Here is a 121,896-nt window from a genome sequence, read left to right as displayed (position 1 = left end):
GTGGGAGTGGCTGAGAGCAGCCAGACAGAGAGGGATCTGGGGGTGCTGACTGATACCCACCTGAACATGAGCCAGCAGTGTGCCCAGGTGGCCAAGAGAGCCAGTGGCATCCTGGCCTGCATCAGCAATGGTGTGGTCAGCAGGAGCAGGGAGGTCATTCTGCCCCTGTACTCTGCACTGGTTAGACCACACCTTGAGTCCTGTGTTCAGTTCTGGGCCCCCCAGTTTAGGAGGGACATTGAGATGCTTGAGCGTGTCCAGAGAAGGGCAACGAGGCTGGGGAGAGGCCTGGAGCACAGCCCTACGAGGAGAGGCTGAGGGAGCTGGGATTGGTTAGCCTGGAGAAGAGGAGGCTCAGGGGAGACCTTATTGCTGTCTACAACTACCTGAGGGGTGGTTGTGGCCAGGAGGAGGTTGCTCTCTTCTCTCAGGTGGCCAGCACCAGAATGAGAGGACACAGCCTCAGGCTGCGCCAGGGGAGATTTAGGCTGGAGGTGAGGAGAAAGTTCTTCCCTGAGAGAGTCATTGGGCACTGGAATGGGCTGCCCGGGGAGGTGGTGGAGTCGCCGTCCCTGGAGCTGTTCAAGGCAAGGCTGGACGTGGCACTTGGTGCCATGGTCTGGCCTTGAGCTCTGTGGTAAAGGGTTGGACTTGATGATCTGTGAGGTCTCTTCCAACCTTGGTGATACTGTGAGACTGTGATACTGTGATACTGTGTGATACTGTGAACTGGCAGAGGAGAGATTGAAACTGGATGTTAGGAAAGGGTTCTTTGCAGGGAGGGTGGTGAGACACTGGCACAGGTTGCCCAGGGAGGCAACACCACCCTGGAGGTGTTGAGGACCAGGTTGGATGAGTCTTTGAGTGACCTGTTCTAGGGGGAGATGTCCCTGCCTATGTCAGAGGGTTGGAACTGGCTGAGCTTTGAGGTCCCTTCCAAGCTAAACCATTTTGTGATTCTATGAGTTGCTCAAAACTGGATGGTAAATGACTGATTTTAGCATCAGCAGCCCTATCACTCCACTGCTCCTCTGCAAGTCATGCAGTGGAGGTGGTTTGAGCACTGTAAGAAGGATTAAGGCACTGACAAAGCCTCAGCGATGACCAGCTGATACCACAGCTTAAAGAAACAGATGATCAAGTGAGCTACCCTCCATACAGCCATGTTTTAATTCTGGGTATTGGGCCCTGAAGAGATTGGACTTGGCTCATTCAGTTAAAAACAAATGAAAAGTGGGCAGAAGACACTCAGGCAGATTTTCCTTCCAGTACTGTGGCACTGTTCGCTGCTTTTCCCCTCTGGTGCAGCTACTCCTTCTGCTTCTCACAAAGGGCAGACATTCCTCAAGGGCTCACTGAATGTTGCACCTCCTAGGGATCTTCAGAGACATGGGAGAGGGTGCAGAAGCCTTCAGAGAGGATTGCACATGCAGACCCAGCCTGACAGTTGGCCTCTCATGCCCAGGAGGGGCAATGCCATGCTGGGGTGGATTAGAAGGGCTGTGGCTAGTAGGTTCAGAGAGATTCTTCTGCCCCTCTGCTCTGTCCTGCTGAAGCTGCATCTGGAGTACTGTGTCCAGTTCTGAGCCCCCCTAGTGCAAGGGGGACACAGCACTGCTTGGGACAGTCCAGCCCAGAGGCACAAAGATGGTTTAGGGAATGGAACATCTCTGTTAGGAGGAGAGCCTAAGGGAGCTGGGACTGTGCTGCTGGGAGAGAAGCTGAGAGGTGACCTCAGCAATGGTAATCAATGTGTGCAGGTGAGTGGCAGAGGCTGGAGCAGGCTCTGCTGGGTTGTGCCAGTGCCAGCACAAGGGACAATGGTGGAAGCTGAGGCAGAGGAGGTTTCATTTAAACATGAGGAGGATTTTTTCCCTGTGAGGGTGCCAGAGCCCTGGCACAGGCTGCCCAGGGGGGTTGTGGAGTCTCCCTCTCTGGAGATATTCAAGACCCACCTGTCTGTGTTCCTGTGTGATCTGCTCTAGGAAATGCTGCTCTGGCAGGGGTCAGACTGGATGAGTTTTGGAGGTCCCCTCCAGCCCCTGACATTCTGTGATTCTTGGCAGGCTTTGCCCATTCCCTTCTCTGCTCACTTTCCACCATGGCCAAGGTGCAATCCTGCTTCCTGGTCATGGTTCAGCCTATTTTGCTGCTGGAAGACAGTATTTATTGCAAAGCTTCACATATCCATTCCAGGACACACAGTCCTTAAGGTTCATTTATGTTAAGGGTGAAGCTGTTCTTCCTCCTGGGGTAAAAGAACAGGACCTCTCTCCAGTGAAAGTTTCCTTATATCATCTTCCACTACAGAGCCTTTTCACCTTGTGAGAGAGAATGAGAACAGAGGATCTCCTCAGCTTTCCCTTAAAAGCATTTAAGTTTTGCAGATATCTTTTAGGAGGAAAAATGGTCTGAGAAAACCAATCCATTTTCTTCCTTTTTAGGGAACGATATACATGAATCTTGCTGAAGACTCCCATCTCACAGCCCAAAGGAGTAGCCATCACTACACTTTTGTGTTTGGCAGCTCATAGAACCCCACTGACTTTGGCTTCAATCACTGTAGAGTGTGCCACAACAGATGCTACTGCATACCAAAAACCTCTAGAAGTCAGCTGGAACCTCCCACAGCCCTGACAGCCAGAGAAAAAAGCAGTTCTGGTGGAGTCTATCGTGTACCTTTTGAGGCTGAAATACTCTTCAGATACTGGAAGGTGTCCAGAAGAGGGCAGCAAGGCTGGGGAGGGGCCTGGAGCACAGCCCTATGAGGAGAGGCTGAGGGAGCTGGGGGTGTGCAGCCTGCAGCAGAGGAGGCTCAGGGCAGAGCTCATTGCTGTCTGCAGCTGCCTGCAGGGAGGCTGTAGCCAGGTGGGGTTGGGCTCTGCTGCCAGGCAGCCAGCAACAGAAGAAGGGGACACAGTCTCAAGCTGTGCCAGGGCAGGTCTAGGCTGGGTGTTGGGAGGAAGTTGTTGTCAGAGAGAGTGATTGGCATTGGAATGGGCTGCCCAGGGAGGTGGTGGAGTGGCTGTGCCTGGAGGTGTTGAAGCCAAGCCTGGCTGGGGCACTTAGTGCCATGGTCTGGTTGCTTGGGCAGGGCTGGGTGCTAGGTTGGACTGGCTGAGCCTGGAGCTCTCTTCCAAACTGTCTGATTCTGTGATTCTCTGAAAAGGTCCTGAGCTGCTTTTTGGCATCTGTATTCCCATTGATATGCTCAATTAATTCCCAGTGGCTTCTTTTACAGCAGAAATTCCAAGGATTTGGAAGCATGTCTATGGATCTGAGCAAACAACCACCAAGTGCCTTTAGACAGACACTGCTACAACATAGCCTCTGCCTTTATGTGAAGCACTTCTCTTCCATTCCAGAGGAAGGGAATGGAAGGAGGAAGGGGAAGGGAAAGAGAAAGGGAAAGGGAAAATGGAAAGGAAAGGGAATGGGAAAGGGAAAATGGAAGGGAAAGGGAATGGGAAAGGGAAAGGAAGGGAAGGGAAAGGTGAATGGGAAATGGAAAGGGGAAGGGGAAAGTGAAAAGGAAAGGGGAAAGGAAGAGGGGAAGGAGAAGGGGAAGGGGAAGAGGAAAGGGAAAGGGAAAGGGAAAGGGAAAGGGGAAGAAGGAAAGGGAAAGGGGAAAGGGGAAAGGAAAGAGAGAAGAGGAAGGGGAAAGGAAAGGGGAAAGGGAAGGGAAGGGGAGCAATGTATTGAGACTTGCACTGAGCTCAGCTACTTAATTGTGGATGCAGAATGATGCAATGGGAAATACTGATGGAGTCCGATTTGCTAAAATATGTGCACCAAAGAACTGAAGAGCTTTCCATGAAACAAGGACTGGTGTATTTTATTCCAGGTGAATAAAAAGGAATCTTATAATCATACAAGAATTATAAGAATCATAATCAGACCATTTCACAAGCCAGAAATAACCTACTGTGTTTTCAAAATAGTAATGGTCGAAATCCAAATAAGAGCATATTCTGAGGGGCTTTTCTCACCTTGCACTTACAGCTCTTGCCTGAGAAATCTTTTCAAGATGCCCACTGCTTTATGAGTTCCAGTGACCACCTGAGCTGGCCTAACACAACGACTGCTCTAAGAAGCATGAAATGGCATAGGCTGCATTAGCAGACTCTGACACAGGCCCTCCCTTTGTGGGCTCACCGGTGAATGGGAACAGTTCTTCAGTGGCTGCCTTATTTCCTGTCAATGTACTTTCCCCATGGCAGGCAGGAGCTCTGCCCATCTCCATAAAATGACTGGTGAGAATCTCTGCATGCTCTGTGCTGTGCAGGACACATTTGGCACTTGATGCAGCACTTCTCAGCACATGTTACACACTGCTGCAGGTGCCTGACACACCTTGGACTGTGAGACTGCTTTTCCCTTCATAGCAGCAGGGCAGGCACTTCTGAGACATCCATAGGAGTCCTGCTGCCTGAATGAGCTGTCCACATAGAATCACAGAATAGAATCAAGCAGGTTGGAAGAGAGCTCCAAGCTCACCCAGCCCAACCTAGCACCCAGCCCAACCTAGCACCCAGCCCTGGCCAACCAACCAGACCATGGCACTAAGTGCCCCAGCCAGGCTTGGCTTCAACACCTCCAGCCACGGCCACTCCACCACCTCCCTGGGCAGCCCATTCCAATGCCAATCACTCCCACTGACAACAACTTCCTCCCAACATCCAGCCTAGACCTGCCCTGGCACAACTTGAGACTGTGTCCCCTTGTTCTGTTGCTGCTTGCCTGGCAGCAGAGCCCAACCCCACCTGGCTACAGCCTCCCTGCAGGTAGTGAAGTTTGCAGTTTGCAGGTGGAAACTTTCCAAGCAAAGAGAGACTACAGGACTTACTGGGGGTCTGGGCTCGATGATCTTCTGAGGTCCCATCCAGCCCCTCACATTCTATGATTCTGTGATTTTCAATGGCTACAGAATCACAGGAACATGCAGGCTGGCAAAGCCCCTCAGGAGCACCAAGCCCAGCCTAGAACCTTGCTCTACAGGATCCACCTTAAACCACATCCCCAAGCACCACATCCAAACCACCCCTAAGCACATCCAGGCTGGGTGACCCCATCACCTCCCTGGGCAGCTCATTCCAGTTCCTGAGTACTCCCTGCATAAAAAACTATTTCCTAATGTCACTTTTGTTCTGCCCTCTATTCAGATTCCCAGTAGGGGAAAGCAACTGTTTTGTTAGTAAAACAAAATTAAGAATTAAAAAAATACATGCACTAAAGCTAAACCTGCCAAGAAGGTGTCAAGAACAGCTTAGACTTAAATCGCTCAACAACCTCAACATGGAATCATAAAAGGGTTTAGGTTCGAAGAGACCTCAAAGCTCAGACGCTTCCAACCCCCACCATAGACAAGGGACATCTCCCACTAGAACAGGTCACTCAAGGCCTCATCCAAGCTGGCCTTGAACACCTCCAGGGAGGTTGTGGAGCACAGAATCACCCAATGTGACCAAAGATCAAAGATGAAAGATCAAAGATCACATTGGGTGGTTCTGTGCTCCACAACCTCCCTGGGCAACCTGTGCCAGTGTCTCACCACCCTCACTGCAAACAACTTCTTCCTAACGCCCAGTTTCAGTCTCTCCTCTGCCACTTCAAACCCATTCCTCCTCATGCTGTCTTTACAAGACCTTGTCAATAATCCCAGCCCTCCCAGCAGAGCCTGTGTCCCCCCTCCTGACCCCCATCCCTCAGGATAGGGTACAGTAGTTGCAGAATTCTGCAGGAAAACAGGCTCTGCTCACTGCTCCCTGGGGACAGGACAAGCAGCAGTGGATGGAAGCTGCAGCACAGGAGGTTCCAGCTCAACGCAAGGGGGAACTTCCTAGCTGTAAGGGTCCCAGAGCCCTGGCACAGGCTGCCCAGAGAGGTTGTTGAGTCTCCTTCTGTGGAGCCTTTCCAGGCCTGTCTGGATGTGCTCCTGTGTGCCCTAAGCTAGATTGTGTGGTCCTGCTCTGGCAGGGGGGTTGGACTGGATGATCTCCTTGGGTCCCTTCCAACCCCTGACATCCTGTGTGCCTGTGATCCTGTGTCTATTAAGAGACTGTGTTTCTCTATGCTGTGGATTTTGTTGTTTAGTCTCTTTGCTAGTATCCATCAATTATTGTTCCTCCTTGTCCCTGAGCTGCTCTTGTGTTCCTACACTCAGCAGAGATGGGCAGAGAAGCTACCAGAGCTGCCCTCCTAGTGACAACTTTCCTACTATTTACTGGATTAAATTGGTACCGAAGTGAACTTTTCTGCACCTTGATGCATGTCTGCAGAGTTTCTGTGAAGCCACAAAGAGGAAACCAAGGTAATGCCTTGAGAAGGACATGAGTCACTTCTGTAATGATTGACCGAGGGCTCCAGTGCTCAGGAGTGGCAGTGCCCTGGGAAATGCGTGCAAGCGGCGAGTGTGTGTGCAAGGTACGGGCATGAGTGACGTGGCTGTGCCCTGGAAGAGCAAACACATGACAGAAATCAATGTGACCCACGGGGGGACGAGTTCCTGCTGCACTTCCATCAGTCCTTGCAGTGTCTCCTGGCAGAGCTTGCTGAATGACCAAAGAAATGCCTGTTGGACAGAGTCACAGAATCACAGAATCATAGAATCATGGAATCAGGCAGGTTGGAAGAGAGCTCCAAGCTAAGCCAGCCCAACCTAGCACCCAGCCCTGCCCAACCAACCAGACCATGGCACTAAGTGCCCCAGCCAGGCTTGGCTGCAACACCTCCAGGCACGGCCACTCCACCACCTCCCTGGGCAGCCCATTCCACTGCCAATCACTCTCTCTGCCAACAACTTCCTAACAACATCCAGCTTGAGATTGTGTCGCTTTGTTCTGTTGCTGGTTGACTGGCAAGAGTCTCTGCTGGAGAGAGTCTCTGCTGGAGAGTCCAAGGGAGGGCTATGAAGATGATGAAGAGGCTGGAGCACTGCCTTGTGAAGAGAGGCTGAGTGACCTGGGGCTGTTTGGTCTGGTGAAAAGAAGACCTAGAGAGGATCTAATCAATGTTTATAAATATCTGAGGGCTAGTGGTAAAGAGGGAGGTGGCAAACTCTTATCAATTGTGCCCTATGATGGGATAAGGGGTAATGGGTAAGAACTACACCACAGGGAGTTCCGCCTCAAGTCACCATCCCTGGAGGTGTTGAAGCCAAGCCTGGCTGGGGCACTTAGTGCCATGGTCTGGTTGGTTGGCCAGGGCTGGGTGCTAGGTTGGACTGGCTGAGCTTGGAGCTCTCTTCCAGCCTGATTGATTCCATGAGGAAGAACTTCTTGGCTGTAAGGGTGACAGTACACAGGAACAGGCTGCCCAGAGAGGCTGTGGACTCTTTCTTTGGACACTTTCAGAGCTGTCTAGGTGTGCTCCTGTGCACCCTGAGCTCAATTCTATGGTGTTGCTCTGTCAGGAGGGTTGGGCTCGATGGTCTCTAGATGTCCCTTCCAACCCCTGACATGCTGTGATCCTGTGAATATAGAACACACCCCATGTGAAAGGGCAGCACAACAGATTTGTATATATACCAGAACTCTGGGTTGGAGAAAAGGAACCTTTCTCCAATGCTCTGCACACAGCACACTCAGAGCCCGCAGGGCTATCAGGGCTGAAAGCTGTGCAGCAGGCAGGTATATTGCACTTTGTGTTTTGTTCTGATTTCTTGGCAAGTTGAAATCCTGATCTCCCTGTTTTTACTGGCTTCGATTCACCCTGTCTCCTTGGATACTGGCCTGGCACCTAAGCCAGTGCAGGCAGTTCTCAGCACAGGCCAGCCAGCCAGCCATCTTCACCATCACTGCCAGCTCCCAATCAGTTGTGTGGCAAGGCTCCGGATCCTGCTGAGCTCTCGCATGGCTGAAGGCATATCCTGCAGGAATTCCATCTGAAAGATAAGACACAGACTCAGTGGCAATAAATGTGCCATTTAGAATCATAGAATCAACCAGGATGGAAGAGACCTCCAAGGTCACCCAGCCCCACCTATCCCCCAGCCCTATCCAGTCAACCAGACCATGGCACTAAGTGCCTCATCCAGGCTTTTCTTGAAGACCTCCAGGCACGGTGCCTCCACCACCTCCCTGGGCAGCCCATTCCAATGCCAATCACTCTCTCTGTGAAGAACTTCCTCCTAACATCCAGCCTAGACTTTCCCCGGCAGAGTTTGAGAGTGTGTCCCCTTGTTCATTTAGCACTTGGGGAAGGCAGTTACTCTATGACTACTAAATAAATCCACGTTTGACCAGGGTCCTACAGTTTTCTGACTTCAAATCTCAGAGAGCAGCATCCCTGCCACATCTCATCTCTGTTCTACACTTCGGCCACAACAACCCCAAGCAGCACTACAGGCTGGGGCCAGAGTGGCTGAGAGCAGCCAGGCAGAGAGGGACCTGGGGGTGCTGGCAGAGAGGAGCTGAGGCAGCAGTGCCCAGGAGGGCAGCAGAGCCAATGGCATCCTGGGCTGGCTCAGGAGCAGTGTGGGCAGCAGGACAAGGGAGGTTCTTCTGCCCCTGTGCTCAGCACTGCTCAGGACACCCCTGCAGTGCTGTGTCCAGTTCTGGGCTCCTCCATTGCAGAGAGATGTTGAGGTGCTGGAAGGTGTTGAGAGAAGGGCAGCAAGGCTGGGGAGGGGCCTGGAGCAGAGCCCTGTGAGGAGAGGCTGAGGGAGCTGGGGGGGTGCAGCCTGCAGCAGAGGAGGCTCAGGGCAGAGCTCATTGCTGCCTGCAGCTGCCTGCAGGGAGGCTGTAGCCAGGCAGGGTTGGTCTCTGCTGCCAGGCAGCCAGCATCAGAACAAGGGGACACAGCCTGAAGCTGTGCCAGGGCAGGTCTAGGCTGGATGTTGTTAGGAAGTTCCTGGCAGAGAGAGTGATTGGCATTGGAATGGGCTGCCCAGGGAGGTGGTGGAGTGGCTGTGGCTGGAGGTGTTGAAGCCAAGGCTGGCTGGGGCACTTAGTGCCATGGTCTGGTTGGCTGGGCAGGGCTGGGTGCTAGGTTGGGCTGGCTGAGCTTGGAGCTCTCTTCCAGCCTGGTTGATCCTACGAGTGTGCGCAGCGCTGAGCCCCTGCGCAGAGCCGGTTTCAGCGCAGCCCGAGTAGCCGGGGCGAGCGCCGGTGCCGCCTCTCGGGATTGAGACCGGAGGGGCAGCCGAGGAACACAGCCCGAGCCCGCAGGGACCGCCGCCTCTCCGCCAGCTCCACCGCCAGCGCGGAGCGTGGAAGGGGCGGGCGCTTCCTGCGGCCCCCTCGCAGCCGCGGCGCGCAGGGGGCGTGGAGGAGCAGCGGAGGCGGAGGAGAGGTATTTCGGGGCGGCGCGGCGCAGGTGGCGCTCAGTGCCGCGCTGGGGAGCGGCCAGCTCCGGAGTCCTGTCGGCCTGGCCCCCGCACCGCGCCATGGGCTCTGGCGGCGCCGCGCTGCTGCCGCTGCTCCTCGCTCTGGGTACGTCTGGGGGCTCCTCGCTGCCTCTGGGAGGGAAGCTCTGAGGTCTCCTCGCTGCCTCTGGGAGGGAAGCTCTGAGGTCTCCTCGCTGCCTCTGGGAGGGAAGGTCTGCCAGCCGCGGGAGGGCAGGGCTGCCCCCTCGCTCCGGGAAGAGGGCGGCTGCGGCCGGTGCGGAGTTGGGGGTCGGTCGGCGGCTGCGGCCGGTGCGGAGTTGGGGGTCGGTCTGCGGCTGCGGCCGGTGCGGAGTTGGGGGTCGGTCTGCGGCTGCGGCCGGTGCGGAGCTGGGGGTCGGTCTGCGGCTGCGGCCGGTGCGGAGCTGGGGGTCGGTCTGCGGCTGCGGCCGGTGCGGAGCTGGGGGTCGGTCTGCGGCTGCGGCCGGTGCGGAGCTGGGGGTCGGTCTGCGGCTGCGGCCGGTGCGGAGCTGGGGGTCGGTCTGCGGCTGCGGCCGGTGCGGAGCTGGGGGTCGGTCTGCGGCTGCGGCCGGTGCGGAGCTGGGGGTCGGTCTGCGGCTGCGGCCGGTGCGGAGCTGGGGGTCGGTCTGCGGCTGCGGCCGGTGCGGAGCTGGGGGTCGGTCTGCGGCTGCGGCCGGTGCGGAGCTGGGGGTCGGTCTGCGGCTGCGGCCGGTGCGGAGCTGGGGGTCGGTCTGCGGCTGCGGCCGGTGCGGAGCTGGGGGTCGGTCTGCGGCTGCGGCCGGTGCGGAGCTGGGGGTCGGTCTGCGGCTGCGGCCGGTGCGGAGCTGGGGGTCGGTCTGCGGCTGCGGCCGGTGCGGAGCTGGGGGTCGGTCTGCGGCTGCGGCCGGCGCCGGGCACGGGGATGGGGCAGAGGCGGGCCGGGCGGCGGGTGCCCGGCTGGGAATGCCTCTCTCCCTGGGCCAGAAGCCTGCGGCTCCGTGCTGTGCATCGGCGACGTATTAACGCGGGTTAACCCCCCAGGCACCTCGGCTGCCGCGGGGTTAGCAGTTCACCCTGCCGTGGGATGGAGTGCAGTGCACGGCGGGGGGCGGGTGGTGTGAGCCGTGGGTTTTCGGCTCCATGGCCATCGTGCCTTTGCAGGGGGAAGAGGGTAGCTCTTGGAGAATGCTGTTCCTATTGCAGGAGTCCTTCAGGTCTGTTCTCACCCTCTTGGGCAGTTGTTGCTTCTTGGAAAAGGACAGGGAAACTTGAACCATCTCCTTCTCTTGGCTGACTGGATGACAATTACGTATATTTTCCTGGGAACTTTAAGCCCTGATACTCACTTGCCACGAGCAAATTCCCATGCACTTTAGGAGTTCCAGCCTTGCTGTGTGCTCTCACACCCCTCCCTAATTGCCAAGTCACTGAAGAAGCAGCATTAAAGTGAGTTTTTGCTATTGAGCTGTTCTGACTTGTTCTTTCAGTAACTACAGCGAATGCTGGCAGTGGAATGTGCGGTTGCAGGGTATGAAATCAGACACAAAAATACTAGAGCGTGATGAGATAGACAGTATACAAACAACTAGGTCTACGAGTTTGCTTTTTGAAGGCAAACAGCCACAAACACCGATGGACGGGACATTCGCCTTGCGCTTTTGTCCCGATCCTTCTCCTCCCCTGGCCACAGGCGCTGCGCACCAGAACCACGAGCATGGCTTTTAATTCTTGAGGTCTCAGGGCTTGCACAGGTTTGTGGAGGCGTGCCGACAGCCGGAGGTAAGGATTGATTGTGAGACCAGGATTCTCCTGGCGATGAGGCTAACAGGAGTGCGATAGCACTACTTTGTTCAGGCGTTATCCATCGTTTGTCTTCATTGATGCAGTTGAAAGCTGTCGTGGTTTTCATTTCAGATGTGTGGTGGCATTTGAGGTTAGTGGATGTAGCTGTGCAGTTAATACTCACTTTAGCATCTTCAGTCTTGTAGGAGTAGCAGGGAGAGAAAAGTTTGAGGACAGGAGCATTTTTCCTGAGTGATTTGGAGTCCTGTGCTTGTACTGCTGTAGCCCTCCCATAATGATTTTCAAACAGATTGAATTCTGATGAACTGTCTTGCTTTTCAAGGTGAGATTCTTAATTTAATTGGCCTATCTTAGCCAAATTAGTAGTTCCAGGATATACTCCAAATGCATTTTATACTTGATTTTATGTTAGCATATCGACTTCTTAAATATCAGCTCCATCAAGTGGACTACACAGAAGTTTTGCCATGTTGTCTCCACATTCAGTGACGTTAGTACAAGTGTGGGTTATTCACTGTTGGTGTGTACTGTTGTGTTTGGAAAGTCATTAAAGACTTTGTAAATGCTACAAAGAAGTAGTGCAGTGGAACTACCATTTTGATAGTGCCACTTTGCTACCAACCTTGTTACTTGCTGTCCAAAAAGTACACATCATAAGGAAGCTGATTATGTTAAGAGTAATAACAATAAGTGAAAGACTCATCAGGGCAATGTACACGGCAAAGCTTTCTGTTGTTCACTGCTTTGAGCTGTTTATAGGTTTGTTATATCTGGTTTTTGTTTCTCTTTTTTTTTTAATTCATATTTTAAATAGATATACTTTTTTCCCTTTAACCTGTTTTTAAAAGTCAGAGCCAAAACAACCCAGCTGTTTCTGAGAGTGAGACCAGTGGAAACTGCAGTAGCTCTCCTGGGCTCAGTTCTGGTAACGCTTTCAGTGGAAAGCTGTAGTGCCCTTGTGCCTCAGAGGAAATATCTGAAGTTTGGCAGGAAGGTGCTGTTTGCATTGTCTTGAAAATCTACCTACGTTTGTCCAAGTAACAAATATTTGAAAGGCTGCATTCTGCTGGGAAGAAATCCCTTCCAGCCTAAAGTCTGTCCTTGCTTTGTGTGGCGCTCAGCCTGCCTCTGCTACGCTGGAGGGTAGCTGTTTACCGTGAGGTCTAGGTCTGCACCTGCAAACACACAGAATCACAGAACCTGAGAGGTTGGAAGGGACCTCTGGAGATCATGGAGTCCAACCGCCCTGCCAAGGCAGGATCCCCTAGGGGAGTTCACACAGGAACACATTCAGGTGGGTTTTGAAAACTTCCAGAGATGGAGACTCCACAACCTTTCTGGGCAGCCTGCTCCAGTGCTCCATCACCCTCACTGTAAAGAAGTTTCTCCTGTTGAGGTGAAACCTTCTGTGTTCCAATTTGTAGCCATTGCTCCTTGGCTTACTGCTGCTGCCCACTGGCAAGAGAGTGGGCCCCATCCATGTGACACCTGCCCCTTGGGTATTTGTACACACTGACCAGACACACTCTCTCTCGTGTCCTTGTGATGCTGGTGTTTTTGCATCGGTCTCTGTTGTTTGAACCTCTCTGCTTTCCAGTTTGCTTTTGGGTCGTGGTCCACAGACTGCCCATGCTGCACACCGTTAGCTAATTCCTGGGCTCCACGTGGATCAGCAGCTTCTGCCTTTGGTGAGGCTAATGTGCATTAGAGTGAATTCTCAAGCAGTAGTGCTGAAGAACCGTACTGAGTGGAGGAATTAAACTCACCTATACTATCTCATCAGGGCTTCACCTTTAAGCCTACCATGTGCCTTCTGCCAGCAACCCAGGATGCAGAAGATGTAACTGGGATAAGCTCTTAAAATCCCCACTCTGTAATGCATGCATTGCACATGCTCTCTAAGTCTGGCATGAAAAAGCACAGCTAAGTAAGGATTGTGCCTTTTGGGGCCATAGGCTTGCAAACTGAGGACCACAAGTCCTCAGGCTTCTCTCTGGGATCCAGACAGCCCGGAGGAGAAAGCAGCCATATCTGAAATTAGAGAGGGTGTATCTCTGAAGCTTTGAGTACAGTCCAGGATTTCCAAGTGCAGCCCCTTTTCTGTCTGGTACGTATCTGACCCTTGGTGATGAAAAACATCCTGTTGTCCTGGGCACCTCGTGGGCAGAGGGCTGTGTGGCCGCATAGAGGGACAGGAGACCCAATTAACATAGCCTCCTTTTTCAGATCGCTTATGTTTAAACTGGGCTGAAAGCTGGGATAAAAGAACAGAGTTTAGCCTGCGAAAATTAGGAAGTGCCCAAAATAAACTGGTGACCTGGATTTGTCTCTTCTGTGTGTCAGTGCACTGTGCTGGTGACTGCTGCGGGCGGGAGGAAGGTCTGGTCAGAGAGGAGGCTGGGGCTCTTGCCTTGCTTAGTTTTGAAATTAGGAGGTGCTCTGTGAATGAGGAAGAGAGGTAGGATGAAGAGGGAGGGAAAAAAAAATCATTATTTTTTTTCCCTTGCAAAATTGGATTCGTTCCTTTTTTTGTCACAAAAGGAGAGTGTGGTTTCAGGCGAGTTATTTAAATCAAATCTTTGACACGTGGTTGGAGCTTTTGTGTGCTTCTCTTTCTCTTTGCTCAGCCAGGGGATCTCAAAACTGAAGCTGCGTTTTCACGATCTGGTTAAGCTGACCTTAATGTGGGGCTGGCACTGCGAGGGCATTTCATCCGCTCCCGACTGCGCCTTTCCAGCAGTGCTCCTGTGCTGCCAATGAGGCTTGGTCTGGGGGAGAAGTCAGGGACCCATTTGCCTGAATTATTTTTTTCTCTCCTTTGCTGGGTCAGGTTGGTTTTGGAGATGAGCTAAACTTCAGGAATTTATTTAAGTGTTAGTGCTGGCAAAGGGGACAGTCAGAACTTGTAGCCAGAGGAGGGAGGGGGAGCTGGAAAAGCCTCTTTCACTCAAGCGCAGCTGGCTTGAGCTGATCCTGGAAGTGCATCTTCACAGGGTAGCTACTGCGTTTCCACAGCTGTGAATGGAGTAAATGGAAATTGTACTTCAATGTGCTAAGTATTCTGAGTTTAAAAAAAAAAGGGGGTTAGATGTTGGCTATCATTAGATAACCAACAGTGGTAAGCACTTCTGACCATAGTTCAGTGGGTTGAGGTAGCATACATTAAAAAATACAAGACTCTGCACTGAGGAGCAACAACTAAACTGATGACTGAGCAGCAAATGAAAATTACACCTTTGGTGCAGTAAATGAGGCCGGAATTCCAGGTGAAAGTGTAGCATTTGATCAAAACACATCTGCAGACATACCAACTTAAAGCTGTACAAGCATAGGCTGTCTGTCAGGAGGAAGTTGTTTTCAGAGAGAGTGATTGGCATTGGAATGGGCTGCCCAGGGAGGTGGTGGAGTGGCTGTGCCTGGAGGTGTTGAAGCCAAGCCTGGCTGGGGTGTTTAGTGCCATGGTCTGGTTGACTGGATAGGGCTGGGTGCTAGGTTGGACTGGATGATCTTGGAGGTCTCTTCCAACCTGCTTGATTCTATGATCTTAATTTCTGCCTTTCCCCCTCTTTGTCATCACCTTTTGATACCTCATTGACTTTTTATTGTATCTATGAGTTAATGTTAAAAGTCACTTTAAAACCTGTGCAATGTTTGAAAGCAGGACCTAGATGTGAACTCTTTTTAAACTAAGACTAGCTGTCATTTTTTTCCTACTTTAAGAGAGTTTATGAGGTAGTGGGAGTGCTGTAAGGCACTTCTGAAGCTTTGCCTTTCATAATACTGCACATCAAGGTAAGGCTTTACTCGTGCCGTACTACAGAATCTGTGTTTTGTGCAAGCAATGTTTGTTTTAGAAGCAGAGAGGATATTTCCATCACGCTCCTGGACACATCGACAGTTAATATTTATTTGCTCATAAACTAGGCAAAGTCAACACGGGACCTTACTAACAAGTTTTTACTGTATGCCATCTGGCTCTGGAATAAGTTTTGAGTTTGTCTTTGCTGTTTTTTTTTTAATGCTGTGACACGGACCATTGCTGCAGAGTAAAGTAAAAGGAGCGATGCTCCTTGGTTTTATTGTTTCATAGCCACTACATAAATGTTATTCGTTGTGGCTTTTCTTCACTATTGTTGATTTTTAATGAAGAAAAGTGGGTTTTGCACGTAGTTTGTGTATTGTGTTTTCATGAAGGCTAATAAGTGGAGCTGCCACTGTAATGGCTTAGTGTCAAAATACCTAAATGTGAATAAAATACTTTCCTTTAGGATTAGTGAAGATGAAAGGCGGTTTCTGAGTCTTCAGATGAGTTAAAGCAAGCAGCTTTCCCCAGCAGAACTCTTGGGCAGTCTCTATCCAATGTTGTTATTTTCATCTAAAGGTTCCCTTTGTTAGGCTCTATGCAGTCTGATTCCCATTTCCATGGTGACCGTGCCGAAATGCAGACAGGACACAGGCTGGATTCTCATTGGCATAGCCATGCACTTGCATGCCAACACACGTTATCTGCTGGCTTAGGACATTTCCATTTGCAGTTTTAATGTTTAGGACTTTTTCACGCTGTGATCTCTGCCCCTGAGATACTGTGCTCTGTTAGGATTTCAGGCCCTGTACAGCAAGAAAAAGGCAAGTTGATAAGCTTGTGTTTTGTGTAAATAGAATCCGTGCTGTTCCCATTCAGATTAGTCAAGGACATCAGCAACTGTCTCAGCCGTGGCTTTCATTTCTGTTTAAAGAAGGGCTAACGAGGAAGGATTTCCACTTACAAATCTTTAAGTGTAAGACTGGTGTCTTTCTGTGCTGAAGAGTTGTATGGACGTGCCCCCTTTCCCAGAGCACTGTTACAGGGATAGTAAAGATAATGGGAATTACGTGGGATAAATGGTGCTTTCAGGCTCTGTGTTACAGCATCACAGGAACATGCTGGTTGGAACAGACCCCCCAGGATCATCAAGTCCAATCGTTACCCCTGCTCTGCTAAGTTCTCCCTTAAACCGTGTCCTCAAGGGCCACATCCCAACGACGTTTAAGCGTGTCCAGGGTGGGTGACTCGACCACCTCCCTGGGCAGCTCATTCCAACGCCTGACTGCTCTCTGTGTGAACAAACGTTTCCTAATGTCCAGTCTAAACCTATCCACATGCGCCTTGAGGCCATTCCCTCTTGTTCTGTCACTGTTGACCTGTGAGAAGAGCCCAGCAGCAGCCTCTCCACAACATCCTTTCAGGTAGCTGTAGACAGCAGTGACGTCTCCCCTCAGCCTCCTCTTCTCCAAACTAAGCAGCCCCAGCTCCCCCCATCTCTCTTCATAAGAGTCATTTTCAAGGCCCTTCACCAGCTTTGCTGCCCTGCTCTGCCCTTGCTCCAGCATGTCCACATCCTTCTTAGAATCACAGAATGGTTTAGGTTGGAAGGGACCTCAAAGCTCATCAGTTCCACCCCCCACCATAGGCGGGGACACCTCCCACTTAGAATAGGTGGCTCAAGGCTTCATCCAGCCTGGTCTTGAACACCTCCAGGGAGGGAGCAGCCACATCCTCCTTGGCCAGCCTGTAAAGCTGAAGGTGAGTGTGCATCCCTGTAAAGCAATATGTGATATCATTTGTCCTGCTCATGCCATGCTCAGTTTCTAGAGATAGAGAGTATTAAAAGCACCTAGTGGAGTCAGCATAAGCTGAGTGAGCATTTCTGTCATTTCTAAATCAGGCTGGGGGAGTCTGAAAATTACCAAAACCTCACTATTGTGAGTGCTAGTCGTTGTTATTTGAATTGGTCTCTGAGTAGCATTTCAGGATCTTCAGAGCAGCAAGTTTTGCTTTCTGCTGGAGATGCATAGTCTTTAAAAATCTAGGATAGCCTGCATATCATTCAGGAGTCCAGAGAGGAATTGTACAGGCAAAGAAGAGGCAAGATCATAGAATCAGTTAGGTTGGAAGAGACCTCCAAGATCATCCAGTCCAACCTATCCCCTAGCCAGTCAACTAGACCATGGCACTAAGTGCCTCATCCAGTGCCTCATCAGCCCAGACTCTTTGAACACAGGGCAAGCAAGGATGTTTTGTGTATAGCTGAGTGGTGCTTGCATGGCTCAGTGGCACACATGATGAATGCCACGGATTCTTTTGACCCATTCGAGTTACTGGTGGAAGGGGTGAACGGATTGCAAGTTACCCACAACCCTGGTGGAACTCTCCTTTTTCCTCGTTTACTTTGCTCTTTGAGTCCCACATCCAAGTTTACCATTACCCTTTATTTCATACAGGATGCTCCTTTTGATCACACAAATCTTCTTGCTTAATTATTTCTAAAACACGAGAAATCTTGAGGAAAATCTTGAGTGTGAACAGTGCACTTCTGTAAGGGAGAGTGTTATGCAATGGAAATAGCTATGGAGTTTGAGGATAGTGGGGAAAGACTGGATTAGGCTTCTGCTTTTTTCAGTCTACCAATCTGCCTGTATAGCTACAAGTCACTCTTAATGAGTGAATATCTGTCAAGATGTTTAAAATCTGTTTGAGCCTGAATTAACACGATTGAGTTAAATCTATTTGAGCTCCTCTTGTGCTGCATGAGCATCCATGGATAGGAAGCAGAGATATTGCTTTGAGTTCCCTTCCATGATGCTATTTAATGGAATTCAGGGTGGTGGTTTTTTAGTAGAACCACATAATCAGAGAATCATGACAACTGGAAAAGACCTCTAAGATCATCAAGTTCATCTGTCAACCCGACAGCACCATACTCACTAATCCATGTCCCCAAATGCTGTCTGCATGCACTCCATGGACAGTGACTCCACCGCTTCCCTGCACAGCCCATTCCAATGCCTCACCACTCTTTCACAGAATAGTAGGGGTTGGAATGGATCTTTGGAGATCATCTAGTCCAGCCCCTATGCCAGAGCAGAGCTAGCCAGAGCAAGTTGCACAGAAACATTTCCAGGCAGGTTTTGAAAGTCTGCATATGAGTGTCCACAGCTGACATGGGCAGCCTGTTGCAGTGCTGCAGCACCCTCACAGTAAAGCAGTTTTTCCTCGTGGATCTCTCTGTTCCAGTTTATATCCATTGCCCCTCATCCTATTGCTTACTGAATAAGTAACTACTTCAATAACCACAAGATCAGACTTCTTACTTGAGCAAGAGGTAGTTGGTCCATACTTGGTTCACGTGAGCTTAGTGCAGCGATGGATGCCATTGCAAGAAGCTGTGAAGCTGGCACATTGTTGGCATGTGCTAGTGTCATGCTCTGTGCAGGCTGGAATCAGGCAGCTGCTGGCAGGTAAACAAGCTGGGTTAGATAATGAGGTGTGTCTCTCTTCTGCTGACACAGGAGCTGCTTTTCATCACTACAGTGCTTGTGACTGTTGTGTTTTTGACTACCTTCAAATGCTTAACCATAGAATCAAGCAGGTTGGCAGAGAGCTCCAAGCTCATCCAGCCCACCCTAGCACCCAGTCCTGCCCAACCAACCAGACCATGGCACTAAGTGCCCCAGCCAGGCTTGGCTTCAACACCTCCAGGCACAGCGACTCCACCACCTCCCAGGGCAGCCCATTCCAATGCCAATCACTCTCTCTGCCAGGAACTTCCTCCTCACATCCAGCCTAGACCTGCGCTGGCACAATTTGAGGCTGTGTCCACTTGCTCTGTTGCTGGGTGCTTGGTAAGGTGTTCTACTTCACATAATGTGCTAGAACAGCAGGTCACTGTACTACTGGGCCTTGGGCATAAATTTCCTCTTCACTGGTATGATCCTTGTAGGTAAATGTCTACATGTGTGTCCAAATCAGGGCAACTTATGTCGAGAGATAGTGATGTGTGAACAGCAGCATGCCGAAATAAGGAAAACAAAACACGGGAGAATTGCCTTGGTAGATGCTTGTCTGAAGCACAGCAAGTGGAGTATCCTGTCCCTGGGCAACGACACGTGTCCTAGATGGATACCAAATACCACTGCAGTGGAGGGTGTGTGGCATGAAGGCTTTTGTGGCTTTAACCATATTTCCTTTTTTTTAATACTGGAGGGTAATGGTAGTTGCATAGTTGCAAAAAGACACTTAAATATAAATTCTAATAACGTCTGAGGTGATGAAAGCTCAACAGGAGCCTGCAGTGTGAGTGCAGCCCAGACACAACCCTGTGTTGGGCTGCAGCCAGAGCAGTGTGGGCAGCAGGGCAAGGGAGGGGACTCTGCCTCTTGGCTCTGCTCTCCTCACACTCCACCTGCAGTCCTGGGTGCAGCTCTGCAGCCCCCAGCACAAGCAGCACATGGAACTGTTTGAGCCAGTCCAGAAGAGGCCACCAAGATGCTGAGAGGGCTGCAGCAGCTCTGCTGTGAGCACAGGCTGAGAGAGTTGGGGCTCTGCAGCCTGGAGAAGGCTTGGAGGAGACCTTGGAGTGGCCTTGCAGTATGTAAAGGGGGCTCCAGGAGGGCTGGAGAGGGATTATTGACAAGGTCTAGGAATGATAGGAGGAGGAGGAATAGGTTTGAACTGGCAGAGGGGAGATTGAAGCTGGATGTTAGGAAGAAGTTATTTGCAGTGAGGGTGGTGAGACACTGGCACAGGTTGCCCAGGGAGGTTGTGGAGTACAGAAGCACCCAATGATCAAAGATCACATTGGGTGATTCTGTGGTCCACAACCTCCCTGGAGGTGTTCCAGACCAGGCTGGATGAGGCCTTAAGTGACCTGTTCTAGGGGGAGATGTCCCTGCGTGTGGAGGGAGTTGGAACTGGCTGAGCTTTGAGTTCCCTTCCAACCTAAACCATTCTGTGATTCTCTAACAGTGCTCTAGTAATGAACATGTAGTACTGGATTCAGTTATCTTTATCTGCAATACTTCAGATGCACATAGAACTGATTTGGTTAATAGATACTAAATTTAAGCTGAAGTGTCTCAAATAGTAGTTTAACTTTTCCTAAGTGGAAGAACTTGACTGGCCTAACACTTCATCTGACTATGCCCACCAAATAGAGTTCCCCTTTAAATGTGCCTGAAATACACATTGGTTAATTTGGGAGCAGGAGAAATGGCTCTGAATGAAGTGACTCTCCTGTTAAGATGGGCAAAACAAACAGCAGAAGTCCAGCAGCAGTCCTTGGGCAGTAGTCCTTCAGTCGTTCTGCTAATAAGAGTTAATAATAATGTGACTCCAGCTCATCACAGAATCCGAGATCTGCAGAGTTGGAAGGGACCTCCAGAGATCTAGTCCAGCCCCCTTGCTAAATATAGTTCCATTCACTGCCTGTCTTTTTCTTATTTCCAAACTGCCCAAAGCCAGTTCATCAGATTGAGCATTAAAATACTTCTGCAGTCTCTGGAGTTGCCTTCTGGAGAAGCTGACAGCTGCTGTAGAGTGTTTTTCTCTGAAGATGAAAGGCAACTGTTCCACTCCGGTGGAAGCAAGTGTTATCTCCAGAAAACCCTTCTGAAATGGGTCCTCCTCTCTGGCCCCAGGATGTGCAATGGCTGCTTTTGATAAAAAAGATAATTTCTGTCTTAACTCTGAGTCAAGGTAGCCTGTTGCCCACCTGGCCACAGCATCAGGGTATGCTGGAGTCTGCTGTGCGAGCTGAGGGCTGGAATCATAGAAGCGCAGAATGTCAGCGGCTGGGAAGGACCTGGAAATGTCATCTGGTCCAGTCCCCCTGCCAGAGCAGGGTCACCTAGAGCAGATCACACTGGAACACCCTGCAGCCCCACTTCACCTAAACCCCCCATCCCCTTGCCCTGGAGTGCAGTGTGAAGTGCCTTGAGCTCCAGAGACATGTAGGCAGCTCTGCAGTGGGCAGAAGGCTCCTGCAGTTAAGCAGCGGGTCAGGGGGAGTATTTGAACTCCCTGCTTCTCTGGCTCCCGTGTGAGCCCCCTCCTTCCCTGAGGTACAGGGTGGGGAAGAGCTCGGGGGTACAGGTGTCTAGTTCAGCTTTTTCTCAAGGAGTAGCTGCCTGAGAAATGTGGGCATAGTTCTCCCTGGAGACTCGTGGTGATGCAGGCTCACCTCGGGCTTCTCCAGAGGCACCTTTGCTACCAGGCAGTGAAGTAGCTGGAGAAACATGCTCTGAGTGTTTAAACCTGATCCCCACTCACCCCAGGATGCGTACCCATGCTTCCAGGCAGACAAGCAAAGACACATCTTGGCTGTAGTGTGGTGTCTGGGGTGCTTGGCTGGGGAGAGGTCTGAGCTGGCCCTTAGGACTGCTGATGCAGTTCACAGAATGCATCTGATTGGAAGAGACCTCGAAGATGATCCAGTCCAACCTTTGCCCAGCTCCGAAGGATCAGCACTGAGCCATGGCACTAAGCGCCAGGTCCATGCAGTGCTTGAACACCCCCAGGGCTGGTGACCACTGCCCTGGGCAGAGCATTCCAGTGTTTGATAGCCCTGCCAGGGAAGATGTACTCCCTAACGTCAGTGTAAACCCTCCCTGGCGCAGCTTGTAGCCGCTTCCTCCAGCCCTGTCGCTTGTCGTCAAGGAGAAGAGGCTGCCCCCTCCTCACTCCAGCCTCCCTTCAGGCAGCTGTAGAGAGCACTAAGGGCTCCCCTCCGCCTCCTCTGGGCTGAACACCCCAGCTGCCTCAGAGGCTCCCTTGGGCCATGTGCTGCAAGCCCTGCATGAGCCTCGCTGCCCTCCTCTGGACAGGCTCCAGCACCTCCGTGTCCCTCCTGTACTGAGGGGCCCAGCACAGTACTCCAGGTGTGGCCTCACCAGTGCTGAGTACAGGGGGGATGATCACCTGCTTGTTCCTGCTGGCCACGCTGTTTCCAGTACCAGCCAGGATGCCGTTGGCTTTCTTGGCCTCCTGGGCACACTGCTGACTTGTGCTTGGTTGGCCATCAACTAATATCCCCAGGCCTCTTTCCAAGTTGCAGCTTTCCAACCACAGTCTGAGAAGTCTATATCTTGCCTTGGTGTTGTTGTGACCCGAGTGCAGGACCGGGCACTTGGCCTTGTTAAACTTCATACAGTTAGCCCTGACCCACTGGTCTAACCTGTCCACATCCTGCTGTAAACCTTTCCTCTAGCATGTCAGAACTAGAGGAAATGGTTACAAGCTGTGCCAGAGGAGCTTTAGAATAGAATAGAACCAACCAGGTTGGAAGAGAGCTCCAAGCTCATCCAGTCCAACCTAGCACCCAGACCTATCCAGGCAACCAGACCATGGCACTAAGTGCCCCAGCCAGGCTTGGCTTCAACACCTCCAGCCACAGCCACTCCACCACCTCCCTGGGCAGCCCATTCCAATGCCAATCACTCTCTCTGACAACAACTTCCTCCTAACATCCAGCCTAGACCTGCCCTGGCACAGCTTGAGGCTGTGTCCCCTTGTTCTTTCCCTGGCTGCCTGGCAGCAGAGCCCAACCCCACCTGGCTACAGCCTCCCTGCTGGCAGCTGCAGACAGCAATGAGCTCTGCCCTGAGCCTCCTCTGCTGCAGGCTGCACCCCCCCCAGCTCCCTCAGCCTCTCCTCACAGGGCTGTGCTCCAGGCCCCTCCCCAGCCTTGCTGCCCTTCTCTCAACACCTTCCAGCACCTCAACATCTCTCTTGAATGGAGGACCCCAGAACTGGACACATCACTGCAGGTGTGTCCTGAGCAGTGCTGAGCACAGGGGCAGAAGAACCTCCCTTGTCCTGCTGCCCACACTGCTCCTGAGCCAGCCCAGGATGCCATTGGCTCTGCTGCCCACCTGGGCACTTCTGCTTCCTCTGCAGCTCCTCTCTGCCAGCACCCCCAGCTCCCTCTCTGCCTGGCTGCTCTCAGCCACTCTGGCCCCAGCCTGGAGTGCTGCTTGGGGTTGTTGTGACCAAAGTGCAGAACCCTGCCCTTGGCCTTGTTCAGTCTCATCCCATTGGCCTCTGCCCACCCATGCAGCCTGGCCAGGTCCTTCTGCAGGGCTAGGCATTAAGAAATACTTCTCCAGGGTTGTCAGACATTGGATTGGTCCCCTCAGGGCAGTGGTGGAGCCACCATCCTTGGCGGAATTCAAGTGGCATGTGCACCTGGCACTTAGGACGTGGTCTGGTGTTGACCCTTCAGTACCAGGCCAAGGGCTGGACTGGAGGATCTTCGAGGTCTCTTCCACCCAGATATGTTCAGTGATTCTGTGACACAGTTCCCTCAGCTTGGTGTCATCTGCAGAGTTGCTGAGGGTGCACTCAGTGCTCTCATCCAGATCATTAATGAAGATCTTACAAGGGGCAGGCCCCAGTACTGAGCCCTGGGGGGCACCAGCCAGGGTCAACTTGTTTCACATTTGATAAAGAGGAGAAGCACTACAAAGGTTATTTAGCTAAGCAGTTACTGTTTAGGGCAGAAATTGTTTAACAGGGACTGGCTAGGGCTGGGTGATAGGTTGGCCTGGGTGATCTTGGAGGTCTCTTCCAACCTGGTTGATTCCATGATTCATCCCCTCTGGCCATGTTATCAGTGGGTCTACAGCAGGACAGGACATACCTTGCTCTTAAGAGTGCTTCTGCACCATCATTCTGGATATTGATGTGATCTTGTGCTCTCTCAAGCTGAGGTGGCAGGTCAGATTGCCTTGGGTCAGGCAGATAATGAAGTCTGGGCTTCTTGGATATTTTACCAACACTAATGAGGCCAGATTCTGCCTAGGCTGTACCTGGTGCCAGACTTGGTCATTGCAGTGTTCATGGAGAAGGAGTTTGAGGTCAGTGTTTGATGCCATCCACCCAACATTCAGGCTGTGCAGCCGTAAGCTCCCATTACAGTCAGGAGAGAGAAGTGGTTCTTAAGTGTGCTATAGGAAAACAAAAGTTCTGATAATTATAGCTCTTCCAACTATTGTGTTATATATCCTGTGGTGCTTTGGAGATTTTCTTGCTGCAGGAAGCTGCTATAGCAAGCTTCTTACAGCTGAGGTGGTTCTGGTTTCTGGGGCTGTGTGCAGGGCAGAAAGCTGAGTTCCTAGCTGGCTCTGGAGGGGCTGTGAGTGAGGAACAAGGTCCTGAACTAAGAGTGTGTCCAGCAGATCGAGGGAGGTTCTCCTTCCCCTCTACTCTGCCCTGGTGAGACCCCATCTTGGGTGCTGCCTTCAGTTTTGGCCTCCCCGAATGAAGAGGGACAGGGATCTGATGGACAGGGTCCAGTGGAGGGTATGAGGATGAGAAGGGGACTGGAGCACTGCCTGATGAGAAGAGGCTGAGAGACCTGGGGCTGAGAGTCTGGAGAAAAGAAGACTGAGAGGGGATCTAATAAATGTTCATACATATCTGAGAGCTGGGGGTCAGGAGGGAGGCACAGGCTCTGCTCACTGCTCCCTGGCACAGGACAAGCAGCAATGGATGGAAGCTGCAGCACAGGAGGTTCCAGCTCAACACAAGGGGCAACTTCTTGCCTGGAAGGGTCCCAGAGCCCTGGCACAGGCTGCCCAGAGAGGTTGTGGAGTCTCCTTCTCTGGAGCCTTCCAGGCCTGCCTGGATGTGTTCCTGTGTGCCCTGAGCTAGACTGTGTGGTCCTGCTGTGGCAGGGGGGTTGGACTGGATGATCTCTTTGGGTCCCTTCCAACCCCTGACATCCTGTGAGCCTGTGATCCTGAAGGCATGGTTGCTCTCAGCGCGTTGCAGGCTGGAACACTGGAGTAGCAGAGAGACTGGTGGTGATGACAGCCTCTAATTCAGCCTCCTCAGCTCACATGTGACAGTGACATAATAATGCTAATGTTATATCTGTATATATAATGTTATGACCCACTGAAGTTTTATGCAGAATGGAGTGGAAGATGGGTAGGGAAACGCAGATACCTTTGGTTGCTTTCCCATCTTCTTGATACCTCTTGGCAAGCACACGTTGTTGTGTGTGTCCAAACATGTTTCCACAGCGGCTGAGACAAGTCAGTGTGGCACAGGCCAGGGAGCAGAGATAGCAGTGCCCTCGCTTTCTGTGTGATGACATGCATTTCCTCCGTTACATCTGTGACATGAATCATCCTTCTCTGGCCGTGTTTGGAAATAGAGCTGCTCTGAAAAAGGGTCAGCAGCTGATAAGGTGGAAACACAGGAAGAGAATTTGCTGGAGTGAACTGCTGCTTGAAGAGTCAAGTTTTTATCATAAGGAAGCAATGCTTAGGTTTTATTGTTTGTTTTGCTGTTAGTTTTATTGGTGTGAAGCGAGTGACCTAAAGCCATATGTAACATGTCTACAGCTTTTTAACCTTGTACTACCTGCAGTGTTGTTGAGGACAAATGGTGGGCCTTGGAAGAGTTAACAGGATCCTGTTTGTGGAAAGGAACTGCAGGTCCTATTAAAAAAGATGCAATTCATGTTAATTTTCTATTAAAAAAGAAGTGTTTCCCATGAACTTAGCGGTGGGAACCTGCCAGGCTAATAAACTGGAGCAGGCTCGAATGCTTCTCTTTATTAAACCCACATAGGAAGCTGTCAGTCTCGCAGGAGCTGCTCTTAAGCATGACGTAGGAATCAGTAAGTTGAATGGGATCTCTTGCTCCACATCAGTGCAGGAGCAGCAGAACAGACAGCACTAGCCATGTGTGCCCCAGTCCCTCTGCCTCTTCGCTCCCAATGCCTGCCTCCTGGCGTGGTCGGGTTACCCTGGCAGCAGCTTATTGCCAACATGGGGTGCAGCTTCTTGGGTGATAAACAGCTGTAACCCAAAGGCAATGACTCAGGTTTTCACACAGGCTTTCAGGCTGGAAGCTGACCTACTTCCAGGAAGAAGCAGCCAGCCAACAAAGCCAAGGGAGGGAGAGGAGGGGAGGAAGAGGGGCAGGGGGGTTTGTTACTAAATGAGGTGTTGTTTTTCCTTTCTTCTGGGTGGACTTTTCTTTTGGGGCCTATAGTTTGTATTTCTACTCTAGATGCTCCAGGCTCAACTATTGTTTGAGATATTGTGGCTGATATGAGGAAAACATCAGTCTCGATACAAGAGAAAGTAGAGCAAATGCATGAATCAGTAAAAAGAGGAGTTGTCTTTTCAGGCAACAAAATAGAAGTGAGGATTAGAAGATATTCCAGCTTTTAGTATTAAAAAATCCAGTGACATGTCAATCACTCTTTGCTCATTTTCATTTCTGTCAGAGCATTACAGTGCCTTTATTTAGAAGGTTCTTATCAATAAGAAGTCTGTTAAATTTACAATAAAAGCAGACTGTGATTATGAAATCACAGCATCTCTGCGGGTGCCATGGACAGAGGCACTGAGTGCACCCTCAGCAAGGCTGCTGCCCACACCAAGCTGTGTGCTGCAGCAGCCAGTCTGGAGGGCAGGGATCCATCCAGAGGGACCTGCACAAGCTGCAGAGGTGGGCACAAGCCAAGCTCAGGAGGTGCAACAAGAGCACCAAGTGCAAGTTCCTGCAGCTGGGTCAGGGCAACGCCAAACACCAATCCAGGCTGGGCAGTGAGTGGCTGGAGAGCAGCCCTGAGGAGAGGGACCTGGGGGTGCTGCTGGAGGAGAAGCTCAGCAGGAGCCAGCAGTGTGCACTTGCAGCCCAGAGAGCCAAGCAGAGCCTGGGCTGCAGCAGCAGCAGTGTGGCCAGCAGGGCCAGGGAGGGGATTCTGCCCCTCTGCTGAGCTCTGCTGAGACCCCACCTGGAGTCCTGCATCCAGTTCTGGAGCCCCTGGGACAAGAGGGCTGTGGAGATGCTGGAGAGTGTCCAGAGCAGGGCCAGGAGGATGCTCAGAGGCTGCAGCAGCTCTGCTGTGAGCACAGCCTGAAAGAGTTGGGTCTGTGCAGGCTGGAGCAGAGGAGGTTCCCAGGTGACCTTCTTGTGGCCTGCCAGCATCTGAAGGGGGCTACAAAAATGCTGGGGAGGGACTTTTGAGGGTGTGAGGGAGTGTCAGGAGTGGGGGGAATGGAGCAAAGGTGGAGGTGGGGAGAGTGAGGCTGGAGGTGAGGAGGAAGTTGTTGGTGATGAGAGTGGTGAGAGGCTGGACTGGGTTGCCCAGGGAGGTGGTTGAGGCCCCATGGCTGGAGGTGTTTGAGGCCAGGCTGGCTGAGGCTGTGTGCAGCCTGCTCTAGGGTAGGGTGTCCCTGGGCATGGCAGGGGGGTTGGAACTGGTCCCTTCCAGCCCTGACTGATTCTGTGTTTCTGTGAATTTGCTGTTTCAGTACATAAGCTGAAGGTACTCACTTGCCATTGTGAGCATATAGTGAGGATGCTTTGCATAATGGAGAAAAAATGCAGTGCACAGGGAAGTAAATACATAGGAGGGAAAAAAGACTTTTTCCTTTATTTATGCTGAACATATTGGGTAGAGGTTAATACACATTTCCAAACTGAATTATAAGTATTTTGCTGTTTTCCCTGCATTCCACATAGTCCTAACTGACTGTACTAAAGCTGCATCAAGAATGACCTGTCAGCCTGACCTCAGTGCCAGGCAAGGTCATGGAACAGGTCATCTTGGGTGCCATCACACAGCACCTACAGGATAGCCAAGGGATCAGGCCCAGCCAGCATGGGTTTAGGCAGGGCAGGTCCTGCCTCACCAACCTGAGCTCCTTTTATGATCAGGTTCCTGCCTGGTGAGTGTGGGGCAGGCTGTGGATGTAGTCTGCCTGGACTGCAGCAAAGCCTTTGACACTGTCTGCCACAAGAAGCTCCTGGCCAAGCTGGCAGCTCCTGGCTTGGACAGATTCACTCTGTGCTGGGTCAGGAACAGGCTGGATGGCAGAGCCCAGAGAGTGGTGGTGAATGGTGCCACATCCAGCTGGCACTGGTGGTTTTCCCCAAGGATCAGTGCTGGGCCCAGACCTGTTCAATATCTTTATTCATGATTTGGATGAGGGGATTGAGTCCAGCATCAGTGAGTTTGCAGATGACACCAAGCTAGGAGCATCTGTGGAGCTGTTGGAAGGTAGGAGAGCCCTGCAGAGGGACCTGGCCAGGCTGGATGGGTGGGCAGAGGCCAATGGGATGAGATTGGACAAGGCCAAGGGCAGGGTTCTGCACTTTGGCCACAACAACCCCAAGCAGCACTCCAGGCTGGGGCCACAGTGGCTGAGAGCAGCCAGGCAGAGAGGGAGCTGGGGGTGGTGGGAGAGAGGAGCTGAAGAGGAGGCAGCAGTGTGCCCAGGTGGGCAGCAGAGCCAATGGCATCCTGGGCTGGCTCAGGAGCAGTGTGGGCAGCAGGACAAGGGAGGTTCTTCTGCCCTGGGCTCAGCACTGCTCAGGCCACACCTTGAGTACTGTGTCCAGTTCTGGGCTCCTCCATTCCAGGGAGATGTTGAGGTGCTGGAAGGTGTCCAGAGAAAGGCAACAAGGCTGGGGAGGGGCCTGGAGCACAGCCCTGTGAGGAGAGGCTGAGGGAGCTGGGGGGGTGCAGCCTGCAGCAGAGGAGGCTCAGGGCAGAGCCGATTGCTGCCTGCAGCTGCCTGCAGGGAGGCTGTAGCCAGGTGGGGTTGGGCTCTGCTGACAGGCAGCCAGCAACAGAAGGGGACACAGCCTGAAGCTGTGCCAGAGGAGGTCTAGGCTGGATGTGAGGAGGAAGTTGTTGTCAGAGAGAGTGATTGGCACTGGAATGGGCTACCCAGGAGGCACCATCCCTGGGGGTGTTCAAGAAGAGACTGGATGAGGCACTTGGTGCCCTGGTCTGGTTGATTGGCCAGGGCTGGGTGCTAGGTTGGCCTGGATGATCTTGGAGGTCTCTTCCAACCTGGCTGATTCTATGATTCTAATGGTGGTTCATATTTAAGTTTGTTTACAGAGAAAGCCCAAACAGTGCAACCAGCATAGAATTACTTGTTGGAAAGGACTTCATTGGTGCATTAGCTCTGAATGCACAGAGAGCACGTAACCAGTACAGTAAAGAGGATCAGGTTGAAGACTATTTTAGGGGGGGGGGGGGGGGGGGGGGAAGGAGCAACTTTTTTTGGCAGATTTACTTCTTGAACAGGCTCGTTGCAGTGAGAACCTCTGGGTTACTTCTGAAAGCCACAATGCAGAGCATCTGCACTGCAAGTCAGTAGGATGAGTACATGCCCCTTCTTTTATTCTGTATGTGTTCATGGTCTGGTGAATGGAACCTCCAAAACACAATGCTTTCTGAAAGCTGTTCGAGTTATGGGATGTGCCTCTGCAAGAATAGGTGACTAAATCTGCTTAGATTATTGCTCTGGTAACACAGATCCTGACTAATACAATAACTGCACTCTCACACCAAAATGAGGCCTTTTAACAAAGCAGTAAACTAACACTAAATGTGTTTCTTGTGAAGCAAGTACTGTTTGAATGCCCTCTTTCATAGCTTTGCTGCCTTGCCTTCCTGCCTTCATTCCACCTGCTGCTTATTGCTTCAGGGACAGTAGGTGATTGTAGTGCAAATGTCGGTGGCTGTACTCCCTCCCTAACTCTGGAAACTGGACTGATTTCCTATGAGACAGATGGAAAAAAGAATAAGTTGGTTATCAGAATCATAGAATCAGCCAGGTTGGAACAGACCTCCAGGATCCTCCAGCCCAGCCTAGCACCCAGCCCTAGACAACCAACCAGACCATGGCACTAAGTGCCCCAGCCAGGCTTGGCTTCAACACCTCCAGCCTAAAAAGTACTATTACAAGTTCCTTGATAACTAAGAAGATCTGGTATGGCCTATATGAGGAGCAGTGTGGGCAGCAGGACAAGGGAGGTTCTTCTGCCCCGGTGCTCAGCACTGCTCAGGACACACCTGGAGTGCTGGGTCCAGTTCTGGGCTCCTCCATTGCAGAGAGATGTTGAGGTGCTGGAAGGTGTTGAGAGCAGGGCAGCAAGGCTGGGGAGGGGCCTGGAGCAGAGCCCTGTGAGGAGAGGCTGAGGGAGCTGGGGGTGTGCAGCCTGCAGCAGAGGAGGCTCAGGGCAGAGCTCATTGCTGCCTGCAGCTGCCTGCAGGGAGGCTGTGGCCAGGTGGGGTTGGGCTTGTCTCAGTTCTAGTTTAAATCTCCAGAGACTGAAATAAATTTGATAGAACCAATAACAATTTTTATAGAGTGCCCTTCCCTCTCCCCCCCTTCTTTCCCAAAAGAAAGGGATTAGATGGAGAGAGAGAGAAGTAAGCACACCCAAATGGATGAATCTCACTTGATTTGGAAGTTAAAAAGAGAAGTTTAACAATAACTTGAAAAGATATCTGAGGTAGAGAAAGTACAAAAGGTACAGGGAAGGGAAAGCAAATACAAAAGGTATAAATACAACCCAAGTGTGCTGGTGATGGCTTTGTCCTCCTCGTGGGTGATGGCCACATGGTGAAACAAAGAGAAGCAGGAACAGGATGGTGATGGTGGTAAGCACCAAGGCAGGGAGCGCAGAGAGAGAAACTGGAAGTCCCCCTGCTTTTATGGGACAGGAAGGGGCAGTGGGCTAACCATCACCTGGTGGTGTTCAGACCCACCACTGGGGAGAGGTCAAGACCACCTAGGCTCAGGTTCAGGGTTACTCCCCCTGGAGGGTTAACCCTGTACAGCTCTGCTGCCAGGCAGCCAGCACCAGAAGAAGGGGACACAGCCTCAAGCTGTGCCAGGGCAGGTCTAGGCTGGGTGTTAGGAGGAAGTTGTTGTCAGAGAGAGTGATTGGCATTGGAATGGGCTGCCCAGGGAGGTGGTGGAGTGGCTGTGCCTGGAGGTGTTGAAGCCAAGCCTGGCTGGGGCACTTAGTGCCATGGTCTGGTTGGTTGGCCAGGGCTGGGTGCTAGGTTGGGCTGGCTGAGCTTGGAGCTCTCTTCCAACCTGCTTGATTCTATGATTCTTTGATTCTATGACTTGCATGATTCAAAGCATTAGAAAATCCACTGCAAAGGGAGCCCTCAGAAGTCAGAGAGGAAGGAGGCTTGAACTGGAGTGTGCAATCTGCTGTGAGGTGCAGTGAGTGGAACGCAAAACTTCCGAGTTCTGTCGTCACTGCTGTCCTTTCTTTAACCTCTGCTCTCAGTGGAGTCTGACTTGTGCTTTGGAGAAAGAAATCTTGGAGACCACGGGGAAATTTTTCTTTGTGGAGTTGGTAGTGGGTCTTTTGGTACAGATTGGCATAAAGGGCAAAGCTGAGCTGTCTTCTGGAAAGAGCAGATGCTCTAGGGAATGCCATACTGAGCGAGTAGGGTAATTTAGGCTGTGCACATTTCACTGGCTGCCCATCTGTGAAACTGCTTCAGGAAGCAGACATCTGATGGGATTTTCTGGACAACTTTCCCAAAGCAATTCATGGACTCAAAAACCCATGCAAAAATGTATGTAATGTTGTATTGGTCTTGTCGTAATTCTGGGTCATGGCCTTGCTGTTCTTGAGTGCCTAGATGCTTACCCCTTCCATCCCTGAATTCCCAATGTGCTGGTGACTTGGGGCTTTGGGTTTGTTAGGGCTCCCTGCCCTGGTGGGTTTGGCACAACAGGGCAGTGGTGGTAGCTGTGGCTGTGCTGCTGAGCAGAGGGCAGCTACCAACAAGGGCTCTTTCTGTTCTCTCCCCTGGCATTGTTGCTGGCATAAATGCTCATTCACAAAGACAAATGGTTGCTTAGCTGGATTATGTAACAAGTTTTTTTTCTGGTTTACAGTTTTTCACTGATGTGAACACCACACTGTTAAGGTGAAAAGGTGATGAAGTTTCCTGCACTGAAAAGCTTCTTTCTTGCAAGATTAAACAAATCTGAAACTAATGTTTAGTGTGAGGTGGATACTTGCAGACTTGGTAGTCAAGCTCTCTCACATCTGTTTGCAAGGTGATTGCTGGATCTGTTTGATGCAAGCTGTGAATAACAGCAGCACAGAATGTCTGTGGATGTTTTAATGGGAAGTGTGTCTTGGCATAGCTCAGCCTGTATGATCATGGGATTCTGCCATGTTGCCATCTTGAACTGGAGCAGATGTTGAGGTGCTGGAAGGTGTTTGGAGAAGGGCAGCAAGGCTGGGGAGGGGCCTGGAGCAGAGCCCTGTGAGGAGAGGCTGAGGGAGCTGGGGGTGTGCAGCCTGCAGCAGAGGAGGCTCAGGGCAGAGCTCATTGCTGCCTGCAGCTGCCTGCAGGGAGGCTGTAGCCAGGTGGAGTTGGGCTCTGCTGCCAGGCAGCCAGGGAAAGAACAAGGGGACACAGCCTGAAGCTGTGCCAGGGCAGGTCTAGGCTGGATGTTAGGAGGAAGTTGTTGTCAGAGAGAGTGATTGGCATTGGAATGGGCTGCCCAGGGAGGTGGTGGAGTGGCCATGCCTGGAGGTGTTGAAGCCAAGCCTGGCTGGGGCACTTAGTGCCATGGTCTGGTTGGTTGGGCAGGGCTGGGTGCTAGGTTGGGCTGGCTGAGCTTGGAGCTCTCTTCCAACCTGGCTGATTCTACGATCAGCTTTGCAATGCAGCATAAAAGCATAGAAGTTCAGTTTTGCTATTTAGACTGAAAACCAAATTACATTGATTCTGACACCTACATGGCAAAATGCAGACTAATAGTGTTAATGATATACTTTATTTAACTTTTATAAGCTTATTTCACAACAAATACATGTGAATTTATTTTTAACTCTTTCAGCTGAACTGCTGAATAAGGGGTTACAGTTCGGATGACCTGGGGCTGCTTGGTCTGGAGAGGAGAAGGCAGGCTGAGAAGAGAGCTCATCAGCATCTATAAATATCTGAGGGGGGTGTGTGTCGTGGAGGGGATTTCTCCATTCCTCCTCTGTTAGGGGGAGGTGAGAAATTAATTTGAGGTGGTTTTGATTTTTATAAAATTATTTATTAAAATCAATATTTACAAATTTACACCACCCCCAACCACTACGAAATCCAGGTTCGTATTGCAAAGTTATGAAAATAGCTTTGGGATATATTTACAGGGATTGATTATTAAATGGGAATATCAAATTACTAACAATTATTGACAGAGAGAAAGATTTCTTAGGCTTAATGCCTTTTAACAACTCTAGTGTCTGCCCAGCAAGGGCTGAAACTGTGTGTGCTCCTCAGATAGAGGTAACTTATATTACAAAGGAATTAAAGCTTGCTTAGGTGTGATGCTCTTGAGTATTAATCATTAATCTCTCTCCCGGGAATCTGTCTCAGCGTGTGCCCAGTATTGGGGTCTTGGTGAGCTGGAGTCTGTCCTGGCTTGCAAGGGATGATAAAGGTTTTCCCAGTCTCTGGGGTAACAGTACTTCTCTAACCTTCTCTCCTGGGGTGAAGTGGGCTCTGCCTCGGTGCTGCAGCTTCTGGATGCTGTGTGTCCAGGGGTGATCAGCTGGCAGGAATTTCCCGATGCATGAGAAGGATTTATTGATGATCTGGACGAGGGCATTGAGTCCAGCATCAGTAAGTTTGCAGATGACACCAAGCTAGGAGCAGGTGTTGATATGTTGGAAGGTAGGAGAGCCCTGCAGAGGGACCTGGACAGGCTGGATGGGTGGGCAGAGGCCAATGGGATGAGATTTAACAAGGCCAAGTGCAGGGTTCTGCACTTTGGCCACAATAACCCCAAGCAGTGCTATAGGCTGGGGACTGAGTGGCTGGAGAGCAGCCAGGAGGAAAGGGACCTGGGGGTACTGATAGAGAGTAAGCTGAAGATGAGCCAGCAGTGTGCCCAGGTGGCCAAGAGAGCCAATGGCATCCTGGCCTGCATCAGGAGCAGTGTGGCCAGTAGGACAAGGGAGGTTATTCTGCCCCTGTACTCAGCACTGGTCAGGCCACACCTTGAGTACTGTGTCCAGTTCTGGGCCCCTCAATTCAAGAAAGATGTTGAGGTGCTGGAACATGTCCAGAGAAGGGCAACGAAGCTGGTGAGGGGCCTGGAACACAAATCCTATGAGGAGAGGTTGAGGGAGCTGGGCCTGTTTAGCCTGGAGAAGAGGAGGCTCAGGGGTGATCTTATTACTGTCTACAACTACCTGGAGGGGCATTGTAGCCAGGTGGGGGTTGGCCTCTTCTCCCAGGCAACCAGCAATAGAACAAGGGGACACAGTCTCAAGTTGTGCCAGGGTAGGTATAGGCTGGATGTTAGGAAGAAGTTCTTCACAGAGAGAGTGATTGGCATTGGAATGGGCTGCCCAGGGAGGTGGTGGAGACACCGTCCCTGGGGGTCTTCAAGAAAAGCCTGGATGAGGCACTCAGTGCCATGGTCTAGTTGACTGGCTAGGGCTGGGTGCTAGGTTGGACTGGATGATCTTGGAGGTCTCTTCCAACCTGGTTGATTCTATGATTCTATGATTTGTCCATGTAGCTTCTGACACGGTCTCACAGCTATCAAGCTGTGTTTGCAGGTTTGCAGACAGTCTGAGGGTCTGCTGGCTCTGGGTCTTTCCAGAGTTACAGGATTAACTGGCAAGCAGTATCTATGCCGGGCAAGCAGGGTCTATGCTGTGCTGCAGGGAGATTTAACTCTGTAGCTGAATCAAGACAGCTCTAGGCTTAGGCAGGGGGTCTCGGCTCCCCATATATGTATGGTGCAGGCATGAATGTGCTCTGCTTTTCAGAGGGCTGGCAGGTAGCTTGGCTGTGCCTTGACATCAATGCATGAGGTCTGGGCCTCTGTAATGCTTGCAAGTGAGCAAGGCCTGATCCTGTGTCTAGGCCATGCAAGCAGGTCAGGGCAGCAGGGTGCTGCTGTGGATCAGAGCTGAGTCTAAATGCTCTAAGCTTCTGAACTGGTAAACAGTCTGGATTGTCTGATTGGACTGAACAGGACTGACCACGTGGTGCTGCTGTGCACCCCTATTTATAGGCTCTGGGCTGAGATTCGTGGCTCGTTGGACCTCCAAAGTGACCAATCAGGCTGGCAGTAAGCCAAACCTTGCCCCAATAGGCAGTAGAGATATGCCTGGACCCTCCCAATAGGGATTACCTGCCCGGACCCCAGGGGCACACGGGCTGGGCGTGTGTGGGTTACACACTTTGCTTGCTGCCTCCTGGGTCCTGGCAGAAGAACATGTCTGGGCATGCAGAGGCATAGGAGAGCCTCAGTTTGGGGGCTGCTGCCCCTCCACCACAGGGTGTCAAGTGGAGGGGGCCAATCTCTTTTTGGTGGTCTGCAGCAATGAGACGAGGAGCAATGGGGACAAACTGGAACACAGGAGGAGAATCTCCCTTGCAGTGAGCGTGCTGGAGCCCTGGAGCAGGCTGCTCAGAGGGGCTGTGAAGTCTGCCTCTCCGGAGACTCCAAGCCCCCCTGGAGGCATTGCCGTGCAGGCTGCCCTGGGTGATGCTGCTTTGGCAGGGGGCCTGGACTGGATGATCTCTGGAGCTCGCTCCCAGCCTCTGAGACCTGTGGCTCTGAGATGGTTGGTTGCTCAGTGGGGGTTTTCCTGCTCGCTCTCTTTTGAGGTGTGAGCTTCCCTGAACGAATCGAAACGGTTACGGACTGGGTGTGCCTAGCGGGAGCTGTGCCTCCGGCGAGCTTGTTTGGGCTTGCCCCGAGCCCGCTGCCGGCGGCAGGCGCTCTGGCCGCCGTTAGGCACTCGTTCGTCGGTAGGGAGGCGTTCGCACACGTTCGGGCTGCGGAGGTGCCTGGCTCTGCTGCGCTGCCGGGAGCGGGGGCGGCGGCGCAGGAGCGCGGAGCCAGCTCTGCCCCTGCTGCCTGCGCCGGGCACAGCCAGCGTGCAGCTGCCGAGGCGGGGAGGGGTCCGGAGGGGAAAAAGCGAGCGGAGAGAGAGGCTGGGGCTCGTTGGAGGCGCTGGCTTCCCTTTATCCCATTAAGGATTGTTCTCTAACTTTAATTATCCAGAGCTTTATGTGGGAAGCTGCTTTGCTTGGCAGATCTGCCCTCTTTGAAGCGCCCGAGCCCCCTGCCCGGCTGGCCGAGAGGAGCTGTGCCCTTTAAAGTCCTCCGAGGGGCCGTCGGCAGCTTTAGGCTTGCATCTGGCGCCCTTTGTTCCGCACAGCCTGTTTATCTGACTGTAAATAAAGTGCCGTTTGCAGACAGAGGTTAGGAAGTGGATTCTTACTTGCCCGGCTAATCTCTCATCGGGATTGTTTGGTCACAAAGTAGACGTCTGTCACCAAAAGCTATTGAAATCCAGATAGTGAATTAGTTTGTTTTATTTCTAGATCCTTAAATTACCAAAGTTCATTGCCTGAAGGCAGAAGCTGGCAGCAGCAGAATCTGCATCTCTCCAGCCTGCAGTGTGCAGTACTTTGAACCTAGATGCTTCAATGATTGGCACCCTTTTAATGCATAAGGGACCCTCTTATTCTGGCACAGGCTTAAAATAGGTTTGGAGCAAATATAGCTTTTTCTCTTTATTTGGCTGCAAGTGCTTCTGTCTCTTGCTCTGACTGCTGTAGTTAGATAGATGTGCAGAATGGATAAAAGATAGGCTTTTACTGTAGTCACTGTGTGAGAGGGGGGAAAGTGCCCAGTGTGTTACTCCAACTCACTTGGCCTATGCCGCACAAATATTGCTTGGTTTGGATCTCATATGTATGTATGTGTATATATATATATATATATAAAAACTGGCTGTGATTGAAATATGCTGAAACTTGAGTTCACCTAATAGTGCTCATGGTGATGTGCAAGTGTGTGTGCCAGCTGTTCTGCTGCTGGGCTCCTCAATTGAAGGGAGATGCTGAGGTGCTGGAAGGTGTTTGGAAAAGAACAGCAAGGCTGGGGAGGGGCCTGGAGCACAGCCCTGTGAGGAGAAAGCAGCCAGGAGGAAAGAGCCCTGGGGGTACTGATAGATAGTAGGCTGAAGATGAGGCAGCAGTGCCCAGGTGGGCAGCAGAGCCAATGGCATCCTGGGCTGGCTCAGGAGCAGTGTGGGCAGCAGGACAAGGGAGGTTCTTCTGCCCCTGTGCTCAGCACTGCTCAGGACACACCTGGAGTGCTGGGTCCAGTTCTGGGCTCCTCCATTGCAGAGAGATGTTGAGATGCTGGAATGTGTTGAGAGCAGGGCAGCAAGTCTGGGGAGGGCCTGGAGCAGAGCCCTGTGAGGAGAGGCTGAGGGAGCTGGGGGTGTGCAGCCTGCAGCAGAGGAGGCTCAGGGCAGAGCTCGTTGCTGCCTGCAGCTGGCTGCAGGGAGGCTGTAGCCAGGTGGGGTTGGGCTCTTCTCCCAGACCACCAGCACCAGAAGAAGGGGACACAGTCTGAAGCTGTGCCAGGGCAGGAGGAAGTTGTTGTCAGAGAGAGTGATTGGCATTGGAATGGGCTGCCCAGGGAGGTGGTGGAGTCAGTGTCCCAAGCCTGACTGAGGCACTTAGTGCCATGGTCTGGTTGGTTGGCCAGGACTGGGTGCTAGGTTGGGCTGGCTGAGCTTGGAGCTCTCTTCCAACTTGGCTGATTCTATGATTCTACTCTATGAATACAACCAGTTTGTGCCTCAGCTCCTCTTTTCCCTCTGCCCAACCCTGAGATCTATGAACATATGTGCTTGTGCTTAGTGTCAGAGGTGTTGCAAAACACAGAGGGTCTGTACTCATTCTCTTCTCCAGTCTTAAATAGCATGACTCAAAATATATTATCCCTAAAAGGTGTTTCCCAAGGAGCTGTACTTTGGGAAGGGGTGATTGCTTGCTTTGCAGGGGCCAGCTGTAGGTCGTGGTTGTTTGAAATAACTAGTATATGATTTCCTGTTTTGAGTTCGTGGTGAAAAAGTAGTAGTTATATTTAGTCTTCTGCTAGTAATGTTTTTCTTTTCTGTGGGAAGAAGGTACAGCATTCACAGTTTACATGTCCTGAGCTTTGTTGGCAGACCTGCAGTTGTGACTCTAGTGTTCTCACTACTACTAGTAAAGAACTAGTAATGTTTGTTACTACTGTTAAAGCTAAGCTGCTGTGGTGGGCTGGTTTGTGCTGACATAACACCTGCTGGTTTTGGGACCCAGAGGACCCTGATACCAACAGTGAGCTCTCTGACCATCAAAAGGAGAGAAGCTGCTCTGGGTGATCCTGCTCTGGCAGGGGGGGTCAGACTGGATGATCTCTCGAGGTCCTTTCCAGCCCCTGACATTCTGTGAGTCTGCGAAGCGCTTAGGATTCAAGCTTGTGTATTTAAGGCGCCAAAGATCATCACATCTCTCCTTAAAGCAGCCCTGTTACAAGAGATTATCATAAAGACTTGCACTTCATGACAAAAGTAACTACAGTGAGGCATATTTTGTGTCTAGAACAGACAAAGGTCATTCTGGGCACACGGGAAGGGAGGCAAAACGTGAAGGATGTGTTTGAACCCATGAGCAGCCCCATGGACCTGCCTTGCCTGGGAACCCCAGGCAGTGCAGCCAGAGGTCCTGATTTCCTTCACTGCTGCCAGTTCTAGAGGGTTGTCAGGTGTCCTGTCCTGTTCCTTGGCTGGGCTATTCCTTGTTCCTGGGGTACTACTGCTGTCCCAGTCCTTCCACCTCCCAGCTGCAGGGTGAGTTATCTTCTCCTGCGAGGGGGACTCTGGCCCTTGTTCTGCAGTGTCTGTTGTGAGCGCCCTCCTAGATGTCAGCTTACAGGTCATGATCAGACAGGAGACTGAGCCTCCCATGCTCTGCAAACTGATGACACTTAGGGTTTGTCCCCAGCCCAATCTACCAGTTCTCCCTCAAATGGCATGAGGTGACACAGACTTCTTCTTAGGCACTCAAATGCCCAAGGACAAGCAGTTAATACCACAACCACAGCCAAGTGGCATGATTTATGAGTGTAGTTCTGTCTTGCATGTTTGTATGTCTAAGTTTTCCTGTTTGGACAACTGTTCAGACTGTTTGGACTGAAAACAAAGGCTTCTGAGATGATAATGAAATGACTCCAAAATGAAGTTTTTCTGATGCAGTAGATAGTCTGTGTTTTGCCGCCCTGCGTCAAGCGTTGGCTCGCAGAAAGAGTCAAGAACACAAACAGTATTAGAAGTTGCAGTCAGTGCATTTTCACTTTAACAGAAACTGGCTGGCTGGGCCCAAAGAGTTGTGGAGAGTGGAGTTAAATCCACTTGGAAACCAGTCACAAGTGGTATTCTGCAGGGCTCAGTACAGGGACCAGTTCTATTGAATATATTCTCGGTTGTCTGCATCAGGGCTTTGACTGCACCCTCCTGAGTTTGTAGATTGCACCAAGCAGGCTGGGAGCCTGTTGTCTCAGTCCTTCCACCTTCACAGACTCACAGGATGTCAGGAGTTGGAAGGGACCCAAAGAGACCATCCAGTCCAACCACACTGCCAGAGCAGGACCACACAATCTAGCTCAGGGCACATCCAGACAGGCCTGGAAAGGCTCCACAGAAGGAGACTCCACAGCCTCTCTGGGCAGCCTGTGCCAGGGCTCTGGGATCCTTCCAGGCAAGAAGTTGCCCCTTGTGCTGAGCTGGAGCCTCCTGTGCTGCAGCTCCCATCCATTGCTCCTTGTCCTGTGCCAGGGAGCAGTGAGCAGAGCCTGTGCTCCCCTCCTGACCCCCAGCCCTCAGAGAGTTACAGACATTGATTAGATCCCCCCTCAGTCTTCCCCTCTCCAGACTAAGCAGACCCAGGTCCCTCAGCCTCTCCTCATCAGGCAGTGCTGCAGTCCCCTCCTCATCCTCGTAGCCCTGTGATGGACCCTCTCCAGCAGATCCCTGTCCCTCTTCATCTGGGGAGGCCAAAACTAAAGGCAGCACTCAAGATAAGTGATAGGATAGGTAATGGCCTGAAGTTGAGACATGAGAAGTTTAGCTGAGACAATAGGAAAAATACCTTCACCAAAAGAGTTGTCCAGCATGGGAACAGGCAGCTCAGGGGAGTGGTGGGACCTAAAGGAAGGCTGGGGAGGGACTGTTGACAAGGTCTGGTAATGACAGCATGAGGAGGAATGGGTTGGAAGTGGCAGAGGGGAGATTGAAACTGGATGTTAGGAAAGAGTTCTTTTCAGTGAGAGTGGTGAGAGACTGGCACAGGTTGGGGGTGGTGAGACACTGGCACAGGTTGCCCAGGGAGGTTGTGTGCTCCACAACCTCCCTGAAAGTGTTCAGGACCAGGTAGGATGAGTGACCTCTTCTAGTGGAAGGTGTCCCTGCCTATGGCAGGGGGCTGGAACTGGATGAGCTTTGAGGTCCCTTCCAACCTAAACCCTTCTGTTGTGCTATTCAATGATTCTGCTGCATGTGCAGATGTGACAGTGACATGGTGTGGTGGTGAGCTTGACAGTGTTAGGTTAATGGTATGGCTCAATGATCTTGACAGCCTTTTCCAACCTAAATTCTGTGATCCTAGTGCAGAAGCAGAGTATTGGTGTGTTTGGAAGGTAGGAGGAAGTTCTTCACAGAGAGAGTGATTGGCACTGGAATGGGCTGCCCAGGGAGGTGGTGGAGTGGCTGTGCCTGGCAAGGCAAAACTAGATGGGACACCTGGTGCCATGGTCTGGTTAATAGGATAGGGCTGGGTGCTAGGTTGGGCTGGATGACCTTGGAGCTCTCTTCCAACCTACTTGATTCTATGATTCAATGCCTCCATCTCCCAGTGGAAGCAGTTACAAGTGGAGTCCCTCAGGGGTCGATCCTCGCACAAGCCTTGTTTAACATCTTTGTGGGCTCCATGGACAGTGGCACTGAGTGCAGCCACAGCTGGAGGGCAGGGGTCCATCCAGAGGGACCTGGGTAGGCTGTAGAGCTGGGCCCATGAGGTTCAACAAGAACAAGGGCAAGGTCCTGCAGCTGGGTCAAGGCAACGCCAAACACCAATCCAGGCTGGGCAGGAACTGGCTGGAGAGCAGCCCTGAGGAGAGGGACTTGGGGGTGCTGCTGGAGGAGAAGCTCAGCAGGAGCCAGCAGTGTGCACTTGCAGCCCAGAGAGCCAAGCAGAGCCTGGGCTGCAGCAGCAGCAGTGTGGCCAGCAGGGCCAGGGAGGGGATTCTGCCCCTCTGCTGTGCTCTGCTGAGACCCCACCTGGAGTCCTGCATCCAGCTCTGGAGCCCCTGGGACAAGAGGGCTGTGGAGATGCTGGAGAGTGTCCAGGGAAGGGCCACAATGATGAGCAAAGGGCTGGAGCTGCTCTGCAGTGAGGAGAGACTGAGGCAGTTGGGGCTGTGCAGTCTGGAGAGGAGAAGGCTCCCAGGTGACCTTCTTGTGGCCTGGCAGGGTCTTTAGTGGGCTACAGGAAAGCTGGGGAGGGACTTTTTAGAATGTCAGGTAGTGATAGGCCTGGGGAGAATGTAGCAAAGCTGGAAATGGGCAGGTTCAGTCGGGAGGTTAGGAAGAAGATCTTCAGTGTGAGGGTGGTTAAAGGCTGGCAGGGGCTGCCCAGGGAGGTGGTGGAAGCCTCATCCCTGGAGGTGTTTAGGGCCAGGCTGGATGAGGCTGTGCGCAGCCTCATGTAGTGTGAGGGGTCCCCGGGCATGGCAGGGGGTTGGCACTGGCTGCTCCTTGTGGTCCCTTCCAACCTTGACTGCTTCTTACTCTGTGTGCCTTGCCTCCCCTGCACTAACTCGTTTCCACTGGTAATGCTGTAACTATTGTTAAGGCAAGCAGTGAACGAGTCGTGGGTCTGCCCACAATGCTATACACAAGGAGAAAAAAATGGCTTTTGTTTTCCTCTCCTTGCACAAGTTGTGAGCTACATTTTATTTTCACTCAGAATCATAGCATGTTAGGAGTCAAGGTGGATTTCTGGGGATCATCTGTTGCAAACCCACTGCTAAAGCAGGTCCAGCTTATTCAGGTAGCACAGTAACCTTTACAGGGGAGTTTGGAAAGCCTCCAGAGAAGGAGACCCCACAAGCTCTCTGGGCAGCCTGTGCCAGTGCTCTGTTACCCCAAAACAAAAGAAGCTTTTCTGTACGTTTGGGTGGAACAGTTTTTCTGTCCCATCAGGTAAGCTGACACAGGTGAAGAGCCTTTATTGCTGGGATGAAAATTCGTCTTTACTTCTGTGATAACCATAATCTTTTTGTTAACAGGCTTTCGTCATGACTGCTGTGAAGCTTACAATGTTGGGCTCCTAGAAGCAAAGATATTTTCTGGCCCATCAAGAGAGCAGTTTGGATATGCAGTCCAGCAGTTTGTCAATGAACAAGGCAAATGGTAAGCACTTTGAATAGCCTCTTGAATGCCCATTTAAGAGGCTAAGGGGAAAATGGTTTTCTTTGCTACCACTGTATGTCATTTAAATGTGTTCCAGTTAATACCTTTCTTTATTTGAGTTATCTTCATAGAATCATAGAGTTACCCAGGTTGGAAGAGTGCTCCAAGCTCATCCAGCCCAACCTAGCACCCAGCCCTGGCCAAGCAACCAGACCATGGCACTAAGTGCCCCAGCCAGGCTTGGCTTCAACACCTCCAGCCACGGCCACTCCACCACCTGCCTGGGCAGCCCATTCCAGTGCCAATCACTCTCTCTGCCAGCAACTTCCAAACAACATCCAGCCTAGACTTCCCCTGGCACAGCTTGAGGCTGTGTCCCCTTGTTCTGTTGCTGGGTGCCTGGCAGCAGAGCCCAACCCCACCTGGCTACAGCCTCCCTGCAGGCAGCTGCAGACAGCAATGAGCTCTGCCCTGAGCCTCCTCTGCTGCAGGCATCTTTTTACAAATAGATCCTTGGGTTATAGAAATCAAAGCTTAAATTCTTTAAAGACACATGCATGTGCATGTTCAGGCTTTCTGCCTTTACCAGTGCAGTCTAACATCTTTCTTAACTTTTTGCTTTCCATGTTGTCAGTTTCCTCAGAGTCAAAATCTTGGTACAATTTTAACTTCACAGTATCACAGTATCACCAAGGTTGGAAGAGACCTCACAGATCATCCAGTCCAACCCTTTACCACAGAGCCCAAGGCTAGACCATGGCACCAAGTGCCACGTCCAACCTTGCCTTGAACTTGTTTCATTCCTTCCTGTACTAGCAGCAGTTTTGTGACACATTACATGTACCTGGGATACTTCTCCATCTTAGAATCACAGAATCAACCAGGTTGGAAGAGACCTCCAAGATCATCCAGTCCAACCTAGCACCCAGCCCTGCTTTACATTTTATCACTTGTGAGATTAAAACAGTGATTAGCATGGGAAGTTCCAGTTACCAGAAAGAAGTTAGCAGAATGATTAGTTCCAGTTAGTGAACTTAAGTTTATAGCATTTTGGTTCTGATAGGGTACGAAGTGTTTACTTCTCAGGGAGAGCATATTTAGATGGATATAATCACAGGGTCCCAGCAGGGGCCTTTTGTCCACTGCATCTCTTCAGCCATAAATGTTGATGTGATATCCTCTGTTGCCAGTACATTAGGCTTGATAACTAATTAAAACAATATTTTTTTTTTCCACTAATGTTGGTTTCAGAAAGAATGTTAAGATACTAGCCCAGAGTAAGCCCATTTAGTGGAAAGCACATTGTTTCCTCTTCTGCAGCCTCAGTATCCACGAAGTTCAGGGTGTCTTTCATGGCAGTGACTATATATCTATAAATCACAGAATCAGTCAGGGCTGGAAGGGAGCACAAGGAGCAGCCAGTTCCAACCCCCCTGCCATGCCCAGGGACATCCTACCCTAGAGCAGGCTGCACACAGCCTCAGCCAGCCTGGCCTCAAACACCTCCAGCCATGGGGCCTCAACCACCTCCCTGGGCAACCCATTCCAGCCTCTCACCACTCTCCTGCTCAACAACTTCCTCCTTACCTCCAGCCTCACTCTCCCCACCTCCAGCTTTGCTCCATTTCCCCCACTCCTGCCACTCCCTCACAGCCTCAAAAGTCCCTCCCCAGCTTTTTTGTAGCCCCTTTCAGATGCTGGCAGGCCACAAGAAAGTCCCCTGGCAGCCTCCTCTGCTCCAGCCTGCACAGCCCCAACTCTTTCAGGCTGTGCTCACAGCAGAGCTGCTGCAGCCTCTGAGCATCCTCCTGGCCCTGCTCTGGACACTCTCCAGCATCTCCACAGCCCTCTCGTCCCAGGGGCTCCAGAGCTGGATGCAGGACTCCAGGTGGGGTCTGAGCAGAGCAGAGGGGGAGAATCCCCTCCCTGGCCCTGCTGGCCACACTGCTCCTGCTGCATCCCAGACTCTGCTTGGCTCTCTGGGCTGCATCGAGCATTTTGTTGAATTAGCGCAGTCGAATGGTTCACTTTGTCTCCTTTAAGTGATTATTTGCATTGCATGGTTTCAAGTCTGCAGTGGGAAGCCAGAGAAGTTGCATACATTAGCACAGACTGAGGCAGTATTTTAGGTATGTCATTTCCCATCAGCCGAAGCAGCGTCAGAACCTCAATGTCCATGAAGTATTGCTGACTTAGCTGACGATGGACAGACCGTCAGTAACTGAACTTTGCACAGTGAAAGAAACTTGCCCAAACCTGCAGTCCATGGAGATGCATGTGAAAATGTATTTCACACTTAGTGTTTGTAGAAAGGAGGAGTTCAGCTGTTGAGCTAGCTGAGGCATTTATGCACAGCCCCACAAAGAGGCTGTGCAGTTGCAACCAGTTGCTAATGCAAATACGTGCGGGGCTTCCTGGATCTCACTGCGTCTTCAGCCTTACTGTTTACCCTTAGTGACCAGGAGGAAAAGTAGGAGAAAGTAAGGAGAGCAGAGCTGTGTCCTCCACACTGAGGGCTCAGTGTTTTCCCTCCCTCGGTCTGGTAAGCTCCCAGCTACCCCCATTGCTCCCCTGATGCAGTGGCTGCTGAGTGTGTTTCTGCCTGCTTTAATGATGTGTTTAGTCACACACAGATCAGAGCTCTCTTTTGAAAGCCTCTGTGTGAAGCCATTGAAGGAGAACAGGAATGTCTGCTGAAGGGAATTGAGTGCTTTGGGCTGTATGTGCAGATACTGTCTTGGGCTTTATCCTTCTTGCAGGTTTGTCTGCAGAGTGCCTTAGGAGCAGGTTCACCCAAGCTATTTATGTTTATTCTTTCCCTGCCTCACTTCCTGTAGAAAAGTTCCTTCACGTCCACTTCATTGGGTAATGTGTGGTGGAATTCAGGAAGGAAAGTAACTCTGGATTAACTTTTCCTGCCATCTCCTCTCAGCTGTGTGAATACTTTGAATCTGGGAAGCTGTTCCCTAGATAGGCACTTTATTATTTGCTCCTTGACTGTGAGATGTCTGACTCCAGAAGTCTGGGAAAATTTTCCAGCTGTGGTTTGTGTAACCAGGACTCTTTAGAGACTCTTCAGTGGACAAGCAGTAGAGACTCTTCTCTGTCTCCCTCTCAAGGAATCATTACACAAGCACAAATTAAAAAGCCAGCCATGTTTCGTCTCTCTCCCTCCCTTCCTTCCTTCCCTTCCTTCCTTCCCTCTCCTCTCACTCCTCGCATTTTCTCTCCTTTTCCCTCTTCCCACTCCCCTCTTCCCACTACCCTCTCTCAGCTGTGCTTCTAGGGGGTGCATCTGCGAGGCAATAAAGGCTGTAACAAAAGACAGAGAGAGGAGAACTTCTGTGCAATTAGTAAGGGCACCCCTTGGGTGCTGTGTCCAGTTCTGGGCTCCTCCATTGCAGAGAGATGTTGAGGTGCTGGAAGGTGTTGAGAGAAGGGCAGCAAGTCTGGGGAGGGGCCTGGAGCAGAGCCCTGTGAGGAGAGGCTGAAGGAGCTGGGGGTGTGCAGCCTGCAGCAGAGGAGGCTCAGGGCAGAGCTCATTGCTGTCTGCAGCTGCCTGAGCTTTGTTTTGGCATTTTGCTGTGGGTTTTTTAACAGATTTTTGTTTCATTCCATGCCATGCCAGCCATGGCACCTTGCTAGGCACCACCTTGCTGATGTGTCTCATACCTGCGCTGCTGGATGCCTTTGGGGATTATTGCCTGCTGTTACTGTTCACCAGAGCTCACCAGGCTTCCTCATGGGCTGACGTATTGCCTCTTCAGAGCAGCAGGGTGTTCTGCTGAAAAGACACTCTTCCACAGCAGCTTCTGTTGAGATCAATAAATTCTCAAGGCCCTTCTGATTTTAATGAGGAGGGTAATTTCTGCCAGCTTTTCTTTTTTGTTAACAAAATGCTGCCATTCTTACAGCTCCATTTTCTCAGGACAGCAGCACTGCTAACATCGAGTTCTTTGCTTCCCACAACTCTGTGCCCTGTGGTTTCCCTTTTTCACAGAATCATAGTTACCCAGGTTGGAAGAGAGCTCCAAGCTCAGCCAGCCCAACCTAGCACCCAGCCCTGGCCAAGCAACCAGACCATGGCACTAAGTGCCCCAGCCAGGCTTGGCTTCAACACCTCCAGGCACAGCCACTCCACCACCTCCCTGGGCAGCCCATTCCAATGCCAATCACTCTCTCTGACAACAACTTCCTCCTAACATCCAGCCTAGACCTGCCCTGGCACAGCTTGAGGCTGTGTCCCCTTGTTCTGTTGCTGGCTGCCTGGCAGCAGAGCCCAACCCCACCTGGCTACAGCCTCCCTGCAGGCAGCTGCAGACAGCAATGAGCTCTGCCCTGAGCCTCCTCTGCTGCAGGCTGCACACCCCCAGCTCCCTCAGCCTCTCCTCACAGGGCTGTGCTCCAGGCCCCTCCCCAGCCTTGCTGCCCTTCTCTCAACACCTTCCAGCACCTCAACGTCTCTCCTGAACTGAGGAGCCCAGAACTGGACACAGCACTCGAGCTGTGTCCTGAGCAGTGCTGAGCACAGGGGCAGAAGAACCTCCCTTGTCCTGCTGCCCACACTGCTCCTGAGCCAGCCCAGGATGCCATTGGCTCTGCTGCCCACCTGGGCACTGCTGCCTCCTCTTCAGCTCCTCTCTCCCAGCACCCCCAGCTCCCTCTCTGCCTGGCTGCTCTCCAGCTGCTCCTTCTCTGTCCTGTAGCACTGCTCAGAGTAGCAGCCCTACACAGCTGCTGTGTTCTAGGCATTTTAACTTTGTCAGTCAAACCCTCCTGCAACAGCTCCCTGTAATTGTTGGAGTTTTGAGTCTCTTCATCACAGAATTCAAAGTTTTAGATGGTAATAGGTGTTTTGTTTGCTCAGAGAAGCATCTATGAAAGTGAAGAGTTTTCTGGTCTTCATATCTATTGATCACTTCCTGTAGGTCTAGGCTGGATGTTAGGAGGAAGTTCTTCACAGAAAGTGATTGGCATTGGAATGGGCTGCCCAGGGAGGTGGTGGAGTTGCTGTACCTGGAAGTGTTCAAGAAAAGAGTGGATGGGGCACTTAGTGCCATGGTCTGGTTGACTGGCTAGGGCTGGGTGCTAGGTTGGACTGGATGATCTTGGAGGTCTCTTCCAACCTGGTTGATTCTATGATTCTAGGGAGAAGGGCCAGATGATTTGAGAGGTTGTCCTTATTTGAGTTAGAACAGAACTAACTCCCTTCAGTGACCTCACTTTTCAGCTCAGTCTCCTCTAAGTAACTGCACTATCTGAAGTTAACAGCATTGGTTTTTTGCATACACTGCCTGCTTCTAGTGGTAATAATGCTCAGTGTTTCTAGTTAGTACCAAGGAGTGATGTGCAGACCAAGGTCACTGCTAAATCTTGCCTACTGTGAGCAGAGCAAAAGGCTGCACCTGCAGACAGGAGCAGACAGCTCAAGTGACTCCAAAGTGACCAACAAGCTATGCCATTATATATACATCACTTTCAGTATAAAGCTAAGGGCTCACAAGGGTCAAGCTGCCTGTCTGGTTTTCAGTGCCCATTGTCTGAGGATGACTCTTCCCATTCTACCTTTAGTCACAATCCATGTCTTAGTGAGCCTGGTGTCAAAATCCATCTCCTGACTCTGCTTCCTGTCTGCCACTGTGTCTGGTGTGGGACTTCTGACACAGCATTAGTGCTGACAGTGACTAATTGCAGTTGGGGGTGGTTGGGCTCTGTATCACTTCTGTGTCCATTTGCATATATAGAATCATAGGATCAGCCAGGTTGGAAGAGAGCTCCAAGCTCATCCAGCCCAACCTAGCGCCCAGCCCTGGCCAAGCAAACAGATCATGGCACTAAGTGCCCCAGCCAGGCTTGGCTTCAACACCTCCAGCCACGGCCACTCCACCACCTCCCTGGGCAGCCCATTCCAATGCCAATCACTCTCTCTGACAAAAACTTCCTCCTAACATCCAGCCTAGACCTGCCCTGGCACAGCTTGAGACTGTGTCTCCTTGTTCTGTTGCTGCTTGCCTGGCAGCAGAGCCCAACCCCACCTGGCTACATTTTATTATTATTATTATTTTCATTAAAATCAGAGAATCACAGAATCAGGCAGGGCTGGAAGGGACCACAAGGAGCAGCCAGTTCCAACCCCCCTGCATGTCCAGTGATACCCTACCCTAGAGCAGGCTGGCCAGAGCTTCATCCAGCCTAGCCTTAAACACTTGCAAGGCCTCAACCATCTCCCTGGACAACCCCTTCCAGAGTCTCACCACTCTCATGATGAAGACTAAAATAGTTTTAGCTTTCCAATTCCAAAGTTTCTATTCCTTACTTGTTCCTCTTCTCTTTCGGGAGAGGAGAAGGGTTAATAGAATCACAGAATCAAGCAGGTTGGAAGAGACCTCCAAGCTCATCCAGTCCAACCTAGCACCCAGCCTTAACCAATCAACCAGACCATGGCACTAAGTGCCTCATCCAGGCTTCTCTTGAAGACCCCCAGGGACGGTGCCTCCACCACCTCCCTGGGCAGCCCATTCCAATGCCAATCACTCTCTCTGTGAAGAACTTCCTCCTAACATCCAGCCTAACCCTTGACAGATATCCTTATTAATTCTCTTTTCCTATTAGCCATATTTGTGTTTAAAAACAACAACAAGAAGCAAACAAATGGAAACCAAACCCATAAACCCAAACCAAACAAAAAGAAAACCCAATGAGACAAAAAACCCTTGAAACTCCACAGAAAACCAAAACCACACCAAAAATCAAAGCCCAACCAACCCCAAAATAACCCCCACAGCACACTGAAGAGCAAATGCCTGTCAAGAAAAAAGGAAACCAGAAACAAAAAAACACTCTCTGGGAACAGCTGGGAATTCATCCCTTCACCATGAATTCTGATGCTGTTTTCTGCTACATCACACTTTGCCAGTTACCAGCTTTGTCATGGTGTAATTTCCCAGAAATAATTCCTGTTGCACTTGGATCTGTCACTCCTGCAGCCTGTGTGGCATGGCACTGCTGCTGAACTTTGCTTGACTTCATGAAGCACCATTACTCTGCATCCAGCATTGGAGCTGGGTAATAGAACCAGGGGCAATAGAATCATAGAATCAACCAGGTTGGAAGAGAGCTCTCCAAGCTCATCCAACCCAGCCTAGCACCAGCAGGGCTGGCCCTGGCCAACCAACCAGACCATGGCACTAAGTGCCCCAGCCAGCCTTGGCTGCAACACCTCCAGCCACGGGCACTCCACCACCTCCCTGGGCAGCCCATTCCAATGCCAATCACTCTCTCTGACAACAACTTCCTAACAACATCCAGCCTAGACCTGCCCTGGCACAGCTTGAGGCTGTGTCCCCTTCTTCTGTTGCTGGCTGCCTGGCAGCAGAGCCCAACCCCACCTGGCTACAGCCTCCCTGCAGGCAGCTGCAGACAGCAATGAGCTCTGCCCTGAGCCTTGCTGTCTGGGCTGCACTCACCCTGCAGGCTCCTGTTGAGTTTTGCATCAGCCCAGACCCCCAGGTCCTGTTGCTCAGGGCTGCTCTCAGCCATTCCCCACCCAGCCTGGAGCTGTGCTTGGGACTGTGACCACTCACTGCATGCTGAACTGTATGAAGAATCTTTCTCCTCGTCCAGCCTTGTGTGGCCTTATGTTGTCTGGTGGTTCCCCTCTCTGAGAGCTGTGTTGGAAAAAGGTGTTCTTAAGCAGTGCTCCCAGGAGGTGAATTAGTCAGATCTGTGAAGGCTTTCAGATGAGAATTAAAGGGGTCTTGAGGAACAGATACTGTCAGGGAAACCTTACGTCAAGTGAAGGAGTGAGTCAGAGAAAGTAAATCACTTCGTATCGTGGGCATAAATTATCATGAGTCTTAGCTTCTTTGTTCAAGATTAACTACTTCCTGCAGCAGACTTAGCATCTGCAGTGTTTCCCTTCTGACTCAGTGTTTTCAAGGTGTGGTAGTGTTCAGGCTCAGACATAAGGATTTAACTGTTGCTGAGCAGATCCCCTGTGAAATGCTTTTTATCAGCTAAAAGTACAACTCAAGAGGAATCAGTTAGCTGCTGACTTAGAGGACAATATTCTCTCTCAGTCCTCAGTACTTTTTCTTTTGTATGCCTCAGTATGTATTAGTGTCTCTGCCATCATTGACACTACACAATGCCACAGAAACAGCAGTGCAGATTTGAGCAGCCTAATCTCAGGTGTTTCTCTTTTGCTGGTATTCACTCTAGTGGATCCACTCTCTCTAGTGAGACCCCACCTGGAGTCCTGCATCCAGCTCTGGAGGCCCTGGGACAGAAGGGCTGTGGAGATGCTGGAGAGTGTCCAGAGCAGGGCCAGGAGGACACTCAGAGGCTGCAGCAGCTCTGCTGTGAGCACAGCCTGAAAGAGTTGGGGCTGTGCAGGCTGGAGCAGAGGAGGCTCCCAGGTGACCTTCTTGTGGCCTGCCAGCATCTGAAGGGGGCTCCAAAAAAGCTGGGGAGGGATTTTTGAGGCTGTGAGGGAGTGGCAGGAGTGGGAGGAAAGGAGCAAAGGTGGAGGTGGGGAGAGTGAGGCTGGAGGTGAGGAGGAAGTTGTTGAGCAGGAGAGTGGTGAGAGGCTGGACTGGGTTGCCCAGGGAGGTGGTTGAGGCCCCATGGCTGGAGGTGTTTGAGTCCAGGCTGGCTGAGGCTGTGTGCAGCCTGCTCTAGGGTAGGGTGTCCCTGGGCATGGCAGGGGGGTTGGAACTGCCTGATCCTTGTGCTCCCTTCCAACCCTGGCCAATCTACAGGTAAAACCTCTGTACAGCTCTGGAGAATACTGCTGAGTGCCTTAGGTGCTGTGTCTGTAAAAGCCTCTTTACCTGTTACCGAGGCTGTGCTCTGCAGCACTGCTGTGGGACTTTTCCAATGTCATTTAAGATTTAATGGAAGCTTTTCTTACTTTAGGTTGTTGGTTGGCTCACCCTGGAGTGGCTATCCTGCTAACAGAACTGGAGATGTCTATGCATGTCCTGTTGGTACATCCAAAACCACATGTGAAAAACTGAATTTACAAGGTGAGACCTTGTGATGATGCCTCCTAGCAGTTGTTCACTTCTTGCTTGTTTCTGGAAGAGGACCTTACTGTTCTGTTTTGTTAAATTGTGTCTCTGCATGTCTCAGTCTCTGCTGTGTGTGCCCCTATGAGCATGCTGCCAGGTACTGCTGAGACTAGTGCCTGCCACTGGGGTCAGGCTGCCAGTGTGGGTGCCCTGCTCTGTGAGATACCACTGCTGAAGCCACAGAGGTCTCAGCATTAGCTATAGAATCAGTTGGGATCTCTAACATCTAGGCCACAAATGCTGTGTCTCTCAAAACCAGCTGCAGGTGAGGACAAGGACTTCGTGTTGGTGAGGGGCTGCAGCTGGAGTGAGACTACAGACCACAGCCAGCCACAGCCCATGAAGCCCAGTGTTGGGTTGTTGGGGGAGTCAGTGTCTCTAAGTCCTCAAACCATGGATTTAGTTGGGGCAGTTAATGAGGCAGGAATTATAAAATATGTAGTTAATTTTATTTCCAGCAAGCCCCACCCACAGCTGTATACAAATGAGTTACATTTGGTCAGGAAACTCTTCCCAAGGATGCTTCTGGGCAGTTCTTTCATTTAGGAGAATCAGAGCACAGGCAAGGTTTAGCCACAAAAAAGCTCTGCCTCACTTACAAATAGGCAGCCTGGAGCCCCAGGGCAAGTCTGTGCTACTCTCTGATGTGGAATAGGCATTTCAGGATAGTCCCTGGCTCCTTTGTGGCAGTGTTGGAGCTGTTCAGGCCTTGAGAGGCTTCCAGATCTTCCCAGGGTGCTGGGAAAGAGGCAGAGGATCTCTGACCTGATCCTGGTTCCTCTTGGCACAGAGGTTTGCAGAGGTGCAGGCAGAACTCTTGCAGATGTGCAGAGAGCACTGTGTGGGTGGCACTGCTTGCCACAGTGTGAGGCACTTAAATGCCTTCTCCTGGGAAACTTGAGGCACTTCAGTTTCCAGGTAGTTCAAGCCCAAAACATCAGGGCTAAGCTGGTCTGAAGCACGAGGCAGAGCAGAACAGGTTGTCCAAGAGCAGGGAGGCAGAGGCAACGCATACTGAGGCAGAGACACCACAACTGCTTGCAGCTTAGCTCCATTACTTGCCCAAGTGCAGAGGCTCTTTGGCCACAGAGATTCACCAATCAGATGGCATTTGCCAAACTGACCATAGCAGGGGACCCCAGGGCTTGGTCAGCCCTGTTTGAGCAAGACACCAACAAGTACCTAAACACCTGTGGGTAGCTGTTTGTCACTTTGGGAGGGAACATAATGGTCCAAGCCTTTGTTTTCCTCCTGCCCTTGCTTCCCCCATCAGCAGAAGGGTGGAGCAAGCCAGGACATCTGTTGGCCTTCCAGGTCAGCCATGTGTGTGTGTCTGTTCACTAGACATCTGTCAGCTGAAACAGCTTGCTTAGGTCCAGGTATCAGGTGGGTGGGGGTTCCATGCTGGTATGTCCAGGGGAGCTTGCAAATGTGGAGTGCCTGAGGGCCAAGTCTGTAAGTGGCTGTAAAGCCTTTGCTGCCTCCATGTTTTCACAAGCAAAGGATAAAAGGCTGGCCACGTTTGCCTACAGTGAAAATGAAGTACAGCAGAGTGTTCTGAAACGTCTATTTGTGGTGTGGAGCATTTCTGGCCCCCACTGCTCCTTTCAGCTTTTTATCTAGAGGCTGGCCAGAGGAGTCTGGTGTCCTGAGCCCTGTAACCTTCTGCTGGGCTGCAGCTCTTCAGTCAGCCCAAGATGCTCCACAGGCAGATGGCTTCTGTCTTACACCTGCTCTCAGGAGAGCTGAGGGCACTTCAAATGGCCATGCTTAATGCATGTCTGTAGTTAATGGGCAGCAGATTTTGCACAGAGATTATATTTTGTCTTAGAATTTTATGCAGCCATTGAGAAAGACATTTTTTAGGTTCTGAGAAAGCAAGCATTCAAAACGGGAAGCCTAAACGACTAAATGGCTTCTTCATCTTATTTTCTCTTCTGCCATTACTTAATCTCTTTTTGTTTCAGCTTTAATAAATATTCCAAATGTGACTGAGGTAAAGGAGAGCATGAACCTTGGCTTGACTCTGATACAGAACTCAAAAACAGGAGGATTTCTGGTATGTACCAAGGACTTGTTCAGTACAGAACATTAATGAGCAGGATGAAGAAACAGTTCTTGATAAGTCCAAAATGAACACAATTTGTTAGGCAGCATAGAATCACAGAATGGTTTAGGTTGGAAGGGACCTCAAAGCTCATCCATAGACAGGGACACCTCCCACTAGAACACATGGCTCAAGGGCTCATCCAAGCTGGTCCTGAACACTTCTAGGGAAGTTGTGGAGCACAGAAGCACCCAATGTGATCAAAGATCACATTGGGTGCTTCTGTGCTCCACAACCTCCCTGGGCAACCTGTGCCAGTGCCTCACCACCCTCAACCTGTGCCAATGTCTCACCACTCTCCCTGCAAAGAACCCTTTCCTCACATCCAGTTTCAATCTGCCCTCTGCCAGTTCAAACCCATTCCCCCTTGTCCTGTCTTTACAAAACCTTGTCAATAGTCCCTCCCCAGCCTTCCTGTAGGCTCCCTTCAGATACTGCCCCCACTCCAGGTGGGGTAAATCAATACATGTTTTGCATATTTTATATCAGGATATCAGGAAGTGCCAGGACTGGGGGGATGGAGCAAAGCTGGAGGTGGGGAGGGTCAGCTTGGAGGTGAGGAGGAAGTTGTTGAGCAGGAGAGTGGTGAGAGGCTGGCATGGGTTGCCCAGGGAGGTGGTTGAGGCCCCATGGCTGGAGGTGTTTGAGGCCAGGCTGGCTGAGGCTGTGTGCAGCCTGCTCTAGGGTAGGGTGTCCCTGGGCATGGCAGGGGGCTGGAACTGGAGGTGTTGAAGCCAAGCCTGGCTGGGGCACTTAGTGCCGTGGTCTGGCTGATTGGACAGGGCTGGGTGCTAGGTTGGGCTGCGTGGACTTGGAGCTCTCTTCCAACCTGCTTGATTCTATGATTCTATGCCCCATAGAGCAACTACAAAGAGCACCTATGATTATATCTAGAGAAAATAATCCTATCAACCCTACATTTAGTAAATCTGCCACCTTGTCAAATATGTTAAGGCAGTTTGTTGTCATCTACTGTTTGTAAACCAGAATGTGATTTAGATCCATTTCCTTATGGTTTAGTTTGGTTTATTTTCCAGTGTTCTTGAGAAGGGGCAGTAGCACTGTTCACTCTCTGCTCTTCCCACATGCAGGTGGTGCAGTTTCTCTTTTCCAGGCTCTCTTGACTGTACAGGGCAACAAGAAAGCACATTTAAAGAAAGTTACCTTTTCTGTCACAACTGTTGAACAGAGGTTATGTAGAGGTTACCTTTTACCTTCTGCTCCTAATGCCATTTCTTTTTACAAATCCTCCCCCACTTCAAATATTCTCATGGCAAAATACTCAGCATGTCTTTTCCTCTTTCTCCTCTTTCTCTCCTTTTCCTCTTTCTCTCCTTTTCCTCTTTCTCTCCTTTTCCTCTTTCTCTCCTTTTCCTCTTTCTCTCCTTTTCCTCTTTCTCTCCTTTTCCTCTTTCTCTCCTTTTCCTCTTTCTCTCCTTTTCCTCTTTCTCTCCTTTTCCTCTTTCTCTCCTTTTCCTCTTTCTCTCCTTTTCCTCTTTCTCTCCTTTTCCTTTCTTTCTCCTTTCCCTTTCTCTTTCTCTTTCTTTTCCTTTTCCCCCTTTTCATTTTCCTTTTCATTTTCCTTCTTCTTTCTCCCTTTCCCCTTTTCTCCCTTTCCCCTTTTCTCCCTTTTCCCCCTTTTCTCCCTTTTCCCCCTTTTCTCCCTTTTCCCCCTTTTCTCCCTTTTCCCCCTTTCCTCCCTTTTCCCCCTTTCCTCCCTTTTCCCCCTTTCCTCCCTTTTCCCCCTTTCCTCCCTTTTCCCCCTTTCCTCCCTTTTCCCCTTTTTCTCCCTTTTCCCCCTTTCCTCCCTTTTCCCCCTTTCCTCCCTTTTCCCCCTTTCCTCCCTTTTCCCCCTTTCCTCCCTTTTCCCCCTTTCCTCCCTTTTCCCCCTTTCCTCCCTTTTCCCCCTTTCCTCCCTTTTCCCCCTTTCCTCCCTTTTCCCCCTTTCTTCCCTTTCCTCCCTTTTCCCCCTTTCCTCCCTTTTCCCCCTGTCCTCCTTTTCCCCCTTTCCTCCCTTTTCCCCCTTTCCTCCCTTTTCCCCCTTTCCTCCCTTTTCCCCCTTTCCTCCCTTTTCCCCCTTTCCTCCCTTTTCCCCCTTTCCTTTTCCCCCTTTCCTTTTCCCCCTTTCCTTTTCCCCCTTTCCTTTTCCCCCTTTCCTTTTCCCCCTTTCCTTTTCCCCCTTTCCTTTTCCCCTTCCCTCCCTTTCCCCCCTTCCCTCCCTTTCCCCCCTTCCCTCCCTTTCCCCCCTTCCCTCCCTTTCCCCCCTTTCTTCCCTTTCCCCCCTTTCTTCCCTTTCCCCCCTTTCTTCCCTTTCCCCCCTTTCTTCCCTTTCCCCCCTTTCTTCCCTTTCCCCCCTTTCTTCCCTTTCCCCCCTTTCTTCCCTTTCCCCCCTTTCTTCCCTTTCCCCCCTTTCTTCCCTTTCCCCCCTTTCTTCCCTTTCCCCCCTTTCTTCCCTTTCCTTTTCCCCCCTTTTCCTTTTCCCCCCCTTTCCTTTTCCCCCTTTTCCCCTTTTTCCTATCTTATTTTCCCCTTCTTCGTTTCCCTTCCCCTTCTTCTTCCCTCTCCCCCCCCCCCCCCCCCACTTCTTTTTCTCCCGCTTCTCTCTGCTCTCAGCTGGGATGCAGTGGTGCTGTCCCTGGGATGCAGTGGTGCTGTCCCTGGGATGCAGTGATGCTGTCCCTGGGATGCAGTGATGCTGGTCCCTGGGATGCAGTGATGCTGTCCCTGGGATGCAGTGTTGCAGGTCCCTGAGATGCAGTGTTGCAGATCCCTGGGATGCAGTGTTGCTGGTCCCTGGGATGCAGTGTTGCAGGTCCCTGAGATGCAGTGTTGCAGATCCCTGGGATGCAGTGTTGCTGTCCCTGGGATGCAGTGATGCAGGTCTCTGGGATGCAGTGATGCTGTCCCTGGGATGCAGTGATGCTGTCCCTGGGGTGCAGTGTTGCTCTCCCTGGGATGCAGTGTTACTGTCCCTGGGATGCGGTGATGCAGGTACCGAGGGGTACCTGTCACCAGGGCCACAAGTCTCCGTTAAGATGGAGCTGGGTAGAGCAGTGTGTGATGTGCGGCTGCACCTTCGCTGGGCATGGTGACAGTGTCAGTGCTTTGGCAGAGGGGATTCTCCTCGGAGCAAGCCTGCTCAAGTCAGTACGTGTCTGTGTGCACTCGCTGAGGAGGGCAGGGGAGTGCTCAGCCGGTGACGGTGCTGGCCGCATCGGGACCACCGCAGCCATTGCCCCTCTGCCTATCGCAGCGATGTGCATGCTCGTGGCTCTGGTGCCACCTGCTGGCTACTGGCGGCACTGCAGCGCACGCCTGCAGGCGACGTGCGAGCACCAACCCTAGCATGGCACCAGCGGTTTCATAGCATCACAGATCAGCCAGGCTGAAGAGAGCTCCAAGCTCAGCCAACCCAACCCAGCACCCAGCCCTGGCCAACCAACCAGACCATGGCACTAAGTGCCCCAGCCAGACTTGGCTTCAACACCTCCAGCCACGGGCACTCCACCACCTCCCTGGGCAGCCCATTCCAGTGCCAGTCACTCTACCAACAACTTCCTCCTAACATTCAGCCTGAACCTCCCCTGGTGCAACTTGAGACACTGTCCTCTTGTTCTGTTGCTGGCTGCCTGGCAGCAGAGCCCAACCCCACCTGGCTACAGCCTCCCTGCAGGCAGCTGCAGGCAGCAATGAGCTCTGCCCTGAGCCTCCTCTGCTGCAGGCTGCACCCCCCCAGCTCCCTCAGCCTCTCCTCACAGGGCTGTGCTCCAGGCCCCTCCCCAGCCTTGCTGCCCTTCTCTCAACACCTTCCAGCGCCTCCACATCTCTCTTGAATTGATGAGCCCAGACCTGGACACAGCACTCCAGGTGTGTCCTGAGCAGTGCGGAGCACAGGGGTAGAAGAACCTCCCTTGTCCTGCTGCCCACACTGCTCCTGAGCCAGCCCAGGATGCCATTGGCTCTGCTGCCCACCTGGGCACTTCTGCCTCCTCTTCAGCTCCTCTCTCCCAGCACCCCCAGCTCCCTCTCTGCCTGGCTGCTCTCAGCCACTCTGTCCCCAGCCTGTAGTGCTGCTTGGGGTTGTTGTGACCAAAGTGCAGAACTCTGCCCTTGGCCTTGTTCAGTCTCATCCCATTGGCCTCTGCCCACCCATCCAGCCTGGCCAGGTCCCTCTGCAGGGCTCTCCTACCTTCCAACAGCTCCATAGCTGCTCCTAGCTTGGTGTCATCTGCAAACTCACTGCTGCTGAAATAATCCCCTGGTGCAGATCATCATTGAACAGGACTGTGCCCAGCACTGATCCTTGGGAAATACCACTAGTGCCAGCTGCCAGCTGGATGTGGCACGCACCATTCACCACCACTCTCTGGGCTCTGCCATTCAGCCAGTTCTTGTCCAAGCCAGGAGCTGCCAGCTTGGCTACGAGCCTCTCGTGGCAGACAGTGTCAAGGGCTTTGCTGCAGTCCAGGCAGACTCTGTCCACAGCCTGCCCCACACTCACCAGGCACAAACCCGACCATGAAAGGAGCTCAGGTTGGTCTGCAGAGCAGGTGGCTGAAAGCAGCACGGATTCCTTGCGGATCGAGTCGCGCTCTGTAGCTGCTACAACTTGCATAAGGAGGCACTGAGGTGACCACGGATGGAAAAGGCTTTTAATGAGAAAGCTTGTGGAAGTTCCCTGTCAACATGGTATCAAAGAATTTGGCCTGGCAACTGAAGAGGTCTCCTCTAGTCCTACAGCCCTGCATATTGTGTTTTGTACATGGATATGGTGAGACAAGTATTTGTCATTTTTATAGCTTCTTTCTGTTGTTGTTTTTAAGACTTGTGGTCCTTTGTGGGCACAGCAGTGTGGAAGCCAATACTATGCAACAGGAATCTGTTCTGAAATCAGTCCAAGTTTCCAGTACCTAAGAAGCTTCTCTCCTGCTGTTCAAAGTAAGGCAATACATGCAAAACACGTTCAATTAGAAAACTTAACCAAATGAAACCAAGGTACATTAAATTGGGGACTCTTAATTTGGGGGTGAAGGCAAAGTCCTGTGATTCACATGTGAGGACTGGCAAATTGTAGCCTAGTGCTGATGTGAGTGTGGACTTGCTCCTCTGAATTCAAAGAGGTTGCACTAGTGCAGATCAAAGTCTGCTTATGCTTCTGTGGAGTCTTCATTCTGGCAAAACCTTCCTCATCTGAGGTGTTGCCTGTGTGAGACCTGCAATATTTAGGTCTCTGGATTTAGCCAAAGAGTTTTAAGTATATAGAGAGTGGAAGTGCATTTAATGTCCACTTTCTATTTTTGTTCCAGGGTGTTCCTCTGTCGTAGATGTTGTGGTGGTCTGTGATGAGTCAAACAGCATTTATCCCTGGGATGCAGTCCGTGCGTTCCTGAAGAAGTTTGTACAAGGCTTAGATATAGGCTTCAACAAAACCCAGGTAAGTCAAAGGCATCCTTAAGACAAAAAAACTGCCCTTCCCCACCTCCCAGTAAAATAAACTGGGGGGAAAAAAAAGGTTTTGTTAGCAGTTTTAAAGCAAACCAAGTGTGCTTTATCATTAACTGCAGTGCCTTAGATTGCACGGTCCTCCTGTAACTTTCGCTGTTGGGGCTTTTGTCTCACAGCCAACCTGTTTCAGAAGGGGTTGCTCATTGCACTCAAAATATGGTGGCTAACAAGCCAGCCATGGCACAGCAATATGCCCTGGTGGCCAAGAGGCCAATGGGATCCTGGGCTGTGTTAGGAGTGTGCCCAGCAGATCAAGGGAGGTTCTCCTGCCCCTCTACTCTGCCCTGCTGAGACCTCATCTTGAGCACTGTGTTCAGGTTTGGGCTCCCCAGTTGCAGAGGGACAGAGATCTGCTGGAGAGGGTCCAGCAGAGGGCTATGAGGATGATGAGGGGACTGCAGGGCATGGCTGATGAGGTGAGGCTGAGGGACCTGGGGCTGCTTAGTCTGGAGAAGAGAAGGCTGAGAGGGGATTGGATAAATGTTTATAACTCTCTGAGGGCTGGGGGTCAGGAGGGGGGCACAGGCTCTGCTCACTGCTGCCTGGGTTAGGACAAGCAGCAATGGATGGAAGCTGCAGCACAGGAGGTTCCAGCTCAACACAAGGGGGAACTTCTTGACTGTAAGGGTCGCAGAGCCCTGGCACAGGCTGCCCAGAGAGGTTGTGGAGTCTCCTTCTGTGGAGCCTTTCCAGGCCTGTCTGGATGTGTTCCTGTGTGCCCTGAGCTAGATTGTGTGGTCCTGCTGTGGCAGGGGGGCTGGACTCGATGATCTCCTTGGGTCCCTTCCAACCCCTGACATCCTGTGAGCCTGTGAAAATATAAACCAACTGAAACAGAAGTCTTAAGTTATATCTAAGGCAGTGAGATCTCTTTCATGCTTTAGGTGTAGAAATAATTAACATGTAGGCCGTGGGGGATGTGGTCAAGGCAGAACAGAATCTTATTGGTCTTTTTGTGTGGCTTTTTTACTTTCCAGCTGCTGTGCCTTTAAAATAGGAGGGTTTTTTTTTCCTGCTTGGTCACTATCTGTGGCCTTTGAGTTCTTTTTTCTTTTCATTTGATAGTCAGGGAATGTTTATTGGTTTAAAAACAAAACAAAACAAACACCCAAGAAACCCCAAACCCTCAACATTTTCTGTCTTTACAGTTGTCCATTTTATATAAACAGTTCTGGGAACAAGGACTGGGGGACTGGAAATCTCTCTCCCAAAGACTTCCTTCTTCCTTGGGCTGCCTTGGGCTACTTTGGAAGTGAGGTGCTTAAAAGCTAGGCTTCTTGCTCAGTTCCTTCTGAGCCTCACCTTTACCATCCTCTCCCTTTTTTCCCTTCATACTAAGTGTACATCTTGGCACACGTCTTCAGCTTCACCTGTGCTAGAAACCACAGTTTGCAGTGCTGCCAAGTGACTAACCTTTAGGATTTCCTTAGAAGAGATCAGTTTGAGCTGCTGTCAGCTTGATTGGGCTGCTGTAGAGTTTTAGCTGTTTTGTTTTCCCCAGAGCTGCCTGTGTTTTTGCTACCCCTCACCCCTTCCAGAAGTAACCAAGTAATAACTTCATGCCTGCTTTCCCAGGCTGCTTGCATTAACCTGTTGTAGCCTGCAATAAATGAGGCAAGGTGCCAGAACATTTAGAGTTCTTTGCTTTCCAAACGTGTTAATATTAATTGGTTTTATATGTGCTGGAAGAAAAGGTTAACTCCCATATGCATCTGCAGATCTTCTACTCCAACCTGATCAATAAGCAACATGATTCTGTGTGACTGAGTGTGACCTCATGTGACAACCTCTCTGTTGCATAGGTGGGTTTGATCCAGTATGCTAACGATCCCCGTGTGGTGTTCAACTTGAATACATATCAAACAAAGGATGAGGTTGTGAAAGCAATGGAGGGAACCTATCAGAAGGGAGGAGATCTCACCAATACTTTCAAAGCCATTGACAATGCAAGGTAAAACACATCAGTGATTGCTGTGCAACTGTTTTAACTTACCTGACATGGAGATGAGCACGTGAATTTCATTCCCACTGGGCGTGCACATGCTTGGACCCTCTGAGGACATTCCCAGCACCAGGTAGAATCCTTCAGGTGCATTTACAGTGTCCCATGAGGAAAAATATAAGGGCCTTGTTTCTCTTAGTGGCAAAACCTGATTGCAACAGAATGTCAGTGATTTTGTTGCTGTTCTTGAAGACTTCCTCAGCAATTTGGCCCCACGTTGGGTGCCAAAATAAGGATGTGATGGTTTGGGTGTTACCCACCCCCCCACTCTGGTGAAATCACCCAGACTAGACTCAGACAAACTGGAAATTAGAATGGAGCTTTGTGTTCACAGCTCAGCACAAGATACAAGCAGGTGTTTGCAATAGCTGCAGCTAGAGACAGAAATATGCAAGTGAAAAAAAGTGATACAGGGACACAGCAGCCCTCCCAGAAACCAGAGTGCCCAGGAGGGGCTCCCAAACACCCTTCCACCTCCTTCCCACCCCTCTACCATATCCCAGACTTTGCCTTACGTTCAAGGCAGGGACACCTCACACTAGATCAGGCTGCCCACAGCCTCATCCAGCCTGGCCTTAAACACCTATCTTCAGTCTGGAGCAGAGGAGGCTCCCAGGTGACCTTCTTGTGGCCTGCCAGGATTCGAAGTGGGCTACAAAAAAGCTGGGGAAGGACTTTTCAGGATATCAGGGAGTGCCAGGGCTGTGGGATATGGAGCAAAGATGGAAGTGGGGAGAGTCAGGCTGGAGGTGAGGAGGTAGTTGTTGAGCAAGAGAGTGGTGAGAGGCTGGAATGGGTTGCCCAGGGAGGTGGTTGAGGCCCCATGGCTGGAGGTGTTTGAGTCCAGGCTGGCTGAGGCTGTGTGCAGCCTGCTCTAGGGTAGGGTGTCCCTGGGCATGGCTGGGGGGTTGGACCTGGCTGCTCCTTGTGGTCCCTTCCAACCCTGACTGATTCTGTGATTCTGTGACCTCCAGGAATGAGGCTTCCATCACCTTCCTGAGCAAACCTTTCCAGGATCTCAGCACACTCGTGCTGAAGAACTTCTTCCTAAACTCCAGTCTGAATCAACCCATTTCTAGCTTTGTTCCATCTCCCCCCAGTCTTATCTCTACCTGACAGTATAAAAAGTCCCTCCCCACCTTTCTTGTAGCCCCTTTAAGATATTGACTGATGCCCTGTGAGGAGAGGCTGAGGGAGATGGGGGTGTGCAGCCTGCAGAAGAGGAGGCTTAGGGCAGAGCTCATTGCTGCCTGCAGCTGCCTGCAGGGAGGCTGTAGCCAGGTGGGGTTGGGCTCTGCTGCCAGGCAGCCAGCACCAGAACAAGGGGACAGAGTCTGAAGCTGTGCCAGGGCAGGTCTAGACTGGATGTGAGGAGGAAGTTGTTGTCAGAGAGAGTGATTGGCATTGGAATGGGCTGCCCAGGGAGGTGGTGGAGTGGCCGTGGCTGGAGGTGTTGAAGCCAAGCCTGGCTGGGGCACTTAGTGCCATGGTTGCTTGGCCAGGGCTGGGTGCTAGGTTGGGCTGGCTGAGCTTGGAGCTCTCTTCCAACCTGTCTGATTCTGTGGTTCTATGACAGACCACAATAAGGTCACCAGGGAGCCTTCTCCTCTCCAGACTGAAGGATAACCAAAAGCTCTTACTGCAGGTTGTCCATCTACAAGTTAGAAAGAAACACTCCAGAGGCAGCTAGTCATAGGTTAGGACCTACCCATTGCAATGTGTGTGCAGGGTTCCATCTCTTACAAACTGATCTGTGATCAATACTCCTAACAGGCAGTATGCCTTCTCCCCTGAGTCGGGGGGACGCCCGACGGCCACGAAGGTGATGGTGGTTGTGACAGATGGGGAGTCACACGATGGCTCCAACCTGAAGGCAGTGATAGGGAAGTGCAACCAAGACAACATAACCAGATTTGGCATTGCTGTAAGTAATTAACATAATTAATATACATTATTGCAGTGATTTTGGGGTGTATTTGGGGTGTGTGTGTGTGCATGTAGCTTTTAAATGTGTACTATGTGCAAGAGCAGTACTCTGTGTGCACATACAGATGTGTGCATATAGAAACAGAGAATGGCTCAGGTTGGAAGGGACCTCAAAGCTCAGCCAGTCCCCATAGGCAGGGACACCTCCCACTAGAACAGGTCACACTCATCCAAGCTGGTCCTGAGCACCTCCAGAGACGTTGTGGAGCACAGAAGCACCCAATGTGATCAAAGATCACATTGGGTGCTTCTGTGCTCCACAACCTCCCCAAGCAACCTGTGCCAGGCTCTCACCACCCTCAACCTGTGCCAGTCTCTCACCACCCTCACTGCAAAGAACCCTTTCTTAACATCCAGTTTCAGTCTCCCCTCTGCCAGTTCAAACCCATTTCTCCTCATCCTGCCATTCCCAGACCTTGTCAATAGTCCCTCCTCAGCCTTCCTGCAGCCCCCTTCAGATCCTGGAAGGCCACTCCAAGGTCTCCTCCAGGCCTTCTCCTCTCCAGGCTGCAGAGCCCCAACTCTCTCAGCCTGTGCTCAGAGCAGAGCTGCTGCAGCCCTCTCAGCATCTTGGTGGCCTCCTCTGGACTGGCTCCAACACTTCCATGTGCTGCTTGTGCTGGGGGCTGCAGAACTGCCCCCAGGACTGCAGGTGGGGTGTGAAGAGAGCAGAGGCAAGGGGCAGAATCCCCTCCCTTGCCCTGTGCCCACACTGCTCTTGCTGCAGCCCAGCACAGGGCTGTGTTTGGGCTGCATCCACACTGCAGGCTCCTGTGGAGCTTTGCATCAGCCCAGACCCCCAGGGTCTATTGCTCAGGGCTGCTCTCAGCCATTCCCCACCCAGCCTGGAGCTGTGCTTGGGATTGTGCCCACCCAGGTGATGGACCCTGGACTGGATGATCTTGGAGGTCTCTTCCAACTTGGTTGATTCTATGATTCTGTGATATGTATAATGCATGCATTGCTAGACCAACGAGACTGAAGCTAAGTCAAAACCTCTGTGAATTTGATTTACAGTCCTTGTTAGGTGGTTTGCTGCAGTGATTTTCTTCATTTGCCTTGGTTTATGTACTTCTCGTTCACTTTTTTCCACTTGATTCTCTTTTATCCAAGGTTTTGGGATACTTGATCAGGAATGAACTTGATACTAAGAACTTAATTAAAGAAATCAAAGGGATTGCCAGCCACCCAACAGAAAAGTATTTCTTCAATGTGTCATCTGAGGCTGCCCTGCTGGAAGAGGCAGGAACACTTGGAGAGCGCATTTTTAGCATAGAAGGTAAATACTGCTTCTGGGGAATTAGATCAGATTCTCTGCTGGTGAGCTCAGGACTTTGTTTCACTTCACCTCATTGTAGTGCTGTGAGAAAAAGGGGCAGCTGGAGCTGCAGTCTGCACCCTGCTCCCACGCCAGGGCTCTGCTTTGCACTGGCATTCCCCCAGCCACTCCACCCCTAAGTTTCAAGTTAGTTCCTGCAGTTTGTGAGAAATATTCCCAGGATGCTGAAGATTTCAGTCAAGTTACTGCCTTCAGGCATCCACTGGGGGCTTGTCCAAATACCTCCCAATGCATTTGAAATTACTACCACCAGAAGAGTAGAAGTATCTGTGTGCTTGTCAGATTCACCTGTGTGAATGCAGGATGCAGAGCACTGTCCCTGGAGGTGTTCAAGAAAAGCCTGGATGGGGCACTTAGTGCCATGGTCTGGTTGACTGGATAGAGCTGGGTGCTAGGTTGGGCTGGATGAGCTTGGAGCTCTCTTCCAACCTAGTTGATTCTATGAGGTTACTGATCACAGACCTGAAAGGCTGTGGTAGTGCAATCTGTGTGGTGCCTACCAGGCTGCACTGCTACCAGCAACCACAGTCCTCTGTGTACTCGTGGTGGGGAAGGTGCTGCAGAGGTGAACCAGAAGCACACTCGTGCTGCAGAGGTGAACCAGAAGCACACTCTCCTGCAAAAGCCAGCTTTTTAAGGCACAATTTAGACTTGTGACCTGCCCTCAGTCCACTCTAAGGAGCTCTACATGGCTGCAGTACAGGATGAAATCTTCCTTTGTCTTTCACCTCCCATCTGTTCACAGAAGCACAGAAACATTCAGGTTGGAAAAGACCTTCAGGATCGCCAAGTACAACTGATGTCCTCTTAGGGTTCAACTCTAAAACATGTCCCCAAGCACCACATCCAAATGACCTTTAAACACATCCAGAGATGGCAACTTGGCAACTTAGCCACCTCCCAGAGCAGCTCATTCCAGACCCTGGCCACTCTTGCTGGGAAAACTTCTTTTCCTAATGTGCAGTCTAAACCTCCCCAGTTGCAGCTTGAGGCCACTCCCTCTTCTTCTACCACTGCTCACCTGTGAGAAGAGTCCAGCACCAACCTCTGCACAACTTCCTTTCAGGTAGCTGTGGACAGCAATGAGGTCTGCCCTCAGCCTCCTCTTCCTCACACTAACCCTCCCCAGCTCCTTCAGTCTCTCCTCATCAGCTTTGCTCTTCAGGCCCTTCTCAGCTTTGTTGCCCTCCTCTGGACCTGCTCCAGCATCTCCACATCTCTCTTGTGCTGTGGTGCCCAAAACTGAACACCACTCAAACTGTGGCCTCGCCAGGGCAGAGTCCAAGGGGCAATCACCTCCCTGCTCCTGCTGGCCACAGCATTTCTCATCCCAGCCAGGATGCCATTGGCTTTCTTGGCCACCTGGGCACACTGCTGGCTGATATGGAGTTGTTTGTCTGTTGCTGCCCCCAGGTCCCTTTCTGCCAGCAGCTCTCCAGCCACACTGCCCCAAGCCTGTAGCATTGCTTGGGGTTGTTGTTGCCCAGGAGCAGGAGCTGGCACTTGGCCTTGTTGAAGCTCATCCTAGTAACACAGGCCATGGATCCAGCCTCTCCAAGCCCCTTTGCAGAGCCTCCCAACCTCCTGCAGATGAACACTGCCACCCAGCTTGGTGTCACCTGTGAGCTCACTGCTGGCACTCTCTGTGCCTGCACCAAGGTCATCAGCAGAGATGTTAAACAGAAGTGGTCCCAGCAGTGAGCCCTGAGGGGACACCACTTGTACCCAGCCTCCACCTACATTCAGCTCCCCAGACTGCCACCCTTTGGGCCCTCTTGCCCTGCAGTGCTCTGCCCAGCAGAGCTGTGCCCATCCAAGCCATCAGCAGCCAGTCTGGCCCAGGGAATTCTGTGGGGAGCAGTGCCAAAGGCTTTCCCAAAGTCCAGGTAGACAACACCCACAGTCTTTCCCTCATCCAACAGCCATCTTGTCATGGAAGGAGATCAGGTTGGTCAGGCATAAACCCCTGCTGGCTGGACCTGCTCCCCAGGTTGTTCCCTCTATGGTGTGAGATGCCCTGCTCCATGGCCTTCCCTGGCAGAGAGCACACTGCTGATCGAGGTCACCTGAGCTCCCCCTCTTGGGTTTTGCTGAGTCCTCCCATGGAATTCCCTCTGCTCAAGTCCTCCCTATCAGCTTAGGAATGGATGTCACACCTTTCTCAAGGGTGCTAAACCAAGGTATTTGGAGTCCTGTATAACAGTCAGCACTCATGTTCTGCTGCAGAGCTGTGAGTACACACTTGCCAGAGTGATGGTTTCAGTGCATGGGCATTGCTTTCTAGGAAACAGAGATGAGCTACAGCAAGGAGACTGTGCAGAGTGATTGAAGCCAACAGTTATCATCATCTTCTGCCTTGCTTTTGAATCATACAATCAGCCAGGTTGGCAGAGAGCTCCAAGCTCAGCCAGTCCAACCTAGCACCCAGCCCTAGCCAGTCAACCACACCATGGCACTAAGTGCCCCAGCCAGGCTTGGCTTCCACACCTCCAGCCACGGGCACTCCACCACCTCCCTGGGCAGCCCATTCCAGTGCCAATCACTCTCTCTGACAACAACTTCCTCCTCACATCCAGACTAGACCTGCCCTGACACAACTTGAGGCTGTGTCCCCTAGTTCTGTTGCTGGGTGCCTGGCAGCAGAGCCCAACCCCACCTGGCTACAGCCTCCCTGCAGGCAGCTGCAGACAGCAATGAGCTCTGCCCTGAGCCTCCTCTTCTGCAGGCTGCACACCCCCAGCTCCCTCAGCCTCTCCTCACAGGGCTCTGCTCCAGGCCTCTCCCCAGCCTTGCTGCCCTGCTCTCAACACCTTCCAGCACCTACACATCTCTCTTGAAATGAGGAGCCCAGAACTGGACACAGCACTGCAGGTGTGTCCTGAGCAGTGCTGAGCACAGGGGCAGAAGAACCTCCCTTGTCCTGCTGCCCACACTGCTCCTGATGCAGCCCAGGATGCCACTGGCTCTGCTGCCCACCTGGGCACTGCTGCCTCCTCTTCAGCTCCTCTCTGCCAGCACCCCCAGCTCCCTTTCTGCCTGGCTGCTCTCAGCCACTCTGGCCCCAGCCGGGAGTGCTGCTTTGGGTTGTGGCTACAGTGCAGAACCCTGCCCTTGGCCTTGTTCAGTCTGTCTCTTGTTTACAGCCTATAAACATCAGGCTGCAGAGGCAGCAAGGTTGTTCCTCTTGCCTGGTGCTGCAGAGGGGTTAATCATATGTGGTCTTTGTTTTGCCAGGTACAGATCAAGGTAACACCTTCCAGATGGAGATGTCACAGGTGGGATTCAGTGCATCTTACTCACAGAAAAGGGTATGTGAATTTAATTTCTTAGTGATACAAATGGAATCATAGAATGGCTTAGGTTGGAAAGGACTTCAGAGCTCATCATATCACCCCTGTCATGCCCAGGGAAACCTCTCATCACACTTCATTGCCCAATGCCTCATCCAGCCTAGCTTTCACCACTGCTTGGCAGGAGGCAGCCACAGCCTCCCAGGGCAGCCTGTGCCAGTCTCAGCACCCTCATAGTGAAGAACTTCTTCCTCAGCTCCGCTCTCAGCCTGCTCTGCCTCAGCTTCAAACCATTCCCCCTTGGCTTGTCTCCAGACACCTTCAGCACAAGTCCCGCTGCAGCTCTGAGGTCCCCCTGGAGCCTTCTCCTCTGCAGGCTGCACCCCCCCAGCTCCCTCAGCCTGTGCTCACAGCAGAGCTGCTCCAGCCCTGGCAGCATCTTTGTGGCCTCCTCTGGCCTCCCTCCAGCAGCTCTGTGTCCTCCTGCTGGTGACAGAGGCGCTGGAATGCACCTGGACATGCTTCCTGCACCCAGGAGAGCCAAGGGGAAACTGGCAACAAGCGGTTGTGTAGGCATGAAGGCCCATGAAGACAAATAAAGCACAATGCCAGTTTTTACAAGCAGGAGGATGTCAGATTGTCCTTGCTGTTTTCTTGAGGGGTTTTATTCTCTGTTTTTTTGGGGGAAGTTTCTTTGGTTTTGGTTTTCACTTGAATGCCACAAGAATTAATTCTAATAGATGGTATCTCCAAAATGGAAAAGAAACACACACTGATAGGTGAAGTAAGAGGCTCTTTTGTGTGGTTGTGTCAAGATACCTTCATCCAGTGGTTTCAGTGATTTGTCAGTGCACACAGCATGAAAAAATTCATTTTGCTCCCAGTTAAAGTCCTTCACTTGAGTAACTCGGAAGGAAAGCAGCAAAGATACCATGACATTGGTGTATTTGCAGGCAGCCTCCATGCTACAAACAAATAGGACTGACAGTGATTTTTGTAATACTTGTAAAGCCTTCTGCCACAGCAAACTCCTGGCCAAGCTGGCAGCCCGTGGCTGGGACAGGGGCACTCTGCTGGGTGAAGAGCTGTCTGCATGGCCAGGCCCAGAAAGTGGTGGTGTGAGATGGTTTGGGTGTTCCCTGCCCCCTACACTTAAGAAAATCACCCAGACTGGACTCAGCCAAGCTGGAAATTGAAGAATGAAGCTTTCTATTCACAGCTCAGCACAAGATACAAGCAGGTGTTTACAGCACCTACAGTCAGAGACAGAAAGAGACAAGTTAGAAGTGATACAGCAACACAACAGCCCTGCCAGAAACCAGAGTGCCCAGGAGGGGCTCCCAACCCCCCTGCCACCTCCTCCCACCCCTCTGCCTTATCCCAGACTTTGCCTTATGCTCAAAGTGGTTTGGAGGATGGGTCGGGGGGTTAGGAAGCAGAAGGATCACTCGCACAGATGGCAGGTTAGGCTAGAGAGAAATACATGCAGCCCCAAGAGACAGAGAGAGACTCTGTTGTCTATGTGTTCTTGTTCTTATCCTTCCCAGCAAGCTTATGAGTGTAGCAGACATCACCACTATTGCCTTTTCACAGCCTAGCATCTAATTCTCCTCACCAAAATAGCCCAGCTAGGCTCAAACTAGCACATGGTGAATGGTGCCACATCCACCTGGCAGCTGTCACTGGTGCTGTGCCCCAAGGATCAGTGCTGGGCACAGTCCTGTTCAATACCTTTATTGATGATCTGGAGCAGGGGATTGAGTCCAGCATCAGTGAGTTTGCAGATGACACCAAGCTAGGAGCAGCTGTGGAGCTGTTGGAGGGTAGGAGAGCCCTGCAGAGGGACCTGGCCAGGCTGGATGGGTGGGCAGAGGCCAATGTGAGGAGTTTTAAGAAGGCCCAGTGCCAGATTCTACCTGGTTCTTGGCCACAACAACCCCAAGCAGCACTCCAGGCTGGGGACAGAGTGGCTGAGAGCAGCCAGGCAGAGAGGGAGCTGGAGGTGGTGGGAGAGAGAAGCTGAAGAGGAGGCAGCAGTGCCCAGGTGGGCAGCAGAGCCAATGGCATCCTGGGCTGGTTCAGGATCAGTGTGGGCAGCAGGACAAGGGAGGTTCTTCTGCCCCTGTGCTCAGCACTGCTCAGGACACACCTGCAGTGCTGTGTCCAGTTCTGGGCTTCTCAATGGAAGAGAGATGTTGAGGTGCTGGAAGGTGTGGAGAGCAGGGCAGCAAGGCTGGGGAGGGTCCTGGAGCAGAGCCCTGTGAGGAGAGGCTGAGGGAGCTGGGGGTGTGCAGCCTGCAGCAGAGGAGGCTCAGGGCAGAGCTCATTGCTGTCTGCAGCTGCCTGCAGGGAGGCTGTAGCCAGGTGGGGTTGGGCTCTGCTGCCAGGCAGCCAGCACCAGAAGGGGACACAGCCTCAAGCTGTGCCAGGGCAGGTTGAGGCTGGATGTGAGGAGGAAGTTGCTGGCAGAGAGAGTGATTGGCATTGGAATGGGCTGCCCAGGGAGGTGGTGGAGTGGCCGTGCCTGGAGGTGTTGAAGAGGAGTCTGCATGAGGCACTCAGTGCCAGGGTTTAGTTAATTAGAAGGTGTTAGATGATAGCTTGACTCACACTTCCCCAAAACAGGCAGGTAAAAAATGTTGGTTTTTGTTTCCTAAAGGATGTTCTGCTGCTGGGTGCTGTTGGTGCCTATGACTGGAGTGGAACAGTAGTTCAGAAGACTTCAGACAGATTCCTCACCTTTCCCAGCCATGTGTTTGAGAAGATTCTAAAGGACAGAAATCATAGTTCTTACCTAGGTAAGGGGCTGCAGTGCATGTCTGGAGATATATTAAACCTTTATTAAGATATGAAAAAGCTTGGAAAGTCTTGCTTTAGGCTGACTCCTGTTAAGACAATACAAAGAGGCTTGTGTCCAAGAAGATGTTATTTGCTGGTCAGCAGATCACGGAACAAAATCTCTACTGTGTTCTTAAAACTCCACTCATCTCAGTGTGGTACTCAGAAAGACACCCAGATAGGAGGTCATGGGATTTGTAAAGACTTCTTGTTTTATCCTGCTGATCCTTTTGGCTACCTTCTGTTTCAATATTTGCCTGTACTTCCCCAAAAACTTGTGGATGCAGAACTGGATGACATCATAGAATCATAGAATCAAGCAGGTTGGAAGAGACCTGCAAGCTCACCCAGCCCTGCCCAGTCAACCAGACCATGGCACCAAGTGCCTCACCCAGGCTTGGCTTCAACAGCTCCAGCCACGGCCACTCCACCACCTCCCTGGGCAGCCCATTCCAATGCCAATCACTCTCTCTGATAACAGCTTCCTCCTGACAGCCAGCCTACATATCCAGACTTGGTATCAGTTCATCCAGACTTGTTCTTTTCTTGGCCTTTCCCTGTTCAGTTTGTAGTGTCAGGAGTGTTGCTGCTGTTTAATAGCAGTTTTGTTAATGGCCCCCATACATTTTCTGGTGCATGTTTTTGTGACCTAAGAAGGACAGCCACTTTGTCTTCCCAGTTCACTGAAGTGACAAGTCATCCCTGAATTGTCATTTCCTTACAGCATTGTCTATCCCTGCAGCATTAACAACTTGGGACTTTCTTATCCTTGATGTTATTTAATATGTTGTTATTTCTGCAACTAACATGCTATTCTCTCAATAGCTTAGTGTAATGGTTTGGGTGTTACCTGCCCCCACTCCCCCCCCTTATCACATCACCCAGACTGGGCTCAGCTGAGCTGGAAATTAAGGAATGAAGCTATAGTGGAGGTCTTTTCCAGCCTGGTTGGTTCTATGATTCTGTTTACAGCTTAGCACAATATACAAGCAGATATACACAGATATACAGTTACATAGAAGTTAAAAGTAATACAGCAACACAGCTCCCCCCAGAAACAAGCAGAGTCCCCAGGAGGCTCCCGACCCAAACCCCCATCCCCCTCCCTCCTTCCCTCCTTTCAGATATAGCCAGATCAACCCACGTACATCCCACCTGATACATCTGGAGATCTGGGGTAAGGTGTCAAACAAGAGACACCAAGGGGGTTAGAGAAAAAGGGGCTAGGTGGATTAGAGAGGTAAGCAGAGTCAGCCCCAGAGAGCAGACGGCCAGCAGGAGGGCACAGCCAGAGTGAGAGCTGAGCAGTGTGTGAGCAGTGAGTGCCTGATCTCTGTTTTGACTAGCTGCCTTTCTCAGCAGAGGAGGGGTGATACAGGGCACATGCTGGCCTTTCTTCCTTTCTCCTCGCAGCTAAGGATTTAGTTTCTCTCAGTAATGTTTCAGTTAGTCTCAAACCTAAACCCCACCTCACAAAAAGTAGCTCTTTTGGATGTGTGACTCTGTCTTCTCTAGAATAATTCCTAAAAAGTCAGGTCATTCCCTCTCAGCACTTCTCTATGGTGCACTTCTAAAGTACTGACCATTATCACTCTGGAAGAAACAGTATCATTGCCTCTTCCCTCCCTTGGTTTCCCTACTGACTCCTTCTGTCTCCCTGGACATGCTCTTCTGTACCAGCTTGCTTTCTTGGGGGGCCCAAGCAGAAGGCCAGATAGCAGGCTGGATGGGTGGGCAGAGGCCAGTGGGATGAGACTGAACAAGGCCAAGGGCAGGGTTCTACACTTTGGCCACAACAACCCCAAGCAGCACTGCAGGCTGGGGACTGAGTGGCTGAGAGCAGCCAGGCAGAGAGGGAGCTGGGGGTGGTGGGAGAGAGGAGCTGAAGAGGAGGCAGCAGTGCCCAGGTGGGCAGCAGAGCCAATGGCATCCTGGGCTGGCTGAGGAGCAGTGTGGGCAGCAGGACAAGGGAGGTTCTTGTGGCCCTGTGCTCAGCACTGCTCAGGCCACACCTTGAATGCTGTGTCCAGTTGTGGGCTCCTGAATTGCAGAGAGATGTTGAGGTGCTGGAAGGTGTTGAGAGCAGGGCAGCAAGGCTGGGGAGGGGCCTGGAGCAGAGCCCTGTGAGGAGAGGCTGAGGGAGCTGGGGGTGTGCAGCCTGCAGCAGAGGAGGCTCAGGGCAGAGCTCATTGCTGCCTGCAGCTGCCTGCAGGGAGGCTGTAGCCAGGTGGGGTTGGGCTCTGCTGCCAGGCAGCCAGCACCAGAAGGGGACACAGCCTCAAGCTGTGCCAGGGCAGGTCTAGACTGGATGTGAGGAGGAAGTTGTTGTCAGAGAGAGTGATTGGCATTGGAATGGGCTGCCCAGGGAGGTGGTGGAGTGGCTGTGCCTGGAGGTGTTGAAGCCAAGCCTGGCTGGGGCACTTAGTGCCATGGTCTGGTTGGTTGAGCAGGGCTGGTGCTAGGTCTCTTCCAACCTGGTTGATTCTGTGATTCTAAGAAACACAGCTTCCTGGAGTGGACCCTGTTCTGCACTGCACCTTCTCAACTGAAATGGCTGTATGCTCTGTTAATTAGGAATGTGTGGCCTTAACTTGCAGGGTGAAATCTTGTTTTCTTCTTGCTTGCTGAACCTCTTCTTTCCAGTGATGTTCTCTCCCTGGAAAAAGTGCATGCAGATGAATTTGATGGGTGTATGTAATGACTGCCTTACCTTTCAGACAGTGCACTTGACATTGTCTGCAGCTTGCTCCAGGCCTCTCTTTTCTGCCCAGTCACTAAGATTCTGTTACTCAGTTCAACTCCAGTCTTTATAAAGTAAGATTTTATCTTCTGTTAAAATAGCTTTGCTGCAATTAGACCACAGAAATGTACCATATGTACCTACATATACATAGTAAGCACTAATATAGAGCTGATACAGGTTTGAAGTATTCTCAGGTATTAAAAGATGTGTCCTGAAAGCAAATAATGTTAGAATAATGGGAATGAGGATTAGGATGTTCAGAGAAGCTCAGTCACCCCAAGCCTGTCAGCTGACAAGCTGATAATGGAATCTGTTCTATTTAGCCAAGCCCTGGGATGTGATTTGGTGAGCTGTGGGAAAGCACACTGCGAGCTTTGCAGCAGCTAGGTGTTCCTCTCTAGTTTGAGTGTTGGCCTGCATGCTCACCTGACCATTCATTCTCTCCGTTTCTGCATTCCAAGGGTGCTCTTTGCCCTCTTTTTCCTCTCTCTTTCCCAAGCATGATGCTTTTGTGGTCTAACATTTCACTGAGTAGGCTAAGCTGCTGTCCACGCTGTTCTGCAAACCTGCTTCAACTCGATTTGTGTGTCACTCTTCCCTCCAGACGCCTGTTGCCAACGTTTTGCATGTGTGGCAGCTTAGCTTTCTGCCTGGAAGCATCATTCCCAGCGACTGGTGTCACAGGTTGGCTCATCCTCTGTGCGTTTGTGGGTAACCAATGGGCAGCTTGTCACGAATGGTCTCACGCGTGTTAAATGCTGGTCGCTGCTTTCTCTCCCCAGGTTATTCTGTTGCTGTTCTCTCGACTCAGAGCTCTGTTTATTTTGTTGCTGGTGCACCACGATCCAACTACACTGGCAGAGTAGTGGTTTATGATGTGGATGGTGGTGGCAACGTTGCAGTTGTGCAGTCCCAAAGAGGCGAGCAGGCAAGTACATTTCGGTCACAAGCAGAGATTCTGCAGGCAGCTGTGCTCGTTATTGGCACAGCAGTAAATTGCAGTGCAGTTCTTTGGGTAATCCCTCTTTCCTGCAATACATTTTGAATCCACTTGAACTGTTCTCTGCCACTAGGCTGTTTCATTGTTAACTGTAATTATTGAGCAACGTTTAAGGAAGTCATTCAATTAGTGATAAAAGATCATTTACAAAGATGCTTTATGTATTGCTCTGCCAGCACTTTTGATTGAGAGAAACTCAGTTCCACTCTGCCTGAGAAATTGTGAGGGACCTGGTATCAAAATAGAGGTTGGAAGGCTCATTCCCTTTTCCTGCATTTGGAAAAGAGCAGTGAGTTTAGGCAGTTTTGGTGTTGTCTGTTTGCTGAGTAAATCTGAGAGTAAATCCTAGTTGTGGTAGTTCCACGCTCACAGTTTGGTGTTAAAGGGTGATAGCTCCCATGCATTCTCGCTGCCATAGTGGAGACGTTGGACACGTGGTAAGGAGATGGTTCTGCAAACACTGGGTGTGTTGTGCAGTGATGTCATTCCAGTGGGCAGTTGGAGTCAGGTGCCAGAGCACTGTGCTTCACAAAGCCCGTGTACAAACATGATTCTTACTGCCGGTTTCAGATTGGCTCCTACTTTGGCAGCGTCGTGTGCTCGGTGGATGTCGACAGGGATTCTGTGACAGATGTGCTGCTCGTGGGTGCACCAATGTTTATGAACGACCTGAAGAAAGAGGAAGGCAGAGTGTACATGTTCTCCATAACAAAGGTAAAAACCACACTGTAGCAAAGCTGAAATCAGCATCCTGCCTCCCTGTCCATGGTAAGTGCTGCTCTTCTCATTTGGAGCTGGTGCTCCCTGGGCTACATTTCTATCAAGGAAACAGTAGCCCAAATTATTGACAGTGTCTGTTCTGTTAAATCAGAACGGTCAGGAAAGCAGTCCCTGCCCTACCCCAAATGATGCAGCAGAATCACTCAAGCTGGTGTTGCTTAGGGCTGGCTTGTTTCACATCGGGCTGGCCACACTGCATGCTAAAAGGCCTTCGTCCCTGGACCTCGTCAGGGTTTCTTAGTCACCCATTTGTGTTTTTTTTTCAGCGTACTAAAAGTTATCACCAGTGCTGTTTTTGTGATCAGAAATGGAACATGTGCTCTGCTCAAGGTGTGGCATAAGGGCAGGGGTGCATAGTGCCAAGCCTGTTTGGATGGAGCACTTCTTAGTGCAAAGAAGATCATCACTTCCCCTGGCACAGCTTGAGGCTGTGTCCCCTTCTTCTGGTGCTGGCTGCCTGGCAGCAGAGCCCAACCCCACCTGGCTACAGCCTCCCTGCAGGCAGCTGCAGGCAGCAATGAGCTCTGCCCTGAGCCTCCTCTGCTGCAGGCTGCACACCCCCAGCTCCCTCAGCCTCTCCTCACAGGGCTCTGCTCCAGGCCCCTCCCCAGCCTTGCTGCCCTTCTTTCAACACCTTCCAGCACCTCAACATCTCTCTTCCATTGAGAAGCCTGCAACTGGACACAGCACTCGAGGTGTGTCCTGAGCAGTGCTGAGCACAGGGGCAGAAGAACCTCCCTTGTCCTGCTGCCCACACTGCTCCTGAGCCAGTCCAGGATGCCATTGACCTTCTTGGCCCTCTGGGCACACTGCTGGCTCATGTTCAGCTGCCAACCACCATCACCAGCTCCCTCTCTGCCTGGCTGCTCCCAGCTACTCTGGCCCCAGCCTGTAGTGCTGCTTGGGGTTGTTGTGGCCAAAGTGCAGAACCCTGCCCCTGGCCTTCTTCCATCTCATCTCCTTGGCCTCTGCCCACCCATGCAGCCTGGCCAGGTCCCTCTGCAGGGCTCTCCTACCTTCCAACAGCTCCACAGCTGCTCCTAGCTTGGTGTCATCTGCAAACTTACTGATGCTGGACTCAATCCCCTGGTCCAGATCATCAATAAAGATATTGAACAGGACTGTGCCCAGCACTGACCCCTGGGGCACAGCACCAGTGCCAGCTGCCAGCTGGATGTGGCACCATTCACCACCACTCTCTGGGCTCTGCCATCCAGCCTGTTCCTGACCCAGCACAGAGTGAATCTGTCCAAGCCAGGAGCTGCCTGCTGTCCCAGGAGGAGCTCCTTGTGGCAGACAGTGTCAAAGGCTTTGCTGCAGTCCAGGCGGACTCCATCCACAGCCTGCCCCACACTCACCAGGCAGGGACCTGATCATAAAAGGAGCTCAGGTTGGTGAGACAGGACCTGCCCTTCCCAAACCCATGCTGGCTGGGCCTGATCCCTTGGCCACCCTCCTGGTGCTGTGTGATGATACTCAGGATGGCCTGTTCCATGCCCTTGCCTGGCACTGAGGTCAGGCTTTGTGGTTGTGAGTCTAGAGAAGAAATACTGAAGAAAAATGGTAGGATTCTTGTGTTTTGAAGACTGAATGCATTGTAGGACTGTCCTATGACTGCTGGTATTGGTCAAGTGCTAGGTTTAAAATGATATAAAATTCATAATGATGAAGTCACAGGGTTGGGGTTGGGTTTTTTTTTGCAGAGATAATGCCTTCCTGACCTCTTTTTAACAAGTAACTGGGCTGATACTTCTAACATGTTAAGCACAGAGTGATAATTGAAGATGAGGGCAATACTTGCCAGAGACTTGAATTTAGGATGGTGTAAATGTGATTATTTAAGGAGAAAGATCTCCAAATTCTGTTTCTTTGTGGGCGCTGGAGAGGTCAGGAGTTTAGCACTTGGACACATGTTTTTTGCATTAGTTTAGTTAGGAAATTCCATTTCTGTTTCAAAGAATTATGTCCAGTTACATAATTTCTCTCTGCATAAAAAAAAAAACCCTGGTAATCCAAACCTGGAAACTCTGTTTTTCAATGCATTGTGAAACTTCCAGAACAGTCAGATGAGGACAGCGAGAGCATTTAAGTTTCATACATATGGTTATGTTTGCTGCTGGTGCTTTGCATAGCATGCTTTGATTTTTTGCTGTGCAAAGGCTTGCCAAGACTCAGAGCCATAATGCAAACTGAATGGGCAATACAATGGGGAAAGAATTCGGGACTGAGCATTCCAGATGTACTGGGAAACAGAAACAAAAAACCATGAAGATAGATAATGCCCTTATGTCTAATCTGGTGCAATGATAGCTGTGTTCTTGCTTTTTTCCCCCCCACTTTTTTAACTTTTCAAAGGGAATTTTGAATCAACAACAGCTCCTGGAAGGTCCACAGGGGTCAGAGAACGCGCGGTTTGGATCAGCGATCGGAACGCTTGCAGACATTGATTTGGATGGCTTCAATGATGTTGTAATAGGTGCACCGCTGGAAAACCAGAACTCTGGAGCAGTTTACATCTACAATGGGTTTCAAAAGACTATACTTAACAAATATTCTCAGGTAAATAACTTTGTTGCATACTGCTGTGCTCAGGTCTGCTAGAGGAATCACAGAATCAGTCAGCATTGGAAGGGACCACAAGGAGCAGGCAGTGCCAACCCCTCTGCCATGCCCAGGGACACCCTACCCTAGAGCAGGCTGCACACAGCCTCAGCCAGCCTGGCCTCAAACACCTCCAGCCATGGGGCCTCAACCACCTCCCTGGACAACCCAGTCCAGCCTCTCACCACTCTTATGGTGAGGAAGTTCCTCCTCACCTCTAGCCTGACTCTCCCCACCCCCAGCTTTGCTCCATAAACAGAGGGATTGTGTATCTTTTCAGTGGGTGCTGTTTGCTTCATCTTAGAGATAACACTCTTTTCCTCATGCCTGTATTAAGTTTTGTGTCTCTCCTTAATTCAACTGTCAGTACATCCTTGCTAATGTTGTGGGGGCTGGTAATGGAAGCATATAAAGGAAAAGGACTTCCAAGATGCTCCATCTGAGCCTCTTAAAGAGTTTGATGCTTGAGTGTGAGATAATCACATTTCCTGTATGCTTTTGACACCCATTGTACATTACCCCTGGGTTGCAGCAGGAGCAGTGTGGCCAGCAGGGCCAAGGAGGTGATTCTCTCCCTCTGCTCTGGCTCTGCTGAGACCCCACCTGGAGTACTTCATCCAGCTCTGGAGCTCCCATTACAAGAAGGATGTGGAGATGCTGGAGTGTGTCCAGAGCAGGGCCAGGAGGATGCTGAGAGGGCTGCAGCAGCTCTGCTGTGAGCACAGCCTGAAAGAGTTGGGGCTGTGCAGGCTGGAGCAGAGGAGGCTCCCAGGTGAGCTTCTTGTGGCCTGCCAGCATCTGCAGGGGGCTCCAAAACAGCTGGGAAGGGACTTTTGAGGCTGTGAGGGAGTGTCAGGAGTGGGGGGAATGGAGCAAAGCTGGAGATGTGTAGGTTCAGGCTGGAGGTGAGGAGGAAGTTGTTGAGCAAGAGAGTGGTGAGAGGCTGGAATGGGTTGCCCAGGGAGGTGGTTGAGGCCCCATGGCTGGAGGTGTTTGAGTCCAGGCTGGCTGAGGCTGTGGTCAGGCTGCTCTAGGGTAGGGTGTCCCTGGGCATGGCAGGGGGGTGGGAACTGGGTGGTCCTTGTGGTCCCTTCCAACCCTGACTGGTTCTATGGCTCTTTTGTAGCATTGATGTAAAGAAATGCACACTAGAGAAATCCAGTCTCTCTAAGCTCTAAATGTGCTGTGTTAAAGACATTCAAGGGTCTTTGCACACTCTGTGTGTTAATATAATGATAATTTTAATGTCCCTTTCCATGCAGACTTCTTGATTGCAAAAAAGTGTTTGTTAGAATTCCTGTTAAGCTTCCTGTGCATTTAGTGTGAAAGGGACAAAGTTCCCAGCGAGTTGTAAGTGACATACAGCATGCAGTTGGTCAGCTCACAGGAGAGAAACATCTAGCCCACTTTCTATTCCAAGGGAGGAAAAACTGCTCTGAAATCACCTTCAAAATACCGACAAAAGCATTTTGCCTGCACAGCACCTTGCATACACAGAGCGTATGAGTGAAAATCTCCTGCACAGGCTGCATATGCAGGCTTAAGCATACTGATGGCAAGCCTAGTAACTGAACTCCCTTTCCTAGAAAATTTTAGGCTCAGACCCTGCTTTTGGACGACGTCTCCAGTTCTTTGGCAGAGCAGTAGATGGCCATCGGGACTTGGACGGTGATGACATTACTGACCTGGCAGTGGGTGCCGACGGAAGTGTGGTGCTGCTATGGTTGGTAAACTCGTTTAGAAAGGGAGTGCTTAATGATTCAGATCCCAGCTGAGCATTTACTTAATTAAGCAGCAGAACAAGCAAACAAACCAAGAAGCTCTTTCACTGCATGTGTTCAAATCTAACACATCTGTTGCCTTTACTGCTGCTATCGTAGCTAGCTGATAAATGGTGTTAAACTAAGCCTCTTTTAACCAGGTATCATCAAATCATCAAAAGCCAGGATGGGGGTGGGCAGATCCAGGGCACACAGGAATAAAAGCTGGGTGATGTGGGCTGCCCAGAGGGACCTGTGTCTGGGTGAGGAGGGCCAGGGGGCACCTCTGTCTGCTGCCGCTGCTGCGCAAAGATGTGGTCCACCTAAACCAAACTGCAGCTTGCTTTCCTATCTGTTGCTTCTCTTTCTGCCTGAGGCTCCCCGCTGAAAGAGGAACTTCATCTGGCTGAAATGCCACTTAATTCATAAAGCAACATATTCAAAATGAGTGGTCAGTTTGTAACTTCTGCCCCACAGCAGACCTGCTGCTGGTGTTGGTGGGAGTTTCATTAAAGGCAGCTAAGCGCTTTGGAGTGCCAGCATTTATTTGGATTTGATTAATGAAGATGCTTATTGTGCTCTCACTCTGATTTAAAGAGTTTCACTTTTGATTGAAGTGTTCATTTTTACTTGTGGGGTTCCTCTCAAAGCTGTTCTTTTAATTAGGTGACAGTTGGTTTACTGAGAAAAAAAAATTAAGATCATTAATTAAAACAAAAGATTATTGTTCTTCACCTTTCCAGATGAGCTCAGACACCTCCTTAAAGCAGCAGAAAGTTACTTCTTGGGAAAGCAGGAGAGGGCTTCATTCTCTGTTGTCACAAGGGAAGGATTGGAGCATTAGGATAAGTCAGTTATTCATTAATTTGACATGATAGATTATTTACTGCCATAACTGGACGCTCCTGTGTCAGTAAATTCACTTCTAAGCAAAGCAAAAAGAGTGGTACTGGTGCTGCTAAGAGATGTCCACGCTCGGAACCACAGTATCAGTGTTACCTTTACAGGCAGTAATACAACAGCTGCTGCTTTGTGCCCTGTGCTCTTGAAAACCACACGTAACCTTTCTGACAATATTTTCCAGGTCACAGGGCGTTGCAAATGTGTCCATAATGGCCTCATTTAAACCGGAGAAAATCAGTCTGGTGAACAAGAACACGGATGTAACTGTCAAGATATGTTTTCAGGCTACATTTAGACCTGCTAAGAGAAATAATCAAGTGGGTAAGAATATTTCAATGAGTTACTTTATAGTTTCATAGAGCCAAAGAACAGATTGTGTTGGAAGGGATCTTAAAGCGTTTCAACTGTCCCTGCCAATGGTCAGGGACAGCTCCCACTAGACCAGATCACTCAAGGCCTCATCCAGATTGACCTTGAATACCTCCAGGCAGGGGACACCCACAGTGTCCCTGGTTGTAGTTGTCAAAAGGCAAAGGAGGCTGTGCAGTGGAAGTGACTACAGCAAGCTCAGTGCATTTCCACATCAATAGGCTCTTGAATACCTCCAGGCAGGGGACACCCACAGTGTCCCTGGTTGTAGTTGTCAAAAGGCAAAGGGGACAGTGTGCAGTGGAAGTGACTACAGCAAGCTCAGTGCATTTTCACATTATTAAGCTCTCACTAGGCTGGGCATTGTTCATCAACAAGTTATAAGGTCATCTGTTTGCTATTTTCATCTCTACTTCCATTTCAGACAGTTTTAGATTGCCTGTAAAGACCCTGAAGAAACAACATGCAGCAAGATTGGTACTGACAGTATTTTAGTCAAAACCAGACAGTGAAAGCTGAGTCAGTCTTTACATTATCTTTATTTCCAATATCCATTATTCAAATGGCATTCTAATGATGTGTTTGAATGGCAAGGAAGGCAAAATAAGTATAAAACTTGAATGCTTAAGACCTGCTTTCTTTACTGGCTCCATAACATGTGTAAAGTAAGGAGCTGATAGTATTCTTGTGTTCTTGCTGTTCAACAGCCCCAGAAAATATCATTACTGAGAAAACTAGGGTGGGGATTTCCAACCTGCCAGTTGCAACAGCAAGCTGCAGACACACTGCAGACATTTCTCCCTCCAGAAAGAAATAATGCAATTGCCTTAGATTCTGTGCAGATGTCAGTGGGGAGAAGCTCTTCTTTGCAGAGGACAAGAGTGCACCAAATATTTGTGATACCAGCCCTGGCCTCCCATGAAGCCAGTTAAACCTCATGGATAAACACCAGTTGGGCTGAGTGCTACAGGGACTCGTGACTTTGAGCTATAAAGTAATAGTGAGCTTCCACCACCTATTGGTCATAATATGAACGGGAGAAGAGGATAGAAATTACATGATTGGAGAGAAGGTGCAGATTCTTCAAAGACTCCTTAGAGTTCAGGGATATTATTGCAAGGTCCCTTTAGCATTATCCTGTCCCTGCTGACTGGCTTCTTGTCTGAGCCTGGCAGAAAGGGACCTGGGAACTGTAGTAGACAACAACTTCATGTGAGCCAGCAGTGTGCCCAGGTGGCAAAGAAAGCCAATGGCATCCTGGCTGGGACAAGAAATGGCTGTGGCCAGCAGGAGCAGGGAGGTGATTGCCCCTTGGACTCTGCTCTGGTGAGGCCACAGCCTGAGTGTTGTGTTCAGTTTTGGGCACCACAACACAAGAGACATGTGGAGGTGCTGGAGTAGGTCCAGAGGAGGGCAACGAAGCTTGGAAGGGCCTGAAGAGCAAAGCTGATGAGGAGAGACTGAAGGAGCTGGGGATGGTTAGTGTGAAACAGGAGGCTGAGGGCAGACCTCATTGCTGTCTACAGCTACCTGAAGGGACACTGTGGAGAGGCTGCTGCTGGGCTCTGCTCACAGGTAACTGGAGACAGAACAAGGGGGAATGGCCTCAAGCTAAGGCTGAGGAGGCTTAGATTGGACAAGTTTTTGGTGGAGAGAGTGGCCAGCGTCTGGAATGAGCTGCCCAGGGAGGTGTTGGAGTCACCCAGCCTGGATGTGTTTAAGGGTGGTTTGGCTGTGGTGCTTGGGGCTATGGTTTAAGGTGAATCTTGTAGAGTGTGGTTGTAGGTTGTGCTTGGTGCTCCTGAGGGGCTTTGCCAGCCTGCATGTCCCTGTGGTTCTGTGATCTGCAGTAGAGATTGGGTTGGCTGCCACTGAACGTGCTTTGTGTGGATGAGAACTTCCATCAGGATTTGAACTGGTCTGACTGCTTTGAAAAGCATAAGAGGAAACGTTTTGCTGCTGAGAATGCTCTGCATTTAGCAAGCTGTTAAAAAGAGTGGATTGTTCAGCATGGTTTGGGAAGCCACTCTGTAGCGTTGAGTGTAGGAACAAGACCCAGGGCAAAAAGTGCACTGCTGTTCTTCTTGTAGCTATAAAGTACAATGCGACGCTGGATGCAGATCTGCAGTCTTCCAGAGTCACTTCTAGAGCATTCTTCAAAGAGAACAATGACAGGTACATGCAGAGGCATCTCGTGGTACGGCAGGAGGAGAGCTGTGTTCAGGATGTCTTCAGCGTTCAGGTAGGTGCGGTTGGATGCAGCCTGGTGCGACAAAGAGGATCAGAGGAGGACATTCACCAGTTTTATATCCCTGAGATTAATTTCTTGCATATTGTACTCAGTGATTTATTGCTTCTCCGCTCCCCTCAAGCTGAAGAGTACTTAATAAGTTACTGGCTTCGAAGTATCTATTAACTGTCCAATGCAGCACAGCTATTTAGGATGAAAGAGGCAGTTAATGGTACAATTGAAGCCTGGCATTATGCAGAGCCCACAGCCCATAGTTTCAGTAGGCTTTAATTTCCCTCTGTGTAGATTCTTCTGTAAGAACTAAGACAAACATGTTAAGGTTTTCTCTCAAACTAACAACGTTTCAGGCAGACTTCTGGTACATTCTAACCACGCAAATGTCCACCTGTCTCCAGAGCCAATGCCTGAGCACGGCTGTGAAAGGTGCCGTGAGTCCCCTGTGCGATGCTAGGTCGGGCAGAGGACTTTGATTCCTGATTTGCTGTGCAGTGCAAACACCTTTGACTTGTTGATCACATACATTTGTCATTGTGGAGCCATGAGCCACAGAGCTAGAGGAATATTCATCCAATGGCATGAAACAGAAGAGACATGAAGTACATTGTTGCTTAGTGAGCTCAGGCCCAGCTGCCCTCTGCGATGGTAAGGCAGAGCGTAACAGGAATTTGACTTCGGCATTCAGGTGAGAACAAAAGCCACTTTTGAGGACCAGCTTCTGAGGGTCTGCATGTTCCTTAGCCCTCAAAGTGACTCTGATGGGTAATCTCCAGGGAACCCAGGGAACTGAGCTTTACTACATAAATGGCACCAAAAGGTATTTAGCAAGAGGAGCCCACGTTAGGCCATGTCACAGGATTGTTTTGTTTAAGAAATAAAGCTCTGTGCAGTTACTGCTTCTTATTTAGAGCAAGTAAGATTTTTAACTATGCATTCTCAATTTACAATAGAATTACTCTGCTGTGCTGACAGCTCTCATATGAACCATGTGCTTTACAGGAACCTTCTGATGCAGTGAATTCACTCAGTCTGCGTGTTGACATTGGCCTTGCAAATCCTGGCTACAGCCCTGTGCTCGATATATATTCTCCTGCATCTGTGGCCTACAGTGTAAGTATGAGGTCTGTTGCTGTTCTCCCAGGCACCCAGGGGACAAGGGGACACAGTCTCAAGCTGTGCCAGGCCAAGTCTAGGCTGGATGTTAGGAGGAAGTTGTTGGCAGAGAGGGTCATTGGCACTGGAATGGGCTGCCCAGGGAGGTGATGGAGTGGCCGTGGCTGGAGGTGTTGAAGCCAAGCCTGGCTGGGGCACTTAGTGCCATGGTCTGGTTGGTTGGGCAGGGCTGGGTGCTAGGTTGGGCTGGATGAGCTTGGAGGTCTCTTCCCACCAGGGTGATTCTATGATTCTATGCAGACTTACCCTTGGAAAATGCATAGCTGTACACACATCCATAATGTGTGGCCCTACCAAGCACCAAAGAGGTAGATGCAAGTTCCAGTTGAGCCAGTGGGCTGCAAGCAGGATCCAAGAGTGTCTCCTGGTTTCTTTACTACCTGTGTCTATATTGCATGGTTTTGCTCACATATATGCACAGACCAGCCACCACAGTACAACAAACGTCTTCCTTGAGCCATGTCACTGCTGATGTGAACTTTTGGCAGCTTTGATGGCAAAAACGTGCTGTCTTAGGTTAGTTTACCCTAAAGCAAAAGAACAGATAAAAGAGAGATGGAACCCCTTTTATTATGTCTGTTGTGGGTTAATAATAACCTGCTGGCAACATTATGGAGCAGCTGACATGTAGTGACACACTACTCAGTGTCAGCTTCTCCATGTCAGAGTTTCATAGAATTGAGCAGGTTGGAAGAGAGCTCCAAGCTCATCCAGCCCAACCTAGCACCCAGCCCTGCCCAACCAACCAGACCATGGCACTAAGTGCCCCAGCCAGGCTTGGCTTCAACACCTCCAGCCACGGCCACTCCACCACCTCCCTGGGCAGCCCATTCCAGTGCCAATCACTCTCTCTGACAACAACTTCCTAACAACATCCAGCCTACAATGCCCTTCAGAGGGATTTTCTTATCTGCAAACCAAGAATGAGCTTCATCTCAAAGATGTTTGCACTCTGCTGTTTGTAGAGAATTTTTAGGTGGAGTCCTTAATTCAGGAAATGTTTTTGATTTCCACAGATTCCCTTTGTTAAGGACTGTGGTGAAGATGAGCTTTGTATCTCTGATCTGGTTCTGAATGTCCAGAGGAAAGCAGATGATGGGTAAGAGCTGAGCCCAGGGAATTGTTGGGGTTGGGTGGTTTCCCCAGCCAATGTGTAGTTTCTGAGTGAATGTCTAGATGGGAATGCCTTTCTAATCCAACATCTAGTCAGAAACAGCAAAGACAATAAAAGCAATGGCTCCTCAGTATAAACAGCTAATAAAGGAGAGAGAAGCTGGAGAGGAACACACCTGTGGGGCTCTTGTCAGCCTGTGAGCGTTCAGAATAATCACATCTGGCTGGCTGCTGTTGCCAAGGGAGCACACTGGGAGGGCAGCAGAGGCTGCAGCAGCCATCTGGGGAGCAGCAAGGGTACTGCAGGAGACTGTGTCACTGGGAAGCTGGGGTCAGCCGTTGGGGCTGCAGATATTCCACACAGGGTACAGGATATCTCTTCCTAGAGCTGCCATCCAAGCCTGCTGTCTTCTCTGCCCGACTTCTTACCAGAGTAGAGCCCTGGAAATGTCAGCAAAGTGAGTTTGGCCATCACTTTGAGAAGCAATAATTCCAGAGTTTTAAGAAGCACCATCACAAAGCTTCTCATGTCCTGGCTCAGTGGAGAGGTCCCCGGAGGCAGGAAGCTGCCAGTGTGATGCCCATGCACAAGACAGGCCCAAGAGAGGAACTGGAAATTCCAGACCTGCCAGCCTGACCTCAGTGCCAGGCAAGGGCATGGAACAGGTCACCTTGGGTGCCATCACACAGCACTTCCAGGATGGCCAAGGGATCAGGCCCAGCCAGCAGGGGTTTAGGCAGGGCAGGTCCTGTCTCACCAACCTGATCTCCTTTTATGATCAGGTCCCTGCCTGGTGAGTGTGGGGCAGGCTGTGGATGGAGTCTGCCTGGACTGCAGCAAAGCCTTTGACTCTGCCTGCCACAAGGAGCTCCTCCTGGCACAGCTGGCAGCTCCTGGCTGGGACAGATTCACTCTGTGCTGGGTTAAGAACTAACTGGAGGATAGGACCCAGAGAGTGGTGGTGAATGGTGCCATATCCAGCTGGCACTGGTGCTGTGCCCCAGGAGTCAGTGCTGGGCTCAGTCCTGTTCAATATCTTTATTGACGATCAGGACCAGGGAATTGAGTCCTGCATCAGTGAGTTTGCAGATGACACCAAGCTAGGAGCAGCTGTGGAGCTGTTGGAGGGTAGGAGAGCCCTGCAGAGGGACCTGGCCAGGCTGGATGGGTGGGCAGAGGCCAATGGGATGAGACTGAACAAGGCCAAGGGCAGGGTTCTACACTTTGGCCACAACAACTCCAAGCAGCACTGCAGGCTGGGGCCAGAGTGGCTGAGAGCAGCCAGGCAGAGAGGGAGCTGGGGGTGCTGGGAGAGAGGAGCTGAAGCTGAGGCAGCAGTGCCCAGGTGGGCAGCAGAGCCAATGGCATCCTGGGCTGGCTCAGGAGCAGTGTGGGCAGCAGGACAAGGGAGGTTCTTGTGCCCCTGTGCTCAGCACTGCTCAGGACACACCTTGAATGCTGTGTCCAGTTCTGGGCTCTTCCATTCAAGGGAGATGCTGAGGTGCTGGAAGATGTTGAGAGCAAGGCAGCAAGGCTGGGGAGGGTCCTGGAGCAGAGCCCTGTGAGGAGAGGCTGAGGGAGCTGGGGGGGTGCAGCCTGCAGCAGAGGAGGCTCAGGGCAGAGCTCATTGCTGCCTGCAGCTCCTGCAGGGAGGCTGTAGCCAGGTGGGGTTGGGCTCTGCTGCCAGGCACCCAGCAACAGAATAAGGAGATGATTTGAAGCTGTGCCAGGGGTGGTCTAGGTTTAGAGGAAGTTGTTGTCAGAGAGAGTGATTGGCATTGGAATGGGCTGCCCAGGGAGGTGGTGGAGTGGCTGTGCCTGGAGGTGTTGCAGCCAAGCCTGGCTGGGGCACTTAGTGCCATGGTCTGGTTGGTTGGGCAGGGCTGGGTGCTAGGTTGGGCTGGATGAGCTTGGAGATCACTTCCAACCTGCTTGGTTCTGTGATTCTGTGTCAAAGGGCTTAGAAAGCAGAGTGTTAAGTCAGCAGAATGTAGGAAATGTCCTGCTGTGCTTATTATTTGCTGATGGCTCTAGGCCACACGTTTCCCACTCCGCAGCTGTTCTAGTACCTCTGTTTACAACAATGAACTTTATTTTCCAACAGCAAGCAGCAGTTTGTTGTCAGCAGCAAGACCAGAAGACTGACTTTCAGTGTGAAATTGAGAAATAAAAAGGAAAATGCCTACAACACCAGGGTTCAGGCTACCTTTTCAGACAACCTGTTTTTCGCTTCGTCGTCTTTGCCGGTACGTGACAGATGCCTGACCTCACCGTTCCTGTTACTGCCACAGAATTGCAAGGCTCTCAGGGAGTTTATTTCTCAATTTCTGTTTTGGGTTCAAATGCAGGTTCCCAGAGACTCTTATAAATTTGGTAGACCCAATGACAATTTATAGAATTTATAGAGTTTATAGAGTGCCCTCCCCTCCTCCCCCTCCTTTCCCCAAAAGACAGGGAGAGAGATAAAAGGTAGGGACACCCCAATAAATCAATCTCACTCGATTTGGAAGTTAAAAAGGAAAAGTTTAACAATAACTTAGAAAAAGGGATTGGAGGTAGGGGAGTTTACAAAGGATAAGGAAGGGAAAACAGCAAAATACAAAACAGGGATGGATACAACCCGAGTAGTGTGATGGTATCTCTGCCTCGTGGCTGGTATGCAGTATCAGTGTGTGTGTGATCATGAACGCAGGTAAAGGAGAGAAAAAGAGCAAGAGAGCGAGGAGCAGGAAGTGCTCCTCTTTTATACCGCAGGAAGTGGGGGGAGTGGGCTAACCATCACCTGGAGTGTGGCCCACCCCTGAGGAGGGGCCAAGACCCCTAGAGTCAGGTTCAGGGTCACTCCCCCAGGAGTGTTAACCCTATACAATTTCCTTCTGGTAGTGCCCAGTGCCTTTCTAGAGTGTGTACAGACTGCTCTCCCACTTTATTCTCTTAGATAGCAGAATGCAATAGAACAAGGGGACACAGCCTCAAGCTGTGCCAGGGCAGGTCTAGGCTGGATGTTAGGGGGAAGTTGTCGTCAGAGAGAGTGATTGGCATTGGAATGGGCTGCCCAGGGAGGTGGTGGAGTGGCTGTGGCTGGAGGTGTTGAAGCCAAGCCTGGCTGGGGTACTTAGTGCCATGGTCTGGTTGGCTGGGCAGGGCTGGGTGCTAGGTTGGGCTGGCTGAGCTTGGAGCTCCCTTCCAACCTGCTTGGTTCTGTGATCCTTCCCAGTACATCAGTTTATTTAGGTCAAGGAGGGACACTGCCAGCTGAGGCAGAAAGTTACAACCTGCTGAATTTGTCATTACCTCAGTATTTCAGTCATTTTTTCCTGACTTTAGGCCTTGGCACCCACATCTGCTTGACTCTTTGCAGTGTGTCTGAATGTGGTTGTTGTAACACAGGAAATTGGTGTTTGATAAAGTGAGCAGGCTGCATTGGAGCACAGGCTCTGCATCTAGGCATAGGGTTACTGTGAGCATCCTGTGTTTCAGCTGGACAGTAAACCAACTCGAAATCATTGCTATGCCAGAGGCTCTTCTTCCAGCAAATTGTGTTTGAGGAAAGAAAGGGATTGTACATCGTGCTTTGGGGAATGAGGTAAATCTGTAATCTCAACTGTGGCTCCTAAGCAGTTGGTGAAGGATGAAATCCACTCTTCAGTGCTTGGCTTAGATGGGAGTTCTGCTCCTGGAGAGGTGCATGATAATGCTGTGCTGGTGGGGAGGGGAAATTGATTGATGCAAGAAGATATTTGCCAAAATTACTACTGTTAATGAATGTTGCTATTCAGAACTCTGCCACCCCTGACCCAAATTGTAGTAACATTTGGGTTCCTACACGGCCATGGAAACATTCTATGAGTAATAACCCTGATGATACTGTGATACCCAGATCTAGTAACAACCATCAGCATACAGAAACACCAATTGCACTGCAAGAGACCTTTCCTGTGGTCAGTGCTGCTTGTGGCCAATATGCTGCTTGCCCAGCAGCTGGGCCCAAGGAGCTCCTTGTGCTCTATGGCAGAAGGCAGTGGAGAATCACAAAGAGGCACTGAGCATTTACTCACAGATTATTATTGTTACCCACTCGTGGGGGCTGGCCACAGCCCAGACAGTGCCCAAATGCTCTCAGGGGACTCTGTCTTGTTGGACGTTGGGGCTTGAACCTTCCCAGCTCCTGGGGACAGGACGCAGACAATCTCTGCCCTTGTCCCCTGGCTCCCTCTGGACCATCTGTGTGTGTGTCCAGGGGTTCTAGGCAGGAGCTGCAGGTGCAGAGGCAGATGTGGTGCAGTCTCAGCACGGTGCCAGCTGGCCACACAGGCTGACTGTGTGCAGGCATCCAGGGTCTGCTGCTGGTGACTGGCAGCAGTGGAGGTTAGCAGGCAGCACTAAGGCAGTGTGCAATGGCAGCAGGGCTGGGCACAGCAGAGAGAGCAGGCACAGAGCAGGGGAGCAGAGCAGGGAAGCCAAAGCAGGTTGCTCACCTGCACATCTCCTTTGGTCAGTGTGGGCCGAGGTTAACTGCCCTTTGGACACAGCACAGCCACTCAGGATGGCAGTCAGCCAAACCTTACCATATCAGGCAGAGCCACAGGCTCACTTTGCCCTAATTTGGGAACAGCACAGCCTTGCACTAGGCAGGCACAAGCTGAGTGTGTGCACCTGACACCACAGGGCCCTGGGCAGGCCAGACTCAGTGGCTCCAGGTCCTTTTGTGTCCTTTTGTCTTCTTTACCTGCACTTGCCTCTCTGGTAGAGCAGAAGAACAATGCCTAGGCAAGGCAGGACATGTGTGAGCCTATTTTGGGCCTGTCAGGCCTGCCACAACATAGGTGTGGAATCCAGAGCAGTGCTTACACTGAAGGGAGAGGAGGGACTGGAACATTCATCACTACCCAAGAGCAGCATTTTCCTGAGCAGTGAATTGGCAAAAGCATTTCAGGGAGTACTGAGGGCATCCTTTTACCTCCTCATTCTGTTGTGCAGCTAAATTGACCCTTTTCACTCATGCCAAAAGACCACACTGGAACTAGGATCTGCTCTTGCTTTAGAGACCCATTTACTTAGAAGTGTTTTGTCCTGCAAGTAAAGCATTTGACCAAAACCATGCCTGCTTCAAAGCAGAAAGAAAAGCACAACCTGAGGGTGTATGGGTGTTGGTTTTGGGTTTGTTTTGGGGTTTTATTTTATAGAGTAAGTCATAAATGGTAAATGTCTGCTAGGGATGCCTGTAGCAAAGGACAGCACATTGTAGTGCATTCTTCTCAAAGTGATGAAAATGGTCTCTGACGTGGCACAATGGCAGGCTGAATACCCCACAACAGTAAATGGACTTAGATGCTGTGGATTTTCCTACAGCCAGTGCAGGAAGAGTTCCCTTCTGTATGCTTACTTTTACAGTGAGAGCACCCAGTCACTAGTGGTGTGCCCCAGGCACCAGTGCTGGGCACAGACCTCTTCAGTATCTTTGTTGATGATCTGGACCAGGGCATTGAGTCCAGCATCACTAAGTCTGCAGATGACACCAAGCTAGGAGCATCTGTGGATCTGTTGGAGGGTAGGAGAGCCCTACAGAGGGACCTGGCCAGGCTGGATGGGAGGGCAGAGGCCAATGGGATGAGACTGAACAAGGCCAAGTGCAGGGATCTACACTTTGCCCACAACAACCCAAAGCAGCACTCCAGGCTGGGGCCAGAGTGGCTGAGAGCAGCCAGGCAGAGAGGGAGCTGGGGGTGCTGGCAGAGAGGAGCTGCAGAGGAGGCAGCAGTGCCCAGGTGGGCAGCAGAGCCAATGGCATCCTGGGCTGGCTCAGGAGCAGTGTGGGCAGCAGGACAAGGGAGGTTCTTCTGCCCCTGTGCTCAGCACTGCTCAGGACACACCTGGAGTGCTGTGTCCAGTTCTGGGCTCCTGAATTGCAGAGAGATGTTGAGGTGCTGGAAGGTGTTGAGAGCAGGGCAGCAAGTCTGGAGAGGGGCCTGGAGCACAGCCCTGTGAGGAGAGGCTGAGGGAGCTGGGGGGGTGCACTTAGATGGATGAGGCACTTAGTGCCATGGTCTGGTTGATTTGCCAGGGCTAGATGCTAGGTTGGGCTGGATGAGCTTGGAGCTCTCTTGCAGCCTGGCTGATTGTATGGTTCTACTAACTGTCAGGTCATATACATAAGTCTGCAAAAGCTCTGTTAAAAAGTCACTGTGGGAGTTAATGCTGCAGCTGACCTGCGTTACCTGCTCTGTATTCCTTCCAAGCCAACACGGTGCTCTAACAAGCTCATTACAGCTCACAAGACATCACATGGCACTGGCCCTTGTCTCACCTTTCTCCTGCCTCTCTCCTAGGCGTGCCTATGCCCAGTCTCTCTCTTGCGTCTCTAGGAGCTGCTGTCGTAACCTGCAGGTACAAGGAAGAGCACAGGAGGAGACACTTCTTAACAGACAGGGTGACAGAGCCCCGGAGCGGGCTGCCCAGAGAGCTGGAGACGTTCAAGGGCCATCTGGATACATTCCTATGCAGCCTGCCCTAAGGGATCTTGCTTTGCAGGGGGGTTGGACTCAGTGCTCCAGGGAGATCCTTTCCAACCCTGACATTCTGTGATTCTGTGATAACTCTTCTGCTCCTTAGCACGGTGCATGCCCAGTTGAAGATACAGACTGGCATCTCCCTTTCTGCTTTATCAAAACCTGATACTGAGATGATTTTCTGTCTTATTTCCTCTGTAGAGTGATGGGACTGAAGTCTCCTGTCAGACAGGAACAGCAAAAAGTACAGTCATTTGTCAAATAAGCTACCCTGTTTTCAGAAGAGGACAACAGGTACAGCTAATGTGTTTAAATAACCTTAAATGGTACCCAAAAGCTTTTTGTTTTGTTTTGTTTTGTTTTCCCCTAAATATGCATTACTGTTGATGCCGGGCTGCAGCAGCAGAAGTGTGGCCAGCAGGGCCAGGGAGGGGATTCTCCCCCTATACTGTGCTCTGCTGAGACCCCACCTGGAGTACTGCATCCAGCTCTGGAGCCCCTGGGACAAGAGGACTGTGGAGATGCTGGAGAGTGTCCAGAGCAAGGCCAGGAGGATGCTCAGAGGCTGCAGCAGCTCTGCTGTGAGCACAGCCTGAAAGAATTGGGGTTGTGCAGGCTGGAGCAGAGGAGGCTCCCAGGGAACCTTCTTGTGGCCTGCCAGGATCTGAAGGGTCTCAAAAAAATCTGGGGAGGGACTTTTGAGGCTGTCAGGGAGTGGCAGGAATGGGAGGAATGGATCAAGCCTGGAGGTGGGGAGGAAGTTGTTGGTGATGAGAGTGGTGAGAGGCTGGAATGGGTTGCCCAGGGAGATGGTTGAGGCCCCATGGCTGGAGGTGTTTAAGGCCAGGCTGGCTGAGGCTGTGGTCAGCCTGCTCTAGGGTAGGGTGTCCCTGGGCATGGCACAGAGGTTGGAACTGGCTGCTCCTTGTGGTCCCTTCCAGCCCTGACTGATTCTGTGATTCTAATAATTCAAGGCATGCAGTTGAAGCAGTCCTCAACACCTTTTCTTGTGGCTCATTGCTAGTTATACACAAGTTAAAGCTCATGAGGAAAGTGAAAACAAAGCAGTACTGGAGTCTTAGAAAGCACTGAAATACTACACAGAACCTGGTGGAGAATTCTAGATGGTTGCACATGTGATTATGCCCTTTGGATGCTCTACTATAAACTCATTTATTATGTGTTCTTTGCCTCTTCCATAGGTATCCTTTGATATTAGTTTTGATTTCAACCTAAAAAACCTTCAGAATGTGGCAGATCTAAGTTTTCGTGCATTGAGGTAAAGTACATAATCCTATGAAAGCAAGTTAAGTATTAGTACCTTATTGGGTATAAAGCCATTCTGTAACACTTAAATATATGTGTTTTGATGAGCAGTGAAAGTAAGGAGGAGCACGAACTGGACAACCAAGTCAGCTTATCAATTCCCTTGCGGTACGATGCAGAGCTTCACTTCACAAGGTATGCTGAACCGTGCCAAGGTTCACTGTTGTCTTGCCAGGACATTTGAACAGTATGGAAAGGCCACTGAAAAACTTTGGTTTGATTTTGGAAGTCTTAAGACATTCCTGCTTGGTTAAGAGCAGCAGGTTCTGTGTTCTTCCAGTAAGTATGCATGTAAAATGTTAGTGTGGTTCGAGCCATGGATTCATGTTTACCACTGCAGAGTTGTTACAGGTGAATGGAAGTGCCATAAAACCCAAACAGGGCTTGTGATTTTGATAACACAGTGTAATTAGTATCTGCTGTCTAGTAAGGTTGAGCCTCCAAACTCACATGGTAACATTGCATCGAATCTGCTGAGCCTGGGCCAAAAGCACAAACTCTTGTTAGCAGTTTGAGGTAATCTTAGGCTCGCAGAATTGTTTTGGGTGGAGAAGACCTCTAAAACCAAGTCCTGGCATCACCACAGCCATTAAACCATGTCCTGAAGTGCCACATCTGTACATCTCTTGACCACTTCCAGGGAAGGTCACCCCACCATCTCCCTGGGCAGCCTATTCCAATACCTGGCCACTGGCAGCAAAGGAATTTGTCCTTTTAGGCAGTCGTAGAGAGCAAGAAGGTCTCCCCTCAGCCTCCTCTTTTCCACACTAAACAATCCCAGTTCCCCTAACTGTTCTTCATAGGACTTGTTCTTCAGACCCTTCACCAGCTTCTTTGCCCTTCTCTGGACGCACTCCAGAGGTCAGTGTCTGTCCTGTAGTGAGGGACCCAAGGCTGCACACAGTGTTCAAGGTGCTGCCTGACCAGCGCCGAGTACAGGGGCACGATTGCTTCCCTGCTGCTGCCAGCCACGTGATTTCTGCAGGCCAGGTTGCCATTGGCCTCTGCCACCTGGGCACACTGATGGCTCATGTTCAGATGGTTGCAGGCATCCCCTCCAGGTAGTTTTCTGCCATGCACCTTTCCAGCCACTCTCCCCAAGCCTGTAACATTGCATGGTGGTGTTGTAAGGCACGAGGCATGTGCAGGTCCCAGTACCAAGCCTTGTTAAACCTCACACAGCTGACCACAGCCCATCGATTCAGCCTGTCCACATCTCTGCAGACTGATTTGAACTAAAATCTGGGGTGGTGCGTGGCAGGTTCTCCCTTGCTGCAGCTCTGTTGGCACTGGAAGCAGCACATTCCTCTCTCCCATGTGGTCACACAGGGACTGCCTCACACCTACCCTTGCCTCCTGGCGCCAGCCCTTTCCCATCCTTGAAAAAGACAGGTTGAGGCTGTTGAAAAAAGGATCTCTTACCTGGACAAGGACAGTTGGTAAGGTGCAGCAGATGGGCAGGGAGGGAGAGACAAACAGACAAAAGTCCCTCTAAGATTGATCTTCATAGCATGCTCATGTTATCCTCAGCCTTGGAAAGCCCTGGCGATCTGTGTTGCACTGAAAGAGCAATTAGTCTGTTCCTGTTCAAAACAGGAGTGGCTTCAGTTACACCTTTACCATCTGGAACACAAACCCTATGAGGAGAGGCTGAGGGAGCTGGGGGTGTGCAGCCTGCAGCAGAGGAGGCTCAGGGCAGAGCTCATTGCTGTCTACACCTACCTGAAGGGACATTGTAGCCAGGTAGGGGTTGGGCTCTTCTCCCAGGCAACCAGCAATAGAACAAGGGGACACAGCCTCAAGTTGTGCTGGGGGAAGTATAGGCTGGATGTGAGGAGGAAGTTGTTGTCAGAGAGAGAGATTGGCATTGGAATGGGCTGCCCAGGGAGGTGGTGGAGTCACCGTCCCTGGAGGTGTTCAAGAGGAGACTGGCTGAGGCACTTAGTGCCATGGTCTGGTTGACTGGATAGGGCTGGGTGCTAGGTTGGGATGGATGATCTTGGAGGTCTCTTCCAACCTGGTTGATTCTATGATTCTATGACACTCGTTTGACTCTGGGGTCAGGCTGTCTGAAGTTAGCTCTCATCAGCAAAAGCAGTGAATTTCTACAGTGAACTGTGTACAGTTGCAGTTGATCACTTGGTGTCTGCTTTAATGAGCAGGCAGATTGCTCTGTCGCTCCAGAAGGGGCAAAAGGAAACACTCTGTGGATCAGAGGATTATTGGAAAGTCTAAATGGTGAAGCAGCTCACAAGCTGCAGTGAAACGGTGGTGAGCAGGGGCTGCCCAGGGAGGTGGTGGAGTCACTGTGCCTGGAGGTGTTGAAGCAGACCCTGGCTGGGGCACTTAGTGCCATGGTCTGGTTGACTGGCCAGGGCTGGGTGCTAGGTTGGGCTGGGTGAGCTTGGAGCTCTGTTGCGGAGGGGTACTCTGCCGCCTACGCCGGGTTGGGCGGAGGGCAGAAATTAATTGGTGTGAGATAATATTCTATAAAAATATATTTTTTTTAAGCTCAGTATTCTGAACTCTGCCACCCCCAGCCACTGTATGTTAATGTTTAGAAGATTGTACATGGTTATGAAAACATTCTAGGACTAGTATCTACAGTAACTTGTTAACAACTAGCAAACATTCAAACTATAAACAGAGAGAGAAGTTTCCCTGCGGCAAATACTGGTTGGGGCCTATATGCTCTTCACCCAGCAGAGTGGGCTGAAAGCTCTTTCTGCTCTATGGCAGAGGCAACAGAAATTGCAGAGGCATTAAAGCATTCGCTTACAACTCTTACTAATTATCAATCACCCTCCGGGGCTATGTCACAGCCTATGCCAGTGTCCAAATTTCAGGGGAGCTTTGCCCATGGACTTTGAGGCTGGAATCCTCCCAGCTTCAGGGGAAAGGATGAATCTGACCTTGTTCTCCTAGCGATGGATGGAATCTCTGCCCTTGTCTGCTGGCTTCCCCTGGATGCTCTGTCCAGGGATTCTTAGGCAGGCAGGGTCTCAGGTGCAGAGGCAGGATGCTGTGCTGTCTGAGCATGATGTAATGCTGGCTACTCAGGCTGATCATGTGCAGACAAGTGGAGTCTGCTTCCTGGTAACTCGGTGGCAATGGTGCTTACCAGGCAATGATAGGCAGCAGGCGTGCAATGTGTGCATGGCTGCTGGGAGACTGTGAGCTCCACATATACATAGGCAGGCTTAGGTGAGCTCTGCAAGTGAGTGCGCAGGCAGGGGAGTCCAAGCCATCGGGAGAGTCCAAGCTATGCAGGGGAGTCCAAGCACGTTGTTTACCTGTGCACCCCTAGTTATTGAGTGTGGGCAGAGATTAATGGCCCCTTGGCCACTAGGATGACCAATCAGGTTGGCAGTCAGCCAAACCTTACCGTAACAGGCAAATGCCACAGGCCGGTGCTCTCCAAATATGGGGATCACATGGGCCGAGCACTAGGCAGCATGAGCTGGGCGTGTGGGGCTCACACAACATGTTTGCAAACAGGGGTCCTGGGCAGGCCAGACTGTATGGCACCAGGGCTATTGTCCCCTTTGTCCATTTAATATGTCTACCTCTGGTTTGGGCAGAAAAACATGTCCAGGCAGGGCAAGGCATAAATAAGCCTATTTTCATGCCTGCAGGCCCTCCACTAAAGGGTCTCTTCCAACCTGCTTGATTCTATGATTCAAAGCATGTAAAATACACAAATTCAAGTCCAGCCTTGGCCCAGTTCTGTGCCCTGGCCTTCCAGACCTGTGGTAGTTTGGGAGTTCCCTCCCCCCTCCCCAGGATTCACCAGCCTAACTCAGCTGCTGGAGGTTAGGGAATGAAGCTATGTTTCACAGTGTGGCACAAGTGTACAAGCATTTGTACACCATAGATACAGATATACACAACTATAAACAATGACATGCAAGTTAAAAGTAATACAGAAATTCAAACCCCCTTCTGAACAGCAGAAGCCACCCAGGAGGGCTCCAAGCCAATTCCTCTCCTTTTTTTTCCCCCCACCCCCTCCCTTATATCAGAAGCCTGACCTGCAGGGGTGAGACTGACAGGTAAGGAGTTAGAAGGAGAATGATTAGTTTGGGTTACACAGCTTCAGGCAGAGATAGATAATACTGCAAGCAGCAGCAGGGACTGACTGACTCTATTTCTTGTTTTCATGTCCCTCAGCAGAACCAGTGAGGGATGTAGACATCACTATTATTTTCTTTTCACAGCCAATGATCCAGTTTCTCTCATTAAAGTATTCCAGTTAACCTCAAACCAGCACACCATCTCATTAGGCTAGAACTTTCCAAAGCCTACCCCAAACCAGGCCTCAATTCCACAGTCCTTAATGCCTCCTCCCTACCATGCCTCCCTACTCCCATACCAAAAGCATTTGTGATGCAGCACAAAAAGCCAGCTTGGCAGACCCAGCTGGTTTGGACCTAACTGTCAGCATCATCAAGGCTGACAACCAGGCCCCTCTGCTCTGCAGGAAATAAGAACCTGGGCATCCTTCCTGGGAGCAGAGAGACAAGTGGAAGGGGCATATACTGACTGTAGAGCCAGTGGTTGTAGGGATGCAGGACTGTGGGTGTGTGTTATGAATTATGCAATATTAACAATCAGTATGGCTGAGAGCAGCCCTGAGGAAAAGGCCCTGGGGGTCTAGGGTGGTGAAAAGCTCAACAGGAGCCTGCAGTGTCAGTGCAGCCCAGACGACTCCACCACCTCCCTGGGCAGCCCATTCCAATGCCAATCACTCTCTCTGACAACAACTTCCTCCTAACATCCAGCCTAGACCTGCCCTGGCACAGCTTCAGGCTGTGTCCCCTTGTTCTGGTGCTGGCTGCCTGGCAGCAGAGCCCAACCCCACCTGGCCACAGCCTCCCTGCAGGCAGCTGCAGGCAGCAATGAGCTCTGCCCTGAGCCTCCTCTGCTGCAGGCTGCACACCCCCAGCTCCCTCAGCCTCTCCTCACAGGGCTGTGCTCCAGGCCCCTCCCCAGCCTTGCTGCCCTCCTCTCAACACCTTCCAGCACCTCAAATCTCTCTTGAATGGAGGAGCCCAGAATTGGACACAGCACTCCAGAGGTGTCCTGACAGTGCTGAGCACAGGGGCACAAGAGCCTCCCTTGTCCTGCTGCCCACACTGCTCCTCAGCCAGCCCAGGATGCCATTGGCTCTGCTGCCCACCTGGACACTGCTGCCTCCTCTTCAGCTCCTCTCTCCCACCACCCCCAGCTCCCTCTCTGCCTGGCTGCTCTCAGCCACTCTGTCCCCAGCCTGTAGTGCTGCTTGGGGCTGTTGTGGCCAAGGTGCAGAACCCTGCCCTTTGCCTTGTCCAATCTCATCCCCTTAGCCTCTGCCCACCCATCCAGCCTGGCCAGGTCCCTCTGCAGGGTTCTCCTACCCTCCAACAGCTCCACAGCTGCTCCCAGCTTGGTGTCATCTGCAAACTCACTGATGCAGGACTCAATCCCCTGGTCCAGATCATCAATAAAGATATTGAACAGGACCGTTCTGCATCTAATCCAGTCCTCCTTCATACATTCACTCCACCTCTGGGCTTCAGCACACCATGCATTTTGCTCACTGACTTTGTAGCATTTAAGCAGCAGTACAAGCAACTCAGCAACTGTTTTTTGTCCTCTGACTGTACTTCTGACCTGTTTGATGAAGCTTAAGTCCAGTTAGATGCTTTCAGATCTATCACATTGCAACTTGCTGTTTTCTGGTTGTTACCTAGGCTTGCTAGTGTCAACTTCTATGAAGTCTACTCTGGTCATAACATTCCTTCCACTGTGAATGATTTGGAAGATATTGGCCCCACATTCAACTTCTCAGTTAAGGTTAGTGAATGTTTCTGGATCTGGTTTAAGAAGCTGTCTCACCTCCCTTTTGTAGCCAGGTCTCAAAGTGTAGCTGAATAAAAACATTTCCTGGTTTCAGTGTCTGATTCTGATGCTTTTGAATCAGTCAAGTGAATATTCCCCCCTGCAAATAGCTGGAGGATACATGCTTGCAGTCTTTATGAGGGTAAGGATGAAATCTGCACTTTTTCACAAGTGGGATGGGGGAATGGGCCCTGTACTGTTTATGTTTCCAGGAGATGATTAATGCTTAACTTTAGGCCAGTTAAGACTGCTTTTTCATGGGGGATATTTGTCTTCTGCCACCTTGATAACAGAAAACAAGTCTTTGCAGGCCTCGACTTTGAAACTTGGAAGTTCAGCAAGGGTTAAGTGCCCAAACCAGGTAGAAGAAGTAGCCAGATCACAGCATTTATTATGTAACTCAGAAAAAAACTGGATCCAAATATGCTACGTGGAGAAAACTCAGACTGTGTTCTGCTTTCATGACTGTAGCTGCTACTGGAAGGGGCTGGTGTCCCGGGTCAGGGTGGATCCCTCCCCCGGGAGAATAAACTCACCACAACACAGACTTTTTTTCTGAGAGTCAGGGAAAGATGAAATTGTATTTCTTATAGTGTAAGTATAACAGTGTGAAGAGAGATAACTACTAGAGAAGAAAGAAAAACAGAATAACCTTAAGGGAGATGGGGAAGGGGTCGAGCGGCGGCGAAGCAGCAGCAGCCAAAACAGCAGCCAGGGAAGATAGGCTGGCACAGCTCAAGCAGCAGAAGCCAGCAAAAGGGAAAGAACAAGCTGTGCTTCTTGGCATAAAGCCTTTGATGCTCCAATGAACTGATATCAGCTTATCCATTGTTGCCATTCTATGGCCTGTCCCTGTAACGTTGTCCTCTCCCCCATGTCTGAGCTAGAAAAACAGCTGAAACAGCCACAGCTGGCCAGCAGGCCCACTGGCTGTGGCAGGATAGGTTTTGTTTCCAAACTGTGTTTCATGGAGCTAATACAAGCTTTGCTGGGGAAGCAGACAGGGACCTGAAGCTAGCTAGTACATTTTTTTTTCTTGACTGTTGGCAAAATATCATTGACATTCTGGTGCCTTAGTATAAAAAAAGCCTTTGTGCAAGAATGAGTTGGTTTCTTGCACACTCATCCACCATTTCTGATTTTCTTGCTATATCAAACAACTTATGCATCTGTAAGTATAGCTGCTTGCATTCATTGTGAGTTACTTCTTTGCAGGTAACTACAGGAATTATTCCAGTAAAGATGGCATCTGTAAATATCTATCTTCCAGAACTGACCAGCAAAGATAACCCACTGATGTACCTCACTGAAGTCACCACAGATCAGGTGAAGCACTGAATTACCTAAATACCTGCTGTGTTCTGGGGTTTAATCAGCACTGTAGTCATCAGGTACATCAGCAACTTCTTCATAGTGTGGCTGAGATTCAGAGGATCTCCTTGCTCCTTACAAAGAAAAGGGGAAGGACCATGATGTCAGCACTGCACTTGTCCTGTTACTTGGCCTGTGTGGGTTAGCTTTACAGTCAGCAGCTAACTTCATGTGACTCTGAAACTCTTCAGCTAGTTCCTTCTCCAGGGTCCTCTGAAGAGTTGTCAAGGTCCAGAGGAAAGGGATTAACAATATCTCTGTCCAGAGGAGCAAGATCTGTTCTTACAGATTTCCATGTTGTGAAATGAAGGTGCGAGCGAGACCAGAGAGCACCACAGAGCTATTTATTAAAGGATAAAGTTGAACAAAACAGAGGGAGAGAGAGAAGGGGGGAGAGATAATGAGAACAACAGAGAAAAAGAGAAGAGGCAGGGAAGGAAAAGAGCAGGGATTATATTACCATCAGCTGCAGACTGGGGGGAGAGAGAGATGGGTGGGTGGCCCGGGGTGTTCTTCTGGTGGAGGTGCGGCTCTGGTGGTGCTCTGGTGGAGGTGCACACCTGGAGGTCCACCCTTTGGCAGCATTGCTCAGGTCTTTTTATACAGTGTTTTAGATGGGTGTCCAGGTGCAGCTCCCCAGGAAATCTCCCTGTGTATTCCTGCATTCGCAGGGCTCCAGTGGCAGCACCTGGGAGGGCCTCCACCTCCTCCCTGTGCTTCTTGCCTGTCCATACACCGAGTACACAGAAGCCTTTTCTCTTTGGGGTAGCTGACATAGGATGTGCACATCTTGGGCATTCCAGCCAGGCTGAGGTCCAGGAATTTCCTCCAAGGCACTGTCTGTTGGTTTCCATGGCTGAGCTTTTGGCCAAGCACCTCCTCTGAGCCCAGGAGGTTAACAAAGGCAACCTTTATCTTTGCTGATTAGGGAGAGACCATGCAATCTTTGTCTCTGCTGATGAACAAGAGAGAGGATTTAGGCTTTCACAAATATTAAAAATTGAATTTTCACATCAGGACAAACCCTTCAGGTCTATCTAGGCTGGGGAAAAAAAGGACAATAAGAGCTGTTCAATTTAGACCAAGATCACATACAATCCCTTAGTTTCCTACAGTACTCAGTGTTTTATAATTCACAGTTCAGCCTTTCACAGCCACCTGAAACACATCCCAGAAATACACACTATGAATTCCTGAGTATCACATCATCCAGTTTCATTCCTGCCCTCTTTCCTAGGCCAGAGGTGTTACTTGTCAAGCTCAGATAAATCCACTGAAAATAGGCCAAAGACCTTATTCTGCCTCTTTCACGAAGGAGAACTTCAGAGCCTCCAAAGAACTGGTAAGTGAGACTCACAGCTGCAGTACCACAGGAGAGGAGTGCTGTGCAGGTGTGGGAGTTAACCCATCCCCCCCCACATCAACTCAGCTGGCTGGAAGTTAAGGAAGCTGTATTTATAGCATGGCACCATTTACAAGCATATATATATGTTGACACACAAGATACACAGATGTTTGCAGGTATGTACAGTAATATACAAATTAAAAGTAATACAGAGATACAAACCCCCTCCTGACCAGCAGAGCCTCCCAGGAGGCCTTTCAAAACAAACTCCCTCCTTCCTCCCCCTTTCCAAACCCCCTGCCTTATCTCAGGATCCCCTTTAGGTGCAGGGTGAGCTGCAAAAGGTCAGCAGAAGGTGTTAGAAGAAGGATGATTAGTTTGAGTTATGTAGCTTCAGGCAGAGATAGTGAAGGAGGCAGAGACTGCCTATCTTTGAAATGGTTTCTTGTTTATGATGTCCATGAGCAAAACCAGTAGGTAATGTAGACACCACTGTTACTTTCTTTTCACAGCCAATGATCTATTTTTTTCTCATTAAAATATTAATTAATACATATTAATATTAAGATATTCCAGTTAGCCTCAAACCAGCACAGGTGCAAAGCTGATCCTTAGTGTGCTGGTTTGAGGCTAACTGGAGTATTTTATTGAGAGAAAGTAAATCCTTCACTGTGAGAAGAAAGAAAACCCCCAACAGTCCCCTGTATCACTCATTCTTCTGCTGAGAAACACAACTGGTTGCAATATAGATAGGGATATATGTGGGTTGATCTGGTTCTTTCTGAAGGGAGGGAAAGCAGGCAGGAGGGGCAGAGGGAGTTTGGGTTGTGACCCTCCTGTGGTCTCTGTTCCTGTGAGGGACATTGTGTTTCTGTATTACTTGTAACTCGTATATAACTATATCCAGCATCAGTGAGTTTGCAGATGACACCAAGCTAGGAGCAGCTGTGGAGCTGTGGTAGGGTAGGAGAGCCCTGCAGAGGCACCTGGCCAGGCTGGATGGGTGGGCAGAGGCCAATGGGATGAGACTGAACAAGGCCAAGGGCAGGGTTCTGCACTTTGGCCACAACAACCCCAAGCAGCACTACAGGCTGGGGACAGAGTGGCTGAGAGCAGCCAGGCAGAGAAGGACCTGGAGGTGCTGGGAGAGGGGAGCTGCAGAGGAGGCAGCAGTGCCCAGGTGGGCAGCAGAGCCAATGGCATCCTGGCCTGCATCAGGAGCAGTGTGGGCAGCAGGACAAGGGAGGTTCTTCTGCCCCTGTGCTCAGCACTGCTCAGGACACCCCTGCAGTGCTGTGTCCAGTTCTGGGCTCCTCAGTTCAGGAGAGATGTTGAGGTGCTGGAAGGTGTTGAGAGAAGGGCAGCAAGGCTGGGGAGGGGCCTGGAGCACAGCCCTGTGAGGAGAGGCTGAGGGAGCTGGGGGTGTGCAGCCTGCAGCAGAGGAGGCTCAGGGCAGAGCTCTTTGCTGTCTGCAGCTGCCTGCAGGGAGGCTGTAGCCAGGTGGGGTTGGGCTCTGCTGCCAGGCAGCCAGCACCAGAAGAAGGGGACACAGTCTCAAGCTGTGCCAGGGCAGGTCTAGGCTGGATGTTGTTAGGAAGTTGTTGTCAGAGAGAGTGATTGGCACTGGAATGGGCTGCCCAGGGAGGTGGTGGAGTGGCTGTGCCTGGAGGTGTTGCAGCCAAGCCTGGCTGGGGCACTTAGTGCCATGGTCTGGTTGGTTGGGCAGGGCTGGGTGCTAGGTTGGGCTGGATGAGCTTGGAGCTCTCTTCCAACCTGCTTGGTTCTGTGATTCTGTGATGATATTGTTGGATATAGTGATATCAAATGCAGTGATTTGATAGAATTGTCTGACTGTGATCCAGCTATTGGAATATTGTACAATGGAGCTTAAGCCAGGGACAGGTGAGTGTGCACGAGTTCAGAAGTACTGCTAGAGGGCTGGAATGGCCTTAGAGAATGGTGTAACAAATATAAACAAATGTAAGTCTGGAGTCTGTGGTTTTCACCTGTCTCTGCTGGCAGAATTGCCTGGACACAACGTATGAGTTACTGAGAGAATGTGAAGAATGTCTACGCTAATTACTGTGCAATCCTAACGTAGTCCTAATGCAAGTGTGTGTAGCCAGTTAGAGTCTGATGTGATTTGTAATCCTGTTGTGTAGCCTTCTGATAGAAAGTATATAGCCCATGCTTGGGGTGCAGTAAATGAATTGGATCTGGATTTGGAACTTGCTTATGTTAGGCTTTCTCCCCATCTCTGATACCCACGGTATTGAAGCCTGCCGTGTGGTATGTGTCTGCTTCCGAGTTGTTCTGATCTGTAAATATAACTTCACTCCTTAACTTCCAGCCAGCTGAGTCTAGTCTGGGTGATTTTCTTAAGTATAGGGGGGCAGATAACATTCAAACCATCTCAGAGCCCAGTTCTGTACTTGCAGGAACAGCTGTGGCAGAGGTGGCACTCTTCACTCACAGCGCAGGGGTGCAACCTGAGGGTGTTCTCGCGCATACTGCCTCTGCCTTAGGTAGAAGAAGAGGCTCATGCCCTTCACACCTGCAAGCCCTTAAACTGCACAGAATGGCACAGGCAAGAGCTGAAAGTCCTGTGGTTTGAGCATTGATGAAGTGTGTTTTTAATGCATGCTGTTGCCTGTCCTGGCTGTTCTCCCCTGGAAGAACTGTGAGAATGTGAAGTGCAGCACCATCACCTGCAAACTGGAAGATGTTACCCTGAGGGCAGAGTACTTTGTGAACGTGTCCACCCGAATCTGGAATGGAACCTTTGATGCTGTAAGTGTCAGCTGTATTTCATACTCAAAACAGAGACCTTCCAATCTGGAAAGACCTTCCTTTGCTTTATGTTGCTGTCTGTGTATCCTAAACTTGGATATAAAAGTACTCAAGGGTTAAATCATAGAGTGGTTTAGGTTGGAAGGGAGCTCAAAGCTCAGCCAGTTCCAACCCCCCTGATATAGGCAGGGACACCTCCCACTAGAGCAGGTTGCTGAAGACCTCATCCAACCTCATCCTGAACACCCCCAGGGAGGTTGTGGAGCACAGAAGCACCCAATGTGGTCTTTGATCACATTGGGTGCTTCTGTGCTCCACAACCTCCCTGGGCAACCTGTGCCAGTGTCTCACCACCCTCACTGCAAAGAACCCTTTCCTAACATCCAGTTTCAGTCTCCCCTCTGCCAGTTCAAACCCATTCCTCCTCCTCCTGTCGTTACCAGACCTTGTCATTAGTACCTCCCCAGCCCTCCTTTAGCCCCCTTCAGATACCTGAAGGCCACTCCATGGTCTCCTGGAAGCCTTCTCTTCTGCACGCTGCAGAGCCCCATCTCTGGTGTACTGTCCTCATAGCAGAGCTGCTGCAGCCTTCAGTCCAGCACAGAACATAAGAAAATGCATCTTCACATCTGGAAAACACCTTTGCCATGCCTGTTAAATTCATTCAGGACAACTACAGTTTCCACAAAAGTCAACACAGGACAGTGGAGTGTCTTCATCACCTGGAAAATAATGTTGCTTTTTTAGCTTTCGAACATCACAGCCTATGTAGTGATAATTTTGGGTCACACCAAAGTACTTAAAAGCCTTCTAGTGCTGCCAGTTGTATTTGAGGGAGAAGGTGTGGGGGAAAAAAGAGTTGATGTCAAGAAAATAGTCCTTGTTTTAAAGACCTACAGGACGCTTAGGAATACCCATCAATGATAGCATGACTTTCCCATTTCAAATCACCCTCTTTCCTCCAGCACATAGCTTATCCTGTGTGAACAGACATTTGGAACGACAGCATGTTTGCTTCTTAGATAGGCAACCAGCCAAAGTGTCTGAGGAGCCCCAGGCATGCCTAGAACATCAGGAAGGTGACGCAGCCTCTTTAGGGTGCCTGGCAGGTCTTACTGCAGGTATTGACATTTGGCAGCAGGGCAGCCCTTGGCCTTAAGCATTCAGCTCTTGGAAGGTTAGCTTGGTATGCAAGATCCTTACGCAAATGTATGAAGGAAGACATCTGTCTGCTCTCAAAGTTTGTATTTCTCAAGTGAGCTTGATCAAGACCAGAGCACTCAGGTAAGCAGAAGGTGGAGGCCTGAACAGAAGGTTGCTACCCTCTCAGGAAAGTGAGTAGAAGTAGTTTGTTTATCACTGTGATGAGAAGGAACAGTGACGTCACCGTTGTGCTCTCCTGTTTTGTTGTTCTCTGTTTGCCTCTAAGGGCTCAGTGCAAACCATCTTGCAAGCACTATCACACACAGTCAGCCTGCTTAGTGCAGTCAGCCACTGTGCAAGAAAGGGAGAGCAGGCTTACCCACTTCTGCTCAACAAAGCACAGTAGGCTATGCTTAGGAGTTAACAAGGTGCTCAGGCAGGCTGCTAAACATGTGGGAGTGCAGCACAGACCAGAGGGGCAGGTGGCCGCGGTGCAGGTGTGCGGTAGCTGCATGGTGCAGGGCTGGCCGGTGCAGTGTGTGTCAGCTGCTGTGGAGCCACAGTTCATAGAATCACAGACTCACCCAAGGTTAGAATAGAGCTCCAAGCTCAGCCAGCCCAACCTAGCACCCAGCCCTGCCCAACCAACCAGACCATGGCACTAAGTGCCCCAGCCAGGCTTGGCTTCAACACCTCCAGCCACAGCCACTCCACCACCTCCCTGGGCAGCCCATTCCAATGCCAATCACTCTCTCTGACAACAACTTCCTAACAACATCCAGCCTAGACCTGCCCTGGCACAGCTTGAGGCTGTGTCCCCTTGTTCTGATGCTGGCTGTCTGGTAGCAGAGACCAACCCTGCTTGGCTACAGCCTCCCTTCAGGGAGCTGCAGGCAGCAATCAGCTCTGCCCTGAGCCTCCTCTGCTGCAGGCTGCACACCCCCAGCTCCCTCAGCCTCTCCTCACAGGGCTGTGCTCCAGGCCCTTTACCAGCCTCATGTTCCCTGTGTCAAGCCTGCCATGCCTAGCCCTGCCACAAAGAAAAGGCTTTGGAAGCATAGTGTCAGGAGGCACTGCATTTGGAACAGCTGGTGAGTGCCCCATGCTCCTGTGAACCTTAGGCCATTCCTCGTGGTGCTGTGGGAAGGAGTCTCTGTGCCTGCCACTCAGGAAGAGCTGCAGCAGTGAGCTGGCAGTGTCTACAGAGCCATGCTCCCCTCCTCTCCACATGTACAGAGGGAAATGGGATCTGGCACAAGGTCTCTTTTCAGCTTTTTTTCATCTTCATTTAAGCTGACCGAATGATGTTAGAATGTGAGCAGTGAAGAGGAACAGATATTGATAGGGAAAAATAGATAGGGAAAAAACAGAAGCATTGGATGGAGGTCAGTAGTGGGGGAAAGGGAAAGAACATCCAGTTTCCATTTCGTTCAAAGGCCAGAGATACATTCCCATCTGTCTTGTGTTGCTGAGCACTCCTTTCTCACTGCTGTCTCCCCCATCTCTTCCCTGCTAGCAGCAGTGACAGCTTTAACTGTAAAAATCGATGTATAATTAACTCCTCCTGCTTGGCTTGAGCTATATGTTGAAGGAAAAAACAGTTCTGCAGTGTCATTCCTGGTTACTAAGAACAGCAGAATTAACTCTGAATTGCTAGTGCCTTTTTGCTTCCTTGGGCACATGGCCTGGGACAAAGAAAAAGGTCATTTACATTTTCTTCATGTGGTTTTTCCCACCCTGGTTCTGAAGTCCTCATTTCAAAGGCAGGATACTATTGTAAGATGTCTGTGTTCTGTAATCAGTTTGGTCTCTGACAGAGCATTACAGGTGATTTTAATCTTCTCTTTCAGGGAACTTTCCAGACACTACAGCTCTCTGCAAAGGCAAAGATTGATACACATAACCCTGAGTTATTTGTGGTTGGAGAGGATACCCTAACTGTAAGTGACAGAAAAGTGTACTTTTTGTAACTTCTCTTTTCCTGTTTTAAGGTGGCAATATTTAACTTTCAGTGTCCTTTAGGAGTGCAAACTCTGGTGAGAATGTATTATGTTGAACTAATCTATCCTGTTGGCTATCTACAACCCCCACCCCCCCCAGGTAACTGAAAATGTTCTAATTTCAGCCAACTGCCATGCACACCACTTACTTAGAATCTTTAGATCTCAAATCATAGAATCACAGAATCAAGCAGGTTGGAAGAGAGCTCCTAGCTCCCCCAGCCCAACCTAGCACCCAGCCCTAGCCAGTCAACCAGACTATGGCACTAAATGCCCCAGCCAGGCTTGGCTTCAACACCTTCAGGCACAGTGACTCCACCACCTCCCTGGGCAGCCCATTCCAATGCCAATCACTCTCTCTGACAACAACTTCCTCCTCAGATCCAGCCTAGACCTGCCCTGGCACAGCTTGAGACACTGTCCCCTTCTTCTGGTGCTGGCTGCCTGGGAGCAGAGCCCAACCCCACCTGGCTACAGCCTCCCTGCAGGCAGCTGCAGGCAGCAATGAGCTCTGCCCTGAGTCTCCTCTGCTGCAGGCTGCACACCCCCAGCTCCCTCAGCCTCTCCTCACAGGGCTGTGCTCCAGGCCCCTCCCCAGCCTTGCTGCCCTTCTCTCAACACCTTCCAGCACCTCAACATCTCTCTGCAATGGAGGAGCCCAGAACTGGACACAGCACTCAAGGGGTGTCCTGAGCAGTGCTGAGCACAGGGGCAGAAGAGCCTCCCTTGTCCTGCTGGCCACACTAGCAAAACTCTGAAACTTCTGAAATTCATTTAGCTTCCTATTCATGAAAAGATGAAAATTTGGATTTCTTTCTGTAACTGAATTAATTGCATTTTATAAGTCTGATTTACAATCTTATTTCTCTAAGCTGTTCGGTTCGATGTGTGGTGACAGGCCTTTGGCACAGCTCTCCAGCAAATATACTTAACCTCATTTGTTGAGGAATGTGCAGTATTTGTTGCCTTTGGGATGGCTGTCATGTGGACAGGATAGGCGCAGCTCATCTCAAGAGGAGTCTCCAAACAATTGCTTTAGGAGTGCTGAATCCTTCCCCCAAGGTCTCTGCATCTGCTACATACAAACAAACAACATCTGAAGGATGGTGCTGTTGTCACACCTAGAGAGGAACACTCTTCGCCTTGGAGCACAAGAAGTTTAGACTTGTTTTCACAGCATTTGCCAGCCTATTTTATCCATTAAAACAACTGCCAGTCAAGACCAAAATCCAGATTAGTACAGGACTCTGTACTGCATCCAGCTCTGGAGCCCCTGGGACAAGAGAGATGTGGAGATGCTGGAGTGTGTCCAGAGCAGGGCCAGGAGGATGCTCAGAGGCTGCAGCAGCTCTGCTGTGAGCACATGGGGCTGTGCAGGCTGGAGCAGAGGAGGCTCCCAGGTGACCTTCTTGTGGTCTGCCAGCATCTGAAAGGGGCTACAAAAAAGCTGGGGAGGGACTTTTGAGTGTGTGAGGGAGTGGCAGGAGTGGGGGAAATGGAGCAAAGCTGGAGGTGGGGAGAGTGAGGCTGGAGGTGAGGAGGAAGTTGTTGAGCAGGAGAGTGGTGAGAGGCTGGACTGGGTTGCCCAGGGAGGTGGTTGAGGCCCCATGGCTGGAGGTGTTTGAGTCCAGGCTGGCTGAGGCTGTGGTCAGGCTGCTCTAGGGTAGGGTGTCCCTGGGCATGGCAGGGGGGTTGGAACTGTCTGCTCCTTGTGGTCCCTTCCCACCCTGACTGATTCTGTGATTCTAATAATTCAGCAATGAGCTCTGCCCTGAGCCTCCTCTGCTGCAGGCTGCACACCCCCAGCTCCCTCAGCCTCTCCTCACAGGGCTCTGCTCCAGGCCCCTCCCCAGCCTTGCTGCCCTTCTCTCAACACCTTGCAGCACCTCAACATCTCCCTTGAATTGAGGAGCCCAGAACTGGACACAGGTGAGTGCTGAGTACAAGGGAAGAATACCCTCCCTTGTCCTACTGGACATACTGCTCCTGAGCCAGCCCAGGGTGCCATTGGCTCTGTTTGCCACCTGGGCACACGTGCTATTAAGTCACAGGGCTGTTAAGAAATAGGGTGGCTTTGGTGAGGCTTTGCAGCCTGATCCTTATGCAGTAGCCTTTTGCCCCATTTGAAGTCTTAGAGAATGTGCCAGCTGGTGGAGATTTGCTCTCTTTCAGGGCACTTTGCCTTGGCACGTCAGTGATGGAGGCAGGATTCAACACTGCATGTACTTCTTGGCAGGCCAGCAGTCATGCCCCGTCTTTGCCCTTAACCCTTCCTTGGGGCCACAAGCAATCTGAGTTTGTTTCCCTGCATAGTCTGTTGTTTTAGATAAGGGTGGCAGGATTCATCCAACTCAGTATCTGTGTTAGTCATCCAAAACAGAGTCAGATGTTCTATGAACCCTAACCTATAGAGAAAACAGGTATTCCTGAGATCATAGAATCCAGCAGGTTGGAAGAGAGCTCCAAGCTCAGCCAGCCCAACCTAGCACCCAGCCCTATCCAGTCAACCAGACCATGGCACTAAGTGCCCCAGCCAGGCTTGGCTTCAACACCTCCAGCCACAGAGACTCCACCACCTCCCTGGGCAGCCCATTCCAATGCCAATCACTCTCTCTGGCAAGAACCTCCTCCTAACATCCAGCCTATATGCAATTCATCTCATCTTAAGAGTGGTCCTGGACATATGCAGAGTGAATTAGGCTGTGAAAGTGCCTGTCCTTCTCCACTTGAAGCCGAGGAACTACACTGTGGATACAGTGGCGCATGAAGTGAATCCCAGCCACAGTTTGACTTCAGGGAAGATACTTACTTGTTCTTAGCTATCAGTTTACCTCTCCAACGGTGCCACTTCATGGTTCATCTGCTGGAGAAAGCATTACCAGGCCAACTGCACATATCTGTGAAACTGGGTGTTTGGATTGCTGTAGCCAGATGAGTTAGTAGTGCCCAGCGACGCTACAGGGAGAAGCTGCTTAGGTGTCTATGTGCGTAAAAGCTTTCAGATTTTTTCCAGGTTGAAAGGTCTGCCAGCTGGAGAGCAGAAAGCTATCCTGCTATAATCTTCATGGTGGCCATTTGGTTAGAAAATACACAAAGTCATATTTGCCTGAGTGAAATGAATATACCTAGCCACACCTAGCACAACACTGCAGCCTTCCAGCCCGAGCGACCTAAATCACCGCGATGTCAGCCCAGCCAAGTTTCCCAGAAAGCTGAAGGTTAAATTACACCAGACAAATGCTCTGAGCAAGCAGCTCTTGAGAAAGTAAACCAACATGACTAAGAAGTTATCATGTTTCAGGAAGGAAAAAAAAAATCTTTGTGCTAAATGCATGTAGTTCTGAGATGAAATCCAAAGATCTGACAGTTCATAAATATTACAGCAGCGTTGCCCTGAGCAGCTATGTGATATGTTACCTCTACACTTGGTCAGATGCAATCCAGCTAGATAGAGTAGCACCTGAAGACTAACTTCCAGGCACTGTGTGCTGCTCTGGGGAGCTTTCTGGTACTGTCTGTAGTTCAGGAAGCATAGAAACACTCCAGTTTGACCCGTACATTTTACAGCAAATTCGTGCATTTAACTCAGCAGAACAGAGATTAGCACGCAGAGATCTGCCAAGGTGTTAGTGGTTTCTCAGAAGCAGGCAGAGGAGACAGAGGGTACCTGCTCAGCAGCAGGGGAGAAACTTCAACAAGTGCACTGAGTGCATGATAGAGTCTGGCCCCCATGTATTAGTACCTTCTATAGCTGCCAGCTACTGATAACAGGGCTCTGACAACACCCAGTTGGAAGCAGTTCTGCAGAGGGTGCAGCTGAAGTCTGTAGTGAGCATGTGAGGCTCTCTGCCAGGCTATTCCCTTCAGGGCTGCTAATCCTTAGCTGGCACTGCTGTGTGCCATGGCCCAGCAGCCAGGTACCTGCAGACACCAGTGACAGGGCTGTAATTGCCTGGCTCGTTCCAGTCCTTGATCTGGAGTGTGTGCAGCTCAACTGTTCCTGATTAGTGAAGTATTTAGTTTACAACTCCTGCTTCATGCCCAGTTAAGGTTAACCCATAACACACCATTTCTGCCTTCAGATCCCAGTTACCATCATGAAGCCAGATGAGAAAGCTGAGGTACCAGTTGGCGTTGTGATTGGCAGTATATTGGCTGGACTCCTCCTGCTGTTAGCACTGGTTGCTGTTTTGTGGAAAGTAAGTAGGTGCTTATATGCTTAAGAAGAAAAGCAGAAAGGGATAAATACATTTGTGCTGTTTGCTTTGGAAAACAGAATCTCTCCTGCACAAAACCACATAGGCAGTTTGGTGGCATGAAGAATGCTGCACTGACATGACACCCTTGATGGGAAAATTTGGAAGAGCTTTACAAAACAAAGTGATGAAATTGGCCCCCACAGAAACTGGCAGCATAAAGGTGATAAATGAGTTTCCAGTGGTCCAAACCAGGGGCTGTGGCATTTACGTTTTTTCTTTCAATGCTGCATGCCTCTTTCCCTAACTCTCCATCTGGGCTCTGAACTCCCATGATATTCCCTGTGGGCCATGCTGGGGATTAGATGAGAGGAGGAAGAGGATATGCACTGAAAAGCAAACAGAGAAGGAAAGGCAAGGGCAGAGTCATTCACAAAAACCCACCTAAATTAATAGGAGATCAAAGGACATTGTTATGGGCCAGGACACTGGTGCTGGCTGGGCTCCTTGGCACACCAAGGCAACATGGAGATGCCTGTGTCTTGTCACGGAGACAACTGGCTACTTGGCACGGCCATTGTGGCATTTAGTTGCACCAGGCAGGAGCTTAAGGCACAGCTGTTCTATTTTAGAGTCAGGAATTGCTTACAGGTCCAACAGTGTAGTGTGTGCACACATGTCTGCACCTCTGCCACCACACTGTAGGTGTGTGCACACACATCTGCACCTCTGCCACCACACTGTTCACTCTAGGTGTGTGCACACACATCTGCACCTCTGCCATCACACTGTTCACTCTAGGTGTGTGCACACACATCTGCACCTCTGCCATCACACTGTTCACTCTAGGTGTGTGCACACACATCTGCACCTCTGCCATCACACTGTTCACTCTAGGTGTGTGTACACACATCTGCACCTCTACCATCACACTGTTCATTCTAGGTGTGTGCACACATCTGCACCTCTGCCATCACACTGTTCACTCTAGGTGTGTGCACACACATCTGCACCTCTGCCATCACACTGTTCACTCTAGGTGTGTGCACACACATCTGCACCTCTGCCATCACACTGTTCATTCTAGGTGTGTGTACACACATCTGCACCTCTACCATCACACTGTTCATTCTAGGTGTGTGCACACATCTGCACCTCTGCCATCACACTGTTCATTCTAGGTGTGTGTACACACATCTGCACCTCTACCATCACACTGTTCATTCTAGGTGTGTGCACACATCTGCACCTCTGCCATCACACTGTTCATTCTAGGTGTGTGTACACACATCTGCACCTCTACCATCACACTGTTCATTCTAGGTGTGTGCACACATCTGCACCTCTGCCATCACACTGTTCATTCTAGGTGTGTGCACACATCTGCACCTCTGCCATCACACTGTTCAGACACTCTAGGTGTGTGCACACACATCTGCATCTCTGCTATCACACTCTAGGTGTGTGCACACACACCTGCATCTCTGCTATCACACTCTAGGTGTCTGCACACACACCTGCATCTCTGCTATCACTCTAGGTGTGTGCACACACACCTGCATCTCTGCTATCACACTCTAGGTGTGTGCACACACACCTGCATCTCTGCTATCACACTCTAGGTGTGTGCACACACACCTGCATCTCTGCTATCACACTCTAGGTGTGTGCACACACACCTGCATCTCTGCTATCACACTCTAGGTGTGTGCACACACACCTGCATCTCTGCTATCACACTCTAGGTGTGTGCACACACACCTGCATCTCTGCTATCACACTCTAGGTGTGTGCACACACACCTGCATCTCTGCTATCACACTCTAGGTGTCTGCACACACACCTGCATCTCTGCTATCACACTCTAGGTGTGTGCACACACACCTGCATCTCTGCTATCACACTCTAGGTGTGTGCACACACATCTGCATCTCTGCTATCACACTCTAGGTGTGTGCACACACACCTGCATCTCTGCTATCACACTCTAGGTGTGTGCACACACACCTGCATCTCTGCTATCACACTCTAGGTGTGTGCACACACCTGCATCTCTGCTATCACACTCTAGGTGTGTGCACACACACCTGCATCTCTGCTATCACACTCTAGGTGTGTGCACACACACCTGCATCTCTGCTATCACACTCTAGGTGTGTGCACACACACCTGCATCTCTGCTATCACACTCTAGGTGTGTGCACACACCTGCATCTCTGCTATCACACTCTAGGTGTGTGCACACATCTGCATCTCTGCCACCTCACTGTTCAGCTTAACCGAGGAATTGCAGCTCTGGCTGACTCCAGGCCATGTGTTCTTCTTTCGTGCCTGTGACAGCTTGGCTTCTTCAAGAGACAGTATGAGAAGATGACGCAGGACATCGAAGACGTCGATGAAGTTACAGAGCTCACAAAGGACAAAGACTGAGGACGATGAGTTACGTGGATGAGGAGAGATCTGAGCCACCAACAGCAGTTGCGATCCAGTGGTTCCTTCAGCTGGAGTGCCTTACAGCTTAGTAACATTTATACCTTTTTAATTGAAGTGTCTTGTTATAGATGAAAATGTTTTATAGTTTCTACTCTATTATAAGAGTAACTGCAGGACAGTTTGGGGTTTGTTTTGTGTTTTTGTTTGTTTTCAGAGATGATTTATAGTGCCTTTTCTTGTAAAGTTTTGCCTTTCAAACAAACTTAGCCCTTAGAACTGGCAGGTCCGGAGTTTACAGTAACATATTGTGCCAGCAGCCCCTCTCCTGATGCACTGCAGAGTGAAACAGAGCAATTTATTTCAGATTATTGTGGAAAAGCATCAGTCGGTAATTCAGTTGACAAGTACCATATGTCTAAAGGACATTTTCTATTAAGTTGATGATGAATGTGTGGTGAATATTGCTTCCAGACTGGGACAAGGGGGGAAAAAAAAGCTAATAGTTTTTTTTTTTCTTGACTAGCTCCATCCTTATTGTTTTAGAGAAATGATTTGCACCAGCAAACCTCTGTCCTAACTAAGCTATAGGAGCTGCATGTGAAGATAATCTGGGTGCAGCAGCATGACTGGATGGGCAAACTGCTCGAAAAGTTCACCCTACTCCTTGCACTAAGGTCACAGCTAAATTACTGAAGTATGTTGTTTGGGGGAAACACTGCCAAATGCTTTGTCTGAAGTACCTTCTGCACACTTCCTCTCTGAGAAGAAAATGCTAATTTCATAATCACACCAGGCTCTCTGGTGTCAGATTTCAGAACGAGAAGCACTACCACTGCTGCTACAGCAGGCTTTATGCTCGCAGGCCTTGTGACATCAGTCTAGCTTTTGACAGAAATGGGGGAGACAGTCAGGAACTTGCCTGTAATTCTGTACTGAGCAATTTTGCAAGGCTGAGATCATGAAGTGAACTAAAGGGGATACCCACCAAGGAAGTGTGCATGCTAGGACAGAGGACAGTGAAGATGTAGGCTCTGTAAACTGTTTACTGTACTTGTTGTTTAGCATCTCAGTGCCCTCCGGGAGACCATAGTTGAGTATGAGCTCCTTACCTGTCATGTTTCATTTGGTCCCACATGTTCATGTCCTGTCAAAGCTAAATTGTGTTCTCTACAGCAAAGTACTGCAGCAGAAGGGGCTCTGAGCATGCTCAGGTGACTCGGTGTTGGTTACACACCTCAAGTTTATCCATGCTGTTACACCACCTGGTTTTAATGAAACCTCACTTTGAACCAGGTCTGTGCTGCCAGGCTGGTGGCAGTGAGGGGAATTAGCCTTTGTCTCTTCAGGCTGGCAGCTACGCTTGTAAGCAATTGTGTGTTGTCCTTATATATGCTGCCATGCAAGTGAGACTGCTCCCAGCTCAAGGTGATCTCTCTGAGGAGTGAAACATTAAAATGTGCCTTATTCGTTTGAGGCCACCCCTTGAGTGCTGTGTCCAGTTCTGGGCTCCTCCATTGCAGAGAGATGTTGAGATGCTGGAAGGTGCCCAGAGAAGGGCAGCAAGGCTGGGGAGGGGCCTGGAGCACAGCCCTGTGAGGAGAGGCTGAGGGAGCTGGGGGTGTGCAGCCTGCAGCAGAGGAGACTCAGGGCAGAGCTCATTGCTGCCTGCAGCTGCCTGCAGGGAGGCTGTAGCCAGGTGGGGTTGGGCTCTGCTGCCAGGCAGCCAGCACCAGAACAATGGGACACAGCCTAAAGCTGTGCCAGGGCAGGTCTAGGCTGGAGAGTGATTGGAACTGGAATGGGCTGCCCAGGGAGGTGGTGGAGTGGCTGTGGCTGGAGGTGTTGCAGCCAAGGCTGGCTGGGGCACTTAGTGCCATGGTCTGGTTGGTTGGGCAGGGCTGGGTGCTAGGTTGGGCTGGATGAGCTTGGAGCTCTCTTCCAACCTGTCTGATTGTATGATTCCATGATTCAGAGCCTGAAGTCAGGATTTCTCTGTCCCAAAGCTAGACTGTAGGCACCTTCCAGATTATTTTCCAAGGGACTCTTCAAAAGTTAGGCTTGACCACACCTGAAAGTTTTGCTCCAATGTTTGTAATCAGTAGTCTGCCAGGAGCCAACCCTCTCTCTGTCAGCTAACAGCTGGATTGCGCCCGGTGTAGCTTTGTATGTGTCTGGGGTTCGTTGTGCATCTGTGAAGTGTTCTGTCCCACAGGTGGGGATTTTTGGTACTCTGAAAACCAGTCCAGTCTGCTTTCTGTTGCCAGCAAAAGTTGTTGGGGTGGGGATTTTTTTAAAGAGTTGGTTTTCTTTTCTGGGAAAAAAAAATGAAAAGGTAATTGCATGAAGCTAAAGAAAAAGCTTCTACCTAAGAAATCTGAGGGCAAAGGCTCTGGTAGCAAAAATAGAAGTCTGTCTGCCTCGATTCTGGTACAAGAAAGCAAAACCCCACACCTGCCTGCGTGGGCAGCTCCTTCCACAGCCAGGGTGGTACACGGCAGGCCCGAGGGGGCACTTCACAACGCAGCAGATGGCAGCGTCCTGCACTTCTGCTGCTGCTGGCCAGGGAGATTCAGGCATGCAGCCAGAATTCCTTCTCCCACCATCGGTGGGAGGCACAAGTCAGTATCTGACATCCAGCGTCTTTGGGGATAACAGTTAATCAATCAGGTAGCAATCTCGGCTCAGAAGCCTTCACAGGACTCCCCCTCCAGCCTGCACAGATTACTTTCTCCCAAAGCAAAGGGAAGGCATAGCAATGGGTAAGGCTGCTTTGTATCCTAACCACTTCCAGTTACTAGTTTATTTTTCTTCCATCACTAATACTTAAAGGTCTAATTCAGTTTATGTAATGGGTGAGTCTATTGCACTTTTGAGTTGGCACAGCTGCAACTAATGCTGGAAATGTTGTGTATATTTTGTACTATGGGCAAGGGGGAGGTTGTCTTTTGGTTTTTTTTTTAAATAGATTGTACTTGTTTAAAAGCAGCACATTAAAAGTGAAAGAACTCTCTGGAATAACCAAGCTTCAGCACCTGCTTCTGTGTCTGCTTGCCGCCAGAAAAGTCAGGAATACCTTCAGAAACTCAAGTTACATCCAGTCCCCGTGTCGAAATCTAGCCACTGATTCCTACAAGCACTAGGACCAAGTCCAAACTCAGAGTTAGTTTCACATGAGCCTATGGATAGATCTGTGCTCAGCACTGCTCAGGACACCCTGGAGTGCTGTGTCCAGTTCTGTGTCCCTCAATTCAAGAGAGATGTTGAGGTGCTGGAAGGATTCCAGAGAAGAGCAGCAAGGCTGGGGAGGGGCCTGGAGCAGAGCCCTGTGAGGAGAGGCTGAGGGAGCTGGGGGTGTGCAGCCTGCAGCAGAGGAGGCTCAGGGCAGAGCTCATTGCTGTCTGCAGCTGCCTGCAAGGAGGCTGTAGCCAGGTGGGGTTGGGCTCTGCTGCCAGGCAGCCAGCAACAGAACAATGGGACACAGCCTCAAGTTGTGCCAGGGCTTCAGGCTGGATGTGAGGAGAAAGTTGTTGTCAGAGAGAGTGATTGGCATCGGAATGGGCTGCCCAGGGAGGTGGTGGAGTGGCTGTGCCTGGAGGTGTTGAAGCCAAGCCTGGCTGGGGCAGTTAGTGCCATGGTCTGGTTGGTTGGGCAGGGCTGGGTGCTAGGTTGGGCTGGGTGAGCTTGGAGTTCTCTTCCAACCTGGCTCATTCTATGATTCTATGATTTGGATGTAGGAGTGAGTTTATAACCAAGCTGACTGCTGAAAGCTACATTGCAAGCTCCATGGGAGCAGAGGCTGTGTCAGTGTGGTGTCTAACAGCATTGTGACGACAGAAATCCAGAATATTGCTGAGCAGAGACTCCTTTATTTTTAAACAGCATTCTAAAGTGAAGGAATGCCACAGAAAAAGCTCTGCATAAGATGTGGCTAAGTATGTCTTTGTGAAGACCCTAAGGGGATGACTCCAACAGGTCTGCAGAGAAGCTCCTTTTCAAGTTTAGTAGGCTGTTGTCATAACAGCCTGGTGAGTATAGCTCTGTTTGAACATTTGGCATTAAACCTTTACCAAGCCTCCCTGCAAATCCAGTTTAAATGCTGGCATCTGAAATTACACTGTGTTCTGCCATTCTCATGCCCTGCTTATGTGCACAACTGGTCACCAGCAGCATCTCCTTACACCAGCTCTAACCACTCCCTGGCACACACTGGGAAAGCAGAGTGACACTTCAGTATGAGCATGGTGGGAATGGAAGAACCTGACTGAGAACAGGAAGATAACCATGGCAGTACCTGGTGTGAACAGCAGCCACTGCCACTCCTCCATAGCTCTAACAGCAGTACATAAACTTTGTTCTGCTTCCCTCAGACCCCACCTGCAGTCCTGGGTGCAGTTCTGGGGCCCCCAAGACAAGCAGGACATGATACTGCTGGACCCACCAAGATGCTGAGAGGGCTGCAGCAGCTCTGCTCTGAGGACAGGCTCAGGGAGTTTGGGCTCTGCACCCTGTGGAAGAGAAGGCTTGGAGGAGATCTTGGAGTGGCCTTGCAGGATCTGAAGGAGGCTATAGGAGAGCTGGGGAGGGACTACTGACAAGGTCTGGTAATGACAGGAGGAGGAGGAATGGGTTTGAACTGGCAGGGGGGAGATTGAAACTGGGTGTTAGGAAAGCATTCTTTGCAGTGAGGGTGGTGAGACACTGGCACAGGTTGCCCAAGGAGGTTGTGGAGCACAGAATCACTCATAGTGATCAAGGATCACATTGGGTGATTCTGTGCTCCACACCCTCCTTGGAGGTGTTCAGGACCAGGCTGGGTGAGGCCTTGAGCAAACTGTTCTAGTAGGAGGTGTCCCTGCCTATGGCACAGCGGGGATTTGAACTGGCTGATCCTCAGGGTCCCTTCCAACATAAACCATGCTATGATACAGGCTATCAACTTCACCCTGTCTGCAATACAAAACCAGGCAACCCTCACCAGAAGGTACCAGCCCTGCAGAACTGAACGCCAGGTTCCTGACAGGCTGACTTGTGTGTAGCACCCTTTGTACCCAACGCTGAGCACAGCAACAGCTTGCAGAGGCTAAAGCAAACTGTGTGAAAGTGCATCTCAGAACCCACAGCTGCCTGAAATTCCTGTTGCCTTGGCAGGTAAGAAAGTTCACATGTGTTCACTTCACAAAAGTTGCGTCTTGTCTCTTCAGTTCACACCCTTCTGCCCTTGCTTGTGGTCACTTATGTAGCTGTAAGCACAGGCTTCTTGTGCTAGCAGTTTTGAAAATGAGTTTGTGGATGAGATTTGCCTCTTGAAATAGTTGAAATGGAACTTTTAAAACAGAACTTCTGAAAGGTAGGTCAGGATGATAGTTTTAGCAACATTTGATCGGATCAAATTGTATGGTTGCTTTGGTTTTACTATGAACAGGCATAAGGAACTCAAAGATTGCAGCTCTGCTATGAGGACAGTACACCAGAGATGGGGCTCTGCAGTGTGCAGAAGAGAAGGCTTCCAGGAGACCATGGAGTGGCCTTCAGATATCTGAAGGGGGCTAAAGGAGGGCTGGGGAAGGTACTAATGACAAGGTCTGGTAATGACAGGAGGAGGAGGAATGGGTTTGAATTGGCAGAGGGGAGACTGAAACTGGATGTTAGGAAAGGGTTCTTTGCAGTGAGGGTGGTGAGACACTGGCACAGGTTGCCCAGGGATCAGAGATCACATTGGGTGCTTCTGTGCTCCACAACCTCCCTGGAAGTGTTCAGGATGAGGTTGGATGAGGTCTTCAGCAACCTGCTCTAGTGAGAGGTGTCCCTGCTTTGAGGTCCCTTCCAACCTAAACCATTCTATGATTTAACTGTTTTATAGTCACCAGGCTACTCTCAGCTCACTCTCTTCAGGCACTTCCAGAGGACACTTAAGGGGAGAGCTCAAGGTAGAGTTTTCTGTGCTGTTTGAGGGACAAGGGGTAGCAGTGTCAGCTTTCACAGATGATTTTCACTTCATTAATAGCTTTCACTTTTTTTCCCCCTTTTTATAGTTTCTTTGATGGAGCAAACAAACACATCAGTCCATAAACTCACAACTTCCCTGGACAGCTGTGGGAAAAGGGATCCGAGAGAAGAAAAATCATAGAACCATAGAATGGTTTAGGTTGGAAGGGACCTTGAGGATCAGCCAGTTCCAAGCCCCTGCCATAGGCAGGGACACCTCCTACTAGAACAGGTCACTCAAGGCCTCACCTAGCCTGGTCCTGAACACCTCCAGGGAGGTTGTGGAGCACAGAAGCACCCAATGTGATCTTGGATCACCAATGTGATCATTGGGTGCTTCTGTGCTCCACAACCTCCCTGGGCAACCTGTGCCAGTGTCTCTCCACCCTCACTGCAAAGAACCCTTTCCTAACACCCAGTTTCAGTCTCCCCTCTGCCAGTTCAAACCCATTCCTCCTCATCCTGTCATTCCCAGACCTTGTCCATAGTCCCTCCCCAGCCCTCCTGCAGCCCCCTGCAGATCCTGCAAGGCCACTCCAAGCTCTCCTCCAGGCCTTCTCCAGGCTGCACAGCCCCAACTCTCTCAGCCTGTGCTCAGAGCAGAGCTGCTGCAGCCCTCTGAAATAACAAAGATCTATCTTGAAGTTCAGCAGTCTGAAGGCTTCATGCCAAGCCTGGCTGGGGCACTTAGTGCCATGGTCTGGTTGGTTGGGCAGGGCTGGGTGCTAGGTTGGGCTGGCTGAGCCTGGAGCTCTCTTCCAGCCTGGTTGGTTCTGTGATTCGCTCCCGAGTGCAAGGGTGGCACTTCCACTGGTGACAGCCGAAGCGGGCACCTGCCGTTGCCAGCACAGCCAGCGGCGGGTGGGGTTGGCAGCCGCTGCTGCCACGCAGCCGTCTCTCGGCTGCCACCTCCTGGGTAGGCTCCCTACAACACCGCCCCGGACCCCTCCAGCCGCTTCGTTCACGGCGAGCCAGCAGCTACTCCTTTTATAGTTCGTATCAGGCTGAGCTTCTCCTGAGCGCAAAGCGAAAAGCAAGCTCAAAACGGGAGTAGAAACCTCCTAAAATTAAGCTCTGTCGGCATGCAGGCATTCTGCCAGGCAAAGCAGTGCATCGATGCCAGTCAAGACCAAGACACCTTCTCAGGCCAAGTTCTGGCTCTTCCCTTCCATAAACTCCCCTCATCTGGAAAGCCTCTGAAGGACTCACACAGTGACCCCACTCGTCTGCAGCATCTGTTCCCCAGACCCTGTCTGCCCCCTAAGCCACCACCTTTCACAGAATCACAGAATGTGAGCAGCTGGCAGGGCCCTCAGAGATCACCAGCTCCAACACCTCCTGCCTGACCACTTTTCAGTCTGAAGGAATTTTAACCAATACCCAATGTAAACCCCTTTGGCACAGTTTGATGCCATTTCCTCTGGTCCCGTCTTAGTTACTTGAGAGAAGAGACTGATCCCTACCTTGCTCCAGCCTCCTTTCAGGTAGGGAGCATGCTCTTTTGGAGCATGCTGTGCCACTGCTGGAAGAGCCATGGAGGGATGAGGTTACCCTCCCCCATAGCTAGGGCAGAGGAACAGCTGGACTTGTCCCAGGCAGGTAGGACTGCATTCTCTGCAGCTGCCCATCACACTCGTGGGCAGCCCTCATCCATCAGCCCAGCTCTGCATGTATGGAACCCAGGACATAGCAGCCACATCTTTCCCTGACACACAGTTAGACACAGTTGGGCTCCATCCCCTGGCCTGGAGACTTGGAAGCACTTCTTGGTCAGTGCAGACGGCCTTGGGCAGATCTCTTCAGTCAGAGTAATTCATCCTCTTACGATAATATTGCCCTAGCAGAGAGGGTAGCCCTACAGAGGGAGCTGGAACATTGAGCTTGGAGTTACAGACTTAGAATTTCAGTGAGTTACCTCTAATTATGCACATCATCCCTCCTAAGGGCATTTCCATTTCGCTTTTAATTGCCAGCCGAAGAACCCAAAGTTACACAAGAGCGATACATCATTGTTCCAGAACAAAGCAGTGCTTGCCTCATGCACAGCTAGGGACACGAAATGACATTTCATTGTT

General features: G+C 50.7%; 1 protein-coding gene across 1 annotated transcript; it reads left to right on the top strand.

Annotated features, from left to right (window-relative positions):
* The first annotated feature begins 9,336 nt into the window (after positions 1-9,336).
* On the top strand, positions 9,337-115,314 carry ITGA2 (integrin subunit alpha 2). The gene is made up of 30 exons (XM_064140669.1): positions 9,337-9,431; positions 41,891-42,014; positions 50,931-51,040; positions 53,053-53,144; positions 58,016-58,130; positions 58,499-58,626; positions 60,500-60,648; positions 62,473-62,623; positions 63,799-63,964; positions 67,259-67,332; positions 69,974-70,112; positions 73,678-73,823; positions 74,466-74,609; positions 77,031-77,234; positions 78,863-78,999; positions 80,121-80,260; positions 82,399-82,550; positions 83,556-83,666; positions 84,746-84,828; positions 86,948-87,089; positions 91,554-91,646; positions 92,555-92,631; positions 92,730-92,813; positions 98,411-98,513; positions 99,774-99,884; positions 101,167-101,271; positions 103,951-104,064; positions 107,058-107,147; positions 111,290-111,406; positions 113,744-115,314. The coding sequence occupies exons 1-30, from the start codon at positions 9,386-9,388 to the stop codon at positions 113,831-113,833; spliced, it is 3,537 nt and encodes a 1,178-aa protein (XP_063996739.1). The 5' UTR covers positions 9,337-9,385; the 3' UTR covers positions 113,834-115,314.
* The last annotated feature ends 6,582 nt before the right edge of the window (positions 115,315-121,896 follow it).

The sequence above is a fragment of the Pogoniulus pusillus genome, chromosome Z, assembly GCF_015220805.1.
Source record: "Pogoniulus pusillus isolate bPogPus1 chromosome Z, bPogPus1.pri, whole genome shotgun sequence".
Lineage (NCBI taxonomy): Eukaryota > Metazoa > Chordata > Aves > Piciformes > Lybiidae > Pogoniulus > Pogoniulus pusillus.
This window is presented reverse-complemented; position numbering and strand designations above follow the sequence as displayed.

What these genes read in the sequence shown, in the direction of transcription:
- ITGA2 (XM_064140669.1), top strand. Translation starts at nt 9,386, where the DNA reads ATGGGCTCTGGCGGCGCCGCGCTGCTGCCGCTGCTCCTCGCTCTGG. An exon ending in CATTCAACTTCTCAGTTAAG is followed by an intron (nt 98,514 to 99,773) that starts GTTAGTGAATGT and finishes ACTTCTTTGCAG; the next exon opens with GTAACTACAGGAATTATTCC. An exon ending in GGAATGGAACCTTTGATGCT is followed by an intron (nt 104,065 to 107,057) that starts GTAAGTGTCAGC and finishes CTTCTCTTTCAG; the next exon opens with GGAACTTTCCAGACACTACA.